Raw genomic sequence first — 144,179 nt, forward strand, 5'->3', positions numbered from 1 at the left:
TCTGCAATTCGCTAGTGAATTAAAATCAGAAAGGAGTCATCAGAAGTGATATCTTAAAAATCAGCACTTTTCATTATAAGACGTCCTGGGTTGGACTTTCGTAACCAAAAAAATGCAAGAAGGCGTGTCCAACTATTCCTTATCGATTTTTATTCACTGGACAGGCGACAACAAATCACTTGCTTTCTATGATGGATGGATTAGTTATTTCATGATATCTGGGAGATGTTTGACATGTAAATTAAGAAAAAAAATACACAAATTTGCTAAATACAAATATATATTCACAAAAAAATATGATGGATGGTTCTAATCTGAAATTGGCAAATTGGCCCTTACAAAATACATAACGGCCCGGAACCGATGTCTCGATACCTTGTAGTCCTAAATTTTTCTGCTGATTGAAAGTGTCAAACTCTCCCGCCATGCTGTCGGTATGCGTTCGAGTGTCATCGGACTGCTTTATATTCGAAGTACATACATGAGTTCCGAATGCGCGCACCTGTTAATCACAATCTTTCTGGCGTTTAAATCCTAAGCTGTTTAACCTCGCATAAATGAGCGGCCTTTCGCGCTTGATTGTGAAATTGTTTACATTGGAATCGATATTCAGGTCGTTGCCAACGACGGTACTTTTGATACTGGAATAGTGAATTTAATCGCATCAGATAAAATTGAAAGCCGATTTATAATTAAGTGGCGGAACCGAAGTTTAGAGGGAAATTCAAGATGTACACGACGAGAATGCGAACCCACCCGGCACTACAAACAGGATCGAGTAGTTTGGATAAAGAAATCAGGGAAATTATCGAAAGTGGACAATATTATTACACGGCTGAAATCGCAACAGAACTGAATAACATCAGTAATGCCTTAGATCATATCCTGTTGGACAGTAACTTCTTAACAACTTCTCCAGATTGGGGAAGTAAACTCAATGATGAGGAGGCTCGCGGTAAATAACAAACATTAAATTACCATTTATTAATATTTATACAGTAGGTGACTAACACGTGTATTGGACATGTACGTATTGAAGTTACTTTGAGAGCCACGATTGAAGAAATGACTTGATGCAGTTCTATAGACTTATCGTAAAACCTAAAAAGTGTCAAACACAGGGGTTGTTCTTTCAGTTTGCTTTTAATACTTATCCCCAACTACACTGCCATATTAATAATATCACAGGCAAAGCCAATAAGGTTTTGTCATCTTCATGAGAAATTTAAAGATAAGGTCTAGCTACAAGAATAAAGAGCGATCTTGAAATTAAATTACACATTTGGGGATATTTTTGTGACAAAAATTATATTCATCTAAGGGACTGGCCACAAGTTCTTACAACTTACTTAGTCCTTGGAATCCCATTTAAACTCTGGTATTGATAGAAATAATGCAACACGAGGCTGCATTATATGCCAGCAGGAGATTTCATACCACAACTAATTTAGTTGGTAGATAACTTGACTGAACAGCCCCTTGGACAGACATAGAACATTTTACATAACATTGTTTCAATCTAGGACATTCCCATCCTCAATAATCCAGGCAATATGGTCACTTAAGCTCTCTACACCCCTGGAATGTGCCATGGCAGATTTGAAAGCACAAACAAAGTAATTTGATTGGATGAAGGAGAAAAACATCTGACCAACCGCAGGCTGATATGCTCCCATTGCAGATGACGAAGGAGCGACACCCATATTCAAAGCCATTACAATATACTGTTATGCGAACTCAAGATTTGCTTAATGTACATCAAAGGATCAAACTAGCATTTTCGACTTGTCCACAAGGTGTTGCACATGGAACCTTCAATTTTGCCATGGCATGTTCCATGGTTGCAGAGAGCAAAAGTGATTGTAACCCCTGGATTATCGAGGAGGGGAGGTTCCAGAAACAGTCTCTAACCCCAAACACAACAGACAATATTTTCTCATGCACATTAATTCCTACCAAACACTCTACCCCAAAGATACCTGTAAACAACATTATTTTTCCAAGAGCTATTGTTGTATGGAATGAGCTGCCCTCTTCAATTTTAGATTTTAAAACAAATGACTCCTACAAAGCTACCCTCCCACACTATCAGTTCTAACATAATTCTCTCAAACAAAGATTGGTTGTCTCCTAGGCTTTCATATGCAGAACCTCTGATATAATTTCAACCTGATGAACTAGGTCATTACATGGTAGATGTAGTCTTGAATTGCCTAAATATGGGTCTGTGATGGAAGTTAGAGCATAATTGTCAATATTTATTGTGAATGCTACAGATATACATGGTAGATACAATGCACTTAAAAATAGCTTGTTAAGAACAAGCTACATTATCTTACATGTTCACTTTCCTCTGTGGGTTTTAGTATTTCCTTTCAACATGAAACATTTGTTCCCTTAGGGAAACAGTGATATTACATTTGAACTAATAACACTTAACATCAAGATTTAAATGACAAGGATGTGATCAAATTTATAAAAAAAAAAAATGGTTAATATTTTACCTTTTGGTTCAAAGCTTTTCAGGGGTACTTATATCGCTGTCATTATAGAAAAGATCTTCATTTTTCTCTTCTGGAAATCAAACGTAAGACATTTTATTTAATAGTATGACCCTTTACCGAAATAGTTGGATATATACACTGTGAGTCAAACTGGTAGGTTTAACAACTGGTACTTTACAAGGATGAAATATTTCCCCTCTAGAAAAAGAGTTTGTCAAGGGGTTACAGAAATACCAGAGAAATAATGTTGAAATCAAACTTGTGACCTGTACCTGAAAATACTGACAATTGTACCATATATTAGTACTGGGTAGTTGGCTTTTTATCACCACCAATATTAATGCAGTATCCTTTTTCATGCTTTCTGTTTTCTGTTTTAGGTGCTGGTGCCATACTCATTAAGATAGCTGGATTCTTAAATGAATATAAATCTGTAATGGCCAACAGGGCAATAGAAATGGCTCAGGAAGTCAACATTAGACAAAATCACCACTGGGCAATGGAAAACCTTTTAAATCTACAACAGGTGAGATTATACCTATTGCTGGGCAATGGAAAAATGTTATAAATCTACAACAGGTGAGATTATACCTATTAGTGGACAATGGAAAACCTTTTAAATCTACAACAGGTGAGATTATACCTATTGCTGGGCAATGGAAAAATGTTATAAATCTACAACAGGTGAGATTATACCTATCAGTGGACAATGGAAAACCTTTTAAATCTACAACAGGTGAGATTATACCTATTGCTGGGCAATGGAAAAATGTTATAAATCTACAACAGGTGAGATTATACCTATTAGTGGACAATGGAAAACCTTTTAAATCTACAACAGGTGAGATTATACCTATTGCTGGGCAATGGAAAAATGTTATAAATCTACAACAGGTGAGATTATACCTATCAGTGGACAATGGAAAACCTTTTAAATCTACAACAGGTGAGATTATACCTATTGCTGGGCAATGGAAAAATGTTATAAATCTACAACAGGTGAGATTATACCTATTAGTGGGCAATGGAAAAAAGTTATAAATCTACAACAGGTGAGATTATACCTATCAGTGGACAATGGAAAACCTTTTAAATCTACAACAGGTGAGATTATACCTATTAGTGGGCAATGGAAAAAAGTTATAAATCTACAACAGGTGAGATTATACCTATTAGTGGGCAATGGAAAAAAGTTATAAATCTACAACAGGTGAGATTATACCTATCAGTGGACAATGGAAAACCTTTTAAATCTACAACAGGTGAGATTATACCTATTAGTGGGCAATGGAAAAAAGTTATAAATCTACAACAGGTGAGATTATACCTATTAGTGGGCAATGGAAAAAAGTTATAAATCTACAACAGGTGAGATTATACCTATTAGTGGGCAATGGAAAAAAGTTATAGATCTACAACAGGTGAGATTATACCTATCAGTGGGCAATGGAAAACCTTTTAAATCTACAACAGGTGAGATTATACCTATTAGTGGGCAATGGAAAAAAGTTATAAATCTACAGCAGGTGAGATTATACCTATGGACAATAGTGGGCAATGGGCAAAAAAGTTATAAATCTACAACAGGTGAGATTATACCTATTAGTGGGCAATGGAAAAAAGTTATAAATCTACAACAGGTGAGATTATACCTATTAGTGGGCAATGGAAAAAAGTTATAGATCTACAACAGGTGAGATTATACCTATCAGTGGGCAATGGAAAATGTTAAAAATCTACAACAGGTGAGATTACACCTATCAGTGGGCAATGGAAAATGTTAAAAATCTACAACAGGTGGGATTATACCTATTAGTGGGCAATAGAAAATATTACAAATCTACAACAGGTGAGATTATACCTATCACTGGGCAATGGAAAACCTTTTAAATCTACAACAGGTGAAATTATACCTATTACTGGGCAATGGAAAAAAGTTATAAATCCTCAACAGGTAATATTATATACCTATCACCAAATCATCTCTTTGGTAATAAATTTATTTTCTGGTCATAGTCAAGCGGAGCAGTGAACTTTCTCAAACTATTTGTGATTGGATCTACTTCTTCACCGTTGGGATCACAAAGACAAATCTTTGTTAAATAAGCATGGGACACTTTAGAGTAAAAAGAGATTTGAAGTATGATATATAATTGAAGTTTGACTCAGATACACTATAGAGACTGATTTTTACCAGCCTGTTCCAAAGTAGTTAAGCTATAATAGCTATTTATAATCCATATCATTCTATTACAAATGGTCATAGATTTTCTAATAAATATAATTAATAACAAGACATTTGAGGCTTTGAATGACGGACAATTTTCATGTTACAGGGATCAGTTCAAAAGAACGTGTGTAGGATGTGATAATTCATTAATATGAAAATATTTAATAGAATGGTTTTCATTAAAAACTGAGAATATTAATGTACTAGGTGTTTAATATAACATCACATATCACAAAAATAATGACTCTTTATGACTTCTTCAGGAACTAGGGCCATACACTGAGTGTGCAGCTGACCGTGTAAGACAATTTGGTGACCAGGTTGGTGTGACTGATCGATACACTGGTTACAGAAATAATTTGACCCGTGGCTCAAGGCAGCCTTTCCGCATGTCTACTTCCTGGATGGACCAAAGTGCACCACAGGGCTACATAGATACACAGCGACCAAGCACAGGTAAACCCTTGTCCTAGTCTTAGTTATAACATCAGTACAGGTAATCTGTTGTCCTAGTCTTAGTTATAACATCAGTACAGGTAAACCCCTGTCCTAGTCTTAGTTATAACATCAGTACAGGTAAACCCTTGTCCTAGTCTTAGTTATAACATCAGTACAGGTAAACCCCTGTCCTAGTCTTAGTTATAACATCAGTACAGGTAATCTGTTGTCCTAGTCTTAGTTATAACATCAGTACAGGTAATCTGTTGTCCTAGTCTTAGTTATAACATCAGTACAGGTAATCTGTTGTCCTAGTCTTAGTTATAACATCAGTACAGGTAAACCCCTGTCCTAGTCTTAGTTATAACATCAGTACAGGTAAACCCCTGTCCTAGTCTTAGTTATAACATCAGTACAGGTAATCTGTTGTCCTAGGCTTAGTTATAACATCAGTACAGGTAATATGTTGTCATATTCTTAGTTATAACATCAGTACAGGTAAACCCTTGTCCTAGTCTTAGTTATAACATCAGTACAGGTAATCTGTTGTCCTAGGCTTAGTTATAACATCAGTAAAGGTAACCCTTGTCCTAGTTTTAGTTATAACATCAGTACAGGTAAACCCTTGTACTAGTCTTAGTTATAACATCAGTACAGGTAATCTGTTGTCCTAGTCTTAGTTATAACATCAGTACAGGTAATCTGTTGTCATATTCTTAGTTATAACATCAGTACAGGTAAACCCTTGTACTAGTCTTAGTTACAACATCAGTAAAGGTAACCCTTGTCCTAGTTTTAGTTATAACATCAGTACAGGTAATCTATTGTCCTATTCTTAGTTATAACATCAGTACAGGTAAACCCGTGTACTAGTCTTAGTTACAACATCAGTAAAGGTAAACCCTTGTCCTAGTCTTAGTTACAACATCAGTACAGGTAAACCCTTGTCCTATTCTTAGTTATAACATCAGTAAAGGTAACCCTTGTCCTAGTTTTAGTTATAACATCAGTACAGGTAAACCCTTGTTCTAGTTTTAGTTATAACATCAGTACAGGTAATCTGTTGTCCTATTCTTAGTTATAACATCAGTACAGGTAAACCCCTGTCCTAGTCTTAGTTATAACATCAGTACAGGTAAACCCTTGTACTAGTCTTAGTTACAACATCAGTACAGGTAAACCCTTGTCCTAGTCTTAGTTATAACATCAGTACAGGTAAACCCTTGTCCTAGTCTTAGTTATAAGATCAGTACAGGTAAACCCTTGTCCTAGTCTTAGTTATAAGATCAGTACAGGTAAACCCTTGTCCTAGTCTTAGTTATAAGATCAGTACAGGTAATCTGTTGTCCTATTCTTAGTTATAACATCAGTACAGGTAAACCCCTGTCCTAGTCTTAGTTATAACATCAGTACAGGTAAACCCTTGTCCTAGTCTTAGTTATAACATCAGTACAGGTAATCTGTTGTCCTATAATTAGTTATAACATCAGTACAGGTAAACCCTTGTCCTAGTCTTAGTTACAACATCAGTACAGGTAATATGTTGTCCTATTCTTAGTTATAACATTAGTACAGGTAATCTGTTGTCCTAGTCTTAGTTATAACATCAGTACAGGTAAACCCTTGTCCTAGTCTTAGTTATAACATCAGTACAGGTAATCTGTTGTCCTATTCTTAGTTATAACATCAGTACAGGTAAACCCCTGTCCTAGTCTTAGTTATAACATCAGTACAGGTAAACCCTTGTCCTAGTCTTAGTTACAACATCAGTACAGGTAATCTGTTGTCCTATTCTTAGTTACAACATCAGTACAGGTAGTCTGTTGTCCTGTTCTTAGTTATAACATCAGTACAGGTAATCTGTCGTACTATTCTTAGTTATAACATTAGTACAGGTAAACCCTTGTCCTAGTCTTAGTTATAACAACAGTACAGGTAAACCCCTGTCCTAGTCTTATTTATAACATCAATACAGGTAAACCCCTGTCCTAGTCTTATTTATAACATCAATACAGGTAAACCCTTGTCCTAGTCTTAGTTATAACATCAGTACAGGTAATCCCTTGTAAATTCCCTTGATATGGTGTTGTCATGGTATTGTGTACGTCACACACATTTCATTGGTCAACAAGGGCTGTATGCTGTAGATAGTACTAAGTAAGTGTCATATATCCAACTTATCCTACGTTACACACTTGGTAGGTTTACAAAAAACTTCATAATGTTGTTAAGCTGATACTGATTTTGTTGTTTTAATGATCTGAGAAACCTTATTTTAGGATAAATTTTATTTACCGTATGCCATTGTATCTTTTTCAAGTTGTAATTCCTTTCTTGGGCATTTTTACTGAAGCTTGTACTGAAGTTTATTGTTTGTTTTCAGTTGCATTCATTGTATAGGTGCACTGATTCATCAATGCCAAATCTCCTACTATCCTTGTTAAAATTGGAACATGCTATCATGTACAAAACATTTTTACAGTTTTATTTTCATTCCTTTTTTAGCAGGTTATTTTACTCCAAGACAGATAACAAGCATGATACCTCCCCGTGTGAAATCAGCAGCCTTAGGGTCACGGGTCCATTTTGCACAAGGAAGTGGACCTCAAAAGATCACCACACGAGGTAGGCCCTTTTCAATAAGTGAAAAAGTGTTCATTAAAGATCACCATGTACACTTAACACCTGTCTTTCTTAATTATCGTTGTATGTTTACCAAATGTTACCATACAAGGTGATTTCTTAATATTTAGCTCACCATCATTAGATGGTGGATTGTTCAAATCACTAAATTTCATATGTAAGTGGATCTTGGTTCCTAGATTTGCCTGTTTGATTTTCGAACTGATCAGAAAAACAAAATGGCTGACAGGCCATCTTGGACTTTGACTAAAATTACTGAAAGATAAAACATGCTGATAATGTATAATTTTGTAACCTTAAATGTGAGATATAAGCAATCTTATGCAATGCAATCGAATCGAATGACTATCAACAACCAAATTCGAAATTTTGAATATAATTTCTTCAAAACAGTGGAATTTGTGTAAAATCTATAATTCACTGAAATAATTTAAAGTTCCAAAACAAGAGGTCGTCAGTGGCAATGAATTTTGGACCCAGAATAACTTTAATCTTTAAAAGAGGTTATAAAAGGCATAATTACTTACAGTATGGAGCATAATAACAAGTTCAAGTCTAGGTACTGTAAAGGCATCGTTCTTGTGTCTTTGTCTCATATCATCATTTTATGCTGTGAAGACGTAAGATTTTCTGACACCACAGTAATTTTTTTAGTTTTTGCAGTGACTAATATGATCAATCTAACAAACTGAATTCCTCATTGCTGTTAGAGACCTAGCCTTAATGTCTTACTGATGCTGCTGTTTATAGATTTCTATAACCAGTTTTACGACGATCTTCATGAAACATGGTACAAAGGTTTATGATGATCATATCTATAATGTTACTGCTGGTGTATTGATTATTTCAAAAGATATTTTCTCAAGAGTCTTTATGACAATTACTGTTGCTGGTTGTCACTTAGAATTGAAAAGTGTTGTTGGTGATCCTATGTATATGTTCTGCCACATCACCCAGTCACGCAGAATTACTTTAAACAAGAGTAATGCTAGTTCATGATTGATGCAGATATCAATCTGAATTGTGTCAGGAACAACTAGTCTGTCAGTTTTGATAAGTTTTATTAGAGTACCTGCTTGTCTCACAGCAAAGGTATATATACATTACACTGCATAACAAATTGAATTCTCAACCCCAGTTCGCTGTTAAGCTTATCACTTTGCCATCTAACAGTGAAGACGAAGGGAAGTAACTCTAGGAGATTTGAATGCCCATTAGACATCATGGTGAACTCATTGAAATTTTTTGACTTCCCAGAAAGTGAGGATTGGTTATAACATCTAGTTCCAGAGACTGAAACTGTAACTGAGTTAGGTCTAGCTTAAAAAAATTAAATGGCTGACAGGCAGCTGACATGGATTTTCACAATGAAAGTTTGTCATTACTATCTCTTTAGAAAAACTAGATGGACCATTCTCAATTTTTATGTTATTGTTTTGGGAAAACTGTAACCAAACAATTATTGATTAAGAGTGTACCAAAGTTTACTTTGTAGGATAAGCCCTACTCTCTTTTTTATTGATAAAGAATCTACCAGTGGTTATTTTGTGGAAAAAGCCCTAACCTTTTTATTATTGATGAAGAGTTTATCAATCGTTACAGTGTGGGGTAATTCCGAACCTCTTTATTACTGATGAAGATTTTTTTTCCAGGAAATAGCAGCAACAAACTTTCAGTCAATGTCCATAATGTCCACCTGTCAGCCATTTTGTGTTCTGATCAGTCCCAAGATCAAACAGGGACTAAGGGGCACCTACATCTGACATGCGAGAAATTAACAAGAATTGTCAATGAATGGGCAATAGATCACAAACATAGGGTGATTTGAATAATTCACCATCATTTCTGAATTATAATTTGATAAGGAGAGCCAAATTATGAATCAAACTGCATCATACAGCTGTTTTGTCCTTCTAGGACTTGATAGTGATGGTAAGGGCCTAAATTTCAAAATCTAGAAGGTGACTGAGGAAAACTGGAAGTGATTGAATGACAGTTTCATATCTAGAATGGGAGGTGAACAATAATTCAATAGGTTTTGTAATATACAGTACCAGTACATGGTTATTTCAAAAGAAAATTAGATGTGTATATTCTGATGATCCTATCATTTTAGTGAATTAAAATGATACATGCTGGTTACAGCAACACCTCTGGCACTAAAACCCACTAACTTTTTTGACCACCTGCAATGGAAAATTGTACATCAGAATGGTAGATGTTTTTTTTTTTTTTCATCCAAAGTGGTTATTTTTTTATCTTTGTCATAAAATTTCTTTTGATCAGCTGTGTGGAGTTACATTGTGATACCCCATGTCCACCTACCTCATGTAAATCTTCAGACTCTTTTTCCTCATGTTGTTTTCATAAGTCATGTGCTTATCTGATGTAAATCAAAATATTTGATTTGTCACTTTTGACCTTGAAGTATCCACCAATTAATCATTAAATTCTATTTCAGTTCTCAAGTTCTCATTTTTGAATGTGATTCTCATCATTTTCACAAACAACAGATTTTTATCTGACTATCAGATCACATAGTCATCTGTGTGATGATAAATCTCTCCTTGTGCCAACCCTTCCTGACATGATCAAACTGTCATTCATGTCATAATGTTATCATACGTATTTGGTCCTTAATTCATTGTATATTCCTATAATTTTCAGGTCTTTTAAATCCAGAGTCCTGAGCGCTTCTTAATATCGACAAAATCACAAAAAAATATACATGAAACATGTAAAGTTGTCATGAGTTTACAAATCAGTCTGTGGAATAACCATAATAAAATGTGAACACAGTGTTAAACATTGAATCAGCTGCAACAAACTAGATTCTGATGATGATGTTATAATATCATGATCGAACCTTCAATAAGTTATGTCTTTCTACACTTGTAATCAGGATTTCTAAGTCAGCTTAGCATGTACAAGTAAACCAGCCGGTAACCATATTATGCAACACAAAGTCTGACCTACATCCAGCAGCTTTGTATTATTTATCTTGTACCTGTGCTGTTTAGAGATTAGCCGACACAGGATTAAATCAATTAATCTGATATAAAAGTGAAAAGTCTGCCAAACCAAAAGTTTAATCAAGTTTAACAGATCAATTCAGTGAGCTTTACAATGGACTTGTTAAACCAATGATATTCCATGTATATTTAAGATAGGATATTATAGACAATTTTGAAAACTAAAATTTCTATATCAAATTGATTTATTTTTCCTTTTACTAGGAGACAGTATTTGTTTGTACATAATGGTGAACAATTTAGGCTGTGGGATTGGCTGCACTGAGAAATCTTAAATCAATTATAAGGTTTTGTTGTAAATTTTTCCACATAGAGACATAAAACTGGATGGCTCACTGGATCCTCTTGTAATACAATCCAAGTAACATCATTTGACTATCACAAAATTCAAGATGGTCACCAAGGTTTCTGATTGGCTGAGAATTGTTTCGGTAGTCAAATGCTACATCAGGGGATTGAAATAAAGGAAGTGACCCTGATAAGGGCTGTCAGAGGAAGAATTGTTAAAATTAAAACTTTGTTGGTTAAGGGATGGCTGGAAGGTCAAGGGTCAAGGGCTGTGTAAGGAACAATTGTCTAAGTAAAAACCTTGTTGGTCAAAGGACGGCTGGAAGGTCAAGGGACGGCTGGAAGGTCAAGGGTCAAGGGCTGTGTAAGGAACAATAGTCTAAGTAAAAACCTTGTTGGTCAAGGGACGGCTGGAAGGTCAAGGGTCAAGGGCTGTGTAAGGAACAATAGTCTAAGTAAAAACCTTGTTGGTTAAGGGACGGCTGGAAGGTCAAGGGACGGCTGGAAGGTCAAGAGACTCAAACAAATGTTGATGGAAACATGGACTGTCAAACTGAAGGTCAAGGGCAAATGTGTCAATATTTGAATATGGTAATAGGTCCAAAGCTAAAATAAGGATGTGTTAGTTATGGTTGAATCCAAAGATGATAAACGACAAGATAGGACATAACGTGTCATCCATAGACCTCCGTTTTAGTTGACAGTTCAAATCACTCACGGGAACATGTCTAGGTATCCCCTAAAGTGAAGTTACTTTTGGGGGACTAGGATTGAATTTAAAGCAGTTAGTTTAACTTACATGCTAAGGTTGATCCATACCCAGAATCTCAGTGTCTATTTTCTGAGGGCCATACACAGAATATCTATGTCTGTATCTCTCAGCAGTAAATGAAGGGATTATTGTTTAACTGAAAGGATATTGGTTATACATGGAATGATGTTAAACATTTCATAAGTTGATGTGGATTATATAATGTTAAGTACAGTCTGGTGTGGATTGTATAATGTTTAGTAGTCTGGTGTGGATTGTATAATGTTTAGTACAGTTTGATGTGGATTGTATAATGTTTAGTACAGTCTGGTGTGGATTGTATAATGTTTAGTACAGTCTGGTGTGGATTGTATAATGTTTAGTAGTCTGGTGTGGATTGTATAATGTTTAGTACAGTCTGGTGTGGATTGTATAATGTTTAGTACAGTCTGGTGTGGATTGTATAATGTTTAGTACAGTCTGGTGTGGATTGTATAATGTTTAGTACAGTCTGGTGTGGATTGTATAATGTTTAGTACAGTCTGGTGTGGATTGATGTTTTGTAGTCTGGTGTGGATTGTATTATGTTTAGTAGTCTGGTGTGGATTGTATAATGTTTAGTACAGTCTGGTGTGGATTGTATAATGTTTAGTACAGTCTGGTGTGGATTGTATAATGTTTAGTACAGTCTGGTGTGGATTGTATAATGTTTAGTACAGTCTGGTGTGGATTGTATAATGTTTAGTACAGTCTGGTGTGGATTGTATAATGTTTAGTACAGTCTGGTGTGGATTGTATAATGTTTAGTACAGTCTGGTGTGGATTGTATAATGTTTAGTACAGTCTGGTGTGGTTTGTATAATGTTTAGTACAGTCTGGTGTGGATTGGTATAATGTTTAGTACAGTCTGGTGTGGATTGTATAATGTTTAGTACAGTCTGGTGTGGATTATATAATGTTTAGTACAGTCTGGTGTGGATTGTATAATGTTTAGTACAGTCTGGTGTGGATTGTATAATGTTTAGTACAGTCTGGTGTGGATTGTATAATGTTTAGTACAGTCTGGTGTGGATTGTATAATGTTTAGTACAGTCTGGTGTGGATTGTATAATGTTTAGTACAGTCTGGTGTGGATTGTATAATGTTTAGTACAGTCTGGTGTGGATTGTATAATGTTTAGTACAGTCTGGTGTGGATTGTATAATGTTTAGTACAGTCTGGTGTGGATTGTATAATGTTTAGTACAGTCTGGTGTGGATTGTATAATGTTTAGTACAGTCTGGTGTGGATTGTATAATGTTTAGTACAGTCTGGTGTGGATTGTATAATGTTTAGTACAGTCTGGTGTGGATTGTATAATGTTTAGTACAGTCTGGTGTGGATTGTATAATGTTTAGTACAGTCTGGTGTGGATTGTATAATGTTTAGTACAGTCTGGTGTGGATTGTATAATGTTTAGTACAGTCTGGTGTGGATTGTATAATGTTTAGTACAGTCTGGTGTGGATTGTATAATGTTTAGTACAGTCTGGTGTGGATTGTATAATGTTTAGTACAGTCTGGTGTGGATTGTATAATGTTTAGTACAGTCTGGTGTGGATTGTATAATGTTTAGTACAGTCTGGTGTGGATTGTATAATGTTTAGTACAGTCTGGTGTGGATTGTATAATGTTTAGTACAGTCTGGTGTGGATTGTATAATGTTTAGTACAGTCTGGTGTGGATTATATAATGTTTAGTACAGTCTGGTGTGGATTGTATAATGTTTAGTACAGTCTGGTGTGGATTGTATAATGTTTAGTACAGTCTGGTGTGGATTATATAATGTTTAGTACAGTCTGGTGTGGATTATATAATGTTTAGTACAGTCTGGTGTGGATTGTATAATGTTTAGTACAGTCTGGTGTGGATTGTATAATGTTTAGTACAGTCTGGTGTGGATTGTATAATGTTTAGTACAGTCTGGTGTGGATTGTATAATGTTTAGTAGTCTGGTGTGGATTGTATAATGTTTAGTACAGTCTGGTGTGGATTGTATAATGTTTAGTACAGTCTGGTGTGGATTGTATAATGTTTAGTACAGTCTGGTGTGGATTGTATAATGTTTAGTACAGTCTGGTGTGGATTGTATAATGTTTAGTACAGTCTGGTGTGGATTGTATAATGTTTAGTACAGTCTGGTGTGGATTGTATAATGTTTAGTACAGTCTGGTGTGGATTGTATAATGTTTAGTACAGTCTGGTGTGGATTGTATAATGTTTAGTACAGTCTGGTGTGGATTGTATAATGTTTAGTACAGTCTGGTGTGGATTGTATAATGTTTAGTACAGTCTGGTGTGGATTGTATAATGTTTAGTACAGTCTGGTGTGGATTGTATAATGTTTAGTACAGTCTGGTGTGGATTGTATAATGTTTAGTACAGTCTGGTGTGGATTGTATAATGTTTAGTACAGTCTGGTGTGGATTGTATAATGTTTAGTACAGTCTGGTGTGGATTGTATAATGTTTAGTACAGTCTGGTGTGGATTGTATAATGTTTAGTACAGTCTGGTGTGGATTGTATAATGTTTAGTACAGTCTGGTGTGGATTGTATAATGTTTAGTACAGTCTGGTGTGGATTGTATAATGTTTAGTACAGTCTGGTGTGGATTGTATAATGTTTAGTACAGTCTGGTGTGGATTGTATAATGTTTAGTACAGTCTGGTGTGGATTGTATAATGTTTAGTACAGTCTGGTGTGGATTGTATAATGTTTAGTACAGTCTGGTGTGGATTGTATAATGTTTAGTACAGTCTGGTGTGGATTGTATAATGTTTAGTACAGTCTGGTGTGGATTGTATAATGTTTAGTACAGTCTGGTGTGGATTGTATAATGTTTAGTACAGTCTGATGTGGATTGTATAATGTTTAGTAGTCTGGTGTGGATTGTATAATGTTTAGTAGTCTGGTGTGGATTATATAATGTTTAGTACAGTCTGGTGTGGATTGTATAATGTTTAGTACAGTCTGGTGTGGATTGTATAATGTTTAGTACAGTCTGGTGTGGATTGTATAATGTTTAGTAGTCTGGTGTGGATTGTATAATGTTTAGTACAGTCTGGTGTGGATTGTATAATGTTTAGTACAGTCTGGTGTGGATTGTATAATGTTTAGTACAGTCTGGTGTGGATTGTATAATGTTTAGTACAGTCTGGTGTGGATTGTATAATGTTTAGTACAGTCTGGTGTGGATTGTATAATGTTTAGTACAGTCTGGTGTGGATTGTATAATGTTTAGTAGTCTGGTGTGGATTGTATAATGTTTAGTAGTCTGGTGTGGATTGTATAATGTTTAGTAGTCTGGTGTGGATTGTATAATGTTTAGTACAGTCTGGTGTGGATTGTATAATGTTTAGTACAGTCTGGTGTGGATTGTATAATGTTTAGTACAGTCTGGTGTGGATTGTATAATGTTTAGTACAGTCTGGTGTGGATTGTATAATGTTTAGTACAGTCTGGTGTGGATTGTATAATGTTTAGTACAGTCTGGTGTGGATTGTATAATGTTTAGTACAGTCTGGTGTGGATTGTATAATGTTTAGTACAGTCTGGTGTGGATTGTATAATGTTTAGTACAGTCTGGTGTGGATTGTATAATGTTTAGTACAGTCTGGTGTGGATTGTATAATGTTTAGTACAGTCTGGTGTGGATTGTATAATGTTTAGTAGTCTGGTGTGGATTGTATAATGTTTAGTACAGTCTGGTGTGGATTGTATAATGTTTAGTACAGTCTGGTGTGGATTGTATAATGTTTAGTACAGTCTGGTGTGGATTGTATAATGTTTAGTACAGTCTGGTGTGGATTGTATAATGTTTAGTACAGTCTGGTGTGGATTGTATAATGTTTAGTAGTCTGGTGTGGATTGTATAATGTTTAGTACAGTCTGGTGTGGATTGTATAATGTTTAGTACAGTCTGGTGTGGATTGTATAATGTTTAGTACAGTCTGGTGTGGATTGTATAATGTTTAGTACAGTCTGGTGTGGATTGTATAATGTTTAGTACAGTCTGGTGTGGATTGTATAATGTTTAGTACAGTCTGGTGTGGATTGTATAATGTTTAGTACAGTCTGGTGTGAATTGTATAATGTTTAGTACAGTCTGGTGTGGATTGTATAATGTTTAGTACAGTCTGGTGTGGATTGTATAATGTTTAGTACAGTCTGGTGTGGATTGTATAATGTTTAGTACAGTCTGGTGTGGATTGTATAATGTTTAGTACAGTCTGGTGTGGATTGTATAATGTTTAGTACAGTCTGGTGTGGATTGTATAATGTTTAGTACAGTCTGGTGTGGATTGTATAATGTTTAGTACAGTCTGGTGTGGATTGTATAATGTTTAGTACAGTCTGGTGTGGATTGTATAATGTTTAGTACAGTCTGGTGTGGATTGTATAATGTTTAGTACAGTCTGGTGTGGATTGTATAATGTTTAGTACAGTCTGGTGTGGATTGTATAATGTTTAGTACAGTCTGGTGTGGATTGTATAATGTTTAGTACAGTCTGGTGTGGATTGTATAATGTTTAGTACAGTCTGGTGTGGATTGTATAATGTTTAGTACAGTCTGGTGTGGATTGTATAATGTTTAGTACAGTCTGGTGTGGATTGTATAATGTTTAGTACAGTCTGGTGTGGATTGTATAATGTTTAGTACAGTCTGGTGTGGATTGTATAATGTTTAGTACAGTCTGGTGTGGATTGTATAATGTTTAGTACAGTCTGGTGTGGATTGTATAATGTTTAGTACAGTCTGGTGTGGATTGTATAATGTTTAGTACAGTCTGGTGTGGATTGTATAATGTTTAGTACAGTCTGGTGTGGATTGTATAATGTTTAGTACAGTCTGGTGTGGATTGTATAATGTTTAGTACAGTCTGGTGTGGATTGTATAATGTTTAGTACAGTCTGGTGTGGATTGTATAATGTTTAGTACAGTCTGGTGTGGATTGTATAATGTTTAGTACAGTCTGGTGTGGATTGTATAAAGTTTAGTACAGTCTGGTGTGGATTGTATAATGTTTAGTACAGTCTGGTGTGGATTGTATAATGTTTAGTACAGTCTGGTGTGGATTGTATAATGTTTAGTACAGTCTGGTGTGGATTGTATAATGTTTAGTACAGTCTGGTGTGGATTGTATAATGTTTAGTACAGTCTGGTGTGGATTGTATAATGTTTAGTACAGTCTGGTGTGGATTGTATAATGTTTAGTACAGTCTGGTGTGGATTGTATAATGTTTAGTAGTCTGGTGTGGATTGTATAATGTTTAGTACAGTCTGGTGTGGATTGTATAATGTTTAGTACAGTCTGGTGTGGATTGTATAATGTTTAGTACAGTCTGGTGTGGATTGTATAATGTTTAGTACAGTCTGGTGTGGATTGTATAATGTTTAGTAGTCTGGTGTGGATTGTATAATGTTTAGTACAGTCTGGTGTGGATTGTATAATGTTTAGTACAGTCTGGTGTGGATTGTATAATGTTTAGTACAGTCTGGTGTGGATTGTATAATGTTTAGTACAGTCTGGTGTGGATTGTATAATGTTTAGTACAGTCTGGTGTGGATTGTATAATGTTTAGTACAGTCTGGTGTGGATTGTATAATGTTTAGTACAGTCTGGTGTGGATTGTATAATGTTTAGTACAGTCTGGTGTGGATTGTATAATGTTTAGTACAGTCTGGTGTGGATTGTATAATGTTTAGTACAGTCTGGTGTGGATTGTATAATGTTTAGTACAGTCTGGTGTGGATTGTATAATGTTTAGTACAGTCTGGTGTGGATTGTATAATGTTTAGTACAGTCTGGTGTGGATTGTATAATGTTTAGTACAGTCTGGTGTGGATTATATAATGTTTAGTACAGTCTGGTGTGGATTGTATAATGTTTAGTACAGTCTGGTGTGGATTGTATAATGTTTAGTACAGTCTGGTGTGGATTGTATAATGTTTAGTACAGTCTGGTGTGGATTGTATAATGTTTAGTACAGTCTGGTGTGGATTGTATAATGTTTAGTACAGTCTGGTGTGGATTGTATAATGTTTAGTACAGTCTGGTGTGGATTGTATAATGTTTAGTACAGTCTGGTGTGGATTGTATAATGTTTAGTACAGTCTGGTGTGGATTGTATAATGTTTAGTACAGTCTGGTGTGGATTGTATAATGTTTAGTACAGTCTGGTGTGGATTGTATAATGTTTAGTACAGTCTGGTGTGGATTGTATAATGTTTAGTACAGTCTGGTGTGGATTGTATAATGTTTAGTACAGTCTGGTGTGGATTGTATAATGTTTAGTACAGTCTGGTGTGGATTGTATAATGTTTAGTACAGTCTGGTGTGGATTGTATAATGTTTAGTACAGTCTGGTGTGGATTGTATAATGTTTAGTACAGTCTGGTGTGGATTGTATAATGTTTAGTACAGTCTGGTGTGGATTGTATAATGTTTAGTACAGTCTGGTGTGGATTGTATAATGTTTAGTACAGTCTGGTGTGGATTGTATAATGTTTAGTACAGTCTGGTGTGGATTGTATAATGTTTAGTACAGTCTGGTGTGGATTGTATAATGTTTAGTACAGTCTGGTGTGGATTGTATAATGTTTAGTACAGTCTGGTGTGGATTGTATAATGTTTAGTACAGTCTGGTGTGGATTGTATAATGTTTAGTACAGTCTGGTGTGGATTGTATAATGTTTAGTACAGTCTGGTGTGGATTGTATAATGTTTAGTACAGTCTGGTGTGGATTGTATAATGTTTAGTACAGTCTGGTGTGGATTGTATAATGTTTAGTAGTCTGGTGTGGATTGTATAATGTTTAGTACAGTCTGGTGTGGATTGTATAATGTTTAGTACAGTCTGGTGTGGATTGTATAATGTTTAGTACAGTCTGGTGTGGATTGTATAATGTTTAGTACAGTCTGGTGTGGATTGTATAATGTTTAGTACAGTCTGGTGTGGATTGTATAATGTTTAGTACAGTCTGGTGTGGATTGTATAATGTTTAGTACAGTCTGGTGTGGATTGTATAATGTTTAGTAGTCTGGTGTGGATTGTATAATGTTTAGTACAGTCTGGTGTGGATTGTATAATGTTTAGTACAGTCTGGTGTGGATTGTATAATGTTTAGTACAGTCTGGTGTGGATTGTATAATGTTTAGTACAGTCTGGTGTGGATTGTATAATGTTTAGTACAGTCTGGTGTGGATTGTATAATGTTTAGTACAGTCTGGTGTGGATTGTATAATGTTTAGTACAGTCTGGTGTGGATTGTATAATGTTTAGTACAGTCTGGTGTGGATTGTATAATGTTTAGTACAGTCTGGTGTGGATTGTATAATGTTTAGTACAGTCTGGTGTGGATTGTATAATGTTTAGTACAGTCTGGTGTGGATTGTATAATGTTTAGTACAGTCTGGTGTGGATTGTATAATGTTTAGTACAGTCTGGTGTGGATTGTATAATGTTTAGTACAGTGGATTGTATAATGTTTAGTACAGTCTGGTGTGGATTGTATAATGTTTAGTAGTCTGGTGTGGATTGTATAATGTTTAGTACAGTCTGGTGTGGATTGTATAATGTTTAGTACAGTCTGGTGTGGATTGTATAATGTTTAGTACAGTCTGGTGTGGATTGTATAATGTTTAGTACAGTCTGGTGTGGATTGTATAATGTTTAGTACAGTCTGGTGTGGATTGTATAATGTTTAGTACAGTCTGGTGTGGATTGTATAATGTTTAGTACAGTCTGGTGTGGATTGTATAATGTTTAGTACAGTCTGGTGTGGATTGTATAATGTTTAGTACAGTCTGGTGTGGATTGTATAATGTTTAGTACAGTCTGGTGTGGATTGTATAATGTTTAGTACAGTCTGGTGTGGATTGTATAATGTTTAGTACAGTCTGGTGTGGATTGTATAATGTTTAGTACAGTCTGGTGTGGATTGTATAATGTTTAGTACAGTCTGGTGTGGATTGTATAATGTTTAGTACAGTCTGGTGTGGATTGTATAATGTTTAGTACAGTCTGGTGTGGATTGTATAATGTTTAGTACAGTCTGGTGTGGATTGTATAATGTTTAGTACAGTCTGGTGTGGATTGTATAATGTTTAGTACAGTCTGGTGTGGATTGTATAATGTTTAGTACAGTCTGGTGTGGATTGTATAATGTTTAGTACAGTCTGGTGTGGATTGTATAATGTTTAGTACAGTCTGGTGTGGATTGTATAATGTTTAGTAGTCTGGTGTGGATTGTATAATGTCTGGTGTGGATTGTATAATGTTTAGTACAGTCTGGTGTGGATTGTATAATGTTTAGTACAGTCTGGTGTGGATTGTATAATGTTTAGTACAGTCTGGTGTGGATTGTATAATGTTTAGTACAGTCTGGTGTGGATTGTATAATGTTTAGTACAGTCTGGTGTGGATTGTATAATGTTTAGTACAGTCTGGTGTGGATTGTATAATGTTTAGTACAGTCTGGTGTGGATTGTATAATGTTTAGTACAGTCTGGTGTGGATTGTATAATGTTTAGTACAGTCTGGTGTGGATTGTATAATGTTTAGTACAGTCTGGTGTGGATTGTATAATGTTAAGTACAGTCTGGTGTGGATTGTATAATGTTTAGTACAGTCTGGTGTGGATTGTATAATGTTTAGTAGTCTGGTGTGGATTGTATAATGTTTAGTAGTCTGGTGTGGATTGTATAATGTTTAGTACAGTCTGGTGTGGATTGTATAATGTTTAGTACAGTCTGGTGTGGATTGTATAATGTTTAGTACAGTCTGGTGTGGATTGTATAATGTTTAGTAGTCTGGTGTGGATTGTATAATGTTTAGTAGTCTGGTGTGGATTGTATAATGTTTAGTACAGTCTGGTGTGGATTGTATAATGTTTAGTACAGTCTGGTGTGGATTGTATAATGTTTAGTACAGTCTGGTGTGGATTGTATAATGTTTAGTACAGTCTGGTGTGGATTGTATAATGTTTAGTACAGTCTGGTGTGGATTGTATAATGTTTAGTACAGTCTGGTGTGGATTGTATAATGTTTAGTACAGTCTGGTGTGGATTGTATAATGTTTAGTACAGTCTGGTGTGGATTGTATAATGTTTAGTACAGTCTGGTGTGGATTGTATAATGTTTAGTACAGTCTGGTGTGGATTGTATAATGTTTAGTACAGTCTGGTGTGGATTGTATAATGTTTAGTACAGTCTGGTGTGGATTGTATAATGTTTAGTACAGTCTGGTGTGGATTGTATAATGTTTAGTACAGTCTGGTGTGGATTGTATAATGTTTAGTACAGTCTGGTGTGGATTGTATAATGTTTAGTACAGTCTGGTGTGGATTGTATAATGTTTAGTACAGTCTGGTGTGGATTGTATAATGTTTAGTAGTCTGGTGTGGATTGTATAATGTTTAGTACAGTCTGGTGTGGATTGTATAATGTTTAGTACAGTCTGGTGTGGATTGTATAATGTTTAGTACAGTCTGGTGTGGATTGTATAATGTTTAGTACAGTCTGGTGTGGATTGTATAATGTTTAGTACAGTCTGGTGTGGATTGTATAATGTTTAGTACAGTCTGGTGTGGATTGTATAATGTTTAGTACAGTCTGGTGTGGATTGTATAATGTTTAGTACAGTCTGGTGTGGATTGTATAATGTTTAGTACAGTCTGGTGTGGATTGTATAATGTTTAGTACAGTCTGGTGTGGATTGTATAATGTTTAGTAGTCTGGTGTGGATTGTATAATGTTTAGTACAGTCTGAGGCCCTGTTGCTTTGCGGATGGCACATGCTCCATTGACTTTGGTTGTAGAGCTTTGACTTAAGACCTGGGTTCAACTTTTGTGGAAACAATTGGCAAGAAGGGCGATTTTGTCTAAATTCTCTCATATAGGACACATAGTGGTACCAGAACTTAACATTGCTTACAAGATTTAGAAAGACAAAATAGCATGTATGTTGCTGTTTGTATGCCAAAATTGTACTAAAGGTGCTTTTCACTATTGTATCTTTAGTACTACTTTGTAAACATTTCATTTTTGTAATATCGAAAATCTACAATATAGAGATGTATATATATCATATTTAAACCTTTGAATAGCCTTTCTAAATGAAAACATCTTATTGGCAGCAAACATTTAAATTCAGAAGAACTTCAAATTATTGACTTTTCAAGGTGTTGTAAATGAGAGTTGATTATACAGGTCTTTATGTAGAGATCTGGCTGGAGAAAGTGTAGGAATAAAGCCCCAGACCTCCACCTACCAGTAGAATGTTTATAAATATTATCTATTGATTAACTAAGTTTATGGAACTACAGCCATAACAAATCGTTTTTCTATACATTTAAATACCGTCCACATTTTTAATCAGCTAGGCACTACCCACTGTGTACAGGTATATAGTGTATTTCAGTCGTGGTGGAGCTGAAAGAACCAGGTATGGCTAGAGCAAACTACTGAAATATTTAATACCTTTATAGCATTTGGTTTTAACGAGACTTGATCTACCTGTGAACTAAGTTACTCAGGTGTGGTGTATTGTGTTGTGTGCAGGTATATACTGCAACAATAGAAAACCAATGAAGTATATCAACGTATTGATACACATATTCCATCTCTAGTTGGCAACGATCTGACCTATCGCTCTTACATACAACAAAACAAGTTACCCTGGATTGGCAGCACATTATGTGGCAAGTGTTTATATTTCATTGATAATTTAATTGATATATAATTTGTTTGATGGTGACAAGTCTGTGATACCAATAGTTTGTATTTCTCAGTGATACACACCAGGATGTGATAAGGATTTTTGGTGAAAAAATCTACAGTTATTTGTGGAAGGGTTAATGTTACCCGTTTTAACCTGTGTCTGGATACAGGTGTTTTGTTATTAACAAAGTTACCTGGTTATTAATTAAGTCAGTACTGTCTATGATACTAGGTATAAGGTTTGTATTACATTCATTCTAAATCCATTTATATAGCTAGTGAAAACAAAATTCAAAACTGAACTTTTAGAAATTGTAACATTTATAAAATTGTAATATCAGTCAGTCATTTCAGATTTTTTTTCTGTGAAAATGATACATTTTCCACTTTTTGACCACAACAGATATAGATATATAACATTGATTTGAATTCATTGCAATGGTGTTTCTAAATTGATCCGATTGTTAAACACCGTTATTACATAAAAACTCCCACTGAATCCACTTAGGTACGTAAAAGGTTACTAAGTAGGCTTATACCTGCAGGTACAGTATATAGAAGTGTGTATTGTTGTCACCATTCTTAAACAGAGACTCTCTGTATGAGCCAGCAAAACTTACATGATTGTCACCACTTCTATACCTATTAATATTAACATCAGTAACTGTATCCACTCCAAACAACCAGACAGGCATGCTTGTGATAATTATCAGACCTGGACCCTGGATACATGTATGTTACACAACACACAAAAACTTATCAAATTCAAAAATCACAGACAAGAAATCACTAAAGCTGGTGGTTCAGTTGGTTACTGTCAATTTGAGAATCATTTTTAATCATTTGCCATATTTATCAGGGTATAATGCCTACCATGCCTGGTAATAAAGAAGTTTTGGTAGAAATGACTATAAAAGTGTGATATTGTCTTGCAACAAGTGTATCTGGATTTATTGTTCAGTTTATGTGTTGTCCACTTCAGGTCATTGCAGGACAAATACATAAGTAAGATAAGTAGTGAACACAGGAAAAAAAATAGATTTTTTTCCCATTCCGTCCTATGAATGGTTAGCATCATTATCAACTTCAAGCTGAATCCCCTCTTAAATGGAACAAGCATTGTGCTGACCATGATCTTTCTATTTTGCAGGATACAGGACAATTGACACACTTTACCCATTTAGTAGCAGCGTTGGTCAAGAAAATCCACCATCCTACAGCCAGAAACTCCTGGAACTCAAGAGCCAGAACACATACAACGCCAACTCCTCTGGTCTACAGCGTCCAAAGATGACATCACCACACAGCATGCAGACACTTTCTGTACAGGAACAGGCAGGCATCAACACAACCTTCCCTGGAAGGACAGAGTACATGACCAAATATGGGCGCCCTCCAATGGATATACCAACTAGTGCCTTCAACATCAACCCTTCCCCTGACTTCACCCTGCATCAGCGACCCCTAGGTCGTGCCACCTATGACCCTAGCAACACAGAATATCAAGTACGATATGACTGGCCTGACAGTGAAAAAATAGTGAGGATGCCATGGTTGAGAAAGTGATGCACTTGAAGAACTTTCAAAAGACTGATTTTCAATAATAGAATGGACATCATATAAATCATGAAACAAACACGAACTTAAGGCAAATAGAGCACTGAATAGCAATGTTGGACACTTTCAGTAGAACCCAGGAGTGTTTGTTGAGATGAATTAGGGAAAGTCCCATGGTATTAAAAATGTTGATATCTAATCTATTAAATTATACCTTTATGTGTATAGCGACAATACTTTTCTCCTTTATGTTTTATTTTTTTGCATATCTGTGATATTTAATCAGACTACCTGCCTGAACACATGTGGTAAGGGTCATTCGTATATCTTCATGTTCAATAAAGATGTTTTAAAAATGTCTCAGAGCTCTGATGACATTAGCTTCAAGCATAAATACAAGTGTTACTAATACAACTGTACAAAATAAATGAACTTATAAAAATTTATCAAAGGAATCTTGTAAGTGTTGTGTCATCTTGTTAATTCAGGTACTCCTGTCTACAACACTGTTAGGATAATTAACCTGGTTAGAACTGGTCCATTAGGTACCTATTATTCAATTCACATTCAGAAGAAGAAAAATTGTAGCGGTATTTAAAATGCCATCCTATAAACTATTTCAATAGCACTGTTTTATTTATTCTAATATCAGACAACTTATTCAGTAGCCAGCTTCAAAACTTGAACCTGAGTAAACCCCAGTATCTCTGTAATAACTTACAACAAATGGAACTGTTAGCAAGACTTGTAATTTCTTAATGTCCCAAACTTGTCTTATTTTAGTGCCAGTGTTGGTGTTAATCAGTACAATCCCCCAGCCACCTACATCCAATGTTTGAATTGACTGTAATGATTTGAAGAAAACTGACAGGGTACCCTTGACATCAAATGGTAAGGATGGAATAGATGGGGATGAGGGGTACAAATCTAGTGCCCTCCTGATCCACTGATACATTTAGTCTGACTTCCAATCTAATCAAAAGATCATGTTCATAAATTGAAAATCCAAATTCAGTTAGAATGTCAGACTCCTGAATATAAATTCTGAAGGATATCTTCTGGATTAAACTGCTCATTTAGCAAGTTCTACAAGTTTACAAACTTCAATTAATTTTTGTTCAACACAGTACACACACCAAACTATTTTGTATTATCATAATACTGTGTATCTGAAGATAAATAGTGATAAATTTGCTGGACACCTTTCAGGGTTATATGACATTTGTATGTAGTTTTCATACTGGTCAGTAGGATTAAACTATAGCATATGGAAAAATAGGTAAATAATTAGTGAAACTATTCAAATAAGAAATAGTTATACCAGGATTATTTCCTTTCCTTGAAAATAAAAAATTGTCAAGAAGTTATTAGATAACTTTTTCTTTAATATTGCTTAGTGAGTAGTATTAATATATTTATGTTAGAAGTCTGCTTATCAATTTGTATATATTTACGTAGACTAGTAATGAATGGGAATTTTAATTAATCATCTCCTCCATTATTGTGATGTGATTTCTCAAACAGAGCAAACCAACTGGTCTTTGAAATTATGTCTCACTTTAAATGCCACCTGCAGCACAAATCCACAGAAGAAATAACCAAACATATATTTTTGTCTTGTTGATAACCCTAACTGTATTTTGAAATTCTTTATTTTAATATTGTAAATGTAAAAGTATTTTAACGGTATTAAAACATATGTTTAAAAAATATATGCTGGCCAAAATTTATGTTTTCACCACACATTTCCACTCCTGACCATATTATAACTTTGCAGTTCTTACTACAAATTATTCACCAACATCACAATGAGTTATACTATCATATTATGAATCATATGTCTTATGAATTGATAATTACTAATAATATTGTTGAACTGTGAAGTATCTAAATTTACAGGAGATATGTTAACTAATAATGATACCATCTCTTGTTTTATATATATTTTTGTTCTATTCATATACAAAGTAGCCAAAACTATGATGTATTATTGCTAAAAATAGCCTTACCAAACGATTGATAGAGGGAGATACATATATATTTATTATATATATAGGTATTTATATAAAGCAGGGTTTAAATAGTCAATCAGGGTGATTCTCATGACTGTGATTCTTTAATTTACAGCAGTAGTTGAAATGTGTCCAAATTGATGCTGAATCACTGACTGATCTTTATTTTTTTAGACATATATCTTGATGGTGATATTTATCAATGCTAACTCGACAATAAAATATTTTGATTGGAAGATGTTGATACATATAGTTGTTGGTACGTTGATTTTTGATGTAATTATTGTTAACTTTTTACTGTATTTTACTTACAATATATTTATTGGCTGCCTTTCCATGCTATTTTAGGGATCAGACATATTAATAAGTATTATACATGTGGTATGTTTGTAACAATTGTACTTTTCTCATACATTGTCGTGTAATAATACATGATTTAATGAAAGGAATTTTTCCCTATTTATCATTACTTTTAATGAACAACATTGTAGTTTTAATATCTCCATCAATTGTCTGAGTGTACAGAGATCTATATAAAATGATGTATTAAACGGTTGACTTACTGGTAACGGAATCTCATACCCAAGGAACTGTATTATCATAATTAATCTAATATGTTGGCTACAACAGGGAGTTACTATATGTATTAGTATCTCAGTGCCTTTTGCAATATCAGTACTGTAAGGTACATGCGAGTGCCACTAAATCCTGTACAACATTTATCCTGTGTGATTGTATGACCTTTTTCTAACTGCCATTGTCTCAATGCCTTTTTGTTTCTGCCCAGAATATAGAATTTTACATAATTGTACATTGTAGTTTTATCTTATCTCTGTTTCTATTCCATGCTCTTTATTCTTTTTGCAATAAAATTCCAATAAGTTTTGAGCTTGTCTTCAGACTTGTTTTTCAGTTGATTAATGTTTGGTTAATAATGGTATGAAAATATTTCAAAACTTTGTATCACGATCTTAACAGTGACAACATGCACTCATTTTCCCAAAACTATACCTTTTTCTATGGGTTGCAATCACAGTCCATCATTCCTTGACCTGTGATTGAAGAAATGTGTACATCTAACAAATTGTAAAATTTTCTCAACCTAGACCACAGACATATTTAATTGTCTGATTCTTTTGGTTTGGTTTAATTTTTTTAGGGTTTCCTTAACAGGGGAAATAACTCTTACTTCCCCACAAGAAATCAATTTCAATGGGTTACCTTATTTACATGAATTGGAATATTGAACTCTTTTTTAAAATTCAATTAAAATTGAATAACAGAAGTTTTCTTCTTCAAAAAAAATACAACATTTTTATAAGCCTTTGAAATTTATTGAAAATAAATTGAAATCAGTAGCACTCATTTAATGTATGTGAAATATTTCATAATCATTTAATCCTCTGTCATGTACAATAATTTTAATTTGCAAAAGTGCCAACCAATGAAAAAATATTTTCATCCTAAATTATAAACCAATTCTATAGTATCATCCTCTTATACAAACTGACAAATATCTAAAATAGCATACATGTCAACATGATTTCCTAAGGATTTCCAATCAGTTCTGTTATTTTACAATATGTCAGACCAATAGAACGAAAACAAGCAATAGATACACAAAACATTTCAGGCATTCATACAATCCACTATACAGGCATTCATACAATCCACTATACAGGCATTCATACAATCCACTATACAGGCATTCATACAATCCACTATAAAGGCATTCATACAATCCACTATAAAGGCATTCATACAATCCACTATAAAGGCATTCATACAATCCACTATAAAGGCATTCATACAATCCACTATACAGGCATTCATACAATCCACTATAAAGGCATTCATACAATCCACTATACAGGCATTCATACAATCCACTATACAGGCATTCATACAATCCACTATAAAGGCATTCATACAATCCACTATACAGGCATTCATACAATCCACTATACAGGCATTCATACAATCCACTATACAGGCATTCATACAATCCACTATACAGGCATTCATACAATCCACTATACAGGCATTCATACAATCCACTATACAGGCATTCATACAATCCACTATACAGGCATTCATACAATCCACTATACAGGCATTCATACAATCCACTATACAGGCATTCATACAATCCACTATACAGGCATTCATATCATTAACAAAATAGGCATTCATACAATCTAATATACAGGCATTCATACAATCCAATATACAGGCATTCATACAATCCAATATACAGGTGTTCAAATACTTCATAGGTTATCATATATTCCACACTACAGGTGTTCATACAATTAATAGAATAGACATTTTTATCATCCACAGAATATGTGTTTATACAATTACCACTATAGGTGTTCATACAATTAATAGAATAGACATTTTTATCATCCACAGAATATGTGTTTATACAATTACCACTATAGGTGTTCATACAATTAATAGAATAGACATTTTTATCATCCACAGAATATGTGTTTATACAATTACCACTATAGGTGTTCATACAATTAACAAAGTAGACATTCATACAATCCGCACTACAGGTGTTCATACAATTAATAGCCATTTTTATCATCCACAGAATATGTGTTTATACAATTACCACTATAGGTGTTCATACAATTAACAAAGTAGACATTCATACAATCCGCACTACAGGTGTTCATACAATTAATAGACATTTTTATCATCCACAGAATATGTGTTTATACAATTGATGAAATAAGATGTAGTTTTAAAAAGTTTGTTGTGCCTACTGACATTGGAGGGTAAGGTCTATATATAACAGAAATAAATTTAGTAGAAATGTCAGGAACAGCAAAATATTTTAATCTTAAATGTTGACTAAACTAATTTCATCATGAATCATACTGACAAACTGGCTGCCTTGGTCTGGTCATACTGCTGCTGCTGCTGATACTTAAATCTGAACTGTACACAGCAACCAATCAATAAACTTCACTGGTTTTTTTTTTTCAAATTTAACAACTTCAATCTAAATAAGTAATCCAATCTACAAACTACAGAGCACATATTCTGATCCTTTGTCTCATGGCTTACAGCCTTACAAGAGCTTTTTTAAAGATTTAATACACTTTGCAATTTGGGTAAATGCCAGTAATTTGAACAAATATGCTGATGTAACTTAACAGGATTATCTTCAGCAACAAATTACTTTAAACATACAAACAAACAAATTCAAACCATGTGCCTGCACAAAGTTTGTTGCAATACATTAAACTGTATATTAAAACAGAACAATTCAGCATAATATTGGCATTTCTAGACCAATCTAGTCTCATTCCCATTAATAAATTTCAGCATTGTACCCATGTGAACAAACATCAGCATCCAAAGGGCCACAACTCTATAAAGAGGCATGGGGCTCTGATAACCTACAATAAACTACACATATACCAAATTTGGTGATAACAACTTAAAAGAGACATAAGATATGAGTCATACCTTGGACGAATCACACGTTAACTGGCTATCGGATGGAATACAAACCAATAGTCCCCTCTGGTATGATGATGGGAAAGGTAAATACTACAATTCAATGAGATGATTCACTTCAGCAAGGGGGCTAAATGGCATATCACAGTAAAATATAAACTTCCAGCTCTGTTCAGCATATGGACAATCCCTCCGAACTGTCTTTAATAGTCAAACTATAGATACGAATCCAGTGGCAGATCCAGGGAATTTTTCTTTCTCCATAAGAGTTGATGGACAAATATTTTGGGCCTGTATCAGTCAGCTGATAGTCACACTTGCCTTACTTTACACAGTGGATATGTCACACTATAACAGCAGCTTGGTGCAATGTGCCAAACAGTCAAGGTTTCTTTAATCTAGACCTTCCAAAACATGCCTTTGAAAGGATGTAATAAGTGTGTCATAAACTTCTAAAGCTTTTACAAACCAACAACGTAAACAATAAACATGATAAGGGCTTAGAATCAATATCTTCATGGTCTTATGAGCTCTAAAACAGTGTAGAATCAATATCTTCATGGTCTTATTAGCTCTAAAACAGTGTAGAATCAATATCTTCATGGTCTTATTAGCTCTAAAACAGTGTAGAATCAATATCTTCATGGTCTTATGAGCTCTAAAACAGTGTAGAATCAATATCTTCATGGTCTTATTAGCTCTAAAACAGAGTAGAATCAATATCTTCATGGTCTTATGAACTCTAAAACAATGTTTTTCCAACACATTTGAATCCGACTGTCTGTCCACCATGGATAAAAGTTGTATACTATGCTTCACAAATTAGGTCTGTTCAGATAATGAGTCCTTTGACACTGCTGGAAATTCCAATTTTTGAAAGACTTCCTTCCGCACAGTCAGGTATTTCTGGACTTCATTTGGTTGTGTCAGGACATGTGGGGGAGCCTGGTCAAATAAGTAGAAATGAAGTTTAACTTAAAAATGTTTGTAAAACATATATATTTAATTTGAAATACTGTCATAATATATTAAAACATTCATTTACATCCATCTCAAAGATTTTACATGAAAATTCACTTGACAATATCTTATAAATCACATCAAAAACTTTAATGATAAACAATTATTCAACAGAGATGCAGGTATTCAACAATCGTCACAATTATCGACAGAGATGCAATTCAACATGTATTGTCACAATTATGTTAACAGAGATGCAGGTATTCAACATGTATCGTCACATGTACAGAGATCACAATTATGTCACAATTAACAGAGATGCAGGTATTCAACATGTATGTATCGTCGATAGAGATCAGGTATTCAACAGAGATGCAGGTATGTCATCACAATTATGTTAACAGAGATGCAGGTATTCAACATGTATTGTCACAATTATGTCAACAGAGATGCAGGTATTCAACATGTATTGTCACAAGTATGTCAACAGAGATGCAGGTATTCAACATGTATTGTCACAATTATGTCGACAGAGATGCGGGTATTCAACATGTATCGTCACAACTATGTCGACAGAGATGCAGGTATTCAACATATTGTCAACATGTATTGAGATCAGGTATTCAACAATGTATGTAACAGAGATGCAGGTATTCAACATGTATTGTCACAATTATGTTAACAGAGATGCAGGTATTCAACATGTATTGTCACATTATGGTATGTCAACAGAGATGCAGGTATTCAACATGTATTGTTACAAGTATGTCAACAGAGATGCAGGTATTCAACATGTATTGTCACAATTATGTTAACAGAGATGCAGGTATTCAACATGTATCGTCACAATTATGTCGATAGAGATGCAGGTATTCAACATGTATTGTTACAAGTATGTCAACAGAGATGCAGGTATTCAACATGTATTGTCACAATTATGTTAACAGAGATGCAGGTATTCAACACAGAGATGCAGGTATTCAACATGTATTGTCACAATTATGTTAACAGAGATGCAGGTATTCAACATGTATCGTCACAATTATGTCGACAGAGATGCAGGTATTCAACATGTATTGTCACAATTATGTTAACAGAGATGCAGGTATTCAACATGTATCGTCACAATTATGTCGACAGAGATGCAGGTATTCAACAGGTATCGTCACAATTATGTCGATAGAGATGCAGGTATTCAACATGTATCGTCACAATTATGTCGACAGAGATGCAGGTATTCAACATGTATTGTCACAAGTATGTCAACAGAGATGCAGGCATTCAACATGTCTTGTTACAAGTATGTCAACAGAGATGCAGGTATTCAACATGTATTGTCACAATTATGTTAACAGAGATGTCAACAGTATTCAACAGATGTCACAGGTATTCAACATCGTATGTCGATAGAGATCAATGTATGTTAACAGAGATGCAGGTATTCAACGTCACAATTATGTTCGACAGAGATGCAGGTATTCAACATGTATTGTCACAATTATGTTAACAGAGATGCAGGTATTCAACATGTATGTCACAATTAACAACATGTATTGTCACAATTATGTTAACAGAGATGCAGGTATTCAACATGTATCATCACAATTATGTTAACAGAGATGCAGGTATTCAACATGTATCGTCACAATTATGTCGACAGAGATGCAGGTATTCAACATGTATTGTCACAATTATGTCAACAGAGATGCAGGTATTCAACATATATTGTCACAAGTATGTCAACAGAGATGCAGGTATTCAACATGTATTGTTACAAGTTTGTCGACAGAGATGCAGGTATTCAACATGTATTTGTCAACAGAGATGCAGGTATTATGTTATGTCGACAGAGATGCAGGTATTCAACATGTATTGTTACAAGTATGTCGACAGAGATGCAGGTATTCAACATGTATTGTTACAAGTATGTCAACAGAGATGCAGGTATTCAACATGTATTGTTACAAGTATGTCGACAGAGATGCAGGTATTCAACATGTATTGTTACAAGTATGTCGACAGAGATGCAGGTATTCAACATGTATTGTTACAAGTATGTCAACAGAGATGCAGGTATTCAACATGTATTGTTACAAGTATGTCAACAGAGATGCAGGTATTCAACATGTATTGTCACAATTATGTTAACAGAGATGCAGGTATTCAACATGTATTGTGCAGGTACACATGTATGTACAAGTATGACAGAGATGCAGGTATTCAACATGTATGTCAACAGAGATGCAGGTACAACATGTATGTCACAATTATGTCGACAGAGATGCAGGTATTCAACATGTATTGTTACAAGTATGTCAACAGAGATGCAGGTATTCAATTACAATGTCGTCACAACAGAGATGCAGGTATTCAACATGTACCGTCACACATGTTAACAGAGATGCAGGTATTTAACATGTATCGTCACAATTATGTCGACAGAGATGCAGGTATTCAACATGTATCGTCACAATTATGTCGACAGAGATGCAGGTATTCAACATGTACCGTCACACATGTTAACAGAGATGCAGGTATTTAACATGTATCGTCACAATTATGTCGACAGAGATGCAGGTATTCAACATGTATCGTCAACATTAAGTCGGTTTAGAGTTAGGTATTGAATAAATCCTATGTCGTACCTTGATATCTTTAATCTGATCATCTCTTGAAGTGAATTCCCTCAAAATGAAGTTGTTCTGGGCCTTGAGATACAAAACAAAGTGGTTAAAACAATCTGTATCTGTTTGAATTATGCCAAACAATACATTAGAAAATTTATTTAACATTTTTTGAGTAAAGGTTAACATATACCAGTACATAACTTAATATATAAAGATAATAAATTAAGAAAATTCAGTTAATTTTTAATGAAAAGATGACATTGTTCTGAAAAATAAGTCTAATACCTCATGATAAATTCTTGTGTCATTAATCCTGACCATCACATTGTCCACTCTCAGAAACAACCTCATCAGGATAAAGAAGCTGGTAGGCATGACTCTCTGTAAATTGTCATAAAGCAATTATATACAACACTCTTCTTAACTGTATTATCATTTACAGAATGTCTGACTTCCCTTCTGCAGGTGATGAATAGTGTAGATATTCAACAAAGTATAAACTTGTCATGGAAGAATCGCACTTAACATTTACACTTAAAAATGATCAGTCGGCACTTCCATATTTCTCTAGGTGATTTAATTCATTCAGTCATTTTGCAACTTTCAAATAACTGAAATGAATGCCACCAAGTATTATGTAACAAAGGTAAATTTATGTTTTCTTTTAAAACATTGCTGGAGTTTTTTATTCTCTATGTAGATATCTAGGTTTTCTTATTTTCCACGGTTACTGGCTGATTACAGGCCATCACTTTGGCTGATTATTTAATCATTGTTCAAACAGCATTGTATGGATGATTATCATTCAACTATACATTAGTTTCCCAAAATTATTTTCAGCATCTATAAAGAACCCAGTGACCAGAGCTAGACACTATCATTTCACAATGAAAAAACTATGAAGAGCATTTGAATGGAAGATGTTCTGTTGTTAATGATGAAGTAGTAAGTTCTTACAATCTTCACATTTAAAATGGACGTTCCGTTATCTGCAAGTTCATCCTCAAACAACAGGATGTCAGCATAAAACATGATTTTCTCCTTCACCATCAGTTTCTCCATATCTATTCTTTCTGTTGTGTCAGACACCTACAAAAACCAGAGAAGTCCTTACATAACCCAAAGGAACCTAAACTACTGTATGGCTGGTAATAATTAAGGGGATTTGGTTTTACTATTTTGATGGTCATTCAAAAAGTGTTAATCTAAATTTTCTATGTGTATGTGTATGAAAGCTAGTACTGACATTGACAAACACATACTGTAAGCCTCATGAAATTAAATAACTATAGAACATATTGTAAACATGAAATTAAACAACTATAGAACATATTGTAAACATGAAATTAAATAACTATAGAACATATTGTAAACATGAAATTAAATAACTATAGAACATATTGTAAACATGAAATTAAATAACTATAGAACATATTGTAAACATGTATAAGAATTAGCATTCACACAAAATTAATTCTAGCATGTTAAACAATGTAACAATTTACTAAATAGAGATCATCACAAAAGATATCCAACATATCATCATTTTTCATTCATTACCTGATTTACATGATTTCCTTGTTTAAAAAATTACTTCAATCTATATTTGTGCTCAAATGTTTATCTGTAGTAGATACCTTGATCTGAGAGCCCTCTTTACCAAATACAGTGCCTTTGTACTCTGTAGTGTAGGTCCAATCAAATGGCTTGATCACTTCTTTAATATGTTCACTATCAGCTCTGAAACATGACAACATATAACCTTCTTTCTAAGTAAACTATTTCAATTGTCCCATTGATACTTTAACTCAGTTATAGCTTAATTTCATCATAAACTTACTTATACCTGTGAATTAGTATTTTGGAAAATGACTTAAGACTGATTTATTTAATTAAAGAACATAACATATGTTTAAGACAGTATACATTTTTGTATTCACATCAATCCGATTCAGTTTACAATATTTAGCTATTTTGCATTTGAAAACCACCTCACTGAAACAACTGTAGTCCAGAACATGTTTATTTCACCCATGAGGTGTATAATGTGGTCAGTTATTAAATCTGTAAAGATCAATAGCTGTACTAAATTTCTATCTTTATACAGAACAGGAAACCTACAGATGTGTACATAAAACAGAATAAGTCTTAGAGTTACGTCCCTTTTTATCCATTGTTTACATTTCTATAATCATTGAAATAAACCTGGTACGTGATCAAGTGTTGTAAGCTATATGTAGTCCCCCTGTCTGAATTTGATATACAACACTGAGTTATCTCAACAGGTATATCCAACTACAGAATTTGGGATAAACATATGACAGCATGACAAAATAGAGACAAAGGAAAAATAACTATATGGATGGTCCCAGGACCAGTTCTAATAGATTATACGCAATCTGTATCATTAGTTACTTACCTCAAGTTACTTGTAAAATTGTACATGGACATGTTTTACATTCCCCTCTCAGTCACCAACTTTTATACAATCAAAGGTTAACATTAAAATAGCAATGCTTATTCAAATAATAATTCTTGTAGTGAAGTTCTTCAAAGTTACCAAATCAATATACAATAAAACACCTATGACTTAGCAGTCAAAATGCATGTTGTCAGTATCAGTATTGCCAGGGACGTATAATATTATACATCCCTGGTATTGCCAAGATCCTGATTCTAACAGATTTGGTATCAATTACCTTGCTTCCTTCCATGCCTCAGAAACTGCAACCTTCAGGTGATCATGGTGTGCATCAACCATCTTCAGTGCATCTAGTGTGTTGAATTCTATTCCAAATCCTTCCATATTTTCCACACGAAGTATGTTATTAGCAAATACCATCTCTGGAAACTGTGGCAATTCTAACTGACTTTCAAATCTGAAAATAACCCATCATATAAGATATTAAAAATGAGAAATTTATTATCATCAGATCCTTTAAAGATAAATTCATTTAGATAAATAAAGATAATATTAAAACATTATATGATGCACCGAGATCATAGCGATAACTTACCACTGTATAAAAGAAATTTTAAAAGAAATCACATGATTAGCTTTCAGCCAAAACAATCCATCAGGTGTGATAATATACACATTAGCTGATAATATTGTTTCTTTGCTGGGTTTATTGCTTCGTGAACAGACATGACCATTTTCAGGTGCTGGTGATATCTCCTTGTGGTAGCTGGTGATTACTGAATAACATGCACCCAGTGTAGGAATCAAACCACAAACTTTAGACTTTCACTTGAGATTTCAAAGTCTGATTCTTCACCAAATGAGTTATCACTGCACTTGCCTTTTTTAAGATTCTCTGATGCTGATAGGAAACTATTTGCAACATTCACTGAATGCAATACCTTAAGTGTCACAAAAGTTCAGATTTAAAAATACATTCAACTGATAACATGTCATTTGTGACATTTTAAAAACAGCTTGTGGCAGGTTATATTAAAAAATGGCATTGATGTATATCTACATGTCACTTGTGCATCAAACAAAACTTACATACCTTTCTCTTTCAGGTCCATCAGATTTAAGGATGTGACTTTCAGTTGCCGTTAACGTCCATGGACCGAACTGAAATTTTTCAGTTTTTGTCTTTCCACTAGTTTTATTCCCGCCTGTCATCATTATTTAGCTACGGAAGAAACAGGAACATTTTAAATGAAAAGGATAACATATATCATGGAAATGTTACATTTATTCTTAGACTGACTATGGGGTGGTCTGCACCTGAACAGAAGGGGGCTTTATAATTCCTTTACAGCTGATTTTCAGTTGTTTCTGATATAGATATGTATTATGGTAAACAAGTAGAAAAAATCTAAATATAAAGTACATTGATATGATTTTAGTAATTCTATGAATAAATACAATAGTTATATGAACTAGTTATTTTACAACCAAGCTATCATTATGGTTATTCACTCTTGTTGACCTGGACGAAAGAGCATTAGAGGTCTTCTTGCCATGAGAGGAAACCTGAGAATCCAAAGAAACCCATGCAGTTGAGCAAGAGATTCTCATATTACCTGTAATCACGATGTGTAACAGATCTTCTGAAAATTATAATCTTACCTATGTAATAAATTGTTTTTTTATTCAATCTATATAATAGTTTACTTGAAATCTGACGTTCTCACCATTTGATGATATTTGTAATTATTCTAACAAATGGTGATGGATAACTTGGTGTATGATGCCAGTCTATACACATTCTTGTAAATGTCCAAGGTGCAGCTTGAGAAGCTCTTGCAAAGCAAGCCCTTTAGATATCATGTGCAATGCGAGATGTGAAAACTTTTACCCATACTATCAGTCATTAACGTTTACCCATACTATCAGTCATTAACTTTTACCCATACTATCAGTCATTAACGTTTACCCATACTATCAGTCATTAACTTTTACCCATACTATCAGTCATTAACGTTTACCCATACTATCAGTCATTAACTTTTACCCATACTATCAGTCATTAACGTTTACCCATACTATCAGTCATTAACTTTTACCCATACTATCAGTCATTAACTTTTACCCATACTATCAGTCATTAACTTTTACCCATACTATCAGTCATTAACTTTTACCCATACTATCAGTCATCATACTATCAGTCATCATACTATCAGTCATTAACTTTTACCCATACTATCAGTCATTAACTTTTACCCATACTATCAGTCGTTTAAGTTTGAATTTTTTTTCACCTTTGAAAAGGTAGAAGATAACATGAATTTTAATAAAGGCCTACCATATCAAAAACTTAAGACACGAGACCAAAAACTTAAAACAAGTTAACCAACCAGGCCAACAAGATAACATTATGCTCGCCCCACATGTCTTTGCAATAATTCATAATATGAGAAGGCAAAGCCTAAAATGAGTGAAGCATTAGCTAACTTTATTACATAATTACCAAAACAGTGCTAGCTGACTGCAACAAGGCATAAGTTTTATTTTATATGAGGCTGAAGTAAATGTAAAGTAGGAGTCTTGCCACATTGATGTATATATAGTGTCTTGTTGAAACCCAAGTTATGCAGGAATATCACTGACATTACTATGCTGTTGTCTCACCGATGAAAGACAAAAAAGGTCTAAGTGACGTGTGAATCTAGTTTAACTTGATGTAATCAAGTAGAGGTTTGTGGTAACTCTTAACTAAAACTAAATCTTCTCTCATTCTAGGAGAATTGACTAGGACAATATATACGGTTTCTCCATAGGTCTTCCTCATCCAGTCACTTGGAATTTGATCACTTCATGAAAATTTTGAAGAGCCTGCTCAAATAAGACCATTTCCCAACTGAAACACTGCTCCTGGTTTTCAGATAGAAAAGATCAAAAAGAAAAGGCAACAAGTATGGAAAGGGAGATAACTTGATCCGGTCTATAATTTTGATTCCCAAATACTATCAATTAATGATTTCAGCTTAGGTGCCAAAGAGCTATGCACTTGTAAAGGCTACTTATATTTTCTGACGAAGATTTGGTTTGAATTTTTTTAATTTGTTTAGTTGGAGTCTGAAACATACGATACAAAGGAATAGGAAACTAGTCCCAGTGGTGACTTCTCTGGCGTTAGCTTTTGTGATTGTTCAAGGAGCCATGAAGATCATTTTTATAACAAAATTAATACTAATAAATAAGAATGTGGTATACAGTATAGGGCAGTATTCACAAAAGATAGTATAATTAAGCTCTTTAATACCGTTTAGAAAGGATTAGTTGGAGAAAAATGGTTTATAAAGAAAGGGGAGACTAGTTGTTTGTATTTCTTCGTCACAGTGTTACAAATGAGTATAGAGAGTTTCTTATCCCTCTGTATTACACATCCCTGCCAGAGTTACTGAAATTGTTTGGAAAATATTTCACTCTCATTCCGGTAACTTTGTCCCTTTCTTGTGTCACGACATGAAAAAACAATAAATCATTCTTGTTTTGGTTTCTTCACTTGTTTTGACCAGTTCACCTCATTTCTTGAGTTGGGAACAAAACATCATTTTTGAAATTTGACAAATTGACGCAAGTGGGCGACAAGTTAGCATACTATCAGAATGTGAAACTGCTGCTTGCCAATTTTTAGACATCGGCGGATTATTAACGATACATGCCACAAGTACAATTTGCCAGTAAAATGCTCTTTGATGGGTTTCGGGTGGTGCCAGGTAGTTTCTTATGGGGTGCGCGACGTCATCAAGGTGTCGGCCAGTGGCAGCTAGGCGACAGATTCACAGTCGTCAGATTTAACCTGCCACCGCCCTGCAACCTGGCGGACATCTGCCATGAAGGCCTGATTGCCGTTCTAACTGCCATCGGCTGGTGCCTGCCTGATAATCTGACGGCGGCAGGCTCGTTTATGGGGGATATATAAATCTAAATTGCTCTTGTATCACTACAAAGTGTACATTATTATTATCATCCACAAGATAAATAGATAAAATTAAAAAAAAAATTCCTTCCAACAAGATGCCCCCTAAATCAACGGCAAGCAGAAGGACAACATGCTGGAGTCTTCACTCGGCATATCGCTAGTCTGCCACCTACCTACACTGACAGCTGCCTTTCAATCTCCGCCCTGCCGCCGGCAGATATTTTGAAATCTTGCGATTGCATGTCAGTAGCATAACGACAGCAGGCCGGTTGCTGGATAGTGGCTGTTAGCTCCTACCTATCGCCAGCCGAAGTATGAAGACCCTCGAACCCAATGACCGAATAAAATCGCGCTGCAGCCCGCCTGTCGCTTGACAGCCACCGCGCGACTTCAAGATTTGTCCGGCCGGCGCCCTGACGACAGGTACAATTGGGAAAAAAATCGGCCGGTGGCAGACAGAATTTAAACTTTTTCTTAAAACTTCAGCGGCGCCATAAATGCCTGATTGTGCCTGCTACCGGCCAAATTTGAGTGAAAACTGGCTATCACCACATCGGCAGGCGCCATTTAGTGATTTGTGACCGTACTATAAGCGTCCGACATTCGTTTGTCCTACTCTCAGTTACTGTCACGTGGTGGTATCAAAAAGAGGATAAATAAATACCATCATCATGAAAACATTTCCTTAAAATCACCTATAAATCCATTCCCATATCTTCCCGCCAATTTTCCAATTATCAGCCTGTTTACTTTCTTGGAAAGCGACGCCTGCAACACGTTTCTTACTTTTCTGTAAAATCTCCCGCAATGTTGTTGTATCAAAAATGAATCACTTCCGGTACATTGTTGTATCAAATAATTCATAAATGCAAATTAATAAAATCGAGCATACATGTAACACTAGTATTATGATAAATGAATGTTAAATTCACATTCATAAATGTAATTGTATTTAATGTTACAATGCAATTAATGACATAATAATTTTACGACATATAATTACTCTATATTTCAGAATTGACATGAAGAAGAGACGGAACGCATTTCCCCTTCATTATGTAATAACAGATTTTCAAATTTAGTGCTGCCTTAAATCAAACACAGTGTGATCAATGATATATTTTCAGCTCCAACAATTAATTAATAAATCTATTTTCATATCAAAAATTATTTTTGTTATTCATCAACTATTTCCTGATATAAGAAAATAACTCTTTAAATCTTTCGAATCCACTTTCAAATCGATCTTCTAAATATCAGAAAACGATTTTTAATTTTTTTTTTCTGATTCCAAAATGAAAATTAGACTTTGTTTAGACATTCAGAGAAAATGGCATCCATTTAAATTTCGAAGTTGTGAAATGGAAGGCGTGCAAGTTAGGGAAAAACGACCCCAATAGTTTTTGGTGGTGATAAATAAATAAATCTGGTATAACAGGCTAGACAGTTTTTTGTCCTTCACATCGTCGCGCCTGTTTTCAGTGTTGTGAATTTCGGGGACCTTTTTCGTCCTTAACGGGACTACACAACTCACCCCATCAGCACGGAATACTTGCACTGGTAGCTTCTTCTATACGTCCACAATTCCCCGACTCATAAAACGACTAGCATTTTTTTTAATGTGTGATTAATCTGAAAGTGTGCAGAGTAATATGAAAAATTATTTGACCACAAATCTTGTTAACACATAGTTTAAATAAAAATACCATGTATATCACCACAACTTCACACGTCTCGATGAAATAAGAGAAGTTAATTAACTTCCATTATTCAACTCAAAGTTTAATCTATACTATCATAAACACCACCAACACATTTCCTCATCTATATCATTATCTGGAACATAAACACTGTCATATAAAGCTATGTGTTCTTAAAAATCTATCCAAATGGTATAACTGCTTGGTTTTACGCACTTAAGTCAATATGCGAAATTGCGTTCCACTTCTTTCCTGTTCTCAATATATAACATCTGTCATTACACACAGAGGAATATCAACAAATCATGAAGTACTGAGACGTCGGGTGCCGCTTCTCATCGAATTCATAGTACCGTGTAGTTCTGTTAAAACGTGTCATCTACGGCTTTAAGAATGGAGACATCAAGAACACCTGTCACCTTTATTTTTAGCATTATATGCGGTCTTTTTGTGAGACAACATGAGAAAAACACCTGATAACGGTGTCATTTTGGGCCGAGTTGCGAAAAGAAAACTAGCAAAAATAATCATTTGACATCGTTACATTTTGAACTTAATTCTAACTGACTGTGAAAATATTGTACATTCTGGTTAACAAAGGAAGAACATGGCTTTTGCGTCTCGAAAATTACACAGCAAGTTCAAAAGAGAAACCGATGTAAGTCTCAAACATCAACTATGTGTTATCGTCAGTAAAAAGTAATTCAATCCTTCACATTCGACATAGATCCAGGCCTTCACGTGCTCGTGTACATATATCATTTCATTATATACCGAGAATTTAACTCCTTCTTGAAATTAAAAAAAAAGAGAGAGGTAAAGGTTGTAACTTACAGTCTTATAATAATTGGAACAGACTCTACTAATGTCTTTGGTGATGTCTACATTTTTAAAATCTACTTTTGTTATAGAATAGGCATTAAGTATATCAGGGATATACTGTATAAATGCAATCAAAGGACAGATTTTTTTTTTAATTATTTAATCTCTACTTAAATGTTTCAAATAGATTTTTCCAAATATTCTAAAATATTTGAACTTGCCTAATCCTTTGCCCAATTTCCCTTCATTTGGATAACATCTTTAATAAGTGCCTGAATCTAAGTGTACAAATATCAAATATGGTTCTAGTGTCTTTTTCCAAATCTATTTGATCTTGACAAACAGCTGATTATGGGTAGTCTTGCAGTCTCTTGTTTTATTCTCTACCAAATGTTTTTTAATAATATTTAGATCTGGAGAATGTGCTGGCCATTCTGTGCAATTGATATAACCTTGTAGGTTTTTGTCAGACAGACTCTGTACATGAGTACAGGTGCATTATCACCATGATGAATATAGTTGTTTTCAGGGAAGTGCCTCACAATAAAGGCCATTAATTAGTATCGACTATGTCAGTGTATTTTGGGGCATTAACAACCATAAAATTTTCAACTCATTTTTAACACATACATCTCAAGATCATGAAACCTATACCTTCCTCTTTGAAGGAGCACATAAAAGATAGGGGATGCTGACTCAGTAGCCTTTTCATCACCAATAGATACAGTTATCATTTCCATTATTTACTATCCAAATTTTATCTGAAACTGTTTTGTTTTTTTTTAATTTTATAACACTTTTCTGAAATTTTCTCTCCCAATGCCATTTTACCTTGTTTGCAATTGGTATACCCATCAACTTCTTTGCCATTCACTTTAATTTTCCAAATGTAAATTTTTGGTAACAGTTTTTTCACAAAACAGCTTAACTTACTATCATTGAATTTCCTATTTCCAGGAAGGTCTCATTTCTATTCTTTTCATTAAGTTCTCAACCACATCATAGCTTAATTGTTTTTAGCTGTTTTGCCTTTTGTATTTTTCTATGAGACTCCAAATGGTGACATTTAATAGAAAATGGACATAAGCGCATTCCTAACAAATCTATTTATTATTAAGATTGTTATTATTCATTAATGATAGTTATTCTGAATTTTAGGAAAAGTGTAGGCTGACATTCCAAAGAGAATTGCAAGTAACAGGTGATTTTATTAGCAGACTTGGGCTAGACCATGAACTTCAGGTAAGACTTACACTTTACACTAATATTCATCATGATATTTAGTTAGATTGATATCAAATTCGCAAATGAAGATACCTTAATTTTAAACAGGATTTTCAATAACGATCAAGATTTTTTTTATGTACCATTAAAGGTAAAAACAAAAATTCAGGGACAAGTTATGAGACATGTATCAAGAAAATCTAATGAATTCATTATAAGTCATTTGTTCTTCACATATTGTTGTGGTATACATATGAAAAGCTTAAGTCTGTCTTTTTAGGGTCACCAGGGATGTGTTAATTGCCTTGAATGGAATGACAAAGGATCGTAAGTTTACTCAGCCTAATACTTTATATTTATAACATTTTTAATGGTTTTCCAAAATGTCCAAACAGAAGCATTCAATGTAGATTGACTTCTACTGTATGTCATTGCAATGACTATTGTAACAAAAAGTGTTTTTGTTCTAAAGGATATATTTTTAATATAATGCTGTCAAACTAATACATCCATTTATGAACAATAGTCTTTTTTTTTACATCTTCTCAAAAAGCTCCAAATTAGCTTTGATGAAACTTTGCAGAAACCTTTCATAGACTAAGCAAAGTGAATAAAATTGTAAATTATACACCCCCAATCACCAGGAGCCTGAGGAATGGGCACCAAAAGGGCTCAGATTGACAAATGTTTAAAAAAATCTCAGATATAGTAGCATAAATTACTCTTTGTTAATGTTATAGGTTATTAGCAAGTGGGTCTGATGATGTACAGGTGATCGTATGGGATCCCTTTCTTCACAAGCCTTTATCCACTGTTCGCACAGGACACCAAGGAAACATCTTTTCTGTCAAGGTAATGTATTTCAATTTTTGGCCATTTTGTACCCATAAGGCCAAATCCTGAAAAAAAGTGGTTAAACAATCATTGACTCTAATTCCAAGTGATGGACCGTTTTTAGACTCGAGATATAATTTCCTGAAAATGATTTTGAAAAGATGTCAATTTGACGCATGCTTTGTCTCTTTAGATTTCAAAGAAAAACATTTTTAACCTCTGAAATTGCAAGATTTAATAGGTCAACAAACCCCTAAAGTGCAATCCTGAAGTAGAAATGGAATCTAGACACATTGTAAATGACTGTAACCAGGACACATGCTTTTGTTTGTACACCAGTATCTCTTGTGACTAAATGCTTATGTCATGCATGTAGATCTGACACCAAAAGTTATGTTATAGGTATATATGGGCATGATTTCCAGAGTAATGTCTTCATGTACAACATTATCATTATGTTACAGGTATACCACAGAAGATTTATATTGTCAAACTTGATTTTTCAATTTCAGTTCCTGCCAAGTTCTAATGATTCTGTGATAGTGACAGGTGCAGCAGACTATAAAATCCGTGTACATGACATAAACTCCCAAGAAACGACCCAGGTGTTTTCTTCCCATGCTGGGCGAGTGAAACGTCTGGCTGTGGCACCCAATGTCCCATTTATGTTTTGGAGTGCAGCGGAGGATGGTACCATTATGTAAGTCTATATACATCTCGATTATCATATCCTTGGAATCACAGATATATCTTCCTGTGTTTATTATATGCTAGAAAGTTTCTTTTAATTCAATGTTGGTCATACTTTTACATGTAATTCACCAAACCTATCTTTACAAACTTGTGTTAATGGGTAAATTTGATTATGAATGTTATGATACATATATTCTCTACAGAAAGTCAATACATTTTGTATTCCAACATTGTAAGGATTATCTTGCAGGCAACATGACTTGCGGACACCAGAGAAAAGCCAAGGTAATGGCAACCCTCAAAATGTACTTATTAACCTCAATGCTCACATGGGTGGCAGTCCAGAGGCCAAGTGTATCACTGTTAACCCAATGCGACCTGATTTGCTTGCTGTTGGTGCCAATGATCCCTATGTCCGATTATATGATCGCAGAATGCTTAGCTGTAAGAGCATGAAGCTGCCAGCTGAATCGAGTACCAGGTAGAGCATTTATCTATTAGTCTGAAAAGGTCAAAGTAAACATTACATAACTCATGTATACACAGCTCATTGAGTGCTATCTTTTTACTTTTATCTTTTTATTTACAAGTTGTCAAAACCTGAATTATTAGACACTGACATTACAAAATAAAGTGCACAAAAATAATTCTTATCATTATCTAACCTTTTGAATATTTTGATGAAAATGGTTTGGTAAGTACATCTAAATGTAAAAGATGAGCACTTGCTCATTATAATCATAAATCAGTCAGGCTAAACATCATTACTTTCTCAGGTAAGATAGAAAACTACATGCTGCAATATTACAACATGGCCTGGTTGTTCAAAGACTGGTTAGAAATAACCAGTGGTCATGTTAAATTTTTAACATGATTTAAACAGCATTTGAAACATCATTTATAATTTCCTTACTGTAGATTCATTGAGACGGGTTTAATGTCTTTAGAGTTTTACTTTTGCCTTAAATGCTCTTGTTTCTAAGTGGCAACAGTAACAATTGGTCACTTCCCACTGGTTACCAGGTATTCTTTGAGCATTCAGGGCCAGGTTGCTATGTATGCTAACAACAATACAACCAGAAATGAATAAAAAACTAGAAGATAACGATACATAATAGATCACAGAATTTTTCTGTGGATAGTAATAAGACATTTTTGGAAGAAGTCCCAAAAATACAATAGCTGAAAAAAAAGGTATAAGTAGGTGTATATATATGTATATACCAAGTACTATTTGAGATATGGTGAAATGAAATATGGCGCTATTACAGTTTTGATCACAAGATTGTCAGTTGTCAACTAATGAAACTATCATCCCCTCACCAAGTTTATACCTGTTAGTAACCCCTTTGAATTTTTTCAGATTACCATGGGAAATGTCTGACATTCCTGCCAATAACCCACCAGAAGATTTTACTTTGCCCCAGGGCTGTGTCAAGTATTACATTGCAGGTATATATATTGTCTGCTTGACATCAGAATATATGTAGGAAATATTGGGTTTTTATAGACAAACAAATATATTTCTGTGTATCTCTCTGCATTCAGTCGTCATCACACAATATCAGTGTCCTTAATTTGGTTAAAGTGGAACTTTGTGTTATGTTCAATTTCTGGTGCAAATTCGAAGATTAAATTTCAGATTCCTCTACAGATATTACAGTTAAAGCATTTTAAGAATGACACACAAGAGAATAGCACCTTTCAATTCAATTTTTTAACTGGTACTATGTATAGTGAATAATGAACTGGACTGCATCATACATCTATTTTATCTTTCTGGGACACATCAGTGATGCTCAAGGTATGTGAAACTTGAGAAAAAGAGCCGAGGAAATGGAAATCCATCAAAACCAATGTGTGAATGTAGATTATTATTGAAAGAATGTCCTACAATATAGATATATGAAGGCTTGTCACTTCACTGTCTCATTTTCTAAATTTGATGACTCTTTAGACAAGTATTCAGTTATAAAACATATTAAACACATTTCTGATACATTATCCTTTGCTCTAGGTCAATATATCTGTTACTGTAGAAAGAAAATTGCATAGAGTAAAATACAGCAAAATGTCTCAAATTTTGTTTTGTTAGGTTAAAACATCTGGCCTTAAGTTATGGTAACTCTTACATCAGGTAATGATGAGTAAACTCTTACAGCTGGCCCAAAAGGGCATGAGGTAACTCTTACAGCTGGCTCAAAAGGGGCATGAGTAAACTCTTACAGCTGGCCCAAAAGGGCATGAGGTAACTCTTACAGCTGGCTCAAAAGGGGCATGAGGTAACTCTTACAGCTGGCTCAAAAGGGGCATGAGTAAACTCTTACAGCTGGCCCAAAAGGGCATGAGGTAACTCTTACATCAGCTGGTAAACTCTTACAAAAGGGCATGAGGTAACTCTTAAAGGGCTGGCTCAAAAGGGGCATGAGGTAACTCTTACAGCTGGCCCAAAAGGGCATGAGGTAACTCTTACAGCTCAAAAGGGTAAAAGCTGGAGCTGGCCCAAAAGGGCATGAAACTCTTACACAAAAGCATGGCCCAAAAGGGCATGAGGTAACTCTTACAGCTGGCCCAAAAGGGCATGAGGTAACTCTTACATCAGGTAATGATGAGTAAACTCTTACAGCTGGCCCAAAAGGGCATGAGTAAACTCTTACAGCTGGCCCAAAAGGGCATGAGGTAACTCTTACAGCTGGCTCAAAAGGGGCATGAGGTAACTCTTACAGTGGGCCCAAAAGGACATGAGTAAACTCTTACAGCTGGCTCAAAAGGGCATGAGGTAACTCTTACATCAGGTAATGATGAGTAAACTCTTACAGCTGGCCCAAAAGGGCATGAGTAAACTCTTACAGCTGGCCCAAAAGGGCATGAGGTAACTCTTACAGCTGGCCCAAAAGGGGTATGATGTATTTCTTAAAGCTGGTCCAAAAGGGCATGAAGTAACTCTTACATCAGGTAATGATGAGTAAACTCTTACAGCTGGTCCAAAAGGGCATGAGGTAACTCTTACAGCTGGCCCAAAAGGGGTATGATGTATTTCTTAAAGCTGGTCCAAAAGGGCATGAGGTAACTCTTACAGCTGGTAAGGGCATGAGTAAACTCTTACAGCTGGCCCAAAAGGGCATGAGGTAACTCTTACAGCTGGTCCAAAAGGGCATGAGGTAACTCTTACAGCTGGTCCAAAAGGGCATGAGGTAACTCTTACAGCTGGCTCAAAAGGGGCATGAGTAAACTCTTACAGCTGGCCCAAAAGGGGCATGAGTAAACTCTTACAGCTGGCTCAAAAGGGGCATGAGTAAACTCTTACAGCTGGCTCAAAAGGGGCATGAGTAAACTCTTACAGCTGGCCCAAAAGGGCATGAGTAAACTCTTACAGCTGGCCCAAAAGGGCATGAGGTAACTCTTACAGCTGGCTCAAAAGGGGCATGAGTAAACTCTTACAGCTGGCCCAAAAGGGCATGAGTAAACTCTTACAGCTGGCCAAAAGGGGCATGAGTAAACTCTTACAGCTGGCCCAAAAGGGCATGAGTTAACTCTTACAGCTGGCCCAAAAGGGCATGAGTAAACTCTTACAGCTGGCCCAAAAGGGCATGAGGTAACTCTTACAGCTGGCCCAAAAGGGCATGAGTAAACTCTTACAGCTGGCCCAAAAGGGCATGAGGTAACTCTTACAGCTGGCCCAAAAGGGCATGAGGTAACTCTTACAGCTGGCCCAAAAGGGCATGAGTAAACTCTTACAGCTGGCCCAAAAGCTGGCCCAAAAGGGCATGAGTAAACTCTTACATGCCCAAAAGGGCATAGGTAACTCTTACAGCTGGCCCAAAAGGGCATGAGTAAACTCTTACAGCTGGCCCAAAAGGGCATGAGGTAACTCTTACAGCTGGCCCAAAAGGGCATGAGTAAACTCTTACAGCTGGCCCAAAAGGGCATGAGGTAACTCTTACAGCTGGCCCAAGAGGGCATGAGTAAACTCTTACAGCTGGCCCAAAAGGGCATGAGTAAACTCTTACAGCTGGCCCAAAAGGGCATGAGGTAACTCTTACATCAGGTAATGATGAGTAAACTCTTACAGCTGGCCCAAAAGGGCATGAGGTAACTCTTACAGCTGGCCCAAAAGGGCATGAGGTAACTCTTACAGCTGGCCCAAAAGGGCATGATGTATTTCTAAAAGCTGGTCCAAAAGGGCATGAGGTAACTCTTACAGCTGGCCCAAAAGGGGTATGATGTATTTCTTAAAGCTGGTCCAAAAGGGCATGAGGTAACTCTTACAGCTGACCCAAAAAGGGTTTGGTGTATTTCTTAAAAGCTGGTCCAAAAGGGCATGAGGTAACTCTCAAAGCTGGCCCTAATAGTGATGAGTTAACTCATACAATTGGCCAAAATGTGATTGGTTAACCCTTGAATACTGGTCCAAGAAGTGATGAGTTAATTCATAAAAATGGCCCGAAAAGGTGATGGGTTATCTCTTGAAGCTGGCCCTAAATGTGATGAGTTAACTCTGAAAGGTAGCCCAAAAGGTGATTAGTTAACTCTTAAAGCTGGCCAAAAAGGGTCAGCAAGTAAATGTGACAGCTTTATCAAAAGAATGAGGGCTGTTGCCGGTGGTTCACAGTGAGGTAACCAACCTCTAGCTATGATAGCTGGCAGTAAGGGTGATAACTCTGACAGAGAAGTAAACACATCTTTCTACTCTGACCTCTGACAGAGATTTAAACACACCCACCTTCTCTGAACTCTGACAGAGATATAAGCACACCCTCCTTCTCTGACCTCTGACAGAGATAAAACACACCCTCCTTCTCTGAACTCTGACAGAGATAAAACACATCTTCCTACTCTGACCTCTGACAGAGATAAAACACACCCTCCTTCTCTGACCTCTGACAGAGATATAAACACACCCTCTTTCTCTGAACTCTGATGGAGAAAGAAAAACATTCTCTTTCTCTGAGTCAGAGGTTTTGTGTTGATTTCCTGAATTTATTGCAGTATGAACACATCAATATTTTATAAACACGTCTAAATGATAAAAAAAAAACCGAATTATTGCTTTCATTGAGGGTTGTAATGTTCTTTTCTTACATGATTATTTTTTCTAGGACATTTGCCCCAGAAGCAGTTGGACTACAAAAAACGTTACAGGACTTTAGCGGCGACTTATGTAACCTTTAGTCCTGATGGGCGTGAGCTCCTGGTGAATCTAGGTGGAGAGCAGATCTACTTATTTGATATCAATAACAACAAAGTACCAGAGAAGTTTGACATATCCATGGTTCTAGCTGCAAATGGACTTGTTAAAGGTACAAAACCTCTAAACTTTGATCAATAGATTGATAAATAATACAATACATATGCAGAACTTTGGTTAAACTGAAAACAAAAATGATTTTGATTACTCATATTGAAAAAAAAGAGTTTCCATTGATAAGTAACAAATCAACTATTCAATATTTAATAAATGCTAAGTAATTATCGCAAAAATGTCTCATCTTGCATATCTTTATTGTCTGTTTTACCAAATAGTCCACAAAGGAGAAAATTATTCCATTTGTATAAGGTTGTGTTGATAGCCTGAATATGTCTACATCCTGATGGCATCCAGCCCAAAGCAATACTTATTGAAAACACATAGTTTGCTGGCCATTCTGAGTATGTTCAGGTATTCAGCTCACATGGAAGACCATCCATCAATTTTTATCTTTCTCCAGAGAACTTTAAGCAACTGGGGATGGATATTTGGCCAGGATTTGTTAGAGTATAAAGCATTTTACCCATATGGATGGCCACAGGGGACAGACATGTTTTTAAAAAGTTAAAAACACACAGGGACTATTCTGGCATTTTTTTCTGGGATATCTATGTGAGCAAAAGAGGCCTAAAAGACAAAATAATATTTGGCAACCTGCTTGCATTGTGTGAAACAATGCTTTGAAATAAGATGCTTTTGACCCCTTTTATCAAATTTTCAACATGTTTGAATTTGTTAAAAATAGGTTCTTTTGAACAGCAGAATTTTTTCCTTTTAAAGGTCACAGGGGCCATTAAACACTTGAGCAAAGTCCTAGTATTGTAATATTTTGGACAATGGTTTAATGGCAGAACTTGTCTTTATCAGTTGCCTGTACATTTCTGGGATAGGGTTCTTTAATTCAAATATGTAAGATGATCTTGATCAATCAGAAAGACACTTGTGTAAGATGTTAGTTGAATTCTTCCAAGAAAGATCTGTCAGTTTTAGAGAATAACTTCTAAGATGGAGTGTGGGCAGAGTTGACTTTGACTCACTTTCAAAAATCAGTGGACACTATTCATAATATAAAAAGTCCTGATAGGGAATTGTTAAAGTACTTAACACATTTTAATGGATAAGAAATAATACTCTTTCTAGGGTGAAATTATTTATAAAGGAAGAAATGACCAATTAGATATATATGAATTACATTTTCAGAAGCAGCATGTTCCCATAGCAATGGTTTCAGCTTGCACAAAAATGGAACAACTAATGGTGTGAGTAATGGTCTACATACTGCCACAGGAGCTGCAGCTGCTGCCATGATGAAGGCCGAGATGGAGGTAGAGGAGAAACAGCGAGATATACATAGTGGCAAGAGGTGGGTAACTATGGTAATATTTTGAATGTAGATGACATGCTGAAATTCCTTAGTAAACTACTGTATTTCCCAGGTTATAAGCCACGGCTTAATTTCGCAGCTGTCAGGCTTGCAGCTTATAAAACTGTGTGGCTTATATGTGGACGAGAAAATATTAAAATTTAAAATGAAAAGTATCATCTGATCATTGGCTTTAGACTGTTATGTATTTCGGAGTGGCCATTTTGTCGAGGCGCATCACATACACTATTGACCTCACACCCTGATAATTTTCTTTGCTGTAAAATGTCACACATCCAGAAAGAATGAAAATTAGTTATTTTAACCAAGGATACCAGTACACCAGTACGAAATGTCAGTACAAAGTTTTTGCAAGTACCTGTCCATCACGTGTTTGTTATTGAAAAAGATCGTCTAGAACCATTATTTGCAACCATTTAAAAGATGATTTTAAGATTGAAATAAAAATATCATTTTCATGGATTTAATTAATCATACCTTTAATATATTTGATCAACAGATGAATTGGATGAATGTTTAATTTTTAGATCACAGCAATTAAACTGTGTGAAAATAGTTTTATAATTTGGACAAATATTTCAAAATGTACACAAAGACTGCTTATTAACTGTATATTTCAAATTTGCCTCAGGAACTTATACAAAATGTATTTTTACTTGTAGTCTCATGTTGGTTTACTAACATTTATGTTCAGGTGTCTTATCACTAATTTTCTCCATTTACCAGGCACAGGATGGAGGGGAAACCTTTGTCTGCTTTTGTAGAGGCACTGAAGAAACGAGCCAACACATTTTTTGAGAAGGAACAGTATTCCAAGGCCATTATTGCCTACAATGAAGCCATTGCTCGAGTGTCTTATGCCTCTGTGTTATATGGAAACAGGGCTGCTGCATTCATGAAGAGGAAGTGGTAAGTCACCTCCTGTTGATAAAGCATTTGTGCTCTTTTTTATATACATTTATTAGATAGTAAACCACCACTGTCATCAGTTATCAGAGCATTTTATTTCTGGATGTTTCAGCTTTGTCCAGGATTGTCCTGAAGGTGACCAGGGACTGGCTTTATCACTTACTCTTTGGATAATGCCTGATATTGTCCCCCATTTTTTGTCTTTGTGTTTATTTTTTTCTTTGTCTCTTGAAAATGCAGAATAAGATAATTATTAGGTCAGTATCAGTGTTGACTGATAACTTTAACTGTTGTTGGAACAAACTTTCTGTATGACTACTAGAAATCAAGGAGTGCTTTATTGCTAATTTGTTTTTGCTTTGAATTGCTTTCCTGGTGTGCAAGTCAAAGGTCAAAACAAGTTATACATGAAGTATAAATAGATATCAAACTCCCTCTTGTACCTGAGATACCTTAGCACCAATGATATCTTCAGATTACATTCAGATCAGAAGGTCAAATATCAGTTACTGTTATTTACAGTGCAAGTAAAATATGATCCTTTATCATATCTCTGACTACACAGATAACAAATTTACCTTTGTGAAATTCTTGTTGTATAAAGTGTTCACAATTTGAAGTCATTTCCTCTACAAACTCTTAACATTTTGGTTTGGTAAACTTGTTTTTGTTGTATTCCAAAACCCATTCATGTGGGCTACCATTTACCTAAAGGATCACTTCTCTAATGCAACCTTACCCATTTCATTTTTGCAGGGATGGTGACTTGTATGCAGCACTAAGAGACTGTCATAGTGCCCTAAACCTTGACCCTAACCACCTCAAGGCCCACTTTCGCCTGGCCCGGTGTCTGTATGAACTCTCTTGGCCACAGGAGGCCTATGATTGTCTCCAACATTTCAAACACAAATTTCCAGACTATGCAAAAAGCCATGCTTGTGAGGCGCTTGACAGAGACATCAAGGCAGCTTTATACTCAGGGACATGTACTCCAGGTAGATCTGTGACCCCTTTCAAAGGTCAAGGTAGATGTGTCAAAGGTCAAAATAATGCTTAGTCATAATTATGCACATCTTGGGTTCTACCACATTTATGTGAAATAAGATAACATAAATAAACGTAGGTATCATTTCAGGTAACATACATACATATAGGTATCATTTCAGGGAACATACATACATGTAGGTATCATTTCAGGTAACATACATACATGTAGGTATCATTTCAGGGAACATACATACATGTAGGTATCATTTCAGGTAACATACATACATGTAGGTATCATTTCAGGTAACATACATACATGTAGGTATCATTTCAGGTAACATACATACATGTAGATATCATTTCAGGTAACATACATACATGTAGGTATCATTTCAGGTAACATACATACATGTAGGTATCATTTCAGGTAACATACATACATGTAGGTATCATTTCAGGTAACATACATACATGTAGGTATCATTTCAGATAACAGATATACATGTAGATATCATTTCAGGTAATATACATACATGTAGGTATCATTTCAGGTAACAAATATACATGTAGGTATCATTTCAGGTAACATACATCATGTAGATATCATTTCAGGTAACATACACATGTTTTGGAATCATTTTCAGTTGTTTCGGAGGTCTAATATTTTCATGGTTAAATAAAAGCTTCTAACAATTTCCTTGTTACGTTATATAGATGAGAAGGAGGGCAGTGCCTCTTCGGATTCCTCTGAATCGCCCATAAAGAAGAAAACAGTGACACCAATGTCTGACCAGGAGAAGTGTTGGCGGGAGGAGGCATATGATTACCAGTCACGCTTCTGTGGTCACTGTAACACAACAACAGATATCAAGGAGGCCAACTTTTTTGGCAGGTACAAGCAGTTATCATGAACATGCTTCAGAAAATAAATACTTTGATACCTTGGTACAGAGGTAGACACAGTTTGATCTACCTCTGTCAGCGTCAAACATTGAGACAAGAATTAAAATCTTATCTGGGGTTACATATAAGAAAAAGAGCCAATCATTAATTGAATGTTTATGACAGTTGATTATTGCATTTGAAAATAAATAATGTTGTTGATTGTAATTCAAAAAAAGAAAATGATGGCTTTATAGGTTAGAATTTACTGAAAAAGAAAAATCATGTCCTTTTTTGTCACATTTATTCAAATGTATTTGTGAAGTATATGGACTTTAAATGGCTGTATAGATCAGCATTTATTGTTCTTCAAAAATGAGAAAATATAAGGTCTTTTGTGACATCCTATCATTCAAATACTGAGGGTAGATTTGTAAAATATTTTGATGTCCATTCTCACAATATATGTCCTTTGTCCTAACTAACACTCAGAAGTTTCCCAGTTTCTTGATTAAAAGGATTAGAACTGACTTGATAAAGGTGTCTTCTTAGCAGAGGTAGTGGCTTTACAAAAATGATCTCTTAACAAATGTTAACACATGTTGATGATTAAAAATGTTTGAGACAATTCTTTTACAGGTGATAAATTATTTGGTATTTTACAGCAACTACCTTTTCTTTGTTGTGAGTTCAGATGGTGACTAATTCTCTATCTGGTATTTTACAGTAACGGCCAGTACATAGTGGCGGGTTCAGATGGTGACTAATTCTTTATCTGGTATTTTACAGTAACGGCCAGTACATAGTGGCGGGTTCAGATGGTGACTAATTCTTTATCTGGTATTTTACAGTAACGGCCAGTACATAGTGGCGGGTTCAGATGGTGACTAATTCTTTATCTGGTATTTTACAGTAACGGCCAGTACATAGTGGCGGGTTCAGATGGTGACTAATTCTTTATCTGGTATTTTACAGTAACGGCCAGTACATAGTGGCGGGTTCAGATGGTGACTAATTCTTTATCTGGTATTTTACAGTAATGGCCAGTACATAGTGGCGGGTTCAGATGGTGACTAATTATTTATCTGGTATTTTACAGTAACGGCCAGTACATAGTGGCGGGTTCAGATGGTGACTAATTATCTATCTGGTATTTTACAGTAACGGCCAGTAACGGCCAGAACAGAGGGGCGGGATCAGATAGTGAGTAATTATTTATCTGGTATTTTACAGTAATGGCCAGTACATAGTGGCGGGTTCAGATGGTGACTAATTCTTTATCTGGTATTTTAATTCTTTATCTGGTATTTTACAGTAACGGCCAGTACATAGTGGCGGGTTCAGATGGTGACTAATTATTTATCTGGTATTTTACAGTAACGGCCAGTACATAGTGGCGGGTTCAGATGGTATTTTACAGTAACGGCCAGTACATAGTGGCGGGTTCAGATGGTGACTAATTACAGTAACGGCCAGTATCTGGTATTTTACAGTAACGGCCAGTACATAGTGGCGGGTTCAGATGGTGACTAATTCTTTATCTGGTATTTTACAGTAACGGCCAGTACATAGTGGCGGGTTCAGATGGTGACTAATTCTTTATCTGGTATTTTACAGTAACGGCCAGTACATAGTGGCGGGTTCAGATGGTGACTAATTATCTATCTGGTATTTTACAGTAACGGCCAGTACATAGTGGCGGGTTCAGATGGTGACTAATTCTTTATCTGGTATTTTACAGTAACGGCCAGTACATAGTGGCGGGTTCAGACGATGGTTCATTCTAAATCTTGTATTTTACAGTAACGGACAGTACATAGTGGCGGGTTCAGATGGTTGACTTCTTTATCTGGTATTTTACAGTAACGGCCAGTACATAGTGGCGGGTTCAGATGGTGACTAATTATTTATCTGGTATTTTACAGTAACGGCCAGTACATAGTGGCGGGTTCAGATGGTATTCAGTAACGGCCAGTACATATCTGGGTATTTTACAGTAACGGCCAGTACATAGTGGCGGGTTCAGATGGTGACTAATTCTTTATCTGGTATTTTACAGTAATGGCCAGTACATAGTGGCGGGTTCAGATGGTGACTAATTATCTATCTGGTATTTTACAGTAACGGCCAGTACATAGTGGCGGGTTCAGATGGTGACTAATTCTTTATCTGGTATTTTACAGTAACGGCCAACGGCCAGTACATAGTGGCGGGTTCAGATGGTGACTAATTCTTTATCTGGTATTTTACAGTAATGGCCAGTACATAGTGGCGGGTTCAGATGGTGACTAATTATCTATCTGGTATTTTACAGTAACGGCCAGTACATAGTGGCGGGTTCAGACGATGGTTCATTCTTTATCTGGTATTTTACAGTAACGGCCAGTACATAGTGGCGGGTTCAGACGATGGTTCATTCTTTATCTGGTATTTTACAGTAACGGCCAGTACATAGTGGCGGTGGCGGGTTCAGATGGTGTTAATTCTTATCTGGTATTTTACAGTAACGGCCAGTACATAGTGGCGGGTTCAGACGATGGTTCATTCTTTATCTGGTATTTTACAGTAACGGCCAGTACATAGTGGCGGGTTCAGATGGTGACTAATTATTTATCTGGTATTTTACAGTAACGGCCAGTACATAGTGGCGGGTTCAGATGGTGACTAATTATCTATCTGGTATTTTACAGTAACGGCCAGTACATAGTGGCGGGTTCAGATGGTGACTAATTATCTATCTGGTATTTTACAGTAACGGCCAGTACATAGTGGCGGGTTCAGACGATGGTTCATTCTTTATCTGGTATTTTACAGTAATGGCCAGTACATAGTGGCGGGTTCAGACGATGGTTCATTCTTTATCTGGTATTTTACAGTAACGGCCAGTACATAGTGGCGGGTTCAGATGGTGACTAATTATCTATCTGGTATTTTACAGTAACGGCCAGTACATAGTGGCGGGTTCAGATGGTGACTAATTCTTTATCTGGTATTTTACAGTAACGGCCAGTACATAGTGGCGGGTTCAGATGGTGACTAAATTATCTGGTATTTTACAGTAACGGCCAGTACATAGTGGCGGGTTCAGATGGTGACTAATTATCTATCTGGTATTTTACAGTAACGGCCAGTACATAGTGGCGGGTTCAGATGGTGACTAATTCTTTATCTGGTATTTTACAGTAACGGCCAGTACATAGTGGCGGGTTCAGATGGTGACTAATTCTTTATCTGGTATTTTACAGTAACGGCCAGTACATAGTGGCGGGTTCAGATGGTGACTAATTCTCTATCTGGTATTTTACAGTAACGGCCAGTACATAGTGGCGGGTTCAGATGGTGACTAATTCTTTATCTGGTATTTTACAGTAACGGCCAGTACATAGTGGCGGGTTCAGACGATGGTTCATTCTTTATCTGGTATTTTACAGTAACGGCCAGTACTGGTATTTTACAGTAACGGCCAGTACATAGTGGCGGGTTCAGATGGTGACTAATTATCTATCTGGTATTTTACAGTAACGGCCAGTACATAGTGGCGGGTTCAGATGGTGACTAATTATCTATCTGGTATTTTACAGTAACGGCCAGTACATAGTGGCGGGTTCAGACGATGGTTCATTCTTACCTGGTATTTTACAGTAACGGCCAGTACATAGTGGCGGGTTCAGATGGTGACTAATTATCTATCTGGTATTTTACAGTAACGGCCAGTACATAGTGGCGGGTTCAGATGGTGACTAATTATCTATCTGGTATTTTACAGTAACGGCCAGTACATAGTGGCGGGTTCAGATGGTGACTAATTATCTATCTGGTATTTTACAGTAACGGCCAGTACATAGTGGCGGGTTCAGATGGTGACATCTAGTGGCGGGTATTTTACAGTAACGGCCAGTACATAGTGGCGGGTTCAGATGGTGACTAATTATTTATCTGGTATTTTACAGTAATGGCCAGTACATAGAGGCGGGTTCAGACGATGGTTCATTCTTTATCTGGTATTTTACAGTAACGGCCAGTACATAGTGGCGGGTTCAGATGGTGACTAATTATCTATCTGGTATTTTACAGTAACGGCCAGTACATAGTGGCGGGTTCAGACGATGGTTCATTCTTTATCTGGGAGAAGCGTACCACCAACATTGTTCGAGTTTTAAGGGGAGATGAATCCATAGTGAACTGCTTACAGCCTCATCCTACATGTTGTCTGTTAGCCACCAGTGGTATTGATCCAGTCGTGAGATTATGGAGTCCAAGGGCAGAGGTTTGTATAGTCTTTGTACTTTGAAATCTTTTGAAAACTTTTGACACTCGTGAATCATTTTGATTCAGATATATTTAATACTGATCATCAAATATATTTGATATTGACCCTGGTCATTTCAATATTACATCAAATTTAAATTAGCATTGACATATTTCAACTTCACCATCACTGCCTTCTATCTGTCACAGGTTTAAATATTTCCTCAAAGATTTATATAATTTATTTTAGTATGAATGCTTTGTACATTATTCATATTTCAATATGTTTATTTCATTTTATATATTTTACTTATTTTTCTATCAGAAACACCTCATTCATTATTTCAGAAATTACCGACTTTTTAATAATTCACTTGATATATCATGAGTTTTAACAAATGTTATGATGACCTCATCATGCCTGTTCAAAATGACCTCCCTGTCTGTAGCAATCATTTTCTACTGGTCCCTTGGGTTTGGTGGTAAACATAGTAGGCTTTGCTTCTAAAGAAGATTTGTTTATGTCATTAAATTTTCTAGGTAAATAAAAGTCTGTCACAAATAATTCTTGCACCAATGATGTAGATAGTGTTGATATTTTAGCGAGACAAAGATATCACATTACTCTCAGGGTATTCGAGGAATTTCATGAACAATTTTTTAAAAGGAATATGACATGTGTTCTGTCTTATCATTAGCTCACCTTACCCAAACAAAGGGGAACAAAGTCTGTGTAAGTATTGGTTCCGAGGTGCCTTAGGATTGGGGCCCAAACAAGGAAATTTTCCTATAGGAATCAATGGATATTGCCCAAATTGGTTCTGAAGTATTCTTGGTTAAAGGATACTTAGTTCTATATAAACAGTGCATCCTAGCCCCTCAGGGCAGGAAGGGCGGACCCAATTAGGAAAATGTAAGTTCTTAAAAGTCCTTCATCCATACAAGGATATTGTGCAGATTTGTTTTCGAGCAGTTTTTTTATTTGATAGTGAATCTGACTTCTGTTTGACCACAAGATCGGGACTCAATAGGAAAATTATATCAGAAATTGTTTGTCATATTTTAAATTCTTTATCAAATGGCTGAATAGCTAAACTAGCAAGATGAACAATGCATGCCCCTTAGGCCTTTTGTTCACTTTTGTATTGTATTGATGGGTGATAGTAATGACAATGCCCCGACGTTTTATTAAAACAATACATCCTGTCTTAAAATACAGCAAACTGATTTTTAACAGATTTGTATAAAACTTGGTTTACCAGGTAATAGTTGTACATCTGTGTGTTAGTTTTAGCCATTGTTTAAGGAGATATGCCTTTTTCTCATTTCCATTTGAAGTATAGTTGTTTGGTAAATACTTATTTTATATGTAATAACTTTTATATTGTATCGGAGCATGAGTGGAATATTAAATTTTTCGTTGCTTATAATTAAGTTTTAATTGGTAAACTTCACAGGATGGGACTAAAAATGACCGAGAGGTTGACAACTCAGATGACGCAGCATTAGCCAATCAAAAAAGGATGAATGCTGACCCTCTGGAAGTAATGTTGATGAACATGGGGTACCGTATAACAGGGGTGTTTGATGTCGATGAGGAGGAAGGTGGACCCAGGAATGATCAGGCTGTGCAGTGCCGACCTAGCTGAAACATGAACACAAATTAATGTAGACTTGATCTAAAGTTCCTCCATAAAGACAGGATCAGGGTTGATAAATATTGTGAGGGACACTGAAGAACGCGTCGAATTTATTACGGAGTTAAAGACAATATATTGACAGCCCAAATCATGCAATTTCTGACTTGTTTGTCGATAATTGATTTCTTTTACTACATCTAGATCTGATATTCTGGATTTAGCAGATCTAGTTTACCATGATCGTGGTGTAGGAGGTGAGATAATGATGGTAGGGCAGGAAACTTAAACATATTAGAATCACTTATGGTGGTTACAACTTCCTGCGACAATGTGTGGTTTCATTTCTGAAATAAACTCCATCAGTATTCTTTTGAACTTTTCAGCTTCTTATAAATTTAGGTACTTGTACTTTGAATTCAGATGAAAAGAAGAAAGTATTATCTCATAGTGTAAGCAAAATAAGTGATGATATTCTATAAAATAATACTGAATTGATTGGAGTGATATATTGTGGAGTTAAAGAAAATATCACATAGATGCTATTCTAGTAAAAAAAAAATGTTGTATAACAGATTTAAGCATACCGAAATTTTTTTTAAATATTCACACATATGAACACAGTCTTAATGGTGATGGTGTTCTGTCAAAATAACACAAATTGCAATTTTTTTTATTTCAGTTACAAAATGAAGACTATTAGATGTCTTGGTCATATGCTTGTGTGTTTATGTGATGGAGATGTACATCAGTTGGGGAAATTGTGTACCTGAAATGAGTGTAAGGGAGGGGTGAAGACACAATGTTCATTTGTGTTTGTCAGATACTGGACAGTATCTGTTACGCAGATTTGTGTCAACTGAATTATTACTTGTAAAACGCAAAATTGATGAAAAGAGAAAGCCACAGCCAGTGATGGATTAATTAATTCAGCAGAAACTCAGATCATGCTGGGTTGTGCTTACATTTTGGAATTATAAAATGTCAAATTTTACCTATGACAGGACCACCTGTGTCAAAAAGGTCATTGTGTGATTTATTCTATTCTTATAAAAAATATATTAGATTGATATGTTATTGTAAAATCAGATACGATATTTCAATTGTTCTTTAGAGACTCAATTTAGAAAATAATAATCTGGAATTCTTCATTTTTTTCACCCCTCCATCTCCAAAGTTATTTACATGGGTTGAAGCATGGTGTTATGGTGTTAAATCTTAAAAAGCACTGTGTGATTGATGACTAGCTGTCATTTCATTTGTCTTTCATTACTGGATAGGATTGATTTATGTAAAAATTATACAAAGTTGTCAAATTTGCCAATGTTCTTGATTGTTGTGATAAAGAAGCCCAGGAAATCATGCATGGGATAACTGTTTTTAAAGAGTATCGGGTATGTACAAGATAATGTGATAATGCATTTTGGTTTCTTTTTTGTCATATTGTTGTGAAGGAAGATAGTAGAAGTGTGCACTTTTGAAATACTTATTGTAAGGATTCTGTTTACCAGAAGGTATACATGTATCAGAATAGGAAGTGAGCATTATGTTTAACAGGTGATTTATTTGCATAGGAAATAAACTTCATGCTTTCCAGGTGGGCTATCAGTATTGGAATGAGCATTATGTCTACCAGGTGATTTGTTTGTATAGAAAATAAACTTTATGTTTTTCAGGTAGGTTACCAGCATAAGAAATGAGCATTATGTACCAGGTGATTTGTTTATAAAGGAAATTGACTTTATGTTTTCCCTTCAAGGTTCAAGCTTCATTCAGTGTAAGAAATAATCACTATGTTTACTTAGTAAAGTGATGTCAGTTTAGGAACAAAGCCTTCTGTTGAATTTCTGGTGTGTTCATATAGCAAGCTGATTTGTTTAACAGAGGTTTTATGATATTAAAAAACAGATTTTGGAAAAACTCTTTGATTTTTCTTAAGTTTCATTGTCTTTAAATACATTTACCTGAAAACATATCATTGATGGTTATTTTGTGAATTGAAATACATTTTGTTGCAAGTAATTTGCTTCCACCAGCATTCAATAAGTGTGTTTGTTGCTGAAACTGTTAAAATGGCTTGTTTTGTTGTCATTACATTCATTGTTACAAATTATTATTGAGATGTACATGTATGTGCACATACAGATTTTAAATCAATTTACGCATTGTTAAACTCCGATTATTTGTTATTGCCGTACAGCTCTGTTTCCCCAATGAAGGATTAGCTGTGTATAGACTGTGTGTATTCAATGTTAAAATAATTAATTTCACAGAATCCTGATTTTCTGTTATAACTTCAATTAAGTCATTCACACCAATTGTTGTGTACAGCAATCATGATTAGTTTATCCAAATGTTTTCTATGTATTGTAAATACATTGTTTTTGCTCTGTAAGAGAAATAAGTTCTAAGCTTGATTTTACGTACAACTAAAACAATGATCAATACTTTACTTGTCATTATCATGCTATATTGTCTACAAGGTTTGCCCCAATCACATGTGTAGTGAGAGATGATACAACACATACCTTGGTATGTAAATTGATGGAAATTTTGGAGTAAAAACTTGCTATCTTATCATCTCCATGTTTTGTTATCAATCCTTCTTCCCTTTGCATGTTTGACCCGTTCTCATGGAATTGTTTGAAAGTATTTGACTCTTGTATTACTAGTATATAAGTATATACACAAGACATACTTATTATTTTTTCTGTTTTGTTACAATATGATATGTTTTGTGATTTAACTTCTCTGATTTTCCTCATAGACTGCTTATAAGCAATTAAGCTGTTTTAAATCTGCAGGTTCCCTATCAGATATCTTGGATATGTTACACTAAAACCAGTGATGACACTTATCAATCGTTACATGTTACAAAAGGAGCACTGATTTGGGAACCATTAACACCCATTATTTGGGTACTCTGTACACCTGTGTCATTGGGGTTTTCTGTACACCTGTCATTGGGGTTTCTCTTTACACCTGTGTCATTGGAGTTCTCTGTATACCTGTGTCATTGGGATTTCTCTGTACACCTGTGTCATTGGAGTTTCTCTGTACACCTGTGTCATTGGAGTTCTCTGTACACCTGTGTCATTGGAGTTTCTCTGTACACCTGTGTCATTGGAGTTCTCTGTACACCTGTGTCATTGGGGTACATTGTACACCTGTGTCATTGACTTCAGACTAATGTTTTTTGTGTTACTTGTGCACTAAGAAACACATTTCTCTATAATGCAATAGAGTGGAAAGCTTTACGTGCATATATGAAAATTTTTGAATTATCAGAAATATACTATATTTAATAGCTTCCACTGTAATAAATAACTGTTGAGTACTTTAATTCTTGTTTATTTATTATTTACATAATTCAAAAATCGTATGAAGGCATCTTTCATAAAATCCAGTTATAATGATATGATAAACAAAGACATCTGTATCATATGTCTTATACCTTTCTCATAGGCTTCACAATACAGAGATTTTTTAGTTGTTTTTGTCAAATACTTAGTAAACATCACAAAACCTTTGCTTGAAATAAAATATTTTCCTTGTACCTTGTTTCAGAATTTGTATAACTTATACTACTGACTGTGGTTGAAAAAGTCAGTACCAGCTTTCTGAGATTAGTTGACTAACTCATGACTTTACTGCAACACAGTCACATGCACAGTTGTACCACTTTCGATGTTCAAGCATTTTGAAGAAAGCTGGAATCCCGTGGTCAAGGTCCTGAGGCCCCAGTGAGGGGTCCGGGGAGCAAAGTCCCCTTCAAGCTGACAGTATTTTTGTTTCATTTGTACTTAGTTTTCGCACTTCGACAAGTGATACGTTATGTGTATTCAATATTCAATGTTTGCACTCGTATTTCTGTCACCAATGAGCAGTTCTACACATTTCTGTGTATTTGAAGGGTTGACAAAGAGTCTCTCTTGGCCCACTGTACGTGTACTTTACAAGTATGTTTGAACACAACAAGTGGAGCTACAGGAGTATTCAGGTGTCAAAGTAGACATGGGCATTGTACTGCAGTACTACAGTCATCTTAGAAGTACAGGAAAAAATCATCGTTGCATAAGTTTTTGTATCATGAAGACAGGAAGGCTTCTGAACATAAGGCATCAAAGACCTGCTTATCGTTTGGCTACAGATGATGTGGAAACCTGATGAAGGGTTGATCTTTGAGTTTAGGAGTGAACTAATGGAGACAAATGGGCAACAGAACTCGAGCAAGAAATCGGTCTTGATCTTCCTGACCGAGTTCTTGTTCCATACGGTCGAGGAAAGGCAGGAACATTATATCAGCTCTCCTTCTCTGAGGACCACCTGTTCTTGTCTTGGAAGGAATTATATCTGATGTTTTTTGTAAAGAGCATCCCAAACATTGGAGTTGTTATTTTCAGTCTGCAAAATCTTGTGTACTGCTTCACATTCTTTCGTAGCCTCCACCAAGTTGCAATTAGCAGTTAAGAATACCGAAAGAAAAATGATAGCTTTAAGGATATGTTCACACACAAGTAAGCCAATAATGAACTGCTCTGCTCTAAGCCCAGTGGCCACATTATACCCTGAGTATTTAATGCGTATGCTGATTGGTGTATCTATTTATACATTTCATCACAACTTCACACGGTCTAGAATATTGTCAAAAAGTTTGCTTTTCAATCATTTGTGTAAAAAAGGCAAAACAGTGTCATTTTCAAATAAGTTTTACCATAAATATCTTGTAGAAAAAAAACACTCATGGGAATCGTCTCATTTCTTTGTTAAGATGTCTTTTCTGAGTTGACATTTGCAGATGAATTCAGTTCTACTGTGCCAACAGCTATGTTAATTTTGCAGGTGATATGTATTTCCAACTTTCCAGCACTTAAAACTTTATTATTCAGGCCTATTATAGCAATTCAAATATGCAAATAAATATGAAACTTTGCCCGCAAAAATATGACAAAAAAAGACTAATCTCTGTTCACCTACAGGGCGTCGAACCGATTCTTGCAATTTGACCTGTCCCACCCACACTTCAAATAGAACAAACCGGAAATAATTTGGACGGTCTCAAAAAGTCACATGATCGAGAAAATGGTGGACATATACGGAAGAAGTGAAAGTAGGATTTAGACTGTTGGTATTCTCTTAACATAATTGTTTTTTAGCATATTTTAAGAACTTTACCGTCAAACTTATGTTATAGAAAACATTTGAAAGCTTTGCATTATGTAAGCAACACGAGTAAGTGACGACAACGTGTTGAGCAAGGTTTTCGATCATAAAAACAGTCATGTGATAAACTGATGCATGAGGAATCGACACTTACAAATTAGAATATTTCTTGTCTTATAACTTATTTGCAGTTCTTGTTAAGATTACTTTGGTGTTCGTAGCTGCACGCAATTAGACAGTGGTTTATCGTCGTTGGTAATCCAAATATGGAGGACGAGGGTCCTGAACCCTTGGGTGCCCGCTCCAAAACCGTGGACATTGAACAGTTGACCAAATGGAATCTGACACGGCTTCCCGAGTTTATTGAGTCGATAGACAGTCCTTCTGACGAGGAAATCAGCACGCCTTTCCCCTGGAGAAGTAATCTCAACGCCAAAATCTTGCTTTGGTAAGAACATATCATATACACTGAATATGGTACAGTAGGTTTCACTTCCAGGTGCAATGCCGCCCTTATGGAGGAATCGCTGATTTTTGTAGGATATTTTAAGGTATGTCCGCTTTCTTTCTTTCTTTTTTCTCTCTTTTTTTTTTTTTTTTTTTTCGCATTAAAAAGAGTTAATTCTATAGTAGATCCTTATGATCATATGATCTCATTCATGTACCTACATTTTGTTAAAATCAGTCAATGAATCTCCAAATAGTTCTGGAGGTTTCTAATATTAAAAATGTTTCTTTCTAGAAGTTTTAAATGTGTATAAAGGATTACTGTATATCAGATGTGGTTATCTTGTTATTATATGTTACAGGTGTGGGGATATTGTTCAGTGTCACCGACTCTCCTGATGTCGTGAAGTCAATCTGATATTGGCAAGCTAGAATCACATGATATTTCTTGACTTTTGATTAATATTTGAACATTTCAAAATCAATTTTTGTTTGTGATATAGTCAAAATAATGTTCCAGCACAACATAGGATATCATCTAAATACATACAGATGTGATAATTGTATAATAGATTTGATTATAAGGTCTTTGTTTGTTGGTCATTTAATATACCTCTTCACCATTATGACTAGAGGATGGTTACACTGTTTTCCTTTTCTATCTTTTTTTTTTTTTTTTGTGTGTTTTTTTTTCTTTTTTTTTTTCTACTTTGTTAAGACTGATGAATATTGTGTTGCAGGTGTGGAGACATTACACTTCTTAATGTTGAGGCTATTGTTCACTCAACAAATGAAAAGTTCAATTTCTCAGCTAAAACTCCAGCTTCAGAAAAAATTTATGAGAAGGCAGGACCTGAACTACAGGCAGACCTGAAGAATAATGTGAAAGGTAGGATTTGCTAATTCTAACGTGCGTCAGCTATTTGCAAAATGCCAATGTTACATCATTAAAGTTAATTTTTAGGTTAGGTTATTACCCTAAAATAGAAAACACATAAATTCAAACAAGTTGCCTCATTGTATAAAGTAATGTTTTGCCCTTGGTGTACTCAGTAAACCAGCCTGTCATTTCTGTAAAGTGTTTGTTGGATTTCAGCAGAAAGTTTGCCAACATATTTCCAATGATGAAAATATTAGAATGTAGAATGTGTATATGTAAATCTGCTCTTTATTCAGCCTCTCTATTTCTTACCCTTGGTGTAATTTTCTACATATAAACACAAATATGTCTTCCTGTAATTGTTATACTCATTCTGTCGTAACACTCTGCTCTAAAGAGCTTTCTGTGTGCATCAAACTAAAACAAGAGAATATAAGACATTGAACAACTACAGTAGTTTATCATAGACATTATGTTGGATATGAAACCTATGAATAAACATATAGTTGTCATAGAAAGGAGTAATGGAAAGTAGGACTGTACTGTTTTATATCATTTGAGAATCATGTTTTTGGTTTAGGTTTAGCAATATGCATCTTGGTGTTTATTAATTATGTAAAAGTAAGATATTGTTAAAAATTGAGTTTATGCTGTTATCTTTACTTTTTGTTGTCAGTATGTAAAACTGGTGATGCCAAGCTGACTAAGGGTTATAAACTACTGGCCAGGTATATAATACATACAGTTGGGCCACGCTACAACTTCAAGTATGTCACTGCTGCCGAGAGTGCTCTGTACAGCTGCTACAGACAAGTGTTACAGCTTGTTAGGTAGGCCACTACAGCATAAATGGTTGTTTCAAAACTTTGCTATTAAAATGAGACAGATATTGTCTTTTCATGATGAATAAATTTGCAAGTGAAAATTACTGATGATGGTTTTCTTCTCATTTTTTCAGAGAGACTAATATAAAGACTGTAGCCTTGACTCCAGCTCATTCTGTAACCAGGGGTTATCCTCCTGAGGATGGTGCTCATATAGCCATTAGTAAGTCTTCTTATATAAACTCCCTTTTCATGTTGCACACTTTTTTGATTCAGTAATGGGAAGCATTACAAGCTTACATAGCTATTACATCATTATACAATGAATTGGTGATAAGTTTAACACCAGAGACATTAGTGGTTCAAAGACTTCACTTACACCCATTGGCGATTGTTTATTTGGTGACTATTCTTGCTTCATTAACATTACTCTAAAAATACTGAAGTATGGAGATCAGTATAATATCTAACTTACCTTGTGTTTGGTGGTGTGTACTTGAACTCGAGTTTGGTGGTGAGAAAATCAAAGGGTGATGAGAAGATATATATATAACAAGAACTAATGAAACTGTATGTATGTATTAGAACTTGATTTGTAAATATTTAAAACCCTTGTGATTACCATAGGAACTGTGCGAAGATTTTTGGAAAAGTTTGGTGATGAAGTGGAAACCATAGTCTTTCATTGTACTGAGGAGGACATGGTGAGTATCTTTTTTTTAGCATTATCTATAAAGAGAGTTGACAACTTCTTCAAGAATTATTCTTCACTCTGTACTTGATTTGCATAAAAACTTGTAACAGGGAGTCTTGACAGTCCATACTGTCACCAGGGAGTCTGGACAGTCCATACTGTCACCAGGGAGTCTGGACAGTCCATACTGTCATCAGGGAGTCTGGACAGTCTGGACAGTCCATACTGTCACCAGGGAGTCTGGACAGTCCATACTGTCACCAGGGAGTCTGGACAGTCCATACTGTCACCAGGGAGTCTGGACAGTCCATACTGTCACCAGGGAGTCTGGACAGTCCATACTGTCACCAGGGAGTCTGGACAGTCCATACTGTCACCAGGAAGTCTGGACAGTCCATACTGTCACCAGGAAGTCTGGACAGTCCATACTGTCCATACTGTCACCAGGGAGTCTGGACAGTCCATACTGTCACCAGGGAGTCTGGACAGTCCATACTGTCACCAGGGAGTCTGGACAGTCCATACTGTCACCAGGGAGTCTGGACAGTCCATACTGTCACCAGGGAGTCTGGACAGTCCATACTGTCACCAGGGAGTCTGGACAGTCCATACTGTCACCAGGGAGTCTGGACTGTCTGGACAGTCCATACTGTCACAGTCTGGACAGTCCATACTGTCACCAGGGAGTCTGGACAGTCCATACTGTCACCAGGGAGTCTGGACAGTCCATACTGTCACCAGGGAGTCTGGACAGTCTGGACAGTCCATACTGTCACCAGGGAGTCTGGACAGTCCATACTGTCAATACTGTCATCAGGGAGTCTGGACAGTCCATACTGTACTGACAGTCCATACTGTCACCAGGGAGTCTGGACATAGTCCATACTGTCACCAGGGAGTCTGGACAGTCCATACTGTCACCAGGGAGTCTGGACAGTCCATACTGTCACCAGGGAGTCTGGACAGTCCATACTGTCACCAGGGAGTCTGGACTGTCTGGACAGTCCATACTGTCACCAGGGAGTCTGGACAGTCTGGACAGTCCATACTGTCACCAGGGAGTCTGGACAGTCCATACTGTCACCAGGGAGTCTGGACAGTCCATACTGTCACCAGGGAGTCTGGACAGTCCATACTGTCACCAGGGAGTCTGGACAGTCCATACTGGACAGTCCATACTGTCACCAGGGAGTCTGGACAGTCCATACTGTCACCAGGGAGTCTTGACAGTCCATACTGTCACCAGGGAGTCTGGACAGTCAATACTGTCACCAGGGAGTCAGGACAGTCTGGACAGTCCATACTGTCATCAGGGAGTCTGGACAGTCCATACTGTTATCAGGGAGTCTGGACAGTCCATACTGTCCATACTGTCACCAGGGAGTCTGGACAGTCCATACTGTCACAAGGGAGTCTGGACAGTCTGGACAGTCCATACTGTCATCAGGGAGTCTGGACAGTCCATACTGTTATCAGGGAGTCTGGACAGTCCATACTGTCACCAGGATGTCTGGACAGTCTGAACAGTCCATACTGTCACAAGTGAGTCTGGACAGTCTGAACAGTCCATAATGTTACCAGGGAGTCTGGACAGTCTGTACTGTCACCAGGGAGTCTGGACAGTCAGGACAGTCCATACTGTCACCAGGGAGTCTGGACAGTCTGGACAGTCCATACTGTCACCATGGAGTCTGGACTGTCCGGACTGTCACCAGGGAGTCTGGATAGTCTGGACTGTCCATACTGTCACCAGGGAGTCTGGACAATTCCATACTGTCACCAGGGAGTCTGGACTGTCCATACTGTCACCAGGAAGTCTGGACTGTCCAAATTGTCACCAGGGATGACACTATAAATATTCCTGTCTTAAGAAGCTCTTAAAAAGTGTAACATCATCTAGTAATTTCTATGTCTGTTGAAGCAATGTCTACAAAAGCACCAGAATACAAACACTAACATTCTTGACCTTGATATTGTGTCTGGATTATATAGGAATTATTAGTAAATCTGATTTTCGACTTGCTAGTGAATTCGTTTGTACAGACTGAAAGGGTCTATATAGATCCACATTAGCTCTATTTATTCCAATTATATTGTAAAGAAACAAAAAGCATTATTCTGAAATCAGTAATCATAAATAACTGAGACAAATCTTCAGTGCAAACCAGATGCTGTAACATATTCATACTCAAACCAGCTCTCTGCTTCTCTCATTTGGCGTTTTTTTCTTTAGCAGTTTTGTCATCTCTCTGATAACTTCCATATAAAGTGAAATAATTTTACTGCTTTCCAAGAGAAAACACGTTATACTTGACATTAAAAAAAGAAAAGTTATGATTTTGTTTGACCTGCAACAGACTACAGCATATCTTTTATTTACAAGTTGTCAAATATTCCCAATGACTCAGCATTAACGAAGTCATACTAATGTGATGTTTTGATCATAACAGGAAGTGTACGAGAAAATTATGCCACTGTACTTCCCGCGGAGCAGTAAGGAGGAGGCCATGGCATCCTGTATGTTACCAGAGAATGTTGGTAACGAAGACGGAGAACCAATTATAGCCGAGAGAAAGATCAGGATTTCTGATAAACCTGCGTTTGCCTCCATGCGTATGTACATCATACCTGTGTCGCATGAATGCATGTGGTTGTGTGGGTTTTTCTACTTAACAGCTTAATGTGTAACACAACAATCCAAGGCCATTTACACGACACACAGTTTATTGAACATTTAAACACATATACACGGAGACATTCACCTGCACTATGGCAGTAATGCACACAGGCAATATCAGTGAGTGTATACAGTATTAAGCCTGTTCACAGGACAGCGGCCTGGCGCACAGTAATACAAATTTGCACCCAGGTAAGGAAATTTGGGGAACTTCACATGCAAGGACAGGGTCAAAGTGCAGGTCACTCTCATCCAATCACTTTCATCCACCTCTCATACACAGTACATTATACTGATATATTGATATACATATACCTGAAAAAGTTTTAGCTTTTAGATGAAAGATAGCAGGCATCAGAATTTTGAGAAGTATTATTGTAAATTGTATTTTGTACATAACATTCTGTTTACAGGTTGCCTTGTCTTTATTTTGTCGTAACGGGCAGATTGAATCAATTCAAACAAGGTATTACAATGTAGAACTCTCTCCAATCTAGATTAAGTGAAGCTGTTAGAGGGGAGTTTGGTTTAGTCAAAATGTTATTTTCTACAATCAGCACTGTAAAATGTCTTCTTGTCAATTTGCATTTGAAGTTTTTATCCTTATGAATAGCAAAATTATGTTCAATTATATATATGTGCATGAACATAATGTACGCTACTTAAAAGAACACAGTAATGTTTAAGCTTAATATCATTTTCAGATTTCTGCTAGAATCTTTGTGCAATCAAAGTCAAAATGCCTTGTGAACAATATGTTGGAATTTTGGCACTGTATTTATATGAAGATTAAAGAAAACATGGAAACACTTGTTTCTTTCCCAGAGAAAATCCAGTGATAAGGAAGTTTCCTGACTGCTATCTTCTCCCTGTCCTCAACTGTTCACAATTCCATTAAGATCAGATGGATCATGACATTGTGTTGGCTCTGATCTCTCTGAATATTAAAAATAACTTGACAAATATCTTTGTTTTGTTTTTTAGGTAGTCAGAGGGAAGATTTTGAGGAGACAGTTGACCTAAATAAAGAGTTTGCTACATCTACAGTCCTAGAGGTAGGCAAACATCCATTTGCTCAGATGGAAGAGAACCCAGATGACATGAGGAAAACTACCATTATGGGTAAGACTACAGAAGAACAGAGGAAGCTGGAAAATAAACGAAGGTAGGTGATGAAGGATTTTTCTACTGTTGTTAAAACCTGCTCTTTAGAACAATGGACAAGTGATACTACAGTATATTTCTGCAGTATTGTCCAGAAACAACTTAATTAAAATGAAGTTGATTTTATATTTACTTATAAATAACAGGTATGACAGGCTGATGAAGCGAGCTAGGACAGAGGACTTGACAGACATTGCAGCTTTAAAATGTCTGTACAGATCAGGTGTTGACAAGTTTGGACGCCCAGTGGTGATCTTTGTTGGGAAGCATTTTCCTGCGGCAACTGTAAACCTGGAAAAGGTAAATTCAGAAACCATCACAGAACCCAGGTTTACATTATGTTATATGTACATTTCTTTTGAATGCAACTCCTCCTAAACTAATCATCAGATTTTTAAGAAAGTTGCTCAATGTCACTACTACAATGGGTAGATGTGCATGAAGGGGCGATTTTACGGTTCATTGATTTTTGTAAGATTTATGCCGTTTTATCTTGATCTTTATATTTTGTGGCAGCATATATTGTGTCCACGACACTCTTGTTTGCCTTTGTCAAGAAACAATAGATCATTATTTGCCTCTCTTGCCAGGCTCTCCTGTACATGCTGAGGGTAATGGAGCCTGTTGTGGAGTCTGACTATGTAGTGGTGTACCTCCATACACAAACCATGGGGTCTAACTACCCAACTATGAACTACCTTCGTGAGGTGTACAGTCTACTAGATAACAAGTAAATTAATTTATTTCAACAAAATCTATACTTATATAACAATGATAATAGGCTTTATATGTATATGATTATAATAACAGGTTTCATAATCATATAATAATAATGATAATAGGTTTCATATGTATAGAATATAATATATAAGGTTTTATAAATATGTTATTATAATAACAGGATTTTTAATTATATAGTAATAATAAAAGGCTTTATATTCATAATTCTATATAATAATGATAACAGGCTTTATTATGTACTATGTACAGCACATGTTGTACTTATGTTGAGCATAAGATTTAAAAGAGTAATTTTACAATATAACAATATGGCTGATTTTATGATCATGAATGTTGTACAGTTTTCAGTTTATCTCCGTAACAGATGTGTTTTTAATGAATATGTAATTGTAAAATTCATGTTACCTTGTTTCAGATACAGGAAGAATTTGAAAACCTTCTATGTCATCCATCCCACTTGGTGGTCAAAGGTAAACCATATAGTACAGTTCTTTATGAAAAGACAAAACAGTGTCACAAGCCAACACTCTCAAACAAACTTTCAACTGATTAGGGGCTAATGAAACAATAACTAAACAAATTATATTCAGAGAAACTAAAATTATGATATGGTTAGTAGATAACTTGTTCATTGTGTGGAGGACATAAGGGGTTGACAAATTTTAAAGATGTAGATAGTAAACACCAGCTGAATTTTTTTCCTAAATTGAACTTCGTAAACATATATGTTTGATCAACTTAATCAAATCCTGTTTTCACCAATAGCTTGCCACCTGGTTTTTCACAACATTTACTGCCTCAGACATCAAAAACAAGGTGTTTAGCTTGAGAGGTGTCCAATACCTGTACAGGTCTATAGCACCAGACCAAATAGATGTGCCATCCTTTGTGACAAATTATGATATACAGGTAAGTGTGATGACAGACAGGTGTGCCATCCTTTGTTACACATTATGATATACAGGTAAGTATGATGACAGGCAGGTGTGCCATCCTTTGTTACACATTATGATACACAGGTAGGTGTGTTGACAGGAGAGATGTGCCATCCTTTGTTACACATTATGATATACAGGTAAGTATGATGACAAGAGAGATGTGCCATCCTTTGTTACACATTATGATACACAGGTAGGTGTGTTGACAAGAGAGATGTGCCATCCTTTGTTACACATTATGATACACAGGTAGGTGTGTTGACAAGAGAGTTGTGCCATCCTTTGTTACACATTATGATATACAGGTAAGTGTGATGACAAGAGAGATGTGCCATCCTTTGTTACACATTATGATATACAGGTAAGTGTGATGACAAGAGAGATGTGCTATGATTTTGTGAACATGATCATTAGATATTTTTTCAGTTCAATGATTTTCTGTGATTAATGCCCCTTTTCTGTATCTTTATATATTACATTGTTTGTGTATTTAGGATTATCAAAATAGCTCCTGACAGTTCTGTTTTGTGATGGTAATATCTATAGTCGGGATCAGTGTTAATCATGGTGTAAATTAATCACAAGTCTATAGTTATGTACCTCCATTGGTTTATAATGCAGGCTGTCAACCAATTCCTATATTTTGCTATATTTTGGTTCAAAAACCTATATTTTGAAAGACTATATTTCCTATATTTTCCTAATTTTTGAAAAATATTCCTATATTTTTCATGAAATTTGTCACCAATAAATTTAGAGATTGTAAATATTTCTTTGTTATTGCTTTTGGCCTCTTGATTTTACAAGTTAGAGAATTCTTAAGTCTTTAACAGCATCACCAGCCACCAGAAAATGATTCAGTGCATCTCTTTATCACCTGTATGGGCAACTTGCAAGGCATTGCAGCAGGATATTGGCCTTTTAGGTGCCCATTCAGATGATGATGATGATGATGATGATGATGATGATGTTCTATGTAACAGCTGTCTGTCTGGATTGTGATGCTGTTGAAGTGAATGGTTACTTTAAGGCAGTTTTTAAACATTGATTAATATAGAAACAGTAAGTGAAGGTAAGAATTGTTAGTATACACACCTCTGAATGAAACTATTTTCATTTGGAAAACTCCTATATTTTGCCTTCAAACTAGCAAAAAATTCCCATATTTGTTGAAAAAATATTTCTTATTCCTCCTATATTTTGAAGAAAACTTGGTTGACAGCCCGTTAATGTAAAATTTGTGTCTGTCAAAAATCCAGGTAAAATACTCTGTGTTACTAGTTAGAGACATTACAGTTATAAACACTGGGAAGTTGTCTGTATCCCAGGCCAGTTTTATTAATTTGTTTTATAATTGAAAAAGTTAATGATGTGTATTCATTGTATTTTTAGATTAATGGTCCACGATACTATGAACCTCCTGATGATGGTCAGGAAGGATTGTGATGAAAGTGTGATGCAGCAACATTGTGTGCAGCAGTGCTGGGATACCACGCTGGGATTAAATGTGCAGCAGTGCTGGGATACCACGCTGGGATTAGATGTGCAGCAGTGCTGGGATACCACGCTGGGATTAGATGTGCAGCAGTGCTGGGATACCACGCTGGGATTAGATGTGGATGGGATACCACGCTGGGATGTGCAGCAGTGCTGGGATACCACGCTGGGATTAAATGTGCAGCAGTGCTGGGATACCACACTGGGATTAAATGTGTAGCAGCGCTGGGATACCACGCTGGGATTAAATGTGTAGCAGCACTATGATGAAGTGTTTGGAAGTACTAGGATAAAGTGAGAAAGCAGTGCTGGTTTAAAGTGAGAAAGAAACCTGTGTTGAAATTTGAAATGTACTTTATAGCCAAAGCTAACAATGTGATTAGATAGTGTGAGGAAATAACTATGTATATTTGTACATTGTAATTTGTATGGAATCTTTGTCTGATATTTAAGTGCATTGTTGATGTTACTAAAAGTAATTTTTGTCTAAATCCAACTCTTCTGAACTCTTTGTAATTAAGACCTTCAACATTTTACATTACCATATAAATAATGGTTTTTGTTAAGTTAGTATGCCACAGGAGTAAAGCATGTCAGGAAATATATATTTAGGACAATATACAGAATATATGGAAGTCTGTGTGACAGGAAAAGTAGTATTAAAGAAACAACAAAATGGAACTAATTTCCAAAGTCATTCACTTCGCTGCTTGACAGCGCTTCATGTGAATGAATTCATAGACAGTGTATTTCAGTATATCAATGTAGCAGAACTTGGTGACAAACACAATTGATGGAATAACATAATTTACATTGTAGTAACGTTTACAATATACTTTCTGACTTCAGAGATTCGCAGGTACTTAAACTATATAAACATGTCTGAACCTTTTTGATGTTTGATCACGTATGGAATTACTGGGAAGTAAATCATGTATATGCAAATAAATGAAGGACAAAATACAATGTATTATTGTTTATACAATTTGTTTTTGTTTTCTCCAATGAAATGAAAGCCACCATGACTTTTTATATTGTACAAGTTTTTGTTTGATCTTATTTGTTTGATATATATGCATATTAAAACCTCTATTTAAATGTCTCGGGAGTGAAACATGACAACTTTGTCATCGTAAATACTCACAACAATCAATAGTGGAGATCGTTAAGCCTAGGTGTATATATATATATATATATATACTCTTGTTACTGTCTTATGTATTATTACATAATTGATGTATATTTAACATTATGTAAACAATGGTTAATTGATGTAAATGTATGTATATGTAATCACAACAATTATATATTTCATGAAATCAATTACTTGCCTGTTTTGTAGACTAAGTTGTTCATAAAAAAAACTTGTCATATTGTACACACACATAGTTTACCAGATATACATACATAGATACTTAAATGATTACGTTAAACATTTCTACCAGAGTATCAGTTTTGTTGTAAATATAGACGGTTTCACACTATTTGTTGTTGATAAGTATGCTGGGATCATACTAAATGCTTATTTTAACATACGATAGAAACACTTTTGTTAATATAGATATTTTCTGTACTTAAATTTTTAAATGATTGTGAAGAAACTGAGATGTGCCATGATTTATGAGACGTTATTAAATAAGATGGACCATAAGTATCTAATTCACAAAATATTTTCCTGCTCGTATTAGATAGGCTTTACTGTACTTGTAGCTAACAACACTGGGAAAGTAAGTAATGACTAGCACGCCTACCTGTGGAGTAGCCTATTAGCATCAATACTCATCACTCTATGGGGAGAGTCATAGGAATTATCTCCCTTTTTATATCAAGATATGTGTTCTGTATATTTCTTTACTTTTGGTTGCTAAGCTTGAATTTACTCTCATTTACATGATGAGGTGCTATGTTGACACTTTGTTGTGTTTCTAGCTTTATGCCTCCAATGTAAAACTGGATTTTTCTCATTTTTGAGCAGGCTGAGACTGTTGGGGATGTAGACTAGAAATATTGTATGGGTCTGTTTAAATATATTGGAGTTATTTTCTTTGATGCTTAATTGGAGCCACTTCATATAAATATGTCTTATTTCTGAGCCAATGGTGTGTTCAGTTGTTGATATTGCAAGTACATCCAATTGGTTGTGGTTGGAAACCATGGACTGGTAGAAGATGTGTTGTACATGTAGTGCTGAACAAACATCTGTTTGGGATACAGAGTAGAGTGTTGGCGATATTGTCACCTATCTCCATTTTTATTTTGTCTTAGATGTATTTAATGGATTCTTAATAAAAAGATTATCTTTTTCATTTTGCACACTTACAATATGATGTTATATTTCATAAAATGATTGCTTTATAACAGGAGAGTTGAATTAAGTCTAACTAAGTTTAATATTAGCGATTATACACAGACATATCACTGGAACCTCACTGTATTGTAGATCTAACAGTGACATGTAGTATCAGATTTACAACTCTAGATACCTTGTACTGGTGTGAACATAAGGTTATTTATTTTTAGTAACCAATACATAACCAGCTTCCATATGATGAAGAAAACTGTACCTCTTCTGTATATATAAAAATGGCTTCAACTGCAAGTTTCTATAACAGTACAACTTAACCAATGGGTTTACACAGACAGATAATCTTGTAGTAAGTCTATAATAGACCAGGGACATCATATGATGTAGGATTCTTACAAGGCTAACAATTATGATGTAACACAATGTAACAACTTTTGTTGTAGGATTATTACAAGGCTAACAATTATGATGTAACACAATGTAACAACTTTCGTTGTAGGATTATTACAAGGCTAACAATTATGATGTAACACAATGTAACAACTTTTGTTGTAGGATTATTACAAGGCTAACAATTATGATGTAACACAATGTAACAATATTATGAATACATTTCTCAGCTATGCTCATTAATGAATCTAAGAAATATTTTCCAGTGCTATCAATACAAATGTCAAGCCTACACCAGGGGGTGTGTTATACTAGGTTGTGCTTACTGTGATATTTCCCTGGCTTCCACTAACATACAATAATGATTAGGTGTGATTAAGTTTATATATAACACTATTGTAGATATTATATACTAGCACTTTAACTTCAGTGTATTATGGGCATGAACTTAACGAGATTTCAAATACATAGCCAGTATTATGATCACGCGCATACAATCCAGATACTTGATGATATAAATAAATTTTTGTGTATTTGATGGATATGATTTCTTGTTTTCAATTTTGGTTAAAAGCGTTTGTTTGTAATAGTTCTGGTATCTAATTTGCTTGTGGCTCATAAGTATAATACTTAAGTTTTCCATGTCGATTGTAACATGTCGTGGCCTACCAAAACTAAATCGGATTCAAGAATAGCGACGCACCAAATATCGGAGAAACTGGAAGATGATTTGGACTAAGTAAACACCAGATAGACACAGAAGTCGGTAAAAATTACGTGACAGGAACAGAAACAAACCGAGTCCAAGACAGACAAAACGGCACTTAGAGACCATACCACAAAGCGATACCAAAACATCGACTAGGACGTGTCCGAAATATAAAAATAAACTTTCAAAGCGACAGTTCAAGCAAGCCATTTGGTTACGCCAATTCCAAATGGTGATAAGTGATGTAACAAAACAAAAGTTTTCTAACTGATGAGAATCTATTCACTTACTTAAACCGTCGCCGGATACTAATGCTTTACGGGTAGAACATTGAAATGATAGTATGGACAATCCTATCAGCAAGTCAAAGCTATTATAGAGCCCCACGTTTATTTGAACGTGCTAGCACCCCCGGACTACGGGACTGAAGTATTTTCATTTAAGAATTCTATAAAGCGGGAAAGTCAAGACCAAAACGTCCTACATTATCTAAATGTGGAATGAGGAAGGTTAAAAAAGTTCTACTTCAATGTATTAAGCTTCTTCGTCAAATTTAGCTTAAACTTCCTAAAACTAAAAACCAGAAAGTCCTACCTTGTAATGGTATACATTAGGGAGTTATCAAATATTAGGGCAGAAACTGTTTTGTTCACGATGATAAGAAAATTACATGTATTTACAAAATGTTGAGATATCTCACAATACCTACACGAGCTGTTTCTCATTAACACAAACCCAGAGAACACCAACAAGGGTTCTTACTTTTCAGTCGTATGTCCTCATCTGTTTCTATCTTCTTTGAGTAGTTTTAGTGTTTTACAAGCCCTATATTTGATCTAAGTTTCCTTGTGTTTGTTGAATATTGTATACAGTTGCAATACGCGGGGTCATTCTTACAGCCACACCGGGTATTCCATGCTCTAAGGGTATGCTTTTCCGTGTAGAGATAAAATCCAAACATCTCTGCCAAATGCTAAAAACGAGTGGACGTTTAGTTAGAAAAACATCGGGGTTCATGTAACATCAGTTTATTTAGATACACATCTTCTACCGCTTGTGGCTGATAGTAAACATGCACGAGTGTTCTCTACAACTTACAATTGTCTTGTTTGCCTGTACGAGATGAAAGGCATAGCAGGAATCTAACAGTGATGTGTATTGAACTAGCGTGCAATTTGATTAAAGTCTCTGCTAACAAGATTTTAAAATTTGTAAATGAGTTAGGAATCCCTGATTAGGGCGTTGAAACTTCGACATAAATCAATACACCAACATATTGCTATACATTTTCTCTCCGAATTGTGCACAGATTCCAACAGTGGAAACAAAGTCGAAAGAAACGTCCGGAAGAAACTTGTAGAAAAATGGACTCGTCACTTAGTCAATACAACCAGATATCACCAAGGACTCGGTACTCTGTCTATATAACTAGATATCACCAAGGACTCGGTACTCTGTCTATATAACTAGATATCACCAAGGACTCGGTACTCTGTCACTACAACTAGATATCACCAAGGACTCGGTACTCTGTCACTACAACTAGATATCACCAAGGACTCGGTACTCTGTCTATATAACTAGATATCACCAAGGACTCGGTACTCTGTCTATATAACTAGATATCACCAAGGACTCGGTACTCTGTCTATATAACTAGATATCACCAAGGACTCGGTACTCTGTCTATATAACTAGATATCACCAAGGACTCGGTACTCTGTCTATATAACTAGATATCACCAAGGACTCGGTACTCTGTCTATATAACTAGATATCACCAAGGACTCGGTACTCCGTCTTTATAACTAGGTATCACCAAGGACTCGGTACTCTGTCACTACAACTAGATATCACCAAGGACTCGGTACTCTGTCTATATAACTAGATATCACCAAGGACTCGGTACTCTGTCACTACAACTAGATATCACCAAGGACTCGGTACTCTGTCTATATAACTAGATATCACCAAGGACTCGGTACTCTGTCTATATAACTAGATATCACCAAGGACTCTCTGTCTATATAACTAGATATACTCTGTCTATATAACTAGATATCACCAAGGACTCGGTACTCTGTCTATATAACCAGATATCACCAAGGACTCGGTACTCTGTCTATATAACTAGATATCACCAAGGACTCGGTACTCTGTCAATACAACCAGATATCACCAAGGACTCGGTACTCTGTCAATACAACTAGATATCACCAAGGACTCGGTACTCTGTCTATATAACTAGATATCACCAAGGACTCGGTACTCTGTCTATATAACTAGATATCACCAAGGACTCGGTACTCTGTCTATATAACTAGATATCACCAAGGACTCGGTACTCTGTCTATATAACTAGATATCACCAAGGACTCGGTACTCTGTCTATATAACTAGATATCACCAAGGAGGACTATATAACTAGATATACTCGGTACTCTGTCTATATAACTAGATATCACCAAGGACTCGGTACTCTGTCTATATAACTAGATATCACCAAGGACTCGGTACTCTGTCTATATAACTAGATTTCACCAAGGACTCGGTACTCTGTCTATATAACTAGATATCACCAATGACTCGGTACTCTGTCTATATAACTAGATATCACCAAGGACTCGGTACTCTGTCTATATAACTAGATATCACCAAGGTCGGTACTCTGTCTATATAACTAGATATCACTAAGGACTCAGTACTCTGTCTATATAACTAGATATCACCAAGGACTCGGTACTCTGTCTATATAACTAGATATCACCAAGGACTCGGTACTCTGTCTATATAACTAGATATCACCAAGGACTCGGTACTCTGTCTATATAGCTAGATATCACCAAGGACTCGGTACTCTGTCACTACAACTAGATATCACCAAGGACTCGGTACTCTGTCTATATAACTCTGTCTATATAACTAGATATCACCAAGGACTCGGTACTCTGTCTATATAACTAGATATCACCAAGGACTCGGTACTCTGTCTATATAACTAGATATCACCAAGGACTCGGTACTCTGTCTATATAACTAGATATCACCAAGGAAGATATCACCAAGGACTCGGTACTCTGTCTAGATATATATAACTAGATATCACCAAGGACTCGGTACTCTGTCTATATAACTAGATATCACCAAGGACTCGGTACTCTGTCAATACAACTAGATATCACCAAGGACTCGGTACTCTGTCTATATAACTAGATATCACTAAGGACTCGGTACTCCGTCTTTATAACTAGATATCACCAAGGACTCGGTACTCTGTCTATATAACTAGATATCACCAAGGACTCGGTACTCTGTCTATATAACTAGATATCACCAAGGACTCGGTACTCTGTCTATATAACTAGATATCACCAAGGACTCGGTACTCTGTCTATATAACTAGATATCACCAAGGACTCGGTACTCTGTCTATATAACTAGATATCACCAAGGACTCGGTACTCTGTCTATATAACTAGATATCACCAAGGACTCGGTACTCTGTCTATATAACTAGATATCACCAAGGACTCGGTACTCTGTCACTACAACTAGATATCACCAAGGACTCGGTACTCTGTCTATATAACTAGATATCACCAAGGACTCGGTACTCTGTCTATATAACTAGATATCACCAAGGACTCGGTACTCTGTCTATATAACTAGATATCACCAAGGACTCGGTACTCTGTCTATATAACTAGATATCACCAAGGACTCGGTACTCTGTCTATATAACTAGATATCACCAAGGACTCGGTACTCTGTCTATATAACTAGATATCACCAAGGACTCGGTACTCTGTCTATATAACTAGATATCACCAAGGACTCGGTACTCTGTCTATATAACTAGATATCACCAAGGACTCGGTACTCTGTCTATATAACTAGATATCACCAAGGACTCGGTACTCTGTCTATATAACTAGATATCACCAAACTAGATATCACCAAGGACTCGGTACTCTGTCTATATAACTAGATATCACCAAGGACTCGGTACTCTGTCACTACAACTAGATATCACCAAGGACTCGGTACTCTGTCACTACAACTAGATATCACCAAGGACTCGGTACTCTGTCAATACAACTAGATATCACCAAGGACTCGGTACTCTGTCTATATAACTAGATATCACCAAGGACTCGGTACTCTGTCTATATAACTAGATATCACCAAGGACTCGGTACTCTGTCTATATAACTAGATATCACCAAGGACTCGGTACTCTGTCTATATAACTAGATATCACCAAGGACTCGGTACTCTGTATCACTACTCGGTACTCTGTCTATATAACTAGATATCACCAAGGACTCGGTACTCTGTCACCACAACTAGATATCACCAAGGACTCGGTACTCTGTCTATATAACTAGATATCACCAAGGACTCGGTACTCTGTAACTACAACTAGATATCACCAAGGACTCGGTACTCTGTCTATATAACTAGATATCACCAAGGACTCGGTACTCTGTCTATATAACTAGATATCACCAAGGACTCGGTACTCTGTCTATATAACTAGATATCACCAAGGACTCGGTACTCTGTCTATATAACTAGATATCACCAAGGACTCGGTACTCTGTCTATATAACTAGATATCACCAAGGACTCGGTACTCTGTCTATATAACCAGATATCACCAAGGACTCGGTACTCTGTCTATATAACTAGATATCACCAAGGACTCGGTACTCTGTCTATATACTAGATATCACCAAGACTCGGTATCTATATAACTAGATATCACCAATAACTAGTCTATATAACTAGATATCACCAAGGACTCGGTACTCTGTCTATATAACTAGATATCACCAAGGACTCGGTACTCTGTCTATATAACTAGATATCACCAAGGACTCGGTACTCTGTCTATATAACTAGATACTCGGTACTCTGTCTATATAACTAGATATCACCAAGGACTCGGTACTCTGTCTATATAACTAGATATCACCAAGGACTCGGTACTCTGTCTATATAACTAGATATCACCAAGGACTCGGTACTCTGTCTATCTATAACTAGATATCACCAAGGACTCGGTACTCTGTCTATATAACTAGATATCACCAAGGACTCGGTACTCTGTCTATATAACTAGATATCACCAAGGACTCGGTACTCTGTCTATATAACTAGATATCACCAAGGACTCGGTACTCTGTCTATATAACTAGATATCACCAAGGACTCGGTACTCTGTCTATATAACTAGATATCACCAAGGACTCGGTACTCTGTCTATATAACTAGATATCACCAAGGACTCGGTACTCTGTCTATATAACTAGATATCACCAAGGACTCGGTACTCTGTCTATATAACTAGATATCACCAAGGACTCGGTACTCTGTCTATATAACTAGATATCACCAAGGACTCGGTACTCTGTCTATATAACTAGATATCACCAAGGACTCGGTACTCTGTCTATATAACTAGATATCACCAAGGACTCGGTACTCTGTCTATATAACTAGATATCACCAAGGACTCGGTACTCTGTCTATATAACTAGATATCACCAAGGACTCGGTACTCTGTCTATATAACTAGATATCACCAAGGACTCGGTACTCTGTCTATATAACTAGATATCACCAAGGACTCGGTACTCTGTCACTACAACTAGATATCACCAAGGACTCGGTACTCTGTCACTACAACTAGATATCACCAAGGACAGTCTATAATTACAATTATATATCACTAAAGACAAGATGCTCTATATAAGTAGATCTCATCAAGGAAACGGTACTCGAAATCACTCTGAACTCATGGCTCGGTGAATATGTACACTGCTACTTGATTCGAAAAATTCTCAATCCTGAAATTAAGAAGTCGGTACTAATAAACTTATAAAATCTGTTACCTGTAACAAAGCGAGGTCCGGGTATCTTAGTTGAGGGCTAAGATCCTGTAACATAATCCCAACCATGGCGTTAGCCAAGGTCAGTATGGTACAGGATCTTAGCCCGAGCGAGACTGACATACCCCGATCTCGTTCAGTTCCAGGTAATAGATTTTTCTTGCACCTTCTGCTCTTCAAATTATTCAATGTTTCGTCAGAGTTTGGTGTATCCCGTGGGAGCCTCAAACTACCCACACAGCCTTTTCACTTTTAAACAACGTTTGGATAGTGCTGCGTAAACGATGTAGGCCGTACTTACAAAAAATAACACACGTTTTACAGTGAATATCTATTTTTTATCTACAATATCAGGAATATAATTAATTAAGTAGAATATCGTTGAAATTTCAACGACATAACCTACGTTTTTGTTGAAATACACGGGTGTAGGTGCCACCGACGTCTACACGCGGATGAATACACCGATGCGTTAAAAAATCCGCGAAATTGCACGTAAGGGTACTAGACAGATTGGGCGAGATATAAAGAAATAGGATGGAGTATTACGTGGGATATTCCTGTCTGAGGTACGGCAAAATGTCAGGTGGCATCAAAATCACCATTAACTGCTCCCACAGAAACAGGAAGCGAACCAGTCGTATCTTCATCATTACCTGTATTACACAAAGGATACAGTTTGTTCGATTTCCTATAACGAGACATTCATTCAGGATAAAAATCAAATATACCAGTGCTTAAAAAGAACAACTCTAGGTCTGTAAATATCACCCCACACAAAAGGATGAAATAGATTTGATGACGTTTATCCATGTGTACGACGTAAAATCCAGACTTTGTCAAACTTATCTTGATGTAAATCAACCGAGTGTTGGTTGAGATTCTAACCAACATTAGCGTGTCTTTGTACCACAAATAAAAGTTTATTATGCCACTGTTGTCGACAAAAGGCTTTACGATTTGATCCTTTGTTCTGTATATCTCGCCTGGTACTTTACTAGACATCATGATTGATGTGTTTTGTTTGATGTACACTCCGACTTAGGTAAGGAGACCTCTGACCCCCTATCATAGTTCGCCACTATATAACATTATAGTCTTAAAGTTTCCCACTGGAATTTGAAGGATAAAGAAAATAGAGGCGGAAGGTGGGGGAAAAAGTCCCAGAATAGCATTTATTTAGGAAAAGAAGAGTGAATAAAATTTTTCAATCAATATAACTAAACGGAGTTCCGTATATGTTACATGTTAATAATATTGCCGTATTTTAGGTAAGGCACATCAAACACGTTATCGTAAAGTTACGACCCCTCAATGGCTAACCTTTTATAGATACTATCTCTCCAATGCATCTCAATAAAAATTGACTAAAAGAAAAAAAGGTTTATAATTGATCTCATCCATTACACTTCAAACAGATATTGCCCTTAACTTTTCGGGTTCTTGTTTGCGGATAATATTTAAACAAAATCATTAGATCAAGAGATATAAGACATGACGTGGAATTATCATTTACTTGATAAAGTATGGCAGTCATTTAATCTATGGATCTGTTCTCGTCCATCAATCCTACGTGTTGTTATGAATCACTCTCACGAGTCAGAAACTATAATAAACTAATATAAACTTTCAATTTGTTATAGTGTGTTTCTATGGTTACGTGACATGATGTATATACTTTTACACGTGAGGTACTTGTCGACAACCTGAGACACTGGCCTTATGGCAGGGAAGACGTTTTAAATCCGATCCTGAAGTTAATTGATATTGATGTCTTAGAACGTTATACATTACTTTCCGACTTTCAGTAACCAATCCTTGTTTTCGACAATAAGAAACTAGCAATTTGCTCTAGATCTGTTGTCGTCAATCTCAGCTAATGTTAACGTAATAAGTATGGAAAATATGGTGTAATTTGGGCAGTAACGGGTATTCATCACTTCAAATACTTGTTATTGTATCCTTTGTGTTTTGTTCGTGTTTTGTTTGTGCTTTTGTTCGTTTTATGAATTAAGAAAACCAGCTACTCTTCAATATAACCGACAAGATTAACTTCAGCAATAAGAAAAATCTGATAGCAAAATCTATGAAACGGGGGCAAAATAGGACCAAAAGGAACTATTTACACGGAGAACCCAGGGTGTTCTGGAAACGTATGCATCTTCTGCTCCACCGACAACAACGATGTTGATATTGACCTGTACAAGTATGTAATGTCTCAGGGTTAACAATAACGAAACAACATCATACAAACGAACGAGCATCGATTACAATTTATTTATATTGCACAAGGAAAAGGCTCTTTCCCAACTTGTTTATCTTATACAATTTGATGTGTTATAAGAAGACGTCCTTGACATTGGCCGAAGTAAACCTTCAGTAATTTCGATGCAACATCCGTGAAAGCATGCTGGATCAAATAAGAAAAAACAAAGATCTAGACAAACATATACATGCAAATAATGCGACGTTCTAAAAAAAGAGAATAGAGGTAGTGACAGAAGTTCGGATCCAGTAAACATTTTTACAGATATATAATATTCCTATAAAGGTCCTACTGTTAACCAATGATCATGTTCTGCATTGTCCCTCCTTTGTATGAGGTTATATCACTCATGCTTTCTAAAGGTATGTACGTTTATGGAAAGATTTAGATGCTCCGTGAAACATCTCGCTTTTTGTTATTTGTTGTAATACTGTTAAATTGAAAAGTACAAAACCATTAATATATTTGGTGCCTGTTCTTTTCGTTCCCTCTCAGTTGCAGTAAGGACAAATTGCATTTTGGTCCGAAGGTAGCAATGTCTAAATCAACCCAATACTAGTTAATTACATGTCACATACTGGTATTGCTAAAAACAAGACTGTCGTACTTCATGCTTTGGGCTGTTCAACAGTACAACGTCGAGCTGGTTTCATGGCCGGATACAACGTGAGTTAGGGAGTGGGTCGAAAGCTTGTAAATGGCAGAAATCTCATGTAATCGCCCTGTCAAACTGTGTATGCAGTGCGTGAAGTACATGCACGTTTCATACGTCACTAATGTTTCCCATAAAATTGTTTGTAATCTTCCCGTATTGGGGTGCCGAGTACCCTTAGTTGGAATCCGTCGAAGTTTTATTTACTCGCCAATGTGTTTGAATATCCATGGAAAGCCTATTGTGTTTCGGGTGTTGTCAGGATTTTCTATCTGGAGTTCACACCTGTCACTCAGGAAACATCTTAATGTGTATTATATTGGTCTCTAGTTTCATTGTTTAGTGTTAGACTCATAAATATTTCACTTGTTTGATGAAATCCATATAGAATTAAATACGACTAACAGAAATACCGTTTTTATCTAAAAACAGGCTTAAACCTGTCCTTGATTGTAGTACGGCTGGCTCCATCGTTTAACGTGTCGCTATATAATACAAAACGATGAAAAAAGGTTTGGATTGTTTTTATTTGGTTACTGGCTTCTACCAACGTGAAACACCTTGTACATTTTTAATGTTTTCGCCCAGCTGTCATATCATCAGTAATGATATCAAAGTTAGACTCAGAACTACATTGTTTGCTATAAAACATCGTGTAAAATCACGGAACCAGGCAGAGCTTCCCCAGCTGCTGTCTTTATGAACACGTGACCAGTTCTAATCCTTAATCTAGATTAGTTACAAATCAGAACCTATGTCAAGAGCTAAATCTTTTACTGTAAGCTTCAAACGACCTTAAAATGACGTTTGCTAGTTTAAACATCTAAGGACACAATTTACTAAAATAACAAACGAGACGGAAATGTTTAGCCCTATCATCGTCTTTTAAATAATTCCGCGGAAATCCTGTCTGTAACATCATGCAGACGTATCAGTGAAAGTGGCCTTGATGACAACAGGGATAACAGGGGGACAGATTATACGGAATGACAAGTCTCTGCCGTTCTACAGAAAAGTGATTCATGATAGCAACACGGAGGGCTCGTGGTAAGTCAGACGACAGAACAAGGTAAACTTGACATCCGTGAAACTCTATTGATTGTACATTAACTGTCTTCCTGATGTGTCGTAATAGAATTATCTTACTGCAGCGGTGTGGACTGGAATGTTACCAAGACGGATTACATCAAGGTAGTATGCCGGATACCAATACAAGAACGTTTTGTTCCGCACAGATATTAACCATGGACAATTTTCTTTGTGATTTCATTTCTAACAAGCAATTTTTTTTGGGGTAAAAATAGGCCATCATTTATTTCGGTAGAACGAAAATTTGAACGTCAGAATTGATGACGTAATGCACACGGAACTACTTTCACCGTCGTTTGCGAACGCAAGCAAGGAAGCTCTGTATGCAGTCACAAGAAGATCACCATTTATCTTAAAACCAAACAATGCTCATGTGCACTAAGGTATACAATGTGAAAGATGGTAATGAAATCAGCAAGACTTTTCGGTTGTATTATTTATATATATATATAATCATATATACACGAAGGTATAAGATTTCCAACGTCATAAAAAATATCATCTTTATTTTTGGGAACGCATGTTGCCCATGATAAAAAAAAAAACATAAAAATATAAAACAAACAGACAGACAATAAAAAACGGGATTTTCTGTTTATAACATATTTGAAGGATTGTCGATTTAACCGACTTGCCTATACATGCCATGGAGACTTGTTTAAATGTGTCCTTCTGAAAAAGGTTACAATACATCATTTCTTTTTTGCACGAACAACATTGAGACTGCTATGAGATTACTTGTCCTCTACTGTCGGCATTGCCAAGCACTGCCTAGCCAGCTATTCCACTACGACACATTGTATGTAACGTTGCTGAAAAAAGTGTCAAGAAAAAATATCAATACATGTAATAAAACGAGCAACCACATACATCATGTATGTTTGCATTCACATTACGATGTTTCTATCTCTTATAAAACATCGTAAATGGATATAAAATACGTAATGAAAACATTTTAAATACATCAAAGGATTCTTACCCTGATCCAAATCAGATGATAAACTCTTCTGAATGAAGCACAAGTAATCACCACGAGAAAGTTAAAATCGAAAGTGTTTTATCAACAGACCATGCTGGACAAAATGCTAAAAATCTACATCCAACTCTTGTTTTAATTCCGTCAAACCGACAGACTGTGACAGGGAAATTAATAAGAATCTGTAGTAACTTATCATCAATAATGTACTTTCCTAGTGGTATATATATACACATTGTAGATTTATATTGTCACATCAAAAGACGGCTGTAGGGATATCAGGAATGTAGTTGTACAGATATCGATATAGTGAATGATTGGGTCACATTTAGAGACGGCTGTAGGGATATCAGGGAGTAGTGAATTATAGGATCACATCTAGAGACGGCTGTAGGGATATCAGGGTGTAGTGAATTATAGGATCACATCTAGAGACGGCTGTAGGGATATCAGGGTGTAGTGAATTATAGGATCACATCTAGAGACGGCTGTAGGGATATCAGGGTGTAGTGGTACAGATATCGATATAGTGAATTATTGAGTCACATCTAGAGACGGCTGTAGGGATGTCAGGGTGTAGAGGTACAGATATCGATATAGTGAATTATTTGGTCACGTCTAGAGACGGTTGTAGGGATATCAGGAGTGTAGTGGTACAGATATCGATGTATTGAATTAAAGGGGTTTACCTAGAGAACAATGTGTATATATAGGGAATCGACATATTTTATTTTAGGGTTGTGTATAGTGAAGGCTGTAGCTATATCTAAGATTTAGTGGTTTACACATCAGGAGTATGTGACAACGATTCGGCAAGCCATTATCGGGTTGGAATCACTGGTTACATTCAAGTAATGAAATGATAACCTGATAAGGAAATGACTGTATTGAATTAATTTTCGTATTACATTAAGCGGATTGTCATTAAACGGGTTGTTAATGTTGAGAGACGGTTACCTGGGATATCCCGTGGGATATATTATTCTACTGTAAATAAATTCCGGACATATCGGGGTCATTTCTATTCAAGTTTATCTCCGTACATAGGAACAATAATTGGATGGGCAGACATTACTTTGACTTCCCAGGGACCACGGGGTTCGTTTTTTTGTGTAATCATATTGAAAATATTTATATATACATCATGGAAATCTCTAGTGGTATGTATTGACGGACAGTAGTCAGGACAGTGCCTTATTTATGTCATTTCGTACAAGGTTGTTATCAAAATGTACCGGCTTATGTATGGAGAAAACAGAAAAAAGGCTCAAAACTTGTTGGACAAAACTTTAGTTTCATAAAACAGGAAAAAATAAATCCACGTTATATATCAAGTTTCAATATCAGTTGATCAATTTTCAAGGGATTTAACTTTAAACAACTCGGTTTGATTTTCCAATTGTCTCCAGTAATACTTCAAAGATTTATAATTCAATTTAATGCAGACATCCTATTGTCAAAGATACAGACATTGAGTTCATAGAGTAAAACATTAAATTTAGGGTCCGAGTTTCTCGAATTTAAATTCAACTTTCATCTAGTGCATTGGTGTGTTTATAGCAAAAAATAAGTGTAGGTAAGTAGCGGTATCAAATCATAAAATTTTAAGAAACAGAGCATGAAATTTAATGCATTATATATGTATATAATAGCTCTGAAATACAGTTCGACTTTTGGAATTTTTTTCGAATCATTATGGTATATGACGTCATCACTATGGCCGTATCAGGACCGTTGTTAACGTCTACCATAGACTGACATCGGTCGGGTCATATATATTTCATCCCCGGCCCTTGTCTAACGACAGTGCATCATGCTTCGATTCGTCAATACCAACAAGTGTCTAGAGAATACAGTCGTGTTTAGGACAGCTTTGAGTTTGTTTTACTTACATGTAATTGTTGTGATGATGTCATGTTTGTGCATTTTCACAATTCCACACTGTTTCTATACGTACGTTTGTTTATGTACCTGGACTCGTGGTTTATGAGGAAAGAAACGCAAAATGTGATAAAAAAAAAAAAAAAGGGATGAACTGGAAGCTTCCATCCCAAGGGACGAAATACCATGATGAAAAGAAAAACCTAATAATACTTGCAAATTCACGTTTACGCCAAGTATTGGCCAAGGTCACTGTGAATCTCGACGGAAACATATATAACATGATTGCCCGTAGGGATCATGACGGAACGATCCATGGTTACCGACTTTAAAGGTCAGGCGCTTCGACAATATACAAAATGATGTCTATTTGCCATATGAAGGGTAAATTTTTGGAATCATCAAACTGCACGTGCTACAGAACCTGACTTTTAATATGGCTTGTTTTCCATGTCTGCTGATACATTTCATGTACACGTAGTGCTGTTGTTTTTTCTTCATGCATCGAACTTAGAAAATGAATTTGTACAGAACAAAGGTAATGTCCATGAACGAGATCTTTAGTTTGATAAAACAATGGCAACACATGCACAGAAGAAAGACATAGGCATACAAGGTGTTCAACCAATCTAAACTAAGGGTTCAAACACAAGAAAATACAATCATGTCAGCAGATTCATAACCCAAACTCAAATTCAACAAAACTACGTCAAAATATGAAAAAAGAAAGATTTATAGGAGACTCCTGAAAAAAGTACATTGAGAATAAGACCAGCTGTTTTGAAAGAGTAATATGTGTACGTGATCTATCTGTGTTAATACCATATACCCTATAGTATAATTTACTGCATGCTTTAGGAGTGATACGACACTAGAATCCCTCAGGTCTGTCGTTAACATACCCGTAAATCCAGATCGAGGCTGCTGATGGATAAGTTCTCAGTCATCTCCGACTTTAAAGGTTTTCTGGTAGTTTGCAATATCCGTATATATCACCTAACGAATAACAGGAAATTAGCTACTTCACATGAAAAATATATAATGAAACAAGACAATATATGTGATAAAGGTCACTGTTGATATGATTATACATCAGGACAGAGGCATTGTGTCGGAGCATGTGTTGTTCTTGGGCTCATTATATTGTCAGTCCTGTCATTTGAACACCTATGTTTTGGTATATGTAGATTCTAAATAAGAATAGATCGTTGTTTACGATGACTGAAGGGGGTTAAAACCTTGGTAGGATTTATTTATAGGACCCCAGTGGCCTCTACGACTCCCATCAGGCAAAATTAGGCGATAAAGTTGGTATCACATGGATGATATGTTTCTTTCTTTGGTATCATAAAACCAGCGGCGTCCTTACTATCTCCCATCGGATCCAATCTTCTATCTCCGAGAAACTCGAGACGTGTGATGTGTATTTGATTGTCGTACTGCATTGTTGTGACAGCTTCTTTTCAAGACAATTAGTTACATGACGACTGAGTCAATAGAAAGGAGAACCGCTCATACGTAAATCATAGCAAACAACGCCAGCTTTCTATTCCAATCAGGAAAGCCTTTTATAACTACATGTTGTATACATGTTACATAATGTATAAATAACTAGTGTTTAGCTTTCATGGACTTAAGCTCTGAGGTAGAACGTCCTGTAATTGCTACATTTGTACTGCCCCTGAACTCGGATTTTACAAAATTTGATATATGTAGGTTGCCGCCGTTGGGTATATATTTAGTTATCATTGAGAAATATTACGAGAGGTATAAATATTTACCAGCTAAGTGTTTTTACAGATGAAAGTCTTAATCGCCGTTTCAAGGAACGTACTAGAAATACGTTTTATGTACGAGTTTATTGAATATAACAAGTCTGCCATTCATTTTTCATTTTTTGTCGCTTTTTACGTTTAACATTTGATTGCACTAATAGCTGTTAATGTATGTTGTTTATAAAACAATCATTGTAGGTGTACATTACCATAAGGTGAAAATTATGTACAGTACTCCACAAAACGTTACACAATGATATCAATCACCATTCAGTAAACATTAGGAGTCACCATTCAGTAAACATTAGGAGTCACCATTCAGTAACTATTAGGAATCACCATTCAGTGAACATTAGGAATCACCATTCAGTGAACATTAGGAGTCACCATTCAGTGAACATTAGGAGTCACCATTCAGTAAACATTAGGAGTCACCATTCAGTGAACATTAGGAGTCACCATTCAGTAACTATTAGGAGTCACCATTCAGTGAACATTAGGAGTCACCATTCAGTGAACATTAGGAGTCACCATTCAGTAACTATTAGGAATCACCATTCAGTGAACATTAGGAGTCACCATTCAGTAAACATTAGGAGTTACCATTCAGTGAACATTAGGAGTCACCATTCAGTAAACATTAGGAGTCACCATTCAGTGAACATTAGGAGTCACCATTCAGTGAACATTAGGAGTCACCATTCAGTAAAGATTAGGAGTCACCATTCAGTGAACATTAGGAGTCACCATTCAGTAAATATTAGGAGTCACCATTCAGTGACCATAAGGAGTCACCATTCAGTAAACATTAGGAGTCACCATTCAGTGACCATAAGGAGTCACCATTCAGTAAACATTAGGAGTCACCATTCAGTGACCATAAGGAGTGACCAGTCAGTAAACATTAGGAGTCACCATTCAGTGACCATAAGGAGTGACCAGTCAGTAAACATTAGGAGCTGTTTTATCTATATTGATTTAAGAGCAACTGCTGTACAACACTACTGAATACGAGGTTGATCTTTACTTATTCTAAGTAAACAACAGTTTGTAAACGCTTGGAGATATTTGTAAATTACATATTAGGATTACACAAAAAATTAACTGAATATGAGTTTCAAATAACTCCGAGGTAATTTGAACAATCTTAATAATCCTCTCCTGACAAAAATGATAATTTTCCCACTCGGTATCCTATCCTTTTGAAACTGAAGGAACACCTTCAATCTCTGTTGTGTATGTTTCCTTTTCAAAGATAGGGGAACAGCGGTAGAATTGTATGTTTGTGAACCATGCTATTGTGTATTTCGTGAAAAGTGTCAGGAGGGAATAAACTGAGGATTGAATTTCTAATTGACAATCCTCTTACATACTGTTGGTATATATATGGGAACAAAATGTACTTATCTCTGCACTGACTGTAGAAGAGTTTATGAAAAGAGACTCAAAGAACTTGCTAAGCCCTTCTGTTTCACTAAGATTCATTATTAATTGCCGAGTCAATAACGGAATCTCGACTATGTTCTGAAATGAATAGTTCACTAGGCTATGAACTCATTAATGAAGCCGGCCATTGTTTTGAGTATGAGAGTGTCTTCTGTCATATTTCAAGCTACGCTAGTTCAGTTCTGATTACTTCGGCATTCTAAAAAAATGGTGAAGTATGATTTAGTCAGGTCTGATATCATTGGTCTAGATCTCATTAGGACTGGTGTCATGGTCTGGTCTGAATTTATGGTATTTTCTAGTCAAAATTTGTCTGTGGTGGCATGTTGTGATTTGGTGTAGTCGTGTGCGCTTTTCTAGTCATATCTGTTCTGGTCTAGTCGTGTGGTCTGACCTGGTCTGGTCTGTTCTGGTCTAGTCGTGTGATCTGACCTGGTCTGGTCTGGTCTGGCCTGGTCTAGTCGTGTGATCTGACCTTGTCTGTTCTGGTCTAGTCTAGTCGTGTGATCTGACCTGGTCTGGTCTGGTCTGGCCTGGTCTAGTCGTGTGATCTGACGTGGTCTGGTCTGGTCTGGCCTGGTCTAGTCGTGTGATCTGACCTTGTCTGGCCTGGTCTAGTCTAGTCGTGTGATCTGACCTGGTCTGGTCTGGTCTGGCCTGGTCTAGTCGTGTGATCTGACCTGGTCTATTCTGGTCTGGCCTGGTCTAGTCGTGTGATCTGACCTGGTCTGTTCTGGTCTGGCCTGGTCTAGTCGTGTGATCTGAGCTGGTCTGGTCTGGTCTGGTCTAGTCGTGTGATCTGACCTGGTCTGGTCTGGTCTGGCCTGGTCTAGTCGTGTGATCTGACCTGGTCTGGTCTGGTCTGGCCTGGTCTAGTCTAGTCGTGTGATCTGACCTGGTCTGGTCTGGTCTGGCCTAGTCTAGTCGTGTGATCTGACCTGGTCTGCTCTGTTATGGTCTAGTCTAGTCGTGTGATCTGACCTGGTCTGGTCTGGTCTGGCCTGGTCTAGTCGTGTGATCTGACCTGGTCTGGTCTGGTCTGGCCTTGTCTAGTCGTGTGATCTGACCTGGTATGGTCTGGTCTGGCCTGGTCTAGTCTAGTCGTGTGATCTGACCTGGTATGGTCTGGTCTGGCCTGGTCTAGTCGTGTGATCTGACCTAGTATGGTCTGGTCTGGCCTGGTCTAGTCTAGTCGTGTGATCTGACCTGGTCTGGTCTGGTCTGGTCTAGTCTAGTCGTGTGATCGGACCTGGTATGGTCTGGTCTGGCCTGGTCTAGTCGTGTGATCTGACCTGATATGGTCTGGTCTGGCCTGGTCTAGTCTAGTCGTGTGATCTGACCTGGTCTGGTCTGGTCTAGTCTAGTCGTGTGATCTGACCTGGTCTGGTCTGGTCTGGTCTGGTCTGGTCTAGTCTGACCTTGTCTGGTCTAGTCTTGTGATCTGACCTGGTCTGGTCTGGTCTAGTCTAGTCTTGTGATCTGACCTGGTCTGGTCTGGTCTGGTCTTGTGATCTGATTTGGTCTGGTCTGGTCTGGTCTAGTCGTGTGATCTGATCTGGTATGATCTAGTTTAGACTTGTTTAGCTTGTCTAGTCGGCATTGTTTTATCTATAGTCGTTTTTGTATTTTTATTACAACTTCGTTAATCTCAAGTAACACGCTTTTACAATTTTGGTGGAAATCGGCTCCTTGTATGTGGCGTATACATTTAGCTGTGTCAAAAACCCATATAAAATGAAAAATTATCAAGCTAAATAGCGAATGAGAGGACAGCTTTGTGATGTTCCAACACTGCACGTTGTGATATTCATTATCTGTGTTGTAGTGTTGATACCTCGCCAGTTAACTGAATTCTTACTAACATCATTCTGTACATTGACCAATTAGATTACGTGTCATTCTCATTTGTAACGGCTGCTTTTTAAAACAGGTTTAAGATAGTTATGTTTTGTCGACTTTTGGCCAATCAATCTCTCCCAGTTTCCATTTTGCGGCAATCTTCATAACACCTCTGTAAACGACTCACACCATTCCAAGATCTTGTAAAACGTGTTTGCGTCGAATAAGAAATCATTTTTCTGTGTTTTTTGCTTTTTTTCAAAATTGTTTTTGTTTTGTTTCGTTTTTATCAGCCTTTTGAAAATAATCATTTAGTTCCCCCTGGAAAATAATTACGTTAGCTATTGTGCTATAAACGTCATAGATGATATCACGTGAAGAATAATGGTGAGTCACCGACCGTCGTGTTTACATTTTGTACTTTCGTTTTTCAACTACCGACATGTTTTTGAGATACATGTTCAGTAATGATTGTAATTTAGCTACAATATCGTCACATTTCCTCCCCGAAAGCGCCAACATCATTGTTAAAGCTGATGGACAGTCTGCAGCTCCTTCCTTCGTTGGTGTTGTCAGGGACGACGCCATATTTTTACCCGACGTCAAACTTTGACTCTGATCACTTCGTTAACTATACTGAGAGGAAAAAGAAACGCAATTAGGAATTTCCAGGTCAACTACGGGAAATAGAAAAGGGTTTTAGAATGTAATTATGGTGTAACTGGAAGATAGTTGATCACTCTCTCATCTACGAGAATTTCATTCGTGTACGTTAAGTAAACCTTTCAAATTTGACATTGATTCAAGAGTACCCCACTCAAAATGTAGTGCGTTCTGGATCCATCAATATCGTGTGTGCCCCCCGCGAGCTGCAGTAACTGCACGAACTCTTTTGTGCATTGAATTGATCGGGGTATTAACCCTCCTCATTGGTATACGATTCCATTCTTCACCCACCGCCAACGCCAAATGAGCGACGTTGATTGGAGGATTCGGCCTGCGTCTTATCCTTCTGTCCAACTCGTCCCATAAATGTTCCATTGAAGAGTAGTCAGGGCTGTATGGGGGCCACTCTAGGGTGGGGACATTGTTTGCTGCGAGATAGCCACGGCAAACCCCCACTACATGCGGCCGGGCGTTGTCCTGCTGAAACGTCGGTTGACGCTGCTGTACTAGAGGAACAACATGCGGCGCTAGGACTTGATCTCTATAGCGGACGGCCGTGAAATTTCTCTGAATAACGACCAGAGGAGTCTTGATACCATGCACAATCCCTCCTCATACCATGACCGATCCTCCTCCAATGCGGTCATTCTCTATCACGCAAGCATCTGCATAGCGCTCGTAGGTACGTCTGTAGACGGTAATGCCTGGTAAAGCGAAAACCTGGACTCATCTGAGAACCGGACCCTTCTCCAACGTTGCATTAGCAAGCGTCTTCCGGAATATGCGTTCATCCATTGCATTCGTCTGGCAAGTCGCCGCGCATTAAGCTGTAGTCGAACATATGGCCGCCGCGGTCTTAGACCGAAGGCACACAGTCGAGTACGCACTGTCTTTGGATCAATTGGAACATGATGACGCCAAATTGTGTTCCTTGCTGTTTCCGTGACCGTCAGAAAGCGATTGCGTAGGTTCGAAAGTCGCATTGCCCTATCCTGCCGACGCGTCGTCACAAGAGGGCGACCGCTTCGGGGACATATGGGCCCAGTTATTAGGCAGTTATCAGTCCGAGATCCGTCCTATTGGCCAGAAACTTTAATATGACAGACTAAGGTCTAATAAGTGGACGAATGAGATATAACTGATAACTAACACGATAAACCACGCGTACATCTATCACCTTTTACAAGTGTTCTATCAATTATTAGTCCACAGATTGATAAACATGAACACAATATTTAAAATGTTACAGTGTTATATTTTCTTATAAAACATGAAATCTACCTTCTCAACTAAGACATAATCCCTTTTAAAAATCTAGCATATCTCGATCAGTGTGTGTTAATTCCCGAAACATCGATTGGCCAAGGTAAGCTAACCTTGCATACTATTTATCTGGAGCAGATATTTCAATTTCACAAATATGAGCTAAGTGCGATTCCTTGTTTTTTATTATCATGAACAAGTAATTAGATATCGCTATAACGGACAACTTTCCATACATAGTGATGTCTGTGGCAGGATAATCAGTAATGTGGTTTGTATCAACAAAGCTCGCTAGCTGATGCTGTTGTAACTCTATCTTCCACCAAGGCACCATCATTTCATATCATGTCAAAATATTTAAATCCCTAGACCAGACCAGACCAGAGCACCATTTGAAACCAAACCAAAATAGATAATGTTTTAGAGAATGCCTGTTATAGTTTTCCACCTTTACTTTAAAAGAAACCGCATCCTTTTAAAGATAAGATGTAAAGGATCTGACCAATGTTATGAGTTTGTTGACGATTTATATGCTCATCAACAGAGTTTTATTTTCTTTTTAAAGCGACATCACGGTAAACCGATTTTCACCAATTATGCACACAAAGAAATAAATTAACAATGATTATAAGGAAATTCTCATCTGCTGATCAACAGTCCGGATATGTAAATTTTTGCGTCATATATGATAACGCATGCGCAAAAATTGACAATGTTGGCGACTAATGTCACTTATTTCGTAATTCTGAATAGACTTAGAGTAATCAAAAGCATTAACACACCCATAACAAAATCCAGTGCTGAAAACGTGCTTTTTCTGACTGTGTCACTATTGTCACAGTCATTTCTTCCCGCCGTCACGTGTTTGTGTTTACAAAACGAACCTCCTCGTTTTCAAAACTATTATGTAGCGTTATCAGCGTGCGAGGAGTTTCCTGAATCAAAGAGGTTGTCAAGCTGGACATTGGAAATCGACTGTGAATATCGGGATGGCATGGAAACGTAACAGGGAGTGTATAAAATACACACCATCAACAACAAAATGAATATTTTCACCCCTGTAAGTTTAGACCATATCTGTACATTTCTTATATTCCTTGAGCGGGTTTGGTTCACATTAAACAGATATCATTTACGTTGATACACAAAGGCGCAAGTATTGCAGTTTTTATGAATTTGTTATTTATGACCCCAGTTGCTGACCCCATCAGCTATAAACAGCACTGTCTCTCGAGCCGTCGATTGCACCAACCTTCAGTAGTCATTGTCGCTATATTGCCATTCCGAACGCGTGGAATGTACAGCAAAATAAGTTTTTGTTGAAATTCTGTATAAATTAACTGGAGTAAAACCAATTTTTAGAGATGCGAAACGCACATGCGAAAATCGAAATATAATCGTGTACACTTAAGGGGGTGGTTGTTGTAAAACACCAATTTAATGTTCAATAAGAAAATAGTAATTCTCCAAACTATAAAGAAGAAAGACACTCTATATAATTAAACTTTATAAACCCTTAATCTGCCTGGTTCAGTGACATGCCATTCGGAGTCGAGTTCGGCGAGTACACCAATGATTACAATACATAAACTGTGACAAAAACCCGCCACTGTAAGAAACACAGCCTTGAAATGATGTGTTGTAAGTGCAAGGGAATGCCTTCAACTGACAGAACAGGGACCGTACTGGAACACTGATCGACTTTTAAGTGATATTCGGGGTCAACCTAGGGTGAAGAAAAGCGTCGTTAATTAATAGTTATGTCGTATTATTTACGTGGTGATCGGCATTCAATCAATGTAAACATTTTATTACGCTGGCTTATATACTGAAAGTGGTAGTTTGGCGGCACTAAGATATGACCGACATGTGCCGCACGCCCTATCTTTGTGGAACAAATACGTCAGCAAAGCAGCGTATTTAGGGCCTTACGTAGCGGGTAATTGGGGGATGGTAATGCACGGTGTGATCAACGTAGTTTCAAGTTGATTAAACTTATAATGTAGTACGTAAAGATGTCGTATTAAAATTACAAGCGCTGAGAGAAGGAAAGGTGAAAGCTGTCTCTGTATCAGCATGGTAATTGGAAATATACATAAAATGTACGAAGGAGTAATTTAGTTCCTTCTACTATATTACCCAAACTTGTATGTCTTCGTTAAAGGCCTGCCGTGTTGGAAATCAACATACAAAGAAGTCGCATCCGTAAACACGTCTCCGTGTAAATTTCAATTAAGCTGAAGCAGTAATGCAATGCTCGTGCAATGCATTTCTGCAAATAAACTGTAACATGAAATTTACGTGTTTTCAAAAAAAAAAACAGAAAGAAAAAAATGTTCGGTCTTGTTAATACTTAAAAGTCCAACATTTCTGATACAGATTAGATATATAAATACATATTGATTGCCGTCATATTCCTTATTGCTGTTGGCCTGCACTCACGTGAGCGTCATTCGATGTAGGTTTCCCGGAAGGCATCACTGATATGCTTACTCCCTTAATCCCGAGGTCGCATAACGGTGTGTAATAGCCTTTTAGTTGGGTATCGCTCCTTTATAATCTACAAAAGAGCGTATCAGACTGTGATTGGTCATCTTTTTCTCCTTAACACCGCTCTAGACCAATCAAGTTACTTCGATTGTGCCTTCAATGTTGCCATGAACTGTTCCAGGGGTGCAGGGAACGAAATTTGCCGCAACCCGTGTATCAAGGATACTTAGTACTATGCCTTTAACTGTTGTGTTTAATACTTTTACTGATTGACCTGTCGGAAATGTTAAATAAATTCTATGACTTCGCATTTTTTAACAGTACCTAGATTCACTATTTACCTTATAAGTATTTTCATCATTTCCATGTAGAGTTATTCTGTTTACAACAGCTTGGCGTTCATTGTTGTAATGTCGACAGCCTTTCCCTTCTCTCCTTTGTCATATAGCATTAGTGAATGTTAGACACTGGATGAAGGTATGGGAATTAGCAGTTAAGAGGAACCTGAAAGCGAAAACACGATAAAAGATTTATTTTTATTGAATGTACGTGTTCCATTTTCATTTCTATGTTATCCGATATCCAAAATCGATTTCCAATGTCAAGCTTGACCACTCAGTTGATTTTGGAAACTCCTCTCAAATATAGCGCAGATGAAATCACGTGACAGTTTTGAAAACTTCATCTGTAAGCACATGGTGATGGAGACAAATGAACGAGACAAAGAGTGTAAGCACATCTTTTTCGGACTTACAACATTCCCAAATATCTTTTTGATATAAAATTACTTTGCTTTTAAGTCAAACACATTAGGCCTATTCTATTGTCGTTAATGCCTGCAATCCAGCAGAATATATGCACCGTCCTGATTGATGCAGCAATGGTTTTCTTGTTTAAGCAGTTCAGATCTTCGCTTTGCAGCTGACGCTCTAACCTTTTCTACCGAGGGTTATTCACATTTTATATACAGGTCATGTTTGTTCTACGCGTGCGTTTTACGCAAAAATATATATATCCAGTGTTGATCAACATGGAGAGATTTCTATTTTATGATTTTTCATAAAAATCTATATTCAACGAAAACCAACTGGCATTATTCATATATACATTAATAATAAAACTATGTTAAAACAAATTAAGATATATCCAGACTATGGAAAAGAAATGTATATGTGTATGTATGTATGTAAATACATCCGTATCCTGAACTCCAAATTTGAAATACAATTCAAAAACTATCATAAATAATTATATGTAAATATCACTGGCAACTATCATCATTGGCAATTGTAATGGGAACACATCTTTATGTGTTAATGGACCAGACCACTATCCTGTAAATGCGTTCTCGGAGAGCTTTTTGTTATGTGTATCCGCAGATTAAATATTGAGATGTCAGCTGCCATACTCTTTGCTTGAGATCATTGGCCAACTTTCACAATCTGATTGGCAGCAAATCTAGTTCGGAAAACATTACACCAAAAGCAACAGAGACCAACCTGCTTGTCTAACACGTTTTCGTTTGAAACCTCTCGATTTGAGTCCCCAGGAAGTTTACAGCCCCGCGGTAGATCATGATGGAGTAACTCACTCCAACAGTAGGTCTTTCTTGTAGTCATTCTGTATTACCGAATGCTATTTGACAAATAACTGCAAGTCGGCGTATACGTCATTGCCAATGACAACGCCAGTTTGAAGCAATCCAAATGGAAATGAATCGGTCTCGCGAGATTTCGACTGCTACGAGTCCTGGGCGCCTTTCCGGTTCTGCCAGCGTCGGTTTTATGGATAAAGCATTATGCTAGTATGGACAATCTGAACAGTGTCAGGAAACTAAGTGTTTCTGTGTATAGCTCCATCGATTGAAAAGATGAATTTTAATGTAAAAAACCTATTATGCAGCATTGTTTTGTTTTTCAGGACTTGTTTATTTGGTCACGGTAGACTTGTATTTACATGAATGGTTTATTCTATAACAAAGCACAAGCTAAAACCTCGCAATGCAATAAATGTAATGACTAGTCGCTAAAGGGTGTGCTTAGTTCCCTTTAAATAGCTCCAGAGCAAGAGAAAACAAGAACCTGTGTTTCTCTTTTAAGCGACAAGTAATAAAGTTCTATAAACGTAAGATATTTAAAAAATAAAAAAACAATTAGCTGCAGTAATTGAAATCGTGGTAATGACCTTCATGCTGGTTTCCATATTGGATTCTACATTAATTTGAACAGTGAAATGATTACTGCTAATAAAATGCAATTGTTACCAATTGAACATGCAGCGGTGCATTAACCACACAGAGTATTAAAAGTTGATGAAATACAAGTCTCTGTAATTGAATCTAAAATCTGCTTCAATCTTCCCAACAAGTCGACGACATTGTAATACTGTAGTTTCAGAAGGGGTTAAAACCTGAATTACTTTAACGACAGAATACAAATGGCACACTCGCATTTATAACCATGCGAGTTCATAGCTGTAATGGAGGGCACATCCCTAGTCATCACATCGAGCGCACGATAAAACAGCTCGTTTCAAAATGCTCATCAGGACTTAAAACGGAATATCAACCACTGTGCGTTTGTAAGGCTTTCGCTTATCACTTGTCAATTAGCAATATTACAAACCATTCGCTACATCTTTATACTACCAAAACAGCCGGGCTAGAATCCCCATATACTAAAACCGACTTATGTAGACCTGTTGTTATTGTTTTTAAACTGTGTCCCAAGAGGTTGGTGCTTGAGTTGGTGAGAATCACGCTACCAACAGTCAGCGACTTCCTAGTCTGGTAAACAGACAAATAGATTAGATCGGGCAGTCCGTACTTTGGTCCAGAATAACGTCATTCAATCCAGTCACTATTATACGGTATGCTTCTGATAACCCAGTGTCCGGGTATATCACCAGCATAAATAGACAAACACTCACATGGTTTGAAGTATATAAGTTTTAAATGTTACCCAGGAGACATATCTAATCGAAACAATCTCTGCTCCGTCTCGGACCGTTTAAATAGAACACACCATTCCAAAATTCGATGTTTATCGCAGCATATCAAACTATCACTGTTGGTGCATTGTTGTTGAAGTACATTAGTTATTAATATGGAACTAAATAAGTATGTTAAATATCTGAATATCTAATGGACCTCTTTTTCACATACTTCGTGTACCTTTTCCGAAGGTTTTAGACTTTTTGGTATATCATACATCCTCTTATAGTTTTGTATCAAACCTTGCATATTTTTGTTTATCATGAAACCCGATATCTTTTTGTATATTATAAAACCAGATATCTTTTTGTATATTATAAAACCCGATATCTTTTTGTATATTATAAAACCCGATATCTTTTTGTATATTATAAAACTCGATATTTTCTGTATCGAACCCTGTAAGATTTTTGAAAAAAAAAACCCTCTCATTTTTTTATAAACTGTAAAACATTGTATTTTTTGTATATATTGTAAAATCTTGAATTTCATAAAAATCCGGTATATTTTTGAATATCATAAAATCGTTATCTTTCTGTTTAGTATAAAACCAGCTATCTTTTAGGGATATCATCAAACCCGTCATCTTTGAGTTCAAATCAAACCCAGTGTCTTTTTGTATATGCTAAAACCAGTTATCTTTTTGTGTGTTATAAAACCCTTTATCGTTTAGAAAATTAAATAACCCTTTCATACCTTTCATTGTATCATAAAACATGGTTTCGTTTTGTATATTTTAAAACCTTTATCTGTAGCATTTTGGATATCACGAAAAACATATATTTAGATATCATAAATTTCCGTGTATTTAAGTTTATCAAAACTGGAAACAATTCTGATTTGTTAAGGATCTGTTTAACATAAAACCCTGTATCTTTGTGTATTATGATAAAACCCTATATATTCTGTTTAACATGAAACCCTGTATCGTTGTGTATTATGATAACACCCTGTATATTCTGTTTAACACGAAACCCTGTATCGTTGTGTAGTATGACAAAACCATGTATCGTTGTGTATTATGATAAAACCCAGTATCGTTGTATATTGCAATAAAACCCTGTTTATTCTGTTTAACATAAACCATGTATCGTTGTGTATTGTGATAAAACCCTGTTTATTCTGTTTAACATTAAACCCTGTATCTTTGTATATTATGACAAAACCCTGTTTATTCTATTTCACATAAAACCCTGTATCTTTGTGTATTATGGTAAAACCCAGTATATTCTGTTTAAAATAAAACCCTATATCTTTGTATATTATGATAAAACCATGTATCGTTGTGTATTATAATAACCCTGTATATTCTTCATTCTAAATGACAAAACAATAATCCATCGAGGTTCCGAAAATACGGTATAATATAAACACAACAGTAAAACTGGACAATGTAGAATTTGAAGCAAAAATGTCAAATCGATTGACTATGAAATAAGATTTATGAATAAGATAATCCTTGATCCTGCAGGGTTCTGGTCACTTTAGCTCTCTGCACCCCTGGAACAGTTCATAGCGAAAGCACAAGCGAAGTAATTTGATTGGTCAAGCGCGGGTTTCAGGAGAAAAAAAACTGACCAATCACAGACATGCAACTTTGAGGATTGGAATGGAGCGACATGCAACTGCAAAGTCAGTACAACATGGTGTTATGCGACCTCGAGATTCGTTTGATTCAAAGGGTCAAACTAGTCTTTTCGTGTTGTCAACAATTCGCCACACAAGGAGCCTTCGACTTTGTGATAGAATGTTTCATTGGTGCAGAGAGCGAAAGTGATCGTAACCCCAGGAGTATCGAAGATGAATTAGAACATTTTCTGTCACTCATTTCATGAAATTTCGTATTATTACTAAAATTAGATTTAAGTTATTTCTGTTTTTCTTCTTTAAACATAGAAAGTTTAAGATAAGCAACCTTTAAAAGATATGACAAGACAAGAAAGACATACATGTTGTATGTGTACGCTACATAAAGATATGTCTATAAATTCAGCATGTCAGCTTGAAGGAGCTGCCATTTAAACAATTTTATTAGTAACCATAAAATGTGAATTATCAATAAAAGGAATTTAATTTCCGTAAACACTCCGAATTCGGTTTTATTATCGTGAAGTTTTTCTGAACAGAAAAATCTATAAATAATGCTTTCGCCATTGTTATGTCTTTAATGATAAATGTCAAAACTCAATATCTCTTTTCCCTAGGGTTTTTATTCATGTAAAAATCCCGTTACTGTACCATTTAAAATATGACCATCTTCATCACAAAATAGAGATAGAGCTTGCTCTCTCTAACTGGCACCGTCACGTATCGCAGTAGCCTTTTTTCTTAATGTTGCTTGTATCTATATTCTAGATAACCAGAGAGTGTATCGGATATTTTCATAATAGTCTATCATGATGTTTAGGATTAATATCAAAAGTCAATATAAACATGACTTAGTATCTCTCTTCTGAGTCTGTGAATGGATCGCACGGCGACAATAACAGACAGTTGTATACACATGTAGCCTGTTATACAAAACTATTTCCATGCGTACAGCAAACCCAAAGGACCAGAGAAAATCGAGGAAAACTCCCTGAAGAATTAACCATGGCTTTTACTTCTTATCTAATCAAAGATAAAACAATATAAAATATTTAATCTTAAAGTCAGAGTATGCTAAGACTCGTACAGACCACTATTATAATGTCAAGCTTTCGTGTCATGGATGTCTTTTCTTAAATACATTTCCGCTAGCAAGGTGAAAGAAATCTATTATTCCGTAATTCCTTTTTTTCCCCAAAATATCAGTTTACTTCAAATCACGAATGCCTCTTAAGCCAACAGAAACCACAAACAATACCGGCTATGTCGTATTTATGGCTATACAACATTTAATATTTACTTCATGTCCTGATCGAAAAATGTTTTGAGATTACGCAAGCCCAGTGCCTTCAGATGTACTAACCTATGACACGTGATCAATCCATGAATAAATCCCGACTTTTCATTGCCGTGTCAGGCTCTGTTGTGGACGTTTCGATACAGTTTCTGTAAGCTACCGGTATGCTTGTACCATTTTTTGCGATGAGTCACAGTGGTCTGTGTAAACATACGTTATGATTCAATTAGCCTTGTCGACGATCTAGTATATTTTCAGTTTCTTCTTCACACTGTGGTATAGAAATATTCTTTACTGTTGCTGCTTGTTGGCGAGGATTTATCAGATGTTGTTTTACTCTGCCTTGACATCTCTCTTACTGATACAGTTTTGTTACTCTATGTAAATGAATATCAAAGTGAAAATTATGCCACTTTTGATGTTGTTAAATGGCTTCAACACTTTCCAATAAACGTTCAGAAACGGTCTATGTATAATTTTTTTGTCAAATGTATCAGTCGAATTGTGTGAAACTTTATACAATGGATGCCAAATTTAATCGTCCGATGTCTGTATATGTCTACAGGAAGACTGTTTGCCACAAATTTAAAATTCACAGCTAGATGCAGTATCCGATTGTCGATGCATCTATCTGTCGCTGATTACCACGCTGTCACTCAGCTTTGTCTACAGATAAACGCCATTTCCTATATGACATCCATCATTGCGGACGACAAGCACACCGTCTATGATGGAGATGATGATGGCGACCGGTTTTCATGCTTTATAACCGTTTTCTGCGTATCTAGGCTTCACAGCTTCATGTTTTCTCTTTGGTAGAAATATTCATAGTTTTAAAAGTGACTTCTATTATCAAAGCGCCATAACACCGACAGTGACACCGTCTGCCAAGATAATTTTAACCCAATTTAAATAGTGCGAGGAAAGCAGGCAACCATAAACATCTTGACATTGTTACCTGTAATCTGGTTAGGTGTATCTGGGGAGGGAATTTAGTTTAGGAAACTCGTTTTGTTGCACAGACGAGAAGGAAACACTGTTGGTTGGACTCGCTTGTGTCTATACGTCATTACAAAACATCCTACGGACACTAATGTACATAAGCAAGCGCAATGTATGACATAGCGTCAAGTAAATGCAATCAGTCTACTCCTGGTTCATAGATGATTGTTACAAGCGCAGTTATACCCGGTAGATAGACATAATTACTTACAGAAAAATAGCTATCGTCAACTGTTTATAATACTTTGTATGATCGGTCAGTAAACTTCGTATTTAGTGAGTGATAGGACTCGGTATGTAAATAATGTTCAGGTTATTTATGGAGAAAATTCTTTTATCGCATGTCAACATCGCTTGTTCTGATTGGATTAAAGATCGTCGCGCGCAGGTCAATATATAAGATATGGATTCTATGTTTCCACATGTAAATTTAGAGCAGCTGGACCATATGGACTCGGGCTTTCTAAATTTAGAACATCAGACTCTATTGGAATATGATTATGTAAGTTATAAGGTTATTAAATTTAGAAATCAGACTCTATCGGAATATGATTATGTAAGTTATAAGGTTATTAAGTTTGTGCCAAGTAGTTATGTAATTAGATTGCAATAAAAAGATCGTGAATTTAAATTCAAATACTATGCCTATGGGACTGGAGAAAAGTGGTCTTGATAACAGCTGGTCTGAATAGGGAGTGTGACCAAGCTGACTGACTTCTCTTACGGCCACTTCTGTCTATCTTTTCACAGTTGTTTTTATGTTGTTTTTAAAAGTGAGCAAATATTAATTGCAGCCGGGAATTCAGTGAGACATCACAATACAGCTGGCATGCTGAACATATTCTTATATCTGGCAGTGGAATATGTACCAGGCTACTTCGTGAGGTTTATAGTGGTTAGTGGTCTGATCAGTGAGGTGAAATTCAATGCCAAATAGGGTTTGGGGAATATTTAAAACTGATCTTTCATATGAGGTGGACTTAAAATTGACATATTCAGTTATTTCGTAGTACCTTGGAATTCTTCAACCTGGATGATGTCCCCGAGCTATAATGAGTACCTTGGTATAAGTATGAGGACTGGTTGATATGTTGTGAGGCTTGTATTGAAGAAATTAATCACATTGAAAGTATTTTTTATTTAAGTGGGTGTTACCATACTTTATTGTCGAAGTATCGTAAATTAAAAATAGTGAGAATTTATTCACGTTTTCTAAAGTTGTTACTGATTAAAAAATTTGTTAACTTCTTTAAGTGTCGTAACTGAAAGGTTTATTAGGATTGTCTTTTGAAAGTGGCGTTACTGATAGAAATAATTATAACTCAATAATGTCGTTACTGAAAATGATTATAAGTACTTAACAACGTCTGAAGTGTAGTTACAGAAAAAACATATTTATGCTCATAAGTTCTATCACTTATAGAAGAAACAATAAGACAGTGGAGATGATTAAAAGTGTCGCTTAGCCCTGGAAACTTCATTAGATATGATGAATGTCTTTGGCTGAGTTTCTACTTTCTTTGAATGATCAAAGTTTTGTTGTTCATTACCACAAAAGTCCAGGCGATCCCTATCTATCATGTACTACTTGTAAAACGTGTGTACGATAACATCATTTGTAATACTCAGGTTTCTGTAAGTGCTCGTATCTATATATCGCTATCACAAATAGAAAACTTATAATTAAATAAACATCTACCATACATCCAAATTTATATGTACCGAGTGATATTTGGATGCAAAACGTATGCTCATTCCAACAACATACCGAACAGAATGTAAACCACATACTGAAATACAGACATTAGAACAGACGATATCACTTTACATTGACAAGCTTCGTAAGTAAGTGCAGTGATATCGTTCATGATGAAACAAGGCCATCAGCCTAGTCAGTAAAACCTGATGACTATTTGTTTGTTGAGTGTCCGAATGATCCAATAATATATCAGAGATATAGGGATTAGGACACGTACATAGTTCTGGGTTGTAAGATTATTAGCAGCATAATTTGTTTTAAGTTGATGTTTCCTAAGTATGAGACTAAAATGCTGATTTTGAAAGGGGAAGGTAAAGACTATAGAACCTTAGAATGCACTAAAGATCCACTTGTAGTCGACTTGTATTAGAGTTTAAGAAATCTGGAACACTGTTAAAGTCCCCATAACCTAAGGTTATACGGCTTCTAGTCCAGAATTATATAGTCATCCATTTTCAGAAAAGTGTTATCTGTCTGTTTAAATATTATATCGCGAACAATTTCACCAGCAAACAGAGTAAGACGAAAAAGAAAGCTGTCATTCAAATTGTCCTAGATGTAAAAGACTCGGTCTTATCCCTCCCATATTGCATTGCGGTACCCCAATAACATATCTGTAAACATAGTGCATTGGGGTACCCCAATAACACCACTGTTAACAATTTCTCCCAGAGTGCATTGCGGTATCCCAATAACACCTCTGTACACAATCTCTCCCATAGTGCATTGAGGTACCCCAATAACACCACTGTTAACAATTTCTCCCAGAGTGCATTGCGGTATCCCAATAACACCTCTGTACACAATCTCTCCCATAGTGCATTGCGGTACCCCAATAACACCTCTGTAAACAATCTCTCCGAGATGCATTGCGGTACTCCGATAACACCTCGGTAAACAATCTCCCCCAGAGTGCCTTGCGGTACCCCAACAACACCTCTGTAAACAATATCTCCGACAGTGCATTGTGGTGCCCCAATAACACCTCTGTAAATAATCTCTCCCATAGTGCATTGCGGTACCCCAATAACGCCTCGGTAAACAATCTCTCCCAGAGTGCATTGCGATGATATCCCAACAACTCCTTTGTAAACGCCAATTCGAGATTCTTGAAAAACGTATTTGTGTAATTTGTATCATTATTTTGACAATATATACTTGTACATCAGGAAAATAGCCATATTAGTTTATATGACCATAAACGTAATGGATTATACCGAGGAAAATTACTTTTTAGTAAATGGTCACCAACCGTCGTGAATAGGAGGGGATGTTAATTTGCTGGGCTTGGAGACATTGGAGAGTGAAAGCAATGCCTACAACAAGTGGTACAATATCTAACCATTAAACAACCAAAAAATAGTAAGCTTGTTGGCCAATACACAAATGGAAAGAAGAAACTTGTGTATGAAATCCTCAAAACATGCTTTGTCGTGAATTACACAGGTGCGCATTTTATACAACGACAGTCCTTCACTACATACATCTCTTGCATAGTCTGTTGTCTTTGCAATAACCAGGATAAAAGTTATGTAAGACGATAGAACGACATATTTCATGCCCTTGAATAATTATAGAAGTAGAATTTATTTCTGATGAAAAGATTAGGATCAGTTCTTTTAAAACGAAGAAATGCAACAAATCTACACATCGATTAAAAATTGTACAATCAACGAATATATGATAAATGAAATACACGATTAAATACATAGATCATTGGGACATCCCGTGACTTTATCATTTATGAGTCTTTTTTGTTTTGTAAATGTGTATTAACTGGACCACTCACTTTCCAATCCATGCTTTTTCCCTTTCAAATCATAACGGACGTTCAAACAACGCGGACGGTTTGTATAACAGAATGTTATGTGTTGCTAGATTGCCCATGGTTATAGTTTGTAGAGATATATCTAAAACTGGATAGTGAGAAGTTATATTGGGAGCCTTCTCAATTAATGAAGAACTAAACTCGTCATTTTTCGCGAATCCTATTTAATCAACTAATGTTTCAGGAAAAAATCTTCATGTTCGTTTAAACACTATGTGTTCCCTGTGTAACCTTACTTTGATTTAACCAGCGACTACCACAATACATCAAGCAGTGCATATTTGTCCACGCGATTGCCATATATCATTATATGTCCACTACCATAACCTTTCTGCAAGACCACAAGGGAGACAGTTTGGTTGCATAATAGACTAAACTACAACCCTGGTATTTTGACCAGACATGCATTTTTTTGCGACCCACATACAGGCGGATGCGTGAAGGTAATATTAAGATGTACTGTGACGCCTCTCGGCTCCACATTGCCCTTTTGCTTTGGACAGTTTCATTGGCAAACTAAAAAGGCGCTTGAGAGGCCAGAGTGGCAGAAAGTGTTTAGACATAGCCATTAGGGTACTTGGTCGTGAACCCTTTGGACCGAATTAGTTCCGAGTAAACTAATAAGGGGCATTGGTAACCCAAAACATGTACAAGGGCGTTTAAATCTCCACAAAAAATATATAAGTACACATCGATCTTCTGTCGTCTCCCAAAATAGTATATATAAGTAAAATCTACTCCCAGAGAGTACACAGACTACTGTCTCTCAAAGCCGATACTTACATATATTTATAAGTAAGGTTAGTACAGGGTAAACGACCTGGTTGGAGGATGGTGCATGATAGGGATGGGAAACCGCACAGTAGTACTGAAAAGTTAACACGTCTCTTCAAAAACATTTCTCTTCAGTTGACGCTTCTATTCATAAGACGTTTCTCTTCAGGAGACGCCACCGTTAATTTGAGTGATAGCTCAGCGTGCTGGTGTATTTCCTCGTCTCTTCAAACTTATTTATTAAAAAATAGTCTCCACACACTGATATGCTATAAGCATCACACCAAGACGCCACGGTATGTGTGAACTAACCACAAAATCGAAAAATAAATTTTGATTAAATAGAAACAAACTTCAAAGCTGTCTATATATAAGTTTTGTTTAATTAAATAACGGTTGTGTGATTTACCGAGCTTGTAAATGACAGTCTTGTGATAAACCGACAATGTAAATGACGGTCACGTGATTAATCGAACATGTAAACCAATGTCACGTGGTTTATAGACCAAGTAAATGACGGCCATGTGATTTACCGACCAAGTAAATGACGGTCACGTAATTTACCGACCATATAAACTACGGTCACGTGATTTATCTACCTAGCAAATGACGGTCATGTGATTTACCGACCATATAAACTACAGTCACGTGATTTATCTACCTAGCAAATGACGGTCATGTGATTTACCGACCATATAAACTACGGTCACGTGATTTATCTACCTAGCAAATGACGGTCATGTGATTTACCGACCATATAAACTACAGTCACGTGATTTATCTACCTAGCAAATGACGGTCATGTGATTTACCGACCATATAAACTACGGTCACGTGATTTATCTACCTAGCAAATGACGGTCATGTGATTTACCGACCATATAAACTACGGTCACGTGATTTATCTACCTAGCAAATGACGGTCATGTGATTTACCGACCATATAAACTACAGTCACGTGATTTATCTACCAAGTAAATGACGGTCATGTGATTTACCGACCATATAAACTACAGTCACGTGATTTATCTACCAAGTAAATGACGGTCATGTGATTTACCGATCATGTTAAGATGTCTGCTGATTCACCGACGATGTAAAGGACTATCATGTGATTCACCGACCAGGGTTATGTCGGTCATGTCATTTACCGACCATGTAAATACCAGTCATGTGATTCACCGACCAGGTTTATGTCGGTCATGTCATTTACCGACCATGTAAATACCAGTCATGTGATTCACCGATCAGGGTTATGTCGGTCATGTCATTTACCGACCATGTAAATACCAGTCATGTGATTCACCGACCAGGTTTATGTCGGTCATGTCATTTACCGACCATGTAAATACCAGTCATGTGATTCACCGACCAGGTTTATGTCGGTCATGTCATTTACCGACCATGTAAATACCAGTCATGTGATTCACCGACCAGGTTTATGTCGGTCATGTCATTTACCGACCATGTAAATACCAGTCATGTGATTCACCGACCAGGTTTATGTCGGTCATGTCATTTACTGGCCATGTAAATACCAGTCATGTGATTCACCGACCAGGTTTATGTCGGTCATGTCATTTACCGACCATGTAAAAGACGACTGACAACATTTTTTTGGGTGATTTCTCTTGGTTTCTGTTATCTAATTTCATTTGTTTTCTTCTCGTTTCATTTTCATTTATTTGTTGCCTCGTCGGTTTCTGTCATATCAATGTTTAATTTTGTTGTCTTGTATTTCATTGTATTTTCCTGTATGTATCGGCCCTGAATGTCATGGCAATTTGATACACTCCCAGCTCGTGAATAATGATACCGCAGTCTGGTGTGACATGGCGAGAAAGACAATTAATGACTGCTTCAAATGTGACGGAAAATACTGGAAATTGTGTTCCTTTAGTGGCATCCGAGGACAAAAATTAATGACATACTCAAAATGAAAACACTTTCCTCATAGGAATGGTTTTATGTAATAGAAGTAGGGATGTAAAAATAAGACCACTATTTAAAGTATCACAACGAAAATAACCCTGAGCTCATCAGCTTGGTAACACTGCCTAAAAAGTTTAACTATATGTAGTTGTTTTCTACCTCTGTTACAGGAATAAATGCCCTGAGTTATTTAATGTCATGTGAAGCCTTTGAAATATCTATAGTTAGAAGACTACAGATAATATAGAGCTGCTGCTTGTCTTATTTCTAGACAAATTATTCTTCATTTTATGTGAGAAACACATTGAGAGAGGAAGTTTTCAAATGTACAATGCTGTTATATGCTGTTAGTTGTTTTCCTTACGCCCATTAAGGGAATAATGCTCCATTTCAAATTTGGAGCACGATGAGCGGATTACATGAAATAACCACGATTTATTTCCTTTGTGAAGCACTGTTCCTTCAGAGATATAACGTCGTTGAGGGGTTTAATTATTGCTCTGAAGTGGCATTACTTATTAAGCAAACCATTATCATAGTCATCTTATGCCTTAGTATCTGTTCTCTCTCCGTCGTTGTAAATCAGTTTTTTGTTATATCTGTGTTAAATCTTCATGATAATAGATATCGCCACTGTAATAACATTGACGTTGTATAAAGTAACCGTGGTATTGATTCACAGGTTCTGTTTCTGACAGCTGATTAGTCTGTCACAGAATCCTCCACGTAACCGTGATTGGGGTTCTGTGAAGACGTTATCAGACCTGCTGTGATACAAACCGTCCACAAGGTCCTCACAAAGTTATTAGAGCCCGCTAGACAGACGTAGGACATCCAGTTGTCTATTTAAAGTACTGCTAGTTCCTCTTGAAATCCTTACAGGTATGATGAGAGAAAGTAATCGATAATAAGTGTAGAATCTATGTCATAAAAGATAGATAGTGGTACCAGTATGTCTGGCTATACATCAATCTTTCTGTATAGTATCTGGAGTTACGGTACCTGAATCATTCTACCTAATCCTAACCCGTATATCAAGGTCAATATCAAAGTCAATACAGTCTATATATAGTATCGGGATTTATCGGTATCTGAAGCATTCTTCCTAATCCTTACTGTATATCAAGGTCAATATCAAGGTCAATTCAGTCTTTGTATAGTATCGGGAGTTATCGGTACCTGAATCGTTCTTCCTAATCCTAACCCGTATATCAAGGTCAATATCAAGGTCAATACCGTCTATATATAGTAGCGGGAGTTACCGGTACCTGAATCATTCTTCCTAATCCTTACTGTATATCAAGGTAAATTCAATATGAAAACGAATTCAAGTATTTTGTGATTTGATTTTCATAGTGGAGAATGTCTTCGCATGCATACAGGCCTAGAAAAAAAATGAATTCTGATTTGAATTTGTTTCCTTTGGATGGAAAGACAATGGCGAAGAGATAACAGACAGTCGTTTCATATTAATGATATGCAATGAAATTAGTCTGTTGGCACTGCTAGTTCTGTGAGGTATCGATGGTTTGAGTCTCTATATAGCATATGTTTTGTTCTATAAACAGAGCAAACATATTTACTTGTATCAATATTTAATGTTTTGGTATTTAATGTTTTGGTATTTGGTGTTTTGGTATTTGGTGTTTTGATATTTGATGTTTTGGTATTTAATGTTTTGGTATTTAATGTTTCGGTATTTGGTGTTTTGGTATTTGGTGTTTTGGTATTTAATGTTTTGGTATTTGGTGTTTTGGTATTTGGTGTTTTGGTATTTAATGTTTTGGTATTTGGTGTTTTGGTATTTGATGTTTTGGTATTTAATGTTTTGATATTTAATATTTCGGTATTTGGTGTTTTAGTATTTGGTGTTTTGGTATTTGGTGTTTTGGTATTTGGTGTTTTGGTATTCAATGTTTTGGTATTTGGTGTTTCGGTATTTGGTGTTTTGGTATTTGGTGTTTTGATATTTGGTGTTTTGGTATTTGGTGTTTTGGTATTTAATGTTTTGGTATTTTGTGTTTTGGTATTTAATATTTCGGTATTTGGTGTTTTGGTATTTAATGTTTTGGTGTTTGATGTTTTGGTGTTTGATGTTTTGGTATTTGATGTTTTGGTATTTGGTGTTTTGGTATTTGATGTTTTGGTATTTGGTGTTTTGGTATTTGGTGTTTTGGTATTTGGTGTTTTGGTATTTAATGTTTTGGTATTGGTGTTTTGGTATTTGATGTTTTGATATTTGATGTTTTGGTATTTGGTGTTTTGGTATTTGGTGTTTTGGTATTTGATGTTTTGGTATTTGGTGTTTTGATATTTGGTGTTTTGGTATTTAATGTTTTGGTATTGGTGTTTTGGTATTTGATTTTTTGGTATTTTGTGTTTTGGTATTTGATGTTTTGGTATTTGGTGTTTTGGTATTTGGTGTTTTGGTATTTGGTGTTTTGGTATTTGGTGTTTTGGTATTTAATGTTTTGGTATTTAATGTTTTGGTATTTGGTGTTTTGGTATTTGGTGTTTTGGTATTTGGTGTTTTGATATTTGGTGTTTTGGTATTTGGTGTTTTGATAGTTGGTGTTTTGGTATTTGGTGTTTTGATATTTGATGTTTTGGTATTTGGTGTTTTGATATTTGATGTTTTGGTATTTGATGTTTTGATATTTGATGTTTTGGTATTTGGTGTTTTGGTATTTGATGTTTTGATATTTAATGTTTTGGTATTTAATGTTTTGGTATTTGGTGTTTTGGTATTTAATGTTTTGGTATTTGGTGTTTTGGTATTTGGTGTTTTGGTATTTAATGTTTTGGTATTTGATGTTTTGGTATTTGATGTTTTGATATTTGGTGTTTTGGTATTTGATGTTTTGGTATTTGGTGTTTTGGTATTTGGTGTTTTGGTATTTGGTGTTTTGATATTTGATGTTTTGGTATTTAGTGTTTTGATATTTAATGTTTTGGTATTTGATGTTTTGGTATTTGGTGTTTTGATATTTGGTGTTTTGGTATTTGATGTTTTGGTATTTGGTGTTTTGGTATTTGATGTTTTGGTATTTGATGTTTTGGTATTTGGTGTTTTGGTATTTAATGTTTTGGTATTTGGTGTTTTGGTATTTAATGTTTTGGTATTTGATGTTTTGGTGTTTGATGTTTTAGTATTTGATGTTTTGGTATTTGGTGTTTTGGTATTTGATGTTTTGGTATTTGGTGTTTTGGTATTTGGTGTTTTGGTATTTGATGTTTTGGTATTTGGTGTTTGCTATTTGATGTTTGGTATTTGATGTTTTGGTATTTAATGTTTCGGTATTTGGTGTTTTGGTATTTGATGTTTTGGTATTTGGTGTTTTGATATTTGATGTTTTGGTATTTGGTGTTTTGATATTTAATGTTTTGGTATTTGATGTTTTGGTATTTGGTGTTTTGATATTTGATGTTTTGGTATTTGGTGTTTTGGTATTTGGTGTTTTGGTATTTGATGTTTTGGTATTTGGTGTTTGCTATTTGATGTTTGGTATTTGATGTTTTGGTATTTAATGTTTCGGTATTTGGTGTTTTGGTATTTGGTGTTTTGGTATTTGATGTTTTGGTATTTGGTGTTTTGGTATTTAATGTTTTGGTATTTGGTGTTTTGGTATTTGGTGTTTTGGTATTTGGTGTTTTGGTATTTAATGTTTCGGTATTTAATGTTTTGGTATTTGGTGTTTTGGTGTTTGGTGTTTTGATATTTGATGTTTTGGTATTCAATGTTTTGATATTTAATGTCTTGGTATTCTTTTGATATCCACACGTATTTCTTTTATGTAACTTTTGCATTGGACATCTTAATTCTTGCGTAAGTAAATGCATCTTTTTTATTCTTATCAGCATGGCAGGCTATCTTGATAGAGGATGTAAAAAAATTAGTTTCTCAGGTCTAGTCTACACAGGTTAAGATAACGAGTTTGTACAAGCGATTGTCAACCTCTTAATGCGTATCTTTGTAAACAACAAGTCATGTTACACGTGTATGTAAATATTGTTAAAATCTGTTAAACGTGTTTGTCAACACTGTAAAAGTCATGTTATACGTGTCAAAACTGTACAAGTCATGTTACACGTGTATGTAAATATTGTTCAAATCTGTTACACGTGTTTGTCAACACTGTAAAAGTCATGTTACACGTGTCAAACCTGTACAAGTCATGTTACACGTGTATGTAAATATTGTTAAAATCTGTTACACGTGTTTGTCAACACTGTACAAATACTGTTTCACGTGTTTGTTAATATTATTTAAAATCTGTTACGCGTGTTTGTCTACAACGTAAAAGTCATGTTACACGTGTCAAACCTGTACAAGTCATGTTACACGTGTATGTAAATATTGTTAAAATCTGTTACACGTGTTTGTCAACACTGTACAAATTATGTTACACGTGTCAAAACTGTACAAGTCATGTTACACGTGTATGTAAATATTGTTAAAATCTGTTACACGTGTTTGTCAACACTGTACAAATAATGTTACACGTGTTTGTTAATATTATTAAAAATCTGTTACGCGTGTTTGTCTACACTGTAAAAGTCATGATACACGTGTCAAAACTGTACAAGTCATGTTACACGTGTTTGTCTACACTGTATAAATCCTGTTACGCGTGTTTGTCTTCACATTAAAAGTCATGTTACACGTGTCAAAACTGTACAAGTCATGTTACACGTGTTTGTCTACACTGTACAAATATTGTTACATGTGTTTGTTAATATTGCTAAAATCCTGTTACACGTATTTGTCTACACGGTACAAATCCTGTTACGCGTGTTTGTCTACACTGCAAAAGTCCTGGCACAAGTGTAAAAACTGTACAAGGGATGTTACACGTGTTTTTGTTAATATTGCTAACATACTGTTATACATGTTTGTCTACACTGTACAAATCCTGTTGCACGTGTCAAAACTGAACAAGTCATGGGACACGTGTTTGTAAATACTCTAGATGTCATAAACCATGTGTTTTTGTAAATATTGTATAAAGGGTTTTGTATGTTTGATGAAGATTAACGTTTAAAACACTGATATCTGTGCAAGACCTTAATAAGCTGTACAATTTGAACAATACATCTTATTGAAATGTTCGTTTTGCACTAATAGAAAAATAATTGCCTTTCATTTATCTACAATTTTAGAACTACTGGAGTTAGGAGATAAAAATTATTACAAATGATTTTGCACGAAGTGATAGTGGAACTTAAGGTGAAAAGGAACTACTTTTTTTTAAAAACAATTCTCGACTTTCAATGATAGAGACAGGTAGTATTTAACAGATGTACTCAGCTGATTTTTAAACAGGATCTATAAATGTAGTGCTGGCAAATTATCACCCGGTTTTACATTAAATAAGCTGTTCGCCCTCCAAGTTCACCGTCACTGTGTTACTAAATAATATGTTACTTCAAAATTCATTATTCGTCGGCATGATTTTCTAACAGAAATAAATAATTTAAATTATTTTATCTCATCTTTACCAATAAACATTTATTTATATTAGCTTCCGCGTAAAATTTGGTAAATATATAACCGAGTAATGTGTCCCGGAATCCCCCGGCTCCACCGAGAAATCGGATTTCGGTAAATACCGTCGCAGCATCTGCCAGGCACATAAGCGAATTAGTTGTCACTGTGCGTAAGTGACACATGCATGAACGCCAAACCGAACAACTCCAGTAAATGTGTTTTATGAAACCTAGACGGCGAATCTGACATTTAGGTGTAAAAATTCTGTTTTTGAAATCAAAGTGAGTGGTGAAAGGGCTTTTACACAAGCCTTGTGAAATAACACTAATTTTGTGTTCTTTGAATTGAATGAATATCCTCACTACTGAAATCTAATTTTCGATGTTTGAGCATTTCTAGAATTTTTATTAAATTTAGAATCAGGTTGGAGATTTGTGCCCAATTAGATAAAGGGGTCTGTTACCGTGATATGAAGGTACAGTTGTTACACCGCTAAAGTGGCACCACGTAATCACAGTCGGTAATTTAAATATCAGCTCGGCATCAATGCACACATTACCTCACGCAATCTGCCTAAATAATTAATTCATTTACTTTATTTGTTGTCGTTTATTTGATGAAATCATTCTAAACCATTCAATGGGTAAATATGCATGTCGGGGACTCAGCGATCACGTGGAACACGATTTCGTTTTAGAACTTCCAAGGTCCATTAAGTCACACAGATCCTGCTGTCTTCCAAACACCAATTTCACACGGGTTAGGTTGACAATATGTTTGTAGTTCAATGACTCACCTCACCTTAAGTGTTATTTTTAGACAAGACAAAACGATTGATGAATAGTTCAATTCCAGTAACACTTGCCATTATTCACTGACACTACTAAGTTTGTATCAATGTCAAAGTAAGGGATTAATGTTAAATTGTCGAAAGACTTTAGCTTTTACTATTCATGAAAAAAATCTAGAAAATTGCTGGAAAAAAAAACTTGAAAATAAAATTACTAGAAAAATCGATATTTAGTTCGTTTTATTATAATTGTTAAAACACGTGTGTTTTTGTTTTGTTTTTTTGTTGATCTTTGACAATTCCATGAATCCAAGAGAAAGACGTTGATAATTTACTATTCTACTGGGCTTTGAAGTGCATTTGTCTTCTTCACATCCGCATTGTAGTTCATCTAACCGTTTCTATATTTTGTTCTGCTGTTTTTACCTTTTAAAGGTCAAGGATCCGTTTCCGCCATTTATCACCAGCATATAGTTTATTTCATACATCCTTGATATTATAGAGATGAACGCTTAAAGCTACATTGGTAATTCAGGGCCACCAGCGAACTTTCCACAATCGATAAAGCTTAACTTTGACAATTTTTGCGTCAAATTGTATACTTTAAAGTCCCTAGGTGAGGTTATATAGAAAGAAACAGCTACGTATTGACATCCTATAGCTTACACATTATTTCGTCGCCTCCACCTGAAAATAAACGTACTGATCTGAACTGTGTTAGGTGTGTGTGTGGAGATTGAGTGTAGGATATGTGTGAAAATCCATTGTTTATTCTCTTTAAGATTTACAGTTCATTTAGTATATTTGAGTTTCCAGATACTGTCTGGTAGATTTCCATTGTTTGTATAGACGGAGTCTGAAGATGATCCATGTTCCTACTTCTGTTTAAGAAGAAAACAAAGACTACTATAGCTTTTAACAAGGAATAAATCTTATACGGATCTTACATTCTAACTCCAGTTAAACGGGACTAGGAACTCGGAACTAGGAACTAGGAACTGGGAACCATCTTCAGGCTCCGATAAATATATCTATATCAGGATAAAAACTACTGAAATAAACGAACACTATGTCTATATTTGTTTTGACAATTAACGTAGTTTGACATTTAATCGAGTGCAGTTTTAATTGTCTGTATTGGAAACATTGCTTGTCTGTCACTGTCTGTCACTGTCTGTCGTTGTCTGTCAATGTCTTTCACTGTCTGTCAATGTCTGTCACTGTCTGTCATTGTCTTTCACTGTCTGTCAATGTTTGTCACTGTCGATCACTGTCTGTCACTGTCACTGTCTGTCACTGTCACTGTCATTGTCTGTCATTGTCTCTCACTGTCTGTCACTGTCACTGCCTGTCACTGTCGATCACTGTCTGTCACTGTCTGTCATTGTCTGTCACTGTCTGTCACTGTCTGTCACTGTCGCTGTCACTGTCGATCACTGTCTGTCACTGTCTGTCACTGTCTGTCACTGTCACTGTCTCTCACTGTCTTTCACTGTCACTGTCTCTCACTGTCGATCACTGTCTGTCACTGTCTGTCATTGTCTCTCACTGTCTGTCACTGTCTGTCACTGTCGCTGTCACTGTCTATCACTGTCTGTCACTGTCACTGTCTGTCACTGTCTGTCATTGTCGCTGTCTATCACTGTCTGTCACTGTCATTGTCTGTCACTGTCTGTCACTGTCATTGTCTGTCACTGTCACTGTGTGTCACTGTCTGTTACTGTCTCTCACTCTCTGTCTCTGTCACTGTCTGTCACTGTCTGTCGCTGTCACTGTCTATGACTGTCACTGTCATTGTCTGTCACTGTCTTTCACTGTCACTGTGTGTCTCTGTCTCTCACTCTCTGTCTCTCACTCTCTGTCTCTGTCACTGTCTGTCACTGTCACTATCTGTCACTGTCACTGTCTGTCACTGTCTGTCTCTGTCTCTCTGTGTCTCTCACTGATTCTCACTGTTTGTCGGTTGTCATACCGTTATTAGATTTCTTTGAGTTTCTAGATTTGCAGACTTGCTTTTTGTTCTCTGTTTATTTACAGTCAGTTATGTCTTCGCTTTATGGAATTTCAGTTCTTATATATCTTAACTTTTTTGTCTCAAAATCGTATTTCTAGTCAATACCATGTGTTGTAACAGAAGAACAGATGTCGACGTAGTGTAATATAGCTCCTTTGTTTCTGTGACATTTACCGATATGTACTAAAGATACAATATGTTGTACTGTTTCCAGGATAGATTGTTGTCGGTCAATTCTCTGTAGGACAGACTTAGTACACTGTGTGTGGTACATGATATATCGGTAAAGCTTACGAAGGCGATCGACTGTTGGATCAGAGATCACACAGAGCTTAGGATATACGGAATGAGTAATTTGTTTCTCTTTTTATAGATCTCCTCTGGTAATGCTTTGTTCCGAGATTTGTTTGTAGCTATTCCAGGACGTACTCTTGAAACAGAAACATATCTGGTCATCTACATAGTGACGCTGTTCACCTTATCAGTGACATTACAGGTCAATAATAACGCCTACTGGATGAGTGTAATTGGCGAAATAAGACAGATTTAGAGACTTCCTCATTCCATCAATATCAACTTTCAACAAAATTACGTAGTTAAAGTCAATCAAATCTTACGTACAATGTGAATTCAAAGATAAAAGTAATTATCAGTAAATTGATATAGTTGAGAACAAATATCAATAACTTAAAACAATACATCATACACAGTAATGTTGTTGATGGTTCCAGGTTTGAATTACCTGTTGTCATTGTACCCGAGTTTGATTAACATATTATGTGTGTGTTCATATCACACGAATTATACCAAAAGATTAGGATAAGAGCATTGACAGCAACACCGCATAACTTCATATACCTTGTAATAGAATATAGCATAATATAACACCGCATAACTTCATATACCTTATAATAGAATATAGCATGATATAACACCGCATAACTTCATATACCTTATAATAGAATATAGCATGATATAACACCGCATAACTTCATATACCTTATAATAGAATATAGCATGATATAACACCGCATAACTTCATATACCTTATAATATCACATAAAATACTATAATATTATATTGCATCGCAGAACTTCATATAGAATGTATTGTCATATAACATAACTTCAAATAACGTCATGTTTTATCATATGACATAACATCAAACAAACATATAATTTCCAAGAAAATCATATCACACGTATTATCGTATAACTTAACATCATAAAACATCACATAACATCACTTAATTTCATATAGCATCGTATGATATAACATCACATGACATATAACATCACATGACATGTAACAGCACATGACGTATAACATCACATGACATATAACATCACCTGATATCCTCTAACATCCTATTATACCATATTTGGTTGGTGTTATTTAATTAGCAAGGCATCCTTTATTCCAACTGTTGTATAAACATAAATGTTATGCCACGTATACTTTTTGATGAGTCGCCTTTCGTCAGGATATTTTATAAAACTGTCAGTTTTAGTTATTAATTAGGGACATTTCACTGCAGGTCATGTAATAACGCCCCAACTGATGACACAAACAAAACACACGATGGTACAGAACGTGTCAGTTCAACTCCTGAATGGCTTTTTATTGTAGTTTAAACGGATTACATACTCTTTTGGCTGTTATATATCGTATTACTTATGTTCCAAAGGTTACTAAACACTCGCTTAAGCTCGTGTAATCTTGTAACTATTGAAAAATAAACTCGAGTGAATTAAATATCACGACACTACTGGTGTTATCAGATAATTGAATTTTGAATATTATATTTTTTTTATTTGGAATTATTTTTCTGATATATTTTGTTGTCTCCTTGGGATTATTTACGGGATTTCGATCAATCGTACACTACAGCTATAACATCTCCATTGTTTATTTTTGACTATGTCTCTATCCAATAACGCCAGCCGAAGGACTTCATTGGTGACGATCAGGATCCATTACTGCTGTTATATTGCATGTTGAAGTGGTCCTTGATATGAGTGTAAAACGAATTCAGACGACAATTAACAGGAGTTGAATATACACGTGTTTACTCAGAAAGTCTCGATTGGAGCTTGCCTTTTTAATCTCGGAATTATTAATGATATTGCAATTATTTCCGTAAGAGTTAGCTCCCTTAATATCTGGCATTCAGCGCTGAAGACGAATGGTATGTAACAGTTAAGTCATTATCAATTAAAATATTGCAGGTTTCTTTCTTTTATAATTGAAGCTTATCTTTCAAGTTTAGTTGTTTATAACTTAGAAGCGTATGTTGTTGGTAACATTGAAGCCTATGCTGTTTATAACGTTGAATCTATTTATATATTTATTCATTTTTTCATAACGTAGAGGTTGATATTAACACATACAACAATAACCCTACGGTTATGGAAAGTAACACATAGAACAATAACCCTACAACCCAGGAATGTAACACATACAACAATAACCCTACAACTCAGGAATGTAACACATACAACAATAACCCTACAACCCAGGAATGTAACACATACAACAATAACCCTACAACTCAGGAATGTAACACGTACAACAATAGGAATTGGTTATAAGCATTGTTTTAGCTGTTATTTTCCTGAATCATAGGCTCTATGTTGAATCATTTTCTCCATTATATTTGGTCGTTTTGATGTTTGACTATGTTATTTTGACTTCGTAATATTTTTGACTTTTTTTTTCACTTTGTTAGTATGTATTTTCAAAGTTATAACTAATTCTCTTGTTGTTTTAAGCATTGTTCTATTTACTGATTATTGTTCAATGTCAGAGCTAATACTACAGTGTTAGAACTCCTGTTTGTAAGGCATTGTGTCGGTGTACACATTGTCAAGGTCTTGATAAATCTCGGAAAGGAATCTTCAATAAAAAAGAAAAAAAAGACGAAGTAATTATCTGTTATGGTAATTATAACTAATGAGGATGGTACAGTAGCAAATGGAGATCATTACGTAACAACACAAAGTATTTACAACACTCAACGTATCCAATCATGTAGATTGCCTGAACGGTTCTTAATCACAACACAGATTTATCTTCTCTCCATTCTGTATCAGTTTTTCCTCATTTGGAGATATATTGCAGGCTTCTTCCTGAAAGTCTTTCGATACTAAGATGTGTAGGCTCCATCGACTTATTGGTATAGCATTAGTTACAGGATACATGTTTCGCCAGTTTGATGAAGCTCCCATGAGAACGATTTACTAAATGTCTAGATCGACTCTATGAGATTTTATATTTGGTTGTTTGACATTTTCGAATCGCGTCACTGATATACGTTTTACCGATAAGTATTGTAAAATGTCCCAAGACGTACGCGTGTTGTGTTTTTCATCACTTCTGGCTTTAAAGTGCGTTGTTCGCTTGGCTTAAAGTTTTAAAAGTACGGTATTTTTCAGAGACAGACATAAAATTCGATTTTCAGTTTGACGTCAGTATATAAAACACATTAACCAATAACGTTACAATAAAGAAATGGTGATTACTGTAAGGTGATCATATTGCATATTGATAAATATGTATTTCTTATTACATACTAAATCATTATTTACACAATGCATTAATGTTATCACACAATATGTTAATCATGACATGGTACATTAGTTATTATGTAATGCATTAACTAGTATTATGATACATTAAGTTATACACATCATTGATTATTACATACTTTTATTTCTAATTACACAATAATTACTGTACACAATATTACTAGTAGTCACTCTCACTCTCAGACTAATTACACAATAATTATTGTACACAATATAACTGGTAGTCTCTTTCACTTTGTATCTCTCTACATACCACATCCTACTCTGCGTAACAGCATTACTGTATGTGTACCTAGATATATCAATACTTATTCTATAATACACGATATATGTTATTTTTTCATTTAAACATTCTACCCCGGAATCATATGTCACAAATTCTTCCAACACTGAACATAAATGTTTCGGCGAAATTGTAGCGTATTTTATTTTGAGCAATTTCATCTCAGAAATTGAAAAGGTATCTTTTGAAGACTTTGAAACTTCAGAATGGACATAGTTTACTTTCATTCGGGTAAATAATCGTATTACTGGGATAAGAAGACCAGGTGTTCTGGAAGGGTAAGCGTGTTCTGCTTCATCGACGACAATCGGCATGCAAATCTTGTTCAAATCAATTGTCATATCATGTTCTCAAATGAGAAGAAAGTAAACAACGGCACCCCAACATACTAACGAGCACGCCCTACTTCATATCTCACAAAGAAATAGATTGTTTCCAAATGAGGTAACTATGACAACCGTAAACCTGGAAACCCTGTGTCGCAAAATTGTCATTCAATTGGCGCCATCTTTCACAAAAATTATGATACTGTAAACTAGCCATTGGACATCGAATCAACTGGTAATTGTTAACATCGTAGACTGAGAAATTGGGGATTCAAAATGAAAACAAGGAGGATAAGCAGCTTTACATCATCTCTTTATTCGGTGAAAGTAAAGGAAATATCTACAACAAATCTTGTAATTACTCGTTTGTTAGAAACAACATCTACGTTACATGTACGAAATAGGGAATATTGAAACTAGCGGACAGAAAAGGGTTTCTGCTACATCTCAAATTAACACAGTTTTTCAGCATGCGGGAAGCAGGAGGTTGTCTCTATACCGGAGCACATCCTACATGTTAACGGCGTACACGTTATTAAACTCTGTCCTCGAAAGCGGTGATTGCGGCAAGTATTGTTTCTTCGCAACACATAACATAAACTGTCAGTGATGAAAGACATTCCAACCATTTTATTGAAACAAAAAATAATTCTTATCGATTTATAAATCATCACGCTTTTCATACAGCTATATTGAAAGCTATTCTTGTTGGTTTCGCTGTGAGAAAGATCGAGGTAAGAAATTCCTGTAAAAGAGTTTGTCATATCCTTCATCGCCAATTCTGCTGAGTATATCCGATGGACATGGTCAATAAGTTTAGATAAGATGTCATCAATACATCTCCAAGTGAAATTAAACGAATTTACAAAGTCCTTGTGACTTGTTTTAATAATCGCTGCGATGAATTCAGCCTCCTATAAAAAATCAATCAAACAAACAAACAAACAAACAAAACAAAAGAACAACCAAAGGCAGGCGCCATGAGTCGGGTACAGTTCTTGTAGATAGTCCTATAATCTGTTGGAAGATCTTACCATCCAATTCGTCCAAGTATTCACATTTTGTTTACTTTTGTGACACTTTTACAACAAACTTTCCTTTATAAAATCCATTCGTAAATTTTAGTGTACCCTGTCACGTGATGTTGTATTGTGTAAGGATGCCTATCTCACATAGGTTGTAATAATGTTGAATTAAATCTGTAGCTACGGCTAGCATACATAGTTTCCTACTTACTCTGAAACTGAGGTGGGAGAGGAGATTATTGATTCAACCTATGGAGGTTATTATGAAATATATTAATGTTCGAACTTGGTAGGAATTATATTCTTATCGTTTAGAATACTCGAGGCAGCGATAGGGTAGGAAACATTCACTAGTTTGTAATGTGTCTCGTGTTTTATTGAAAATGTTGGCGGAAATATAAGTGAATTTAATGTATCTCCAGAGCATTCTGTCAGAGATTAAACCTTCGCATCCTCGTTCATAACCGAAACTGTTAACGATTTGGTATAATAGAATATGTTCCTATTTTTGCATGAAACAGAAAAAACGTCACACAAAGGGTAAGAAAAAATCCATCCCGAGGCGTGTTAATGTTTTTTTAGAAGACTTGAAATTTTCTCTACCGTTCTCAAGGTGGTGATAATTGTTCAGGAATTTATTGTTTGTCTCGTGTCCCTCTTTTTGTTGAATTACTATATATTTGTGGAGACAACTACAGGTCGACGGCATACAAATAGCATCTGTTAACATAAGGCAAGTTCAATCTCCTCACTCAGGTCATCGCGATGATACAATCGCTAAGAGTAATGTTATTGTGGTGTAGATTTCATCACCATGTCGTCTCTTTTCCTGCAGCAAATCTTTACCGTATTCAAAGTGTACTATATTTTGTTTTGGTTTTCAATTACTGTTCAGATAAATTTATCAAACAAATTGAAGTTATCAAAACGAAAAAAATATATATATCGTAATTTTGAAAACAGAAAATGAAAAAAACCTCTTTTTTATTTTTAAAAAATGTTATTTTACTTATCCAATAAACGTGTGTCTGTCGTATATATCTATATCAACACAGTAAACATGACAGATAACCAAAATTAGAATATCTTATTGTCGCGTTCAAATCGGCGCATAGCATAATGGCGCCAACGGCCATATTGCTGTCTTTCTATAAACGGTCACCATGTGACGTGAATTATCCAATGGAATGCGTAGATTTTTAGAGACATTCCGAGGTGAAATTAATACTTCTGACATTGTAGACCTATCTAATTACGAGTATATCTATACATTAGTGCAATGTAGGCCTTTGTGTTAGAATTGAAAAAATATTTTAGCCAAACAAATTTTGGGAATTCTTGTTTTTACCACGTTTCTTCTTCTTCATTCTTGTTCTTCTTGTTCTTCTTCTTCTTCTTGTTCTTGTTCTTCTTCTTCTTCTTCTTCTTCTTCTTCTTCTTCTTCTTCTTCTTCTTCTTCTTCTTCTTCTTCATTCTTCTTCTTCTTCTTCTTCTTCTTCTTCTTCTTCTTCTTCATCTCCTTCCTTCTTCTTCTTCTTCTTCTTCTTCTTCTTCTTCTTCTTCTTCTTATTCATTCTTCTTCTTCTTCTTCTTCTTCTTCTTCTTCTTCTTCTTCTTCTTCTTCTTCATCATCTTCTTCTTCTTCTTCTTCTTCTTCTTCTTCTTCTTCTTCTTCTTCTTCTTCTTCTTCTTCTTCTTCTTCTTCTTCTTCTTCTTCTTCTTCTTCTTCTTCTTCTTCTTCTTCTTCTTCTTCTTCTTGTTTTTGTTCTTGTTCTTGTTCTTCTTCTTCTTCTTCTTGTTCTTGTTCTTGTTCTTGTTCTTGTTGTTCTTCTTCTTCTTGTTTTTGTTCTTGTTCTTGTTCTTCTTCTTCTTCTTCATTCTTCTTCTTCTTCTTCTTCTTCTTCTTCTTCTTCTTCTTCTTCTTCTTCTTCTTCTTCTTCTTCTTCTTGTTCTTGTTCTTGTTCTTGTTCTTCTTCTTCTTCTTCTTCTTCTTCTTCTTCTTCTTCTTCTTCTTCTTCTTCTTCTTCTTCTTCTTCTTCTTCTTCTTCTCCTTCTTCTTCTATTATTATTATTAAGACGCCCAAATACAACAAGTTTAAATGTTGTCCAATTTTGATGAAAATCAAAACATATGTGCGGTCTAATATAAGGAACACAACGGTGTAATCAGACATGGCCGCCAAATATGTTTAACTTTGAAACATTAATATTGTTAATGGTGTATGTGAAGACTCTATGTTGATAACCACTTAATATGTGTGTCAGACAGGTATTACCCAGTGTCCTCTGCTAGAGTCTGCTGATTGGCCAATGGTTTGCCTTAGTCTGACTTCCTCTTTGGTCTAGAGTATGTACACCAGGTTGTTCTAGTGTAGATAGGCTGAGCTGTAGAATTTCCTATTTCGATATGCATTACTTTGCGATAGAGGGGTTGTTTATCGTCGTGGTGGTTGTAAGCAAATACAATCTGATACAGCATTTAATAAGCTTCTATTTTAGCTATTTCCTGTATAATCTATCATAGACAAGTTTTAACATATGTAGGGAATTTTACTTTAACGGAGGAATTTATCACTAGTATATCTATATCAAGTGTACCAAAATAGGTGTTATTTCATTTTAACAAATTATCAATACTAATCGTGTTGTCTGTATGATACTGACATACAGAATACATATCAGCGTCGCGTGTTTATCTTTAATCGTTACAAATTTGATTTGTCTACATGTAATCTCCTAGTAAACGTCTAGTACTTAATACAATTTCACGGCAACCGTGAAATTTTGGAAACTAGACGATTGTGTCGCTCATTCTAACACCACGTTACAAGTTTATGTCTAGACAGTGAATCGATATACAATTGACACTTTAAACGTCTCATTTTTTTTCAAATAAAAGTTAATAAAATTCATTCCAGCAATTTTCCATTAATAAAGCAATAAAGTATTTGAAACCAAATCGATGTTTTGTTCTAGAATAAATGAGAAGAAAATGCAAAGATTTACTAACATCATTAATATGTATATCCTCGTCAGCAGTTTCCGACATTGCGCATGTACAAAAGACGCAAAAGTGAATGTTACATTTCAAAACAAATTTAGAATTAAATATGATAGAACGAAATAATGAATTAAACTACATCAAATAAATGTTACGTCTTTTTAGGACTCGTTACTAATGCTACCGACCTTAAGTGTTGAACGTTGTATACAAGTGAAAAATACCTTTTGATACAAATGAGTTTTGAGTTAGAGTAGAGCCAAACCAAGAATTAAACTGCATCATATAGCTGCCTTCTAGAAATCGTCAGTGATTCTAAGGGGCTAAATATTGAAGACTGAGATAAACCCAACGTGATAGAAAAAAAGTAAAAAGCTAGATGGGGAGGAATACTAGTCCTATTATTCAGTAAATTTCGTAATTTTTATGTAATTTTAGGACAACTTCGAGTACATGTTTAAAATTCTGAACCCGAATGAGACTTTTTAAAAATCGAAGTAAATATTGAAGCCTAGTAGGGGGTTGGTCTAGCTTCACGATTACAAATCAGACACAATATAAACAATAGTGTTGTCAATGTTTATATCAGAATAACAAGTATAACACTTTGTCTACTGAAAAGTATGATCAGCTTAAGCAATTGATCTTATCACGGCTAATGGAAGAAACAACCCATGCTACAATGATCAAATATTTCTTTCCAAAGAAAGTGAATGACGGAAAGGTATTTGCCCTTAGAGATTGATCAGAAGATGAGGCATGTGTTAGATAAGTCAACCTCAGACCATTCATCAATATACTTAAATGAGATCATCGACTTTTATGGTTTTATAATATAAAAAATAAAGTTTTATTTTTATCTTACCGACCGAGGTGATTGCATAACAGTGTTGGTAGAAAAAAAAGAGATTTCAATTCAAATACAACTATGCCTGCCCACCTTTGCTATTTCCAACGTATGTCGTCTTTGTGGGATGAATATGTTGCGTGAAATCAGCAACTGGGGATATGTATTGGATAAACAATGTTCATATATCCCATTGTTGTCCTTATGGCTTCAATCATAGGATCTGTTCCCTGTGTCCGAATTAATTATTCGTTATTTTATAAATAACGTCAATATTTGTGTTAGTTACCGTCGTCAATCTTACATCATAAGTTACAAGTATTTACATTACAGTGTCGTTTAAGCAAACGTGTTTGATAGAAAACAACAAGAAAATACCATAATGTCAACATATTCATAATCCAAACTCAAACTCAATAAAATTAGCGCAAAAAGAAAGATGTACTCTGAAACTCTTGAAAAAGTACAAGAAGAATAGGGACCAACAGGCAATCTACAGAATCATCAAACACGTCCAGCTGCATGTCGCACAAAGAAATAGAATATTTCTCAGTAATATCACTATGGAGACCATAAAACCTTTCCCCATTATTTTCATTATCCTGTATATTTTGAAATCCCGTGTTACGAGTCTGTCCCTCAGCTGACGACGTCTTGCACGAAAATCGTGAGAATGGGAACAGGATCTTGAATATAGAATCATTTGCAACATGTAAACACCATAGGTTTAGAATGCAAGTATGCTGCTATCCAGAAAAGGAAAATTAAGAACAGGGAAATTGAAATCATCACACCAATGATACAGCTAAGTGGAAAGCTGTCCATGTTGGTCTCGTTGTAGGAAAAGATAGGAATAAACAGCTGATGCACAAGAGTCTGTTGTATCTTTGATTTTCAATTCTGGTGGGTAGATATGAGGGATGTGGTCAATAAATTTCTTGTATTTAAAGACAAGACATCATGAGTATATCTGAAAGTGAAATTATGCAATTACGAAGGTCTTTATGACCTGTTTTGATCAACCCTTCAATAAATTTAGCCTCATATGAAAACTTAAACAAGTAAACCAGCGGATGACTACAGTTAGTTCTCATAGATATACCAACACCAACCCCGACGACGAAGATGTTATCATCCAGAAACTCGATCATTTTTATAATGTATTCCTCTGTAAATTTTGTCTTGATTTGGATATACTTTGTTTGAAATGCATATATGTATTCCGCCGTTCACATTTTTAGGTGAAAAACGTTCTCATAATATGGGAACGAATTTGTTCTTTCATTTTCGAATGGGGTGTACAGAATGGAAAAATCAAATATTCTTATATAAGAAATGTTTTTTAAGGAGCGGATCCTGAAGATTGGTAAAAACAATTTGGAGTTCTTTAGAATCCACATACTATTAATTCTACTTCTCGATTAATAAACAGTATCACAATAAAACTGCAATCCAGATTGACAGTACTAAGAATATTGGTGAATAGTTTGACAAAAGCTTAATTTAACAGCTAGACGAGCAAGCAGTAAAACGTTGTTTGTATTGATTCTTGTGAAATTTAGGAACTCAATATAAACGGGGAAGGTCTATATCTTTATCATTAATAGGCAATCTAAATGACTGAAATATAGAATCATGATTAGAGAGAATTTTGTCTTTGGAAAGATTGCAAAATGGGGTTTCCTTCATTGTCAAGCAATCCTAGTTCTTTTTGTTTACAGAAAATGTAATAAGCTATTGGACGCCTCATCTGCAAGCACAATTACATTCCTGTCTTGTAAATCTTGATGTCTAGATTTAACGTCAGGATTGAGGAAGGTTGACTTGTGTTTTGTTTTCATTTTAGATTTCAAGTTGCAAACTGATGGACCGAATGGACAGACAGTAAATCAAACATGTTCTCGTTTAACCCTTTCTCTGGAATGGTTTTCACCAATGTCCATATGTTTCTTGAAATTCATATTCCAATTAACGGACGGGGTTTCACGATATTTAGGATTATACTTGAAAATATTTCTTAGCTTAACGTTTTGGATTATGTTTAAATCACCAGTTACTATGGGCCAAGTTGGACCATTTTCATAAGTAGAGGTAGAACAATAACAAGATGACGGAGGACTAGTTCTAAGTCGTTTACATTCAGTTTTTGCAGCGTTTGTTTGCTGCTGAAAAGTTTGGTTGCAATGGGCTTTGAGTAACTCTAGGACATTTCAGGAGTGTTTCGGCTTTGAAAGTATGATGGAATGATAGCTTGAACAGATTTCCGGTGTTAACCATTACTGATGGTTTAGGTACCGCTCTCTTATTTGCAAACTCATTATCATAAATTGGCGTGATGTTGAAAGATCGCGGCCATCTGTAAGGGTAATTCAAAAGGTCTGAATTGTACCATATCATCAATAATTTTATGATGTCCACTAGCTACTTTCCCAACAAGTCACCAGGAGCAGTATTAGCTGAATACATTTGATATTTTCGTAGCTCGAAATAAGGAAGCGAATATAACGTAGTTTGACCATGATGGACACCTGCAGGTTTCTGTAAAGTATTCATTTGTTTTTCAACCTGTGATGGTATATCCGCTAGATTTATTGTAATGCCTCTGTCCATGGCTACGATTACGTCTAGTCCGAAGAGTCAATAAACCAATAACATTAGTGTTACTGCATCAAGCGCTGGTCAAATTCCACTCGGCCGTTGTAGTCATATGACGCAACAGTGCCAAGGAGTCTAATATATTGTTACTAGCGTTGTCTACAGTATGGCGTTCTCAGTGTGGGGTCATCTGTTTTCCAAAATACGGACCATACGTTGTTTTAACTGTCCTTATTGTTCACCAACATATACTAAACAACACAGTGTACATTCAATACCATAAACAACATTGGCAGTAAAGTCAAAGTCTATTCCAATCGACCCAGATAAGCCGCAGTAACCGAGAAACAAATTGATTTCATTACGCCATCTTCGATACACCTTGAGCTATCAGAAAATGAAATATACCAGTTAGAGCTAATGTTGTCTTGGTAACTATTTCTCTTACCCCATGTAGACCACGATGTCTAGACTAGGTCATTGTTCATACAACACAAACTGTATGAAATTCTCCATACATAACATTAAACTGATCTTTTATTTACAAATAAAACAATTTCGTCCTAAAATATATAATGGCATTTCGTTTTATGTTTGTATAAGGATGAAAAACTGAGAGCTTCCGTTTGATACCACTAGTAACGTATGACAAACAGATGCATCACTGTTTATGATAGAAATGTTTTCCTTTGTTTAGCGTTGTAATGACGTATTACGTAGTATCAGTGTTGTAAAGGAATCGCTCTTTAGTCATGGGTACGATAAGATATAATATGTTTAGTTATTATATAGTGAGATATATTGGTATGTCCTATCGTATTGTACGAAAATGCAGTAAAAAATACAACTTCGTGTACGCCGTGAGGTGTAAATGGTCGTTACCGTTAATATTTCTTTTGAAGAAAGACTATCTATAAGAGAAAAGAGAGAAAAAAGTGATGTGTCCTCAATTAATGGAACAAGACTTAAACTAAAATTGAACATGATACATTTATATTGTACAGTTGTTCTGTCATGATTTATTCCCTGAATACATATTACTATTTCGCTACATGTCCATTTTTTTTCACTTTTCCCCATTTTTAAGGCGATATGACTCCTACCACGATTGGTATCTCAGTAGCTTCGCCAAAGTAAATGATATACCAAATGACATTTTCTTTCTCGCATCTCTAAAAGAAATATTGATATGATGACATTGTCGATTTATCAATGTGTGAAAAATATAAATTGCATGTCCAAAAGATCTCTTGTAAGATGTGATTTACACTTGCACACAAAATGTGTTGCACTTTATCCGTGCTATATGGCAACATGAAGTTTTTTTTATACAAGCTGAGAGCTCTTCTAACATAAACGTATTACTTCATAACACTGATTTAGTACGCCTTGAAAACGTTTGATTTAGATGGAGTTTACCGTCTAGAATAGAATAATGTACATTATACATTTATAACGTGACTAGAGCTTAGCGGTCTTTCGTGATTTCTGAAACACATTGCGAAACCTCATGCTATTTAAACTTATGTTAAACCATAACCAACAAGTTACAAAAATGTTTTTCCAATACTCATCACCATATTGTGTAGAATTATCTAAAACGTGCATAAAAAAGCATGGTATTTAAACTTAAATTTGTGTCAAATGCAATTAATCTAAGGACCGTGGGAACTAAACTGGAAATCGACCTACTTCACTGATGTAAACAAAATTACATAACAACAGAACAGCAAGAGGTTTAAAACAGTGTCACAGGACAGGCGTTTCTGTATAGTTAGAACGTGATGATAGTGAGATATATTTGATCCGTTTTTTAAAGTTCCATAACTATACAGTTGCTTCACATAGAATTCGTATCTGTGAAGTGTGTACTAAACGTTTGCCACACAACTCGACAAACAACTCGGCAGCGTTTTGTCTTATATAGACCTATGTTCTGATCGTCTCGTTTGTTCATGTTTGGCAGTAACGACATGATATACAATCAATATTAAAACAAGATGGCGCATTGCTAAGATACCTAATCAATTCGATATTCTAAACTCCACGGTGAAGGATAGTAAATCACATGCATTTAGTTGTTTGCAGCATGATTTTACATTCCAAGGGCATTCTATATGTATATATAGCTGATGAAAAAATATCTTTTTTTGATAATGTCATAACCCTATGTATATGTCTGGATTTTGCGTAAATAGACTTCTAGCTTTTAGATGTATCATTTTTTTTATTTTCCTACTTTTTTCATTTGCGGTCTTGGAAACCCATTAAAAAGGGCTTATTTCAATCCTCCTACTAGATGATGGATATATGTACAGAAAATTGGTCAATATGATGAAGTGTCACATTGTACTTCGATATGTAGCAATTGGTTAAATGGAGGTAAAAACCTCAATAAAAGGTGGGGTAGTGAATACAGCAGCTTGTATGTGCTATGGGTAGCCGATGTAAGTCCAAACATGTACATACGCAAGAGTATAGTGCTCTTTTTGTGCCAAAAGAATGAAACAAAATGAAAGTTTTTTGGGGAAAATGCTACAATATAATTTCTTTAAGAAACCTTCACATGAACATGCTGATTATAACATATGCAAAGGAAGAACTCACAGTTTTGTATATATTGGGAATAGGAGACAAAAAGGAGATGGATATTGAGAAAGAACGTGATCTTTTCACATTAAACGAAGTTTTTTAAAGGTCAATTATACAACTTCCTATTGTAGTCCAATCGCAGTTATGAGCTTAAGATATTTTCATACATATAAAATACAATTAATTGTCCAAAAATAGTAATTAGGAGTTTTGTGCAAAGCAATTAAAATTGATTACCAAAATTGCTATGTATTTTCTTAAGGAAAAACGAGCAAAGGGGAAAATCTGTTTTGGATTGAAGTATAATAAAGTGAACTGAAATTCAATGTTTACACTTGGTTTTATTAGTACAAAGGGACTGCCACCTACACTTATAACAAAATGAAAAAAAATCAACTTTCAAAATGGCCGTCATGTTCCCTGATAACAACAAAGATTAAATGATCTTACGACTGCTGAATCAATATTCTAACAAGAAGGCTAAATGACAGATTTAAATTGGTTTACACATTAAACCACCTAGTCTGGAATCCAATAAGGCTTCCTCGTCCTTGAATCTGATTAGCCATGTCAGTGTTGGTCTACATCGTACAGTAATGTAGTAGTAATTGTCCAAGTCGACCATACCTAAAGCCTTGAAGTTGATTGCTGGTAGCAAAATCTACATTAATTGAGGTTTGTCTGAAACCGTTTGAGTTTTGAATGTAAAGGCTTACTGGTTTCAAAAAGCATGTAGTATCCTAAATAGTACAGGATACTGGCTACGTGGGCACATATCCCTGTAGTTCTTTGTCCAGTAGAACACTGGCAGTAATACTTCTTCCTTTGTGGGGGTAATGGCGTCGGAGCTGTCATGCTGGATCCAAACACTATACTATGCTCTTATGCCTCTTGTGGATCTGACATCCTACAATGTCTCATGAGTGTCGATAGATCCAGATCTCGTAGTCACCATCATCACTGAGGTGCTCACTTATGTAGCTAGCTGCCAATGATATTTGGTATGTGCGACTGGATATTGTCCGAAGGTCTTCCTTGCCTACATTTAGAAAGTCACAACGATCCGCAGCACCATCTATTTTGACAAATAGTAACTTGACCCTTTTGGTAAGATCTGGCTTTTTTTTCACACGCTGAGCTAAGTTGTTGTGAACACTAATGCGCGCTTTCATTTTGGCAGCCAGCGTCCTATCATTTGTGTCTCTCTCTTGTATTCGAACATGTGTCATCGAATTCCATTGAAAAGGCTATTACTATGTTAACGAGTGCCTCAATGACACCAATAAAATAGTTGGAGACAAGTTGTAGGTCGTCATGTTGAGCCTGCCAAGGTTTTAGATAAGACGGTATATTTGTTGTCACACCATGTAATTCCAAATCTTGCAAAACACCCCTTACCCGTCAAACAACAACGACGTTGTCATAGTTCTCCAGCCAGAAAAGAATATCCATGATGGCTTTTGTAATTTTCGCTTCCAGGAAAAGGTCCTACTGTGAATGAAACCATCAGGCAGGGGTATGCTCTGCTCAGGAACTTCAAATAACTTCTGCTTGCTGGCCAAGAAATGTTTCTGAGAAGATGTTCACTCTTGTCAACAAGTCATTGGGGGTGATGCACATCAAAGCAAATAATCAATACTTTGCACATATTGTGAAGTTTCGATCTTTGGGGAGCATTAGGATAGGAGATAAGATATCTATATGTTGAATGATTTTAGATGGACTGAATATTGAAGCCATTCCGTTTTCTCAACAGGGTGGTCTCCTATGTTCACTATTGTCAACAAGTCATTGGGGGTGATGCACACAAAATGATTAAAAATGAATAATCACAAAAAATCTTTGTCACAAAATGTATACTTACTGTTTTAGTATTTTTGAATTCATTTGATGGTTTGAACTTCCCTATTTCGTTAAATTAATTAATTATTTTTTTATCTATTTTGTGGCAATCGGCGTTCATAGTTTAGTAATTAAATTACGTAATTAGTTAATTAGGCAAGTGCGCCATCGATTAATTTGGATCAAATGAAAATCCAAGGGAACCAACTTTGATCACACAAAGCAATGTTTTAGTGAGTGGTGCCGAAGGGTGAAAAAATCTTTTTTCTATTGGAAATTAGCATTGCTGGAAATTCCACTTTTGCAGTTTATCTATTTGAAGTTTAAAATAAATAAGTTGATGTTGATGTATTGATTTGGTATCCAGCCTTAAATACAGCATCACTAATCACTAGAGGTTATGGCACAATTGTTCATCATCCTGTAGCCTTCCACACGGGTATGCTAGATTCAGACTCGAGGCACAGTACCCCACCAAAGCTGTCACTTTTGATTTAATTGAATCGCATACTAATGGTACAAACACTTTATATGAATATTTGATAATATCAAAACAAAAAATTCTCTCTAGAAAATAAAAACAGTAAATCTAAGAAGCAAGTCGTCGGTTTATATATATATATCTATATTTATATTTATTTGTCGATGTAAAAACATTGTCAAAGAATGACATTTTTTTTCACTTGTGCACTGTCCAGACCTCGAATTCACGATCTAAGACTTTAAACTATACAGCATTAAAACAATAACTTTCTAGCAGATATTACATACCTAACAAGAGCAACACGGGGCGAAGCTGAACGGAATTTCTGGATAAGCTTAAGTTGTTGATCAGAGCCATTCCAGAGAACAACTTTGTGCCATAGTTATTAGACCTACAAAGCTTGTAAAAGTTAATTGAAATCCGAGAGAAAAAAAGCAATAGGAGCTGTGTGATCACTTATATAGAATCCAACATATTCCCACGTGTGATGTTGTTTTCAAATAAGGTAAATATAACAGAAAATATCAAATGTCTTTATAGATAAAAAGATATAAAAGCTTAATTATCAGTTCCTCTGAAAATCCGTTCAGACAGAATTAATCTTCTAAATTTACCAAACCAAAATGATTATATCAGCATTCTTACAATTAACACAACGGATGTGGCGTGCGTGTCTTTGAGTGGATAGTATTTCATCAAAGCATTGACAGAACAGACATAGACGGACACGTCACGCACCTGTGCTGCACGACATGTCGTCCATCAATATAGGCTATGTTCGCAAATAGATGGCGACAAAGGATACGATTCCATGAAGACCGTTAACGTCATGCGGTAGATAGAGATTGTTGTCAGTATAATCAAATTAATCGTTGTGTTAATACCTATGCATGTTCTTTGAGCCGTACTGAAGAGCTTAAACGTGATACCATATATAAAAAGCGAAATTAAAATAGAAGTTTATAACAGAATTAATTCAAAACAGTTGCTCTCCATGCGGTTGATGTAGAAGTGTTGTGTTCTGTACATCACATGTCAGGTCAGTTCGAAAGGAGGGCTGCATGATCAGTAAACAATTATTTTTAGTCAGTTTTTACAAACTTTTGTTACCCCCCTAAATTGACAAATAATTTAGTTTCGTTTGTCACATGGTCACTAAATATAATAAAAGATGAACAAATACACAAACAAACAAACAATGAAATTGTATAAGATAAAACAGAAGTTCTTTTATCGGTAACCAATAATAAATTCATGGGTGACGTTTGGCGCATACGCTTGCGTGGTCACTCGAGGTCATACGAGAATGAAAGTCAAGGGAACACCAACACAGAGCTGAGAGATATTTAATGTCACGATTGGGTAGGAAGACCAACTTTTATCTCTACAGCGTCCACTTAGATATAGATGACACAGAAAAACATCAAGTATACGAGAGGCTTCACTAACGATGGCCTTACTTCTTTTCAGAAAGAGACTTACTCGCAGGTAAGCGTTAAGAAGAATTGAAATGTATCAAATCTGTTTGATTTCAAAATGGAGTTGTAAAGCTAGAAACATAGATTAGTGATTTCTTTATGATATATATATGTGTGACATGCTCCAGGTAGATCATGTAATGTGTACACTCTGTAATATAGATAGTAAATCTATAACGTAATTGTTATAGACAAACTATTATGGTCGATCCGATAGACAGACAAAACTATAACGAATGCAGCTGTCGAAATTAAGTGTATTATGTAAACCGCGATAGGTAATACACGTGTAAGATCAATGTCGAAACGCGGATATTACAAAATTGTTTATAGATTTTCTGTCTCAGTAGACATTCTATCAGCTGTCCATACAAGGTAACTAATTTATTTCCAATACAAGACTCTTGGGATTAGAATGAAATGAGATTGTATCAAACGATAACAGTTCCACGCACTGGACAAAATTGAGAGTATATTGCTTCCATAAAAGAACCACTCCTGTCACTCCTGTGAATTCCTGGAAATAATCCGCGGAATCACATTGTGATTGGCAATTATATACATTATATGTATCAATATATAGGACCCAACAGCAGTGGTTTGGAAATTAAAGCTTCTCCTTTCTACTTACTTTGGCTGTTATAATATTTCTTATAGAGTAATATTTGAATATTACACGACGGGATGTCCTCGATTGGTAAGATGTTGGTATGTTGTCATTAGAAGTATGGAAACTTCTATTGCCATATTACAAAATAAAAAAAACATGTATCTAGTCGTACAATCACATTGACATTGCAAGTCGGTAGAGGCATTAAAAGGGCCTCACCATTAATTAACGTATGTCTCTTTCAAACATTGCTCGATATACACCAAAGATAGAAAACATTGTGTATCGGAATAATCATATTGAAATAAAATGAAACTGTTTGACTCAACGAACAGAGAATCATGAATGTGGTGACGTAAAAATGGAGTGTTCATAAGGGAGCAGATGATTTTTCAAAAAGGAAAGCAAAGATCAACATATTCTGGGAACAAATGAAAATGAAATGCTGCAATAAAGTCATAATGAAGACAGTACAATTAAGAACGCTTCTGTTAAGTTTTGATTATTAATTTTATCTCCTTTTCCTAAATTAATGTTTTAATGATGATTGATTTTTTACATTGTGATATCCTTTAATTGTTGTTTGTGTTGTTGTATATCCTGTTCTCATTTGGAAACGTGGTTTTACTTACCCGGATTAACCAAGATTTACATGACAGCAGATGAAGCAAAAGACGCTTACTCTTCTTGAACACCTTCTCTCATTCTTCGTGTACCTTTTTAGGAATCTACGAATCTAGAGGGAGAGTAAGCGTCATCTGCTTTATCCACGACACTCGTAAGCAAACGAACATCAAACACGTCCAGCTTCGAACAAAGAAACAGAATGATTCTGAATGAGATCACAATGGTGACCATAAAAGTTCCCCACAATTTACACCAACCTGCATCTTTTGAAACCTTGTTACTAGTTTGTCTATCAGTTGACGACTTCGGTAAAAAAAAAATCGTGACAGATACGTGAATATCCATTAAACTGTAACCTGTAAACACCATTGGTTGAAGACGCAGGAAATGTAATCTTCATTTAGATAATTAAATAATCACAGTAGTCATACAGTTTAGTGGGAAGCTGTCCATGCTGGTTTCGTTGAAGGAAATTATTGAAATAAGCAACTGATTTAGACAATATTTAATATAACTCTGACAAATGATATCCATGGGACGCGCATCAATTTCAAGGTTAGGTAATATGGGTGATAGCCAAATTATCCAAATAGAAGTGGCGAACTTAAATAGCCTGGACGATGTAGGCGGTTCATTAAACTAAAGATTCGAAGCTCATCTACAACTCCCCTCCCCCTAAAAAAACCCAAAACAAAACAAACAAAAACAAACAAACAAGCAAAAACAAAAAACAAACAAACAAAAAACAATACAAAAAAACCCTGACAAACCAAATTTAAGTTTTCAGCACATAGTTTGCTTTTATTTTTGTTAAGTGTTTCTCCCCGACCACTACATCATTCATCACATGGCCAAATTATAAAGTTATTCTAATTGTCATGTGGAAGTATAGAAGCGGCTATACAGGGGTGTTGTACATGGTTTACTTGCTATTTAAAATCTTATACGAGTCATCTGGTTTCTGCAATTTTATCGAAATCAGAAGTATAATTGCGTTTGAAAGAGACAATATAGCAAAGCTTCTAAACGACTGTTGTTTACTATTTTTAAAAAATCCATCGCATTATCCTTGCATAGCAAGCTTCATACCGGAATACTTATAGGTTAGCTGCCTCTAGATACAAGCAATGCAAAACTGTTAAATGAAATGATGAATAAGCAAGTAAGAACACCCCAATTGATACAGTACTAAAACGAAGAATCTGAATGTAGGCACCAACAAATTTGTTTCTTAACTATATGTATATATCTGTATGCTGATGTTGAAAATCATGGTTAGCAGTTTTAAAAATAAAACATAGATTTGCATTATACATGAACTACATTTAAGGAAGGACGAAACACCTGTATGGTACAGTTTGATTTATGGTTTGGCTCTACTCTGTCTCACTTTAAATCACTAAAAGACGATATTCTCTTGTGTGTTTTCGTACAATCTTTATAATCCTTACTTCCGATATTTTTTTAATGATAAAAACAATAACAAAAAATACATGATAATAAAAAAATGGCCTTCATCAAATGAAAGAGAAACTGGTCCGTCTGGACGAGACTATTTTGAGTTATAGGTTAGAGGAAGCTACTGATATTGAAGGTTGTCAAATTTCTGTTGTAATAATGGAGGAGAAGAATACACTTGCTACATGAACTTGTACCCGTCACCTCGTAGATCATGTCGGTCTATGGTAGACTTCCACTTGAATTACTGTTTTTATCAGACAACGTCTGGTGCCCTTGACCGTTCCCGACCTATATCTCACTAGATTTTAACTTAAAGCATACTTCTACGTAAAACGGTGTGAAGTTTAAGAGTATTTTGTCTTCATTTTAGATATTTCTGTATTCTGATTGAATATAAGGCATTCGAATAAGAGCTCTTACGAAGGTTTACATTGACAAAATGAATATTATTGGTAAGATACGTAGATAATTTGAACCGTTTGAATATGAATTTAATTGGCAATAAATACAATATGACTGTAATAAATATCAAATGAATGTAATCAATATCACATTAACATAATTAGTACTATTTGAATATATTCATTGATCAGTAAAATATGGATATATTCCGTAATTAGTACAACAGGAATATATACAGTAATCAAAACAATATGAGGATATACAGTAATAAGTACAATTTGAATATAAACAGTAATAAGTTCAATACGAATATCTACGGTATCGTTGGTGATTAACTACTTGTATTTCGGATATGTTCATAACCTTGACAAGGTTGAGTTGTGGAAAGATTTAAACTTACCACCATTTCCAATGTCTAGACTGTACCGTAAGATTACATAACGTGAATTTTAAGAGACGTAAACAGCGTCTAATTTATATATGATCTGCAGGACGAGATGGTATGGATACACGGCAGGACATCAAAGTCGATGTGAAAAACAGTAACTTAAGATGAGATGACTTCTGGAAGAATGAGGGACACCATTAATATCAAAGTCGAGACGAATCAATTCGTGCGATGCCAGTATCTGATTGAAACAAGCATAGCTATTAGG

The 144,179-nt window shown here is 35.7% G+C and overlaps 4 protein-coding genes across 4 annotated transcripts; 3 read left to right on the forward strand and 1 right to left on the reverse strand.

Annotated features, from left to right (window-relative positions):
- The first annotated feature begins 729 nt into the window (after positions 1-729).
- LOC132556914 (uncharacterized) lies at positions 730-24,334 on the forward strand. Its single transcript, XM_060221370.1, has 5 exons — positions 730-955; positions 2,885-3,030; positions 4,998-5,190; positions 7,678-7,797; positions 23,798-24,334. Exons 1-5 carry the CDS (start codon positions 730-732, stop codon positions 24,211-24,213), a joined length of 1,101 nt encoding a protein of 366 aa, XP_060077353.1. The 3' UTR covers positions 24,214-24,334.
- Positions 24,335-27,545: 3,211 nt separating this feature from the next.
- LOC132556907 (TIP41-like protein) lies at positions 27,546-40,467 on the reverse strand. Its single transcript, XM_060221362.1, has 8 exons — positions 40,362-40,467; positions 36,796-36,924; positions 35,980-36,159; positions 34,918-35,020; positions 34,238-34,369; positions 33,566-33,661; positions 33,299-33,361; positions 27,546-30,638 (listed from the first exon to the last, which is right to left on the reverse strand). Exons 2-8 carry the CDS (start codon positions 36,915-36,917, stop codon positions 30,516-30,518), a joined length of 819 nt encoding a protein of 272 aa, XP_060077345.1. The 5' UTR covers positions 36,918-36,924; positions 40,362-40,467; the 3' UTR covers positions 27,546-30,515.
- A 1,195-nt stretch (positions 40,468-41,662) lies between these two features.
- Positions 41,663-63,577, forward strand: LOC132556908 (WD and tetratricopeptide repeats protein 1-like). Its single transcript, XM_060221363.1, has 14 exons — positions 41,663-42,024; positions 43,347-43,430; positions 43,693-43,739; positions 44,153-44,264; positions 44,759-44,946; positions 45,190-45,420; positions 46,303-46,391; positions 50,039-50,239; positions 51,388-51,550; positions 52,298-52,480; positions 53,237-53,475; positions 54,182-54,359; positions 58,424-58,616; positions 60,055-63,577. Exons 1-14 carry the CDS (start codon positions 41,974-41,976, stop codon positions 60,244-60,246), a joined length of 2,151 nt encoding a protein of 716 aa, XP_060077346.1. The 5' UTR covers positions 41,663-41,973; the 3' UTR covers positions 60,247-63,577.
- A 1,796-nt stretch (positions 63,578-65,373) lies between these two features.
- LOC132556912 (protein GDAP2 homolog) lies at positions 65,374-75,363 on the forward strand. The gene is made up of 12 exons (XM_060221368.1): positions 65,374-65,845; positions 66,585-66,733; positions 67,401-67,554; positions 67,683-67,771; positions 68,176-68,252; positions 70,693-70,855; positions 71,904-72,084; positions 72,230-72,383; positions 72,674-72,813; positions 73,240-73,294; positions 73,590-73,733; positions 75,155-75,363. Exons 1-12 carry the CDS (start codon positions 65,664-65,666, stop codon positions 75,206-75,208), a joined length of 1,542 nt encoding a protein of 513 aa, XP_060077351.1. The 5' UTR covers positions 65,374-65,663; the 3' UTR covers positions 75,209-75,363.
- Positions 75,364-144,179: the final 68,816 nt, after the last annotated feature.

Source organism: Ylistrum balloti, unplaced genomic scaffold (genome assembly GCF_031769215.1).
Source record: "Ylistrum balloti isolate Yb309-2 unplaced genomic scaffold, AGI_CSIRO_Ybal_v1 Utg370600, whole genome shotgun sequence".
In the NCBI taxonomy this organism is placed as follows: Eukaryota; Metazoa; Mollusca; class Bivalvia; order Pectinida; family Pectinidae; genus Ylistrum; species Ylistrum balloti.

Bases quoted from the DNA above. Each gene is read 5' to 3' on its own strand.
- LOC132556914 (XM_060221370.1), top strand. From the start codon at position 730: ATGTACACGACGAGAATGCGAACCCACCCGGCACTACAAACAGGATCG. The intron at 956-2,884 runs GTAAATAACAAA...TTTCTGTTTTAG, and splicing joins CAATGATGAGGAGGCTCGCG to GTGCTGGTGCCATACTCATT. The intron at 5,191-7,677 runs GTAAACCCTTGT...TTCCTTTTTTAG, and splicing joins TACACAGCGACCAAGCACAG to CAGGTTATTTTACTCCAAGA.
- LOC132556907 (XM_060221362.1), bottom strand. From the start codon at position 36,917: ATGATGACAGGCGGGAATAAAACTAGTGGAAAGACAAAAACTGAAAAA. The intron at 35,021-35,979 runs GTAATTGATACC...GTCATGTTTCAG, and splicing joins GAGGCATGGAAGGAAGCAAG to AGCTGATAGTGAACATATTA. The intron at 34,370-34,917 runs GTATCTACTACA...TGGTTTTTGTAG, and splicing joins AAGAGGGCTCTCAGATCAAG to GTGTCTGACACAACAGAAAG.
- LOC132556912 (XM_060221368.1), top strand. From the start codon at position 65,664: ATGGAGGACGAGGGTCCTGAACCCTTGGGTGCCCGCTCCAAAACCGTG. The intron at 72,814-73,239 runs GTAAATTAATTT...ACCTTGTTTCAG, and splicing joins TACAGTCTACTAGATAACAA to ATACAGGAAGAATTTGAAAA. The intron at 73,295-73,589 runs GTAAACCATATA...TTTCACCAATAG, and splicing joins ATCCCACTTGGTGGTCAAAG to CTTGCCACCTGGTTTTTCAC.
- LOC132556908 (XM_060221363.1), top strand. From the start codon at position 41,974: ATGGCTTTTGCGTCTCGAAAATTACACAGCAAGTTCAAAAGAGAAACC. The intron at 42,025-43,346 runs GTAAGTCTCAAA...TCTGAATTTTAG, and splicing joins AGTTCAAAAGAGAAACCGAT to GAAAAGTGTAGGCTGACATT. The intron at 46,392-50,038 runs GTATATATATTG...TATTTTTTCTAG, and splicing joins TGTCAAGTATTACATTGCAG to GACATTTGCCCCAGAAGCAG.